The sequence below is a fragment of the Saccostrea cucullata genome, unplaced genomic scaffold, assembly GCF_032062105.1.
Source record: "Saccostrea cucullata isolate Sc308-1 unplaced genomic scaffold, CSIRO_AGI_Scuc_v1 ctg1228, whole genome shotgun sequence".
Lineage (NCBI taxonomy): Eukaryota > Metazoa > Mollusca > Bivalvia > Ostreida > Ostreidae > Saccostrea > Saccostrea cuccullata.
In genome coordinates, this window is record NW_026929291.1 from 163,423 (window position 1) to 307,601 (window position 144,179).

At 33.1% G+C, this 144,179-nt stretch overlaps 5 protein-coding genes, 2 long non-coding RNA genes and 1 pseudogene across 7 annotated transcripts; 3 read left to right on the forward strand and 5 right to left on the reverse strand.

Annotated features, from left to right (window-relative positions):
• Nucleotides 1-9,231: 9,231 nt before the first annotated feature.
• LOC134280346 (fibroleukin-like) lies at nt 9,232-14,040 on the forward strand. The gene is made up of 5 exons (XM_062762755.1): nt 9,232-9,526; nt 10,388-10,524; nt 12,580-12,655; nt 12,973-13,140; nt 13,585-14,040. Exons 1-5 carry the CDS (start codon nt 9,238-9,240, stop codon nt 13,836-13,838), a joined length of 924 nt encoding a protein of 307 aa, XP_062618739.1. The 5' UTR covers nt 9,232-9,237; the 3' UTR covers nt 13,839-14,040.
• Nucleotides 14,041-28,713: 14,673 nt separating this feature from the next.
• LOC134280336 (uncharacterized) lies at nt 28,714-31,155 on the reverse strand. The gene is made up of 3 exons (XR_009994885.1): nt 31,105-31,155; nt 28,942-29,027; nt 28,714-28,829 (listed from the first exon to the last, which is right to left on the reverse strand). It is a non-coding gene; the product is annotated as an uncharacterized LOC134280336 (long non-coding RNA).
• Nucleotides 31,156-44,689: 13,534 nt separating this feature from the next.
• Nucleotides 44,690-45,341, reverse strand: LOC134280337 (uncharacterized; annotated as a pseudogene).
• A 3,031-nt stretch (nt 45,342-48,372) lies between these two features.
• LOC134280352 (uncharacterized) lies at nt 48,373-98,677 on the reverse strand. Its single transcript, XM_062762761.1, has 8 exons — nt 98,547-98,677; nt 80,791-80,853; nt 65,880-65,954; nt 64,014-64,124; nt 62,983-63,249; nt 59,316-59,435; nt 48,814-49,062; nt 48,373-48,539 (listed from the first exon to the last, which is right to left on the reverse strand). The coding sequence occupies exons 1-8, from the start codon at nt 98,617-98,619 to the stop codon at nt 48,430-48,432; spliced, it is 1,068 nt and encodes a 355-aa protein (XP_062618745.1). The 5' UTR covers nt 98,620-98,677; the 3' UTR covers nt 48,373-48,429.
• Nucleotides 51,118-53,318, reverse strand: LOC134280338 (uncharacterized). The gene is made up of 3 exons (XR_009994886.1): nt 53,130-53,318; nt 52,173-52,230; nt 51,118-51,576 (listed from the first exon to the last, which is right to left on the reverse strand). It is a non-coding gene; the product is annotated as an uncharacterized LOC134280338 (long non-coding RNA).
• A 26,403-nt stretch (nt 98,678-125,080) lies between the features above and the next one.
• Nucleotides 125,081-126,950, reverse strand: LOC134280339 (uncharacterized). The gene is made up of 4 exons (XM_062762751.1): nt 126,468-126,950; nt 126,014-126,193; nt 125,829-125,908; nt 125,081-125,285 (listed from the first exon to the last, which is right to left on the reverse strand). Exons 1-4 carry the CDS (start codon nt 126,494-126,496, stop codon nt 125,248-125,250), a joined length of 327 nt encoding a protein of 108 aa, XP_062618735.1. The 5' UTR covers nt 126,497-126,950; the 3' UTR covers nt 125,081-125,247.
• Nucleotides 126,951-134,295: 7,345 nt separating this feature from the next.
• LOC134280347 (uncharacterized) lies at nt 134,296-134,808 on the forward strand. The gene has a single exon (XM_062762756.1). It carries the CDS (start codon nt 134,296-134,298, stop codon nt 134,806-134,808), a length of 513 nt encoding a protein of 170 aa, XP_062618740.1.
• A 24-nt stretch (nt 134,809-134,832) lies between these two features.
• On the forward strand, nt 134,833-135,660 carry LOC134280348 (uncharacterized). Its single transcript, XM_062762758.1, has one exon. It carries the CDS (start codon nt 134,833-134,835, stop codon nt 135,658-135,660), a length of 828 nt encoding a protein of 275 aa, XP_062618742.1.
• The last annotated feature ends 8,519 nt before the right edge of the window (nt 135,661-144,179 follow it).

Consider the following 144,179-nt stretch of genomic DNA (forward strand, 5'->3'; position numbering starts at 1 on the left):
TATTGTGTGCATGATTTCTTTTAAATAAAAATTGATCTTTGTTCACTATCTTCACTTTTTTTCATTTCGAATATAAACAGACGTTAGGAAATTCGAACTAAAAGTTACAATTTCGAAACTCAGGTTTCTAACATTTCTTTACAACATACTCATTAGTGTAGATTGTATTCATGTATACAAAGATAAAACATGGGATAAAGGATTATTCTTATCGATGCCCTTTCTGCTAAATATCTTTTCATATTTATCTGTCAAATGAAAGATCTTAAAATTGTGCACAACTTTTCTTCTACATGTTTTATCAAAATATTTTTAGTTTAGAAGATAAGAAGGAAAATATGTGTAAATTATCGCTCTTTTAAATTAAATTGACTATCTTAGTCAAGAAATTGTGCTGGACCTTATCTTACCTGGTCAAATGCAATTGTCCAAATTTACATTATCTTCCCTCGCCAAGTTGAGTAAGCTGAGAAAATGGGACTGCCACTTCTCTCTGAGAGTTTACTCTTAGATTCTGATGAATTACCGTAAAGTTAAACTTTATGAACAATCATGAACAGATCTGGTACAATCACTTGATTTAGCTACGTAGCTTGATTTACTTAGCTTTATTTACCTAACTAAGGACATACGTCAACATGGTTACTTTACTGATCAATACGACACATGGCTATACTTTCACCCTAAAACTATGCCTAATCTGTTTTTGCAGAATCCTTTCAACCAATTTATGTCATTTTACACATATTTTTGCAATAAACATCACACGATGCATCAAAATAACTTGTTCAGCTTACCATAGAGGCTGCTTTTTTCATTAGCGCCACCTATATAAAGTTCCAAAGGGAGATGACTCAATTGAAGAATCTTAACAAATTCTCGATTTTTAACACCCTGCATCTTTTCAATACTTCGTTTGCACAAAAATATTAAAGTAAATTTTCATTAAAGGTTTAAAGGTATTCTTTTCTGAAATAGGCATTATTTACACACTATCTATACAAAATTACACCTAACGTATTTTATCCCTGACTATATAACAAAAGAAAAAAAAATAAAATGTTTATATTCATTTTAGTCCCAAATAAATATATTTAACCCAATTTTATTGAAATTAAAGATTATCGATGTATCGCCTTTTCTAAGCTATCTGCATATTTTTTACACGGAACCATACTTAAAAATTGTTATTACTTATCCTTTTTTCTGATTCTATAAACAAATATCTACTAATTAAGTACGTATGTGTGTTTGGGAGGGGATCCGGAATTACTTCACTTTCAAAGTATACTTGTTTTATGGAAATCATAAATCTCTGTTACAAAGATTCATACACGATTCTTTGTAAAGGGTATAATATAAAAACGTTTTTCTTCATTGGATGATTATCACAACATACGTATGCGGATGTGTAGAGCAGTAAACATTTTCCATAATAAGAATGTCTATTTATTATGCGTATCCTCAAACAATAGTGGGCATGATTTATTGTCATTACGCTGTGGATAGAAAGATATAAAAAAACATAAGGCTAAATATTACATTATATATCTTCCTGGTAGGACTTTTATAACAAAGTTTTTTAAATGAAATATTTAACCTGTACAAGTATTTAAAGGTGTTGATAATGATATTTGTCATTACATCAAAAAATTTCCTTCCTATCAATTGTGTTATATCCAAACTATTATCACGATTGTTAAAGAGATGGGTTACTTTTGTTTCAATTAAATATTGATGTAAAATTGTAAGCTCAAATGACATTTATTGAATTGCATTAATCATTATTATAGATTAGACTGCCAAGGTAAACATCATTCTGACTGAAACCAGGAAAACTAATGGTACAGTAAGCAAAGTCCATGTAACTGGGACAGCAAAAAAAATGTCAGATCAAATTGTAAGACAAGAGGTGCACAATCAACTTAAAGTAAAATTTCCAAATGTGACACAGATGTAGATGAAAAGTAAACTATGTGTCAGACCCCGTAGTATCTTTTATCTCAAGCTCACCAGGATATATCTTATCGACATAAGAATGGAAATAAGCCTTGGTCGTTGATAAGCCTAATTGTCGGCTTGAAGGCCATAGAAAGTGTTTTTTTTTTTGTTCCTGTTTTAGATTTAGAACAATTTTTTCTTCATATGAATAATAAAACAGGATTGCTAATAATGCGATTGTGCATCTAAATAAAAATTATCTCGCTTAAACCACTGCATTTTTTTTCTAAGGGACGACAAAACAGTTGACACCCTGCATACTCCCTTACTCTATTTCATTGTTTCCTGAAGGATGACAACTGTTGTCATCCTGCGCGTGAGGGAGACATCACGAATTGTCTCATCTAACTTGGAACAAATGAAATTGACTGTAAAATTCTAAAGGATAATAAAGAAGAATATGTTTGCTTGAATTAAATTTGACAGAAAGCGTAATTTGTGAAAGACAACTTTTTCGAATATATTTTTAGGATTTCATGTTTGTATATTTCTAATTATTAAAATTTTGCAGAACTTTTCTAAAAATTGCTAATAATACCTGGATTATTACATATTGCATTATTACATTTTGCATTAAAATCAACGCAAAATGTAATAACAAGATTATTAGATTATTACATTTTGCGTTATTACATTTTGCGTCGAGATCAACGCAAAATGTAATGACGTAATTTTCGTTGTTACATTTTTCTTTGTTTTATTTTTGCACTGAAGACAACGCAAAATTTAATCAAACAATTTAGGAATGAATTTAATAGCTACCCATTTTATACGGTATGAACTGGGTTGGGACAGTTAACGCTTTATAAACCGCGAAGCGGTTTATAAAAAAGCGTAAAGTGTTCCAACCCAGTTTATACCGTATAAACTGGGTAGCTATTAAATTCATTGCTTATAATTTAATTTTCATTCATTTGATGTAAGAAAAATAATGATTGTTCAAACAAAATAACTTCAATTTGTACAAAATTTAAATATAAAGTCAGGCGGATTGATACGTTTTTGACGTAAGTCATTACGACGTAGGCAATCCATTTTATACGATATGACGTTACAACCAGAATTAAATTATTATGTTATAAATTAAAATATAGATATTTTTTGATTGCGTTTAACACATGTGAAACAGGCTTTACAAAATAATTAGAACTAAAACAATGAGGCCAACATTAAGGTTTTTACGAACATAAAATATACATCTAAATGTGTCTTTTTTCTAACTCTTACTTTAGTTTTATTGAATACACTGTACTTAATAACAAGGCATAGATTTAACTTTGATTGACATATTTTTGATAAATTAGTCTTATTAAATTTCTAACCAATAACACATTTTTAATTCCCAAAGATTGACCATAGGTTCATTAAAAGCTCTTGATATGTTTGTTCGGGATATGAACATTGGTTAACAAATTAAAAGTGTATGTGTGTTTCAAGCGAGGAAGGATGGGGAGTTTATTTCGTATGTTTATCATTGTATTACTATGGACATGCAGAAACAATCCATGTTATTACTAGATGGAAAGAAGAAAGAGAGAAGTTTATTTTTGCTTTTTGCTGCTGATTGTATTAAACAGTATGGTATCATAATTGTCAATAACCCCATTCCTCCTATATATTTACACATGCCAGTATAAATATGTATTTTCTAGATTCATTGCATTTGTCTATAAAAAGCACACTGGTCAGTACACACTCCCAAAACAACCCAGCTCACATACGCATATTTCTAATTTGCAGCACATATAAATTGAATACCTGTATTAAACTATGTAGCTGTTTTGATTCTATATATAATAAAATTCATTAATTGTAAGAATACATATATCTATATTTTTCGTTTTGTGTTATTGTTTTTTTAATCTGCAACTATCTGTTGTAAATTGTACTCCATCTGTGCTGACCAAAAGGTGTCTTTTTACATTTTGTCTTGCCTTTTGCTTAACCTCGACGCAAAATGTAGCAACTCAAAATGTAATAATTCAAAAAACCTTTTTACTATCTTAAGCGTTATTACATTTTGCGTTGATCTCGATGCAAAATGTTATAACGCGAAATGTAATAATTCTCAAAAGTGTGTTTTTACGTTATTACATTCTGCGTTGATTTAGACACAAATTGTAATTACATTTCGCCTTGTAATTACATTTCGCGTGTCGCAGTAAGTCCTTGCACGGAAAAGATCCCTCACTGCTCAAAGGCCTTGAGTGCCGAGCAAAGGACAAAATTTGTAGCCCTCCATCGGCAAGTGGTGGTCTCTCCATATGAGTGAAAAATTCTCGAGAGGGACGTTAAACACATACAATCAATCGATCAATAAATCTTTTGAAAGGAACAATTTGTTGAATGCAAAAAAATCGTCCAGGGAGCACTTTTTTGGATTGACAGTAGATGCCTTTTGTCCAAAATTTGAATATCCTGAAGGTTGTACAAGCTCAATTATAGAGAAATAGTTTTATTCTGTTCATTTTACAAACCAATTCAGTTAAGGCGCGAAATGGAAATACAGTGGAGCCTCATTTATCCGGACGCTTTGGTTCCCAGTCAATTTGTCCGGATATGTGAAGCGTCCGGATACCTGAATCACCAGTTAAACAAAACAATATAACATTTAAAAATTCCATCCCGATGAAAAAGCGTCCGGATACTGAAGCATCCGGATATCTGGGGTCCGGATATCTGAAGGTCCACTGTATCAGCAATATTTTGTAATCAAAAATGTATTCATAATCGTGATTGCAATTATTTTTTAGTTTATTTTTATTTGATAACTGTTATTTTTGTAAATAACAACATATTGGGGACGATTAGATTTTATATTTAGACTTGTCAAGTGATGCGGCAAGCACTTGATATAAGCACATTAACTTACAAAATTTTCAAAACGCATTGTAGTTTCTGAAAAGTACTGCTATTCTATCCATATCTTGCAAATTTATTGTGAAAATCATGTTTGTATGACCGAATGCTGTATTTTTGGCTGTTCAACGGCTTAAAATATTGATATAATTAAATTATTTTCAGGATTTCATTAGGATCGCATTACTTTTCAGATACCTTAATACCTATAGTGTTGATTTGGAAAAGATTACTATGATAATTGAGTGTATGCCCTTGCACTAAATCGTTTTATTAAGACCCTTACAGTACATGCCGATATACTGTAATGATTTCGAAATTTTCAGGTATGACCATGCAGAGTTCTCAATTAGTCTCTGCACACATCACGAGACATTTATTGTGAATAAATACCGAGACTCCGCAGTGATTAGTTGGGTAGTTCGTGGGATACAGCCAGGTTAGAAGACGGGTGTCGTGTATAATGTATTCGCGTGTTATATTCCTTACCTGTTTTACAGTTAGAGAGTGAATTTGAAAGGACAACCCAGTTAAGGCCTGTCACAAACTTGGTTGACCTCCAACATAGAGGCTATCCATAGTTTCTTGTGTCTCGTCTGCATTGGCTGCTATACTCATTGTCCTACCTGAATAAGGCATCCTACAGTATATGCAATAGTCCGAGGGCGACTGGGCATATTAATTAAAAGATAGGTTAGGACTCCCCATTTTTGTAGTTTGCCTCCGATTTTTAAAGTGATTTACTGTTCATTTTAATTTACCAAGATAAGGTTAGGACATATTTGTACATTTCGGCAGTCCACTAAGATCATACCAATTATTTCGAATCATTTAATGTTGAACACCCCAAACCCTGGAAATGACCAGGTAAGGTCCCTTTATTAATTGTAAATACGTTACAAAATTTGGTGGTAGCGGTGGGATTTGGGGTTGCATTCTATCATTAAATCTACTATATATTTATTTTTGTCTTGGTTGATCTTAGTCGAGTTTATTTTTGTAAATTATTAATATGTCTGAGAGTGACATTGTGTATGTTTTGATGACTGCCTTAGGGCAGTAGTTAATTTTAAAAGTTTTCTTCACTTCATGCTTGTTTTATTAAAGCAAACGAGGTCAGCCGCCATAGGTTCAGAACTGGTTGAAGGTATCATCACATATAAGTTAGGGCGTAAGACCTAAATTTCTTAGGACAAAGACCCTAACAAATACATTTTGAACTTTGCCGAGTGCTTAGTTTTACATGGCTGTAAATAGTGTAGATAGTTGAAAATATTGTTTAAAAAAAGATCCTTGTAAATTTTGTATTTAACTTTGAAATTATTTCGATTTTTGTTAAACTTTTATTTAGATTTTAGAATTATGATTTAGTTTCCAAGTTGTGCATGCAGGGCGCATGTAATCGGAGGCATGGGTAGTGTAATGAACTCAAAATTTTCAGATTTGACCATGTAGAGTTCTCAATTAGTCTCTGTTCACATCACATGACATATATTGTGTATACATACCGAGACTCTGCAGTGACCAGTGGGGTAGTTCGTCGGATGCAGCCAAGGTTAGAAAACGAGTGTCGTGAATGATATATTCGCGTGTTATATTGCTCGCGTCTTTTACAGTTAGAGAGTGAATTTGAAAGGCCAACCCAGTTAAGGCCTGCCACAAATTTAGTTGACCTCAAACATAGAGGTTAGCCATATTTTGTTGTGTCTCGTCCATATTGGCTAACCAGTGCGTCCATGCTGCTATTCTCATTGTCCGTCCTGAATAAGGCATCTTACAATGAGTGTAGTGGTTGAAGGGCTATCATATATACTGTCCGTCCTGAATAAGGCATCCTACAGTATATGCAATAGTCCGAGGGCGACTAGGCATCTTATTTTCATGTTAGGTTAGGGCTCCCCATTTGATTTTGTTGCTTGCCTCCGATTTTTAAAATCATTTACTGTTGATTTAAATTTACCTAGATAAGGTTAAGACATGTTTGTATATTTCGCCAGTCCACTAAGATCATTCCAATTATTTCGAATCATTTAATGTTGAACACCCCAATCCCTGGAAATGACCATGTACGATTTCTTTAGGTTAATTGTAAATACGTTACAAAACAGTCAATGGACAAAAATATTCGTCATTTTCAAAATGGCGTCGCCTTGTTTACGTTCAAAACGGGAGAATGAAATGGAGATTTGTATATTTGAAATTAAAGTCAATTGCCTTATAATTTGTCAGATTCCCTTTCATACGGATTACCTCTTTAAACCGATTTGGAATGGATGCACAGAGGCTGTGGACGTATTCCCACACCTATCTAATTGCCTCAAACAGCTGATTGCGACTTTCAAAAGTTGAGGACATGCCTTTAAGCTCTGTTTTGATCTTTAACCAAATGTTTTTCATCTTACTGGACACTGAGCTGGCAAATCTGTGCAGTTAATAATATTTTGTAGTTTTTTCACTACGAGAGCCCTATGTACGGGAGCATTATCGCCTTTGAAAACATAGTCTTGTTCTGAAAATACAATTACAGGCCATGAATTATTATCAAGTATTTCTAAGTATTTGAGTGCATTTATATTACCTTAGACAGGTACAATAATCCCCATGCCATCAAAACACATGCATCCCCTGATCATAAGTTTTATCCTCCTTTTCAATGACGGACAAATCAAATGGGAGCTGTTGGCTTCGGCATCCTTTCTTCATACATATTCACGGTTATCTGTTCCAATAACAAGCTATATCTCATTGGAAAATGTATACCTTTTCCCATTCTTTATCAATTTTCCGATTTTCTCGTTCTTGACACTATTTTACACGCTTTTTTCTCTTCACATATCGAACCACCATATTTTTCCGTGCCCGTTTCTTTTTGTACTCTTCTTAACGTGATTTTCTAAATACCGTTTTTTCTCTAAATTGTCTTCCCCTCCCTTCCTTGAGTTTGTTAGTTAAATTTGTCAAGTATTTCATGTGTGTCCCTTCTGTTTGCTTTAGCGAGACGACTCAACTGCGTCTTGTCCCGAGTCGTTAACAAAAGTCGACGGCCAGATCTCAGCAAGTTGTCTACAGTACGTAACAAATTTATTCAAAATACTCACGATTGTTGACCTTAGTATACCAAACTTTCTCGCCAATTCTGCTTTATTTGGAGTATGAATTGCAGATTTTACGATCATTTCTTTTACCTCAGTTCTCAACTCTACTTATTTTCTTTCAATGTTTTCATTTTTTTTTCAGTGTTTACAGACATACAAATGACTAATTCACGAAATCGTATCGTAATTTCTCTCGCCTCTTTATTTAAAGTTTCATTCTATTTCGTTTGTTTTATAAATAACGAGAGTGAAAAATAGCCGAGAGCTACATCGTCATTAACGCAACGCCAATAAAAATGACGAATACTTTTGTCCATAGACTATACTTGCATACAAATATACGGCAGTATCAATTTAATACGAAATATACAGAAAATATATCAATAAGATCGTCAGAAAGACATTGAGTCCAAGTTATTGTCCGTTTATAATATCTGTATATAACATTTAATTATAGAATATATTTTTTGATGAAAAAATATAACTTGATATGCCTCTCACTGCATACAAACTGCGTCACGTTTTACGAAATGACGTCACATCGACAAGTGGATTGCGATCAGTCATTTGGTTATACCTTGTAATGTTGGAAATTAACTAACGACAAAACAGCAATATATAGCAAATTTTAATGAAGTGTAATGGTTTCCAACATGTAAGAATAGCAAAAAATCTCATTTTCTGTTATTTTTAAACATTTTTTGTATGATATATATTTTGTATGATGTCAAAGTTAAATTTTCCCATACAAATTAGCCCCCCCCCCCCCCTTCGTGTAGCCTAAACTGTGCTGTGAAAGGAAACTTCGTTATCGCATAAGATATAAGATATTTAATCTCTTTGTTTTTGCATGACACTTTTGTAAAGTGTTTGCGTTATTTGAAATTGCATTGGTGTTTTTATTTTGCCCGAAGTGAAAACAATTAAAGTAGAAATATTTAGAACCTGCCATACTTTGATAATATAAGACTGCCTTAATCAAAAATTAAAATAAAAGATTATAGATTCCGAGCACTTCTTTTGAAATTAAAATCTTGACTGTACGCGGAAAAATTGAAAAACGCAATAAAAACTAACTTCATTTCATTGGTTACTCGTAAGTTAATAGTAACTGCATTAATTCCAGGAATTAAACAAAATCAATATTTCAGAAATAATAAATACATATCACAAGCCAATCGTTTTTCAGGAATAGATAATTTTTGGATATTTATGCTCGACAGTCGACGGATTGATTCCAAACTCTTACAGCAACGCTCTAAATACACATAGTGACTACAATATGTGCAGTCTTCGTATAGTTTGTTTAATTGCCTCTCTCTTTACAGTTTGTCGTGCTACCATGTTCTCCAGGAGATATACCGCGAAACTGGAACTCGATAACAAGATGTCCAATGAAAAACTTGTAGGAGAACAGGAAGCCCATTCATTACGTGAGTGTGCTGCCACCTGTCAGATAGATTGTGGTTTCTTCGGGTACAACCCTACGCTGAAGAAGTGCCGGACCCACAAGAAGGCCTTCACTTCCGGAATGTCGGACGAAGTAGGATGGCGATATTACTTTCCAGAATGTATGTATTAGCTTTTATTTTATTTTTCAATCTTCCTTAAATTTGGAGCAAGGTAAAGAGATTTTTATTACATTTTTAACAGTCAAATACTGTAATTCATTCATTGAATAAAAGTGCTAAAAAATGATATCCTGTCATGATCACAGTGTGAAAGAATATCAGAAGTGCGGAAGAACTTTCAATTTTCCTTCCCTTCACCAAGAGGTTGTGGAATATACTCCCAGACCTGTTATAAGATAGAAAGCGAGTTAATAAACCATTCTGTCATAGATTAAAATTGCGAAAGTTTCCAAATATGTTGCTGAAATTCATGTTTACAATGTTTTTCACTTAGGTATGGCTTGTCAACCACTCGATCAACTATGACGTCATGTAGCCTAAGGCTGCATTTCAGATAAAAAAAACGTTAACAAAAGGAAAATCAAAGAAAATGTAATAAACAGAAATTTCAATGTCTTGTAGTTGAATATTGGAATTTATTTCACTCGCGAGACAGGATTGTTTGATATTTTCACTCGTGCGTTCAACTCGTGAAATAAATTACACATTTAACTACAAAACATTGGATATCCTCTATATATTATGTTAGTATGATTGTTTATTTTTTAGAGTCGTTTCAAGCATTGAGATATTTATTTATTGTTTAAGTTATAATATTTTAAAATTCTCACTTTGCTTTTGAGATCTTCTTTCAGATGGTCTAAGTCTGAATCAAATATAATGTTCATTTTTGTTATTTAGTTTTCCCTTTATATTATATAAGTCCTAATCCTCTATAATTCTCACTTTTGTTCTTTAATTTTTCCTTTATATTATATTCATTTAAGTTCTAATCGTATATAATTCACTTTTTTTCTATAGTTCTCCCCTCAGATTGTAAGGACCTTTGTGACAATGGTTATGATAAATCAGACGTGTACGATATTTACCCGTACGGGAAAAATTCCATTCCGGTCAAAGTTCACTGTAACATGGATATAATGGGCGGCGGGTGGACGGTAGGTTTTTTTGTCCCCCGCTTGAAAAGTGGGGGATATTAATTTGGGTTTGTCCGTCCGTCCGTCTGTCCGTCCGTCCGTCCGTCTTTCTGTCTGTCTGTAACGCTTTCGTTTCCACACGATAACTCGAAAACCTATTGAGCTTTTGCAATGAAATTTAGCATAGCAAATCCCTATGGACGAAAGAAGACCCCTATTGATTTTGAGGTCAAAAGGTCAAAGGTCAAGGTCATATAAAGCAAATTCTGTCTGTTATAACACTTTCGTTTCCACACGATATCTCTAGAACCATTTGAGCTATTGCAATGAAATTTTATATAACAACTCTCTGTGGCCTAGGGAAGACCCCTATTGATTTTGAGGTCAAAAGGTCAAAATTCAAGGTCGTAAATTTATACATTCTGTCTCTGTGTAACACTATCATTTCCGGGCGATATTTCAAGAAGATTTTGAGCTTATACGCAATGTAATTTTATACCAAAACTCCCTAGGACCTCTCTCACCCCTCTCAAAGTGCCCCGCCCCGTTTGTTTTATTAGTATTTATAGTATTACATGTCGCTATTTTTAGCACAGGGGCATGCGGAGAGTTATTGCGTATAAAACAGGTTCTCAGCGACTTTGTGTTCTTATTACATCTATTAGAACTGTTTAATAAAGGCTAAATAAATCAAACACCATGAATTGTGTAAAATTTTGACAATATCGAGCATGAATATATACATGTATGTGACTTCACTTCTGCATATACGCGACGATATTTAAAGCGCCTCCGTGGTCTAGTGGTAAGTCTCTCGCTTCATAAGCGAGAGGACCCGGGATCGAATCTCGGACGATCCTTTTTTTTTTTTTTTTTTTATTAATTTTCGTTTTTTTTTTAAATGATAGTATTCAGCATGTGAAAAGAAAAAATTATGAGGTTATAAAATCATTATTACAGTGTGATAAATATTCCATATAAAAAGAATCTTCTATACACATAATAAAGAATAAGCAAACAAATCTTTATACGCATATTGACATACATGTATTTTATTTGCATCAGTATACATGTATACATTTAATAATTCTACAAATTCAGTCATGGGGGATCCGACTTTTTCCCTAAGCGGGGGACACGAATTCTCTGAATTAGCTTGTTTAGCTTTATATCCGGGCTTTTTGATGTATTGGGATGATATTGGAATGATATTGTGATATTTATATTGTGTCTCTTCCGGGAAATTGATATAGTTTTTTATCGTCGTTTCCCTCTATTTATAAACTGATATTCTACTTTCACCTGCATATGGTGTTTCCATTTCCCAAACATATGCGATAGGCGAGAGCATGATCGGAGTAGGTATAAATTGTATTACTTCCTGCGTAGCTTGTAACAAGAGCTTTAATTGGTTACAAAGTTGGGTGTGAATTTCCGTGGACCCGACCTGAGCCGGGGGTAAATAAAACCTGACATCACAATGCACAGTTTTTCTATGATAAAAAGCAAATGACAAGACGTCACTTTGCATTGTAGTACATGGTAAATCTTATAGGTAGGTTGAGACACCGTTGCCTGAACTTATGGTTGACAAAAAAATTGTTTTGGAACATAGGAAATAAATTTGATATCAAGGGTGCACATCCTAACAATAACAATATTGACAAATAAAATGATGTTACAGGGATTAAAAAACCTGGTTTAAAGTTAATATTTTCAATTTCGAAAAATTCTATTGTCGTCATAATGACCTTGGTTTAATAAAACCTATCATTGAGTCGCTTTATTGTTGTTTCTTTCATTTCCATTGTTAGATCATTTTATACTAAATTAGACTACAGAATATTCTGTCTATCTGAATACCAGCAACATGTCTACTTATCCCACCTCTGGAATTTCCAGGGGTGTGCTTTATGCTCTGTTCACAGATTCGGGTTGTTGTTTTTCTTAAAAATTGATTACTGCTCGTTATGTCCACTTTTTTTTTTATCTTTTCACAATGATGCCATGTCTATAAATCCTACAAGTGTCCCATCACAATAATTACATACTTAATTTAAACAGCAAGCAAACTAGCCTAAAAATTGTATATACTGGAACTGGACAGACTACAAGAATGGTTTTGGTGATCTAGAACAGGAATTTTGGATCGGTAAATATGAACCAACACCGGACATTTGATTTAGTAAAAAAGATACCAAAGATCTGTTCAAACTTTCCTTTTTTAGCTGTGTTTTGTAGAAGTTCAAAATTATATTTTTAAAAAATGCATTCATTTTTAACAAAAAAAGTGAAGATAAGACATGAAAGAATAATTTGAATAGCCTTAAAAATACATAAAAACAAAGCATGATATAGCAGATACTTAATATGCATCTACGTAGTCTAAAAGCATGTATCTGAAATATATTTATAACCTGATTTAGTTTTAAACTATGTACTTAGTATTTTACAAAAATCTTAATATAGGAAATGACGTGATCCATCAGTTAACAAAAGAGAACAACTCGGCCCTTTATGTGTCCATCACTCTCCAGAATGGCACAACGTTGTACGAAATGTACGATCGATTCTCTGTCTCCGATGAAACAGGGAAATATCAACTCTTTCTTGCAGGACCTGCCACGGGAACCTTAGGTAAGTGTCTTCGTGTTAATTTCTTAAAACTGAATAAAATCACGTGCTTTATCTTAAACTTCTTTTAAGTCAAATATAATTTATTTATTTTAGATAGAGTCAATGATACATATTTTCTTTCCGATCGATTCCATTTTAATGAGAGGTTTTTATATTTTCAAGATATCATTTGATGGTACAATTCGAAATTTGACATATTTATTTTAAAGTGACCTTTATTTTTTTTTTTATCAAACTTTAAAGTGTAACGAACCCAGGAGTCTCGTTATATTAGAAAGGATGCTAAATGAATGTTTTTTTGTGTTGTATTTTTAAATAAATATTTTCGCTTTTTTCATCACACAAAGCCGTATGTCTGAAATGTACCTCAGTTTTATAATTGACAATACTATTAAAGCTATATAAATCCATTATCTGTGTGATTCCTATTGTTTGATTTTACAGGTGACAGTATGATAGACACTGGTTTTTCTAGGGCTGATCTCTCTGGGATGTACTTCTCCACCCTAGACAGGGATAATGACAGGTGGAGTGGTAACTGTGCTGCCTACTATGGAGGAGGCTGGTGGTTTAATTTCTGTCACTACGCCTTCCTCAACGGGCCATGGTCCTCGGAGTCCTGGATCTACCTATGGTATCCTACAATATGGAGTGGAACGTCCATAAGGGAGACAGCCATGATGATCAGGCGCCACTAGTTAAACCCCATCACATCCCAATAACTACTTTATTCTTTTTGCATTTCTAGTGGTTATAAAAAAATTGTTTAATAAAACATGCTCTTATATCAGTGAAGCATTAAATTCATTCTTCTTTTCATAACAGATAAGAGACCATCCATCACCAAGACAAACCCGATTTCAAATTAATCTTTTTCACAGGCCAATGGTTCTTTTTTTTGATTATGTTTAACATTAAGTGACAAACTTGTAAACAAATATTTTTTTTTGGTTAAAGAAGGGTTGTTGCAACCACTATTGAAATAACGACCACTATTGAAATAATTATATCAATAGTGGTTGAGAGTGCATTTCATTAACAAACATAGTTAGTAACCGCTATTGAAATACGACCACTATTGAAATAATTATATCAATAGTGGTTAAGAGTGCATTTTAATAACAAACATAGGTAATAACCACTATTGAAATACAACCACTATTGAAATAATTCTATCAATTGTGGTTAAGAGTACATTTTAATAACAAACATAGGTAATAACCACTATTGAAATACGACCACTATTGAAATAATTATTTCAATAATGAGTGAGAGTGCATTTCAATAACAAACATAGATAGTAACCACTATTGAAATACGACTTCTATTGAAATAATTATTTCAATAGTGGGTGAGATTCATTTTTAATAACAAACATAGGTTGTGACCACTAATAAATAATGTTCACTTTTGAAACAAAGATTTCAATATTGATTAAATTATTGATTTCAATAGTGCATTGAACAATAAATCCAATATTTATTGAAATATTTATTTCAAAAGTTGCTGTCGAAGTGAAACTTTTCTTTCAATACTGGTAGTATTTTAATAGTGTTTGAAACCTATGGTTACTATATTGAAATGCACTCTAACCCACTATTGAAATAATTATTTCAATAGTGGTCGTATTTCAATAGTGGTAACTATTTATGTTTGTTATTGAAATGCAATCTCAACCACTATTGATATAATTATTTCAATAGTGGTCGTATTTCAATAGCGGTTACTAACTGTGTTTGTTTTGAAATGCACTCTCAACCACTATTGATATAATTATTTCAATAGTGGTCAAATTTCAATAGTGGTTATTAACTGTGTTTACTATTGAAATGCACTCTCAACCACTATTGATATAATTATTTCAATAGTGGTTGTTATTTCAATAGTGGTTGCAACAAAGGGTGTTGAACAATTCTTTAAAGCGATAAATTATTTTTTTTTCTACCACATGTATTTAGTAAAAGATGTTCTTCATATGTGTTGTAATAAATTTGAAATAAGAAATATTTTGTTCTTATTTACAAACATGGATAAACTAATATGTCTGAACGGAGAATAATGATAAAAATTGCTTAACGTTAAACCTATTACATTGGAACTTGTTTGATCCGACAAATGTGCAATGTTCTTTACTGTGATTTCTGTCACTCAATTTTACTTTTCCTTTCTACATATGTCCATGATCTTTACATGTTGCAATTCTGCACCTTGTTCATTCCGACACATACATTTAAAGTTTGTATCCCTTGTCGAATAAGACATGTTTCATAGTATTCATCGTTTAAAAGACTTCAATATATTAAAAAAAAACATGAGTACATGTAGATATTTTTAATGTTTTTGTCTTGCAGTATAATACGTCTAAGGTTATGATTCTCTAAAACATACCCCTATCTTTTTTTTTCCTTCCATGCAGTATTTTGAATGGATGAGCATTGACATGCATTGTCAATTAATCAACTATACAAAAACGCTTGAATAGGTGTTATTTTTTTTAACATCGTGAAGAAAATATGCTAAATTCTTGACGTCAGACGTACTGAATATGTCTTTCTACCAATCTTATTATATCATAAATATATTTCAATAGATCGAGTTTTATATATGTACCTTAACCCTAACCCTGTATGTGATACTAGATTCGTACGCCTATCAGATCAAAGTGATTTACCAAGGGTATGTTATGAGCTTAAGGTAAAAAAAAAAATTCACATATTCTGAAGATTGGTATATTTTTTTGCCAGAGATTATCATTTAAAAAGAATAAAACTTAGATTTGTCTGCTCTTGAATGCACAAGATATGTAAAAGTAGACTTATATCGTTGCTGCAATTTTTTTTCTTTTTGCTTTTTATTTTATTTCAAAACATAATTACAAAGAACGGGGGTAAAAAGGTTACAATGTATAAAATGCGTTTTAATCTGACGTCACAAACGTACAATGCCGTGCAAGAGTAAAGACATAAGCAAAAATCAGGAATATTTTTGTTTAAAATTGAATTCTATTTACTTAAGAGATAATTCAAGTATTCAAAATAATAAGTCAAATTTGCTTATAAGACAAGGAGTTTGAAAACATAAATATATAAGCACTGATTCTTTTTGTTTTTTTTAAAAAGATGTAATCTCAAATATCTGCAGCGATCTGTGAAAACAATTTTTTATCACGCGGCGCATTACTCGATAGTTATGCTTGCAAATACCTTTAAGATTGTGAGACTACATCATTAAAAAAAGATTCATTGCTTAGGTTATGATCGATAACCTAACATCGATATGTGTGTTAAGACAAGTTAATTATTTAATGTGTTATTTAATGTGTACAAAGACTACAACTTTGAACTTGTAGTTAAATAATTAGGAAAAATTTTTCGGAGCTAATGATTAAGATTCAAGATGTTTTTTCTAAAACAAACATGCTCGCGTATGGCAGCTTATGATGAATGTTGTCGTTTGAAGGTCAAACACCAAGGTCAAGAGAAAATTTCCTTTGGTACCAAAAGAAAAGTGCCTATAATGAGTCTACCTTCGAAAAATTAAAGCCATAAAAGCAGCAACAGTTCAAAAATTATGACCAAAATTAGAGATTTTCCAAAGTAGGTCAAACTGGACAAGGTCAAGGATTAAATAATTTTGCAAAGAAAACACGGGTGAAATATAAAAGTCACAAAATCAACCATTCAAAAGTTATTGCCAAAGTTTTTCAAAAGAAGGTCAAAGTCTGGGGTCCAAACAAAAGGATAACAAATGTTGGTATTTGAGAGAAGATCTTACCAAATTAAATAAACCGGTAAAATAGTAAACCCCTAGCACTAATTATTTAGGAGCTTCAGCCAAGCTAAAAGTTTTTAAAAAGTAGGTCAAATCCATAAGTTCAAGGTCAAATGTCATTTCTGATGGTACTTCAATAAACTGTTCAGTAATTATTGCTATTGTTAAATTAATCAAATCCTTTTAAAACTGAGTCAAACTCGATAAAAGTCAAATGTCAAAAATACATGTACCCAAGAAAGTTTTTTACACATGGAATACACCATTGAAAATGAAAGCCATGGCATAGATGACCAAGGTTTAAATTTGGGAACATTTTCCAAAAGTGTGTCAAATTCCTAAATGAAATTCAAAATGTCTAAAAAAAATATTCAAACCTATGGAAAGGTCCTTTCACCATGATATTCTGATTTTTCTCTGAAAATCTCTGAAAGACTGTACTTTCACTGTAAATCTCTGTTTTTGCCTCTTTACTTTACAGTATAACACACGCAGGGGAATAAAGAAGCATACAAAATCTCTACCTTGACGATATCAGTGCCACATTATGACGTCATAGTAGGCGAGATGACGTCAATTCTAGAACTCTTGAACACAAGTTTTCGTAATATTGGTATTTAGAGGTATAATTTAACTCTAGAAAATGAATAGAAACGTGTAAGCATTAACAAAAATGAAATGGTCTTATTTTGTTATGCTGTATTCTGTCTTTTGATTAAAATCTACCACCGATGACGTCATATGTGTACATTAACTTTGGAATTGATCAAGTCGTGTAAAGAGAATTACACGTACAAAGATACGTAAAATGGAGTTTAAAAGAAAATATCGTGGATATTTTATGAAATTCATATGGAGTTCACTTAATAAAAAGGTATGCTAATTTATTTTCATCAATGATATTCTCTTTCGAAGACAGTCAGCTTTAAATGTATCCCGGTCGGCCTTTCCTCTGTCATTTGTAACAAAAATAATGCAACAGAACAGCAATAAGCTGTATTTTTCAAAACAAAAGATTTGTACAGATGGAAAGTTTGCCTTCAAAAATACTCAGAAAGTGCTGCTAGAATCTCGAGTTAAGCATGGTTCTACGAAAAATCTCGATTCATATGTAAAAAATTCAAAGCATCAGGTAAGGTTTCGTGCGAATGTGTGGAATAATTATTTTACTGACGGGACCGTGGGATTTTAGCAGCACGTTTAAGGCAAAATAGATATTCTTTTTAACTACATGATTTACTCAAAGAAATTATTAAACTCCGGGGTATTGTTGTTCTGTTAGCTTTTTTATTAAGGAAAATTTCGCTATTAATAGAAGTCACATGATGCCGTGGTGTTGTGTTGACACTCTTTAATCTTTATGCAATAAATAATAATAGTTTACGTTTATCAGCGGTTTTGGTAAATTATCGAACTTAACTTTCTTTCAAAAGTCTAAATTTCCCGAAAAATGACATATATGCTTCCTTAACATACCCGCGCAGTAAATCACTTTAAAGAAGCACAGCATTTCACAGCAACTCCCTGTACTTCACAGTACATATTCTCTGAACATCACAATACTCTTCAGTACTTCCTAGTACGCAGTCTCTGCTTTTCATTGTACGTCACAGATTTTTACTGTACAGATTATTGTACTTCACAGTACATTCCTATTATTCCCTGTACACATAAATTGTACAGCCAGTGCAGCCAATTTAGCTTACCGTCGAGGTTCATGCCTAAAGAGACCATTGCCATCATTCCTAACCTGGGGTATCAACCTGCGCGACAATATTCGGCCAAAGCCTATCGGTGGCTCACCTGGATGAGTCAGCAGAGCGGATGTAACATACGACATGCAAGAAACGGGGGCGAAGTCAAGTTTGGAAGGAAGGATATGGAAATAACGAACACTATTCAATCTCAAAGTCCATACAACAATACAAAATAAGAGCAGAGCAAACACGGACCCCCGAAACATCAGAGGTGGGATCAGGTGCAATGGAGGAGTGAGCATCCCTTGACGACCGGTCACACCGCCGTGTGCCCTTTGTTATGTTCAGGGAATAACGGAGAAATCCGTCGTCAATTCAGTGTATAAATAATGGACTAACAATTGGTATGACAAACGTCAGTCAGCATTTGACTCAGTCAACTTGCTTGACAATAATTTACCTCGTTTTAGAAATTGTTCATGCGTAGAGCATGCTCATGCGTATCGAATCAACTGAGATATATATAATACGTATGCAGGTTATGAAGGTATATTGCTGCCTAAGTAAGGGAAGTTGACGATAGAAAAATTCGAGGATTACAAGAGATTTTTCAACAAGACGGTAAACGTCCTGTCCGCATTCAATCAGATCAAGGCAAAGAATTTACCAATCGAGAATTCTTAGAGGCATTTAAATCCATTCATTTCTTTACCTCTCGCAATACGGACACCAAAGCCAGTATCGTGGAACGATTTCAGAGAACCCTGAAAGCAAGCATGTGGCGCTCACTCGTCATAAAAGCACACGGTATTATGAGGTCTTACCGGATTTAGTGTATGCTTACAATGATACGTATCATCGCAGTATCCAAAGAACCCCAGCTCAAGTGAAGCCCTCTAATGTGTTAGAAGTCTGGAAAACTCTTTATGGGGAATCACGAAAATCTGCTAAAAAACCCAAGTTTAAAACAGGAGATCCACTTTTGAAAAAGGATATTTACCTAACTTGACCACGGAAATATTTACCATTGCTCAAAGATACCCCGGTCGGTATCCTTACGTGTATCCAGTACAGGATTACAGCAAGGAGGAATAAGAAGGGACATTTTACAAGAAAGATTTACAACAGATCATTAAAAAAGACGACGTGTGCAAAGTAGAGGAAATCCTGGGGTATAAAAAGCGACGAGTCGGTAAGAAAATCATTCAAGAAGTCAAAGTCAGGCGGAAAGGATATCCCCCTAGTTTCCCCCTAGTTTCGATTCATGAATGCCTTAAACAGATCTCATCCAGTAACTCCTCATTGGAATTTTTGTTGAAAAATTATTCCTCGAGAAGACATTGTGTATTTTGCTCAATTATTCATTTGTATTTCCCTCATCATCACCAGTGTGGTCATATTAGCTTTACACGATCATAATCTAGAATATTGGATGGTCTCTGTGAGTTCTTCCGTAGGTTACATCATGCCTAGTCCTACCATGATGCATCAAACTCCTACGGTCAAGAAGACGAATTCATGAACTTAGTCTATACGCGGGTATGTTAAGGAAGCATATAAGTTAGTTTTTGGGAAATTTAGACTTTTTAAAGAAAATTTAGTTGAATAAATTACCAAAACCACTGATAAACGTAAACTGTTATTTACTATTGCATACAGATAAAAGCGTGTCTAACACAAAGACGTGCATCACCGCCACGTCATCACGTGACTTCTATTAATAGCAAAATTTTCCTTAATAAAAAAGCTTACAGAACAACAATACCCCGGAGTTTGATAATTTCTTTGAGTGTGTAATATAGATGAAAAACATCTATTTTGTCTAAAAAGTGCTGCTAGAATCCCACTATCTTGTCCGTAAAATATTTATTCCACGCATTCTCTCGAAACCTTACCCTTTGTTTTGAATTTTATACATATAAATCGAGATTTTTCGTACAACCATGCTTACCTCGGGATTCTAGCAGCACTTTCCAAGTTTGTCAAAACACAAACTTTCAATCTGTACAAATCGTATGTTTTGAAATATCCAGCTTATTGTTGTTCTGTTGCATTTTTTGGTCAAGAATGACGGACGATAGGCCGACCGGGATACGTAATATAGCGGACTGTCTTCGTAAGAGAATATAATCGATGATAATAAATTAGCATACCTGTTTAATTAATTGAACTCCATATGAATTTAACACAATATTTTCGATATTCCCGTTTAAACTCAATTTAACGTATCTTTGAACATGCCGTCTTAGCCAAATTCTCTTTCTCTTTACACGACATGATCAATTTCTAAGTTACTTGATGTACACATATGACGTCATCGGTGGTAGATTTCAATCATACTGACTGTTACAGCATAACTAAATAAAACATTTTATTTTTGTTAATGTTTACACGTTTCTAATCATTTTCTAGAGTTAAATTACATAGCTAAATACCAATATTACGAAAACCTGATTTCTAAAATTGACGTCATCTTGCCTACTATGACGTCATAATGCAGCACTGATTTAGCCAAGGTAGAATATTTTGTATGCTTCCTTATTCCCCCTGCGTATTTAAAAAGGAGACCCCAAACCTAAGGATCGTTTCCGATCTGAGTGAGGGACATAGCACACCATGGAGTATAGTTGAAAAAATAGAAGAACCTAAAGGTACTACTTTAAAGGGAGAATGGGTGAAAAACAAAGAGAAATGTATTCAAAATGTTTTTGAAGAGAATCCAGGACAAACAGGTCTCAATAAAATATACATGTATAAGAGGATCAAGTTACCGGACCACAGATGGACAAAGACACACGTCATGGTCTTATAAGAACCCCGACAACCTAAGAAGCAAGAATTCAAATGGAAAGTCAAATATCTTATGGCTTACCAAAGAGAGGGACCCGAGAAGGCTTGGATTCAAGGGAAATGGATGGAAAAAGCTGTAGATTGTTTGCAAGATTATGTGAAGGAAGTGATCAAAAAAGGATACGACATCATGGACTGTGCTTGTGAAACGGACTACTTGTACACGAGGAGATCGTTTCCCATACAAAAAGAACTGAACATAAGTTTTGAATATTTGTTATTATGATGTTCTTGTTTCTTATGAATAATAAAATAGAGAAACCAAAATTCTGGTGTTGTTAGTTTTTTTTTTCCCTAAGATACACTCGACTGAGACAGAAAAAAAACAAGTATTGATTATTTTGTTTTGTTTTATTGTTCAAAATGACACAGAGGACAACTTTTGTAAGAAGGCCTTACAATGAAGTTATAACACTTTTTGCAGTAGGGGTATTTCATGCATTGTTGGCATTTCCATCTCTCTTGAGTGTTTTCTTCCCAGCAGGAGGGGAATCTATCAGTCTTGGTATTTTTTTCGCATGAGCTTGCACAAAGGTGGTATTATTCTCTCGACCCCATATTCCAACAGAAAATATTTCAGGCACCAATCAAAGTTACAAGCTCCAAACTAGGGGGATCGTGTATGAACCAGTGAGGTATGAGTCCTCCACATTCACTATATCCCCAATAGAGATCAATTACTTCATCATAATCCTCACTGTCATATATATACTACTCAAAATTTGATAAGGATCATTGAAATTTTCTATATATTTAGATAATCAATAACTGTATAACTGGCAATATTTTAACCAAATGCAAAAAAATGTCTTCAACAAACTTGCACGTGCATTTCATGTCATGGAAATGGTTTCTCGTCACAGTTTATACTTTTGTTACAATTGCACGATTTTCACTCAGGCAGCGGTGTGATTCTTTTTAAGATTTAAAAGAACTCACCTGAGTGTTTACACTACGTTTATCAACACAATGGCCCCTCAACGTGTAAGGCGTCGCCTGACTACAGAACAACTAGGTAGATGTATTGGAATGCTTGACGCTGGTTATTCACAACGTGATGTTGCAAATGCGCTAAACATCAGCCAGAGCATTGTAAACAGAGCCTGTAACCGACAGCAAACTTGGTACAGCAGCTCACCGACATGGGGGTGGTCGTCAGAGATCAACAACTCAACGCCAAGACCATTTTGTGGCTCTTCAGGCACGACGCCACCCCTTCTGGACAGCAACCAGCATGCGTAACGACCTACTGAACGCCTCAGGGGTAAAGGTCTCGACTCAGACAATACGGAATCGGCTTCACAATGCAGGTCTCAACTCGAGAAGGGCATGTGTTCGAATCCCTCTGACTGTGCGACACCGGCGGGAGCGATTGGACTGGCCGCTGAAGACCATGCCACTTGGACACAGAACGATTGGGTTCCAGTTCTGTTCACCGATGCGTCCAGGTATTGTTTGGACTTTACAGACAGGAGGCAACGAGTGTGGCGACGACAACGTGAACGTTTTCATGATACCCACAACAGTGAACATGACCGTTATGGTGGTTGTTCCATCATGGTCTGGGGTGGAATCAGCAGGGATGGAAGAAGAGATCTTCATGTCCTGGAGAGAGGAACAATGACGGGGATGCGGTACCGGAATGAGATCCTGGATGTTTACGTTAGACCCTACGCTGGTGCTGTTGGCCCTGAGTTCATCCTGATGGATGATAACGCCCGTCCACATCGAACCAGGGTGGTGGAGCAGTACCTTCAACAGGAGACAATTGTCCGTATGGACTGGCCAGCGCGCTCGCCGGACTTGAATCCAATTGAGCATGTATGGAACATGCTGCAAGTTGCCCTTTCACGCCGTAGAGCACAACCCACGACTTTGGCAGAGCTTGGAAACGCCCTCGTTGAAGAGTGGAACAACCTTCCCATTGGAAACATCCGGGTGCTTATTGACAGCATGGCTCGACGTTGTCAAGCCGTCATCGATGCAAGGGGAGGCCATACTCGGTATTGACACTACATCGACTATTTGTGATGATGGACTTTCTCGAAAAACTGTAATTTTTTCTCTAGTTTTCTGTTTACTTTTTTGTAATGAAATGCCTTTTGGTGTTGTTATAAGATTTCAAGCATTCCTTATCGGTAAAAGTTCATGTTGTTCATAGATACCTATTCATAACCTGAGTAAACACATTTTTGAGTTAAATCTTTGTCTGTTGTTATGTTAGTGGTAAATTACACATATATAACCTAGTGATCCTTATCAAATTTTGAGTAGTATATATGTATTCTGCTGATCTCTGTCAACTTTTTACGGCAATGCAAACTTCTACTATGTTCTTGGTAAATAAAATAGGACATTCTCCACACATAAGTCATGATTGTTACAAAGAGCACAGTGAAGTCAAAGCGACGCTCTATATAACCGTTTGTGTGTGATAATGACGTCACAATCAATGAGTCCTTAGCAAAAAAAAGTCCTGAAGTTGTACATAGTACCTACGACCAATGGACTTAGCAAACGTAGGTCAAATTTTATTTTTGCACACGACCTTACAAAAACACTAAGGTATATAAAGTTGAGCTTTGAGTACACTGCGCTCATTTTTCCAATCATGGTATTCATGTGGAGATTGTACTATTTGTATGACGTAGAAAAATATATTTGTCATTACTGTGATAAGGAGATGATCCATCCGCAAAAATTCATGGTGTATGATTATCCGGGATGGCATCACCGAACTTATAGGATTTGCGAGTCATTTCCACATTAGTTTGTGGATGATAAGCCTTTCATGGAGATTTGTGCCTGTAGATGGTGTGTGAAGTATTTCATATGGAAGAACGGGGTAGAGAACATACCGCCTCTCCCATGGGTTTAAATGACCAGGAAGAGACATTTAAAGGAATGCCTGATTTGCCACCAGGAAAATACGTTGAAGAAATGGGAATGCGGTCAATGCAGGTAATATCCGTGCTGTGAAAAGTGAAGAACTTTTTAAAAACTTCCTACAGAAAATGTCACCTATGCCGATACTATAGAAATTAATTTTGAGAAAACACAGGGGGAGGCCAAGTAGTCCTTGAAAAAAAAAATCCAAAAGAAAACAATTGACTTTTGTATCTTTACTTGAATAAAACTTGTGCAAATCTTTTAACCTTTATATTTTGTTGTTGTTTGTTTTTTTAAAATGACTTATAAATAGATTAGGTGTTTATTTAAAAGTAGATTTTTAAACCCTCTCATTCTGAAAAGTACAGTGACCAAGTCAGACGTGTTTTTTTTTTCTAAAGATGCAGTATCGTTGGTATTGTGAGAGTCATAATCAGTCAGTTTATGTGCATGCAAGAAGGCTGGATGAAAACTAAAACAGGAGCGGTCATGGATTTTTTTGAAAACCATTCAGGACATTCCCTCAACAATGTGTGGTTGGAAAAAAGAGTCAAACAAAATCCCATGACCTAAAGGATCTAGAGTGAGGATGAAAATCAACCAACATTATCAGCAATACAATTGAGTCACCTGTACTCATATGAATAGTCTGACACCCATCAACATGATTCAGAATGAAGGTCAGTGGTACTTGGACATCGGAGACTGTGTGAAACATTTTTACAAGATGGTGAAAAAAAGACTGACTTTTCCACCTCATTACTTTCCTAGAGAGTACGTGTATTGACGCATCCTCTTTTCCGAGATTAACGACACGACCAAAAAGGAAGGACTTCGTGTGTTGAACAAAGTCATAGAGAACAGATCAGAAGAAGTAGAAGTGTAAAAAATTGAATAAAATGTTTGTTTATTAAAAAGTGTAGTTATAAATAGAAAGGTCACAGGGCCTTAGGTCTCAGTAGTAGACGTAACATGGTCAAGAGCAGTGGATTTCTCATGATTTACTCAGTGATGGGTCTAGAATGAAAAAACTTCTATTTTATAGTAACTGCCATGGTGTGTTAAATCGGGTGGAGGATTTTCATGCATTCCATTTTATTAATTTGTTATTTTTTAAATTTAGACGTATTAAGGAATTTCACTTATCAGATGATAATTAAGATAAATTTAAAAGAATGAGTCTATATACAGACAAAATCAGTGTTAAAGTTATCTGGGTCAATGTCTTAAATGCTTCGTTATTATTTCAAGATTTTAAATAATTGTGCATACATGCAGATCAGAGGCTAATAGTACATGTACCATACGATTGATTGGGAGATATTGAATATTGAATTTAAAAAAGATGCATATCAATTCCCCGCTTATTATTATCATAATTTTTCGGAGGGGGGGGGGGTTGTTGGTATACACCGTGACTTACCGAAAATCATCCTCTAGTGACTCTGAATAATTTAAGAAAATCTTATTAATATTTTATTTTGACCGCAAAATCATACAATTCGATGAATTAAAAAAAAAGCAGGGAATTGATTATTTTATTGTCAAAAGTTAATTTTGATTCGCTGCTTGACTATATGATATGATTATTTTCTTAATATAATTTATCATTGATTGTTTAACTTATTAATTTAATTATTTATTTATTTATTCTTTTCCTCTCACGCTTTAATATTTCTTTAATGATGAAAAACTTAGGGATAAAACTTCCTTTACTCTTTCTGGGTTAAAATAATCTTATTTTAGTTGACAAAACGAAAAAGAAACTCGGAATACCTCGGTAGTTTCTACCTGTAGTAAAGATAAAAAGCGAGGGTTTCCGAATATGCACGATAAACGCAAAACACGATACCCGATAGAACTTGATAAACGATCTACACGATAAACGGAAAACACGATAAACGGAAAACACGATAGAAAACGCAAAACACGATAAACGGAAAACACGCTACGATAGGATACACGCACGATAGGACATGATACATTTGTAAAGAATAACGATGCGGGTACTGTAGATCTTACTGTATCGGCAATTGTTTTATTGTGAAGCATGCATAAAATGTGAATCGTTACTGTGTCGGAGAAAATTTTACTGTATCGGGAGCAACACAGTAAAACAGCTCATGGAGAACCCTAGATACTATATTGAGAGAGATTTTGTATTCCTACAACAAAATATCAAAGTTTCAGAAAAATTGAATTTGAAGAAAAATTTGGTCTATCTATTGTGTCCTACACAGGGAAAAGTGGCTCGCATGATTTTCATATGAAATTCGCACGAATATCATGCAAATTCTTCGCACGAAAGGAGACGAAAAACAACTCGCATGATATTCGCATAAAAATGTCATGTGATTTTTAAATTAAATTCGCACGAATATCATGCAAAAACAAAATCGCATGAAATTCATGCGAAAAAAGAACCCAGGTTTCATATGAATATCATGCAATGACAAGCCCTAGAAATTGATATCAAACTATTATTTTTGAGTGCCCCAAAACTCAATCCATTAATTCTATCCATCAAATCCTTGGAAACACAATTTTCGCTACTTAAAAGTTCCTGCAAATGATTTTTTTTTCTTGGATAATTCCATGGATTTAATATCTTCTCTTTTTTCTTACTTAGTCAATTAATCCAGAAACAAGAAATGAATGATTATACATACAAAAAGTCACTTTCAATTTCAAAGAATCAAAACTTGTTTCTGGACTCCCTGACTAAGTAAAGACATTTGTTACATCAGCTTTTACATTGAAAACTAAAACCATTGATCTTTTTCTATCTTCTTTATTGAGGTTCTCGTCACATAAAATTTCTTTATCTTGAAGTTCTGTTGATGTGGTGTTGTTAGTAAACACTGAAAATACAAAAGGTAAACATTCTATAAGGTTATATTAAAATGCAAAATGGATAATAAATTTTCTGATTTAAATACCGGGTACTAGTATATGCTCTAAATGCCCTTAAGAAGGATTGATATTTCTTGGGCATGATCAGCTGCATGCCAGGTAAGATAATGTTCCCTTCATACTATAATATAAAAAGTTGTACGTTTTAGTGAAATTTCTATAAATTCTGTAAATTCGACCTTGCCTCATGACCTCTGTTTTGGAAATTTAATACAATGTATCTAATGATAATTATAATCAACCATTAGGACAGTATATTGAGATCTAGATCTTTCTTAAATACAATTATTAATTATTATGTTATGGCCAAGAATTTAAAATTCAATCCCTGTAACTTTGTCACTGCTTACATGAACAGCATGCATTATTATTTTACTGCCTCTGATGATAGTAAAGTAGCCTTTTTATATAGAATATATCTTCATGAAAGTTATTATTTTATATTTTAAAAGCATATCATGATATCTATAGTTCAAATTACCCTATGTTAGAGTTGGGATATAGTCCTTTAGACCTTTCAGTCACAAACAATTTTTGTCTATCTAAATGTTTCCATTATAGAATTGTGATTTAAAAACAAGAGACCCATAGGCCTTATAGGTCACCTGAGTATTATGTTACAACTTTCAAACAATTGAATTGGTTCTTGGTCTAAATCAAAGGCCATGAAATTCAAAATTTTGAAAGAGGCACTATTGCTTATCATAACTATATACTTAGCTTGCTTACTTTAGTTACATGTACTTAATACCCAGAGTTAGATCAGAGTAACAAAGAGAAAATGTCTTTCCACTTTTTAACCATTTGTGCACTCTACCCCACAGGAACCACTGACCCTGACTGATTTCAAAATTCTTGAAATGTTATCATAAAATTTATTTCAAATTAAATGGTTGATTATTACCAAAAAGAAAATTTCAAAGCATTAATTTATTTTCAGACTATGTAATTCCACCCCAATCCCAAGTACCCTGACCCAGGGGATCTGAAACTAACCATTTTGGAAAAGGCACCTTTCATCATCATTAATATGTACTTAATTAGAACACTGACATAATAATCAGGAGCAAAGGAAAAGGTTTTCGAGGAATTCATGCATTTTTTACTTTAATCATTCATTAGAGCCCCGCCCTAGCACAAAAACCTTGAACTTGAGTTTACGCAGGTGACGGTCACCTGGTGACCTAAAAATATGTGAATACATTTGTACTCTTTAGACCTTAAATATAGTAACAAATACCTATGCCAGGCTGTTCAAGATATGCTGCAACAATGATGTCTTGTTGTTCCTAATGTACATGTCTCTGTGCTTTAACAGTTTCCTCTTCAAGTGATCCACCAGTTACCACCTCCAGACTGTTCTCTGTAATATCGAACTTAAGAGTTTAGCTTATAAGTCGTGTACTGTTAGAGTTTTCAAACAATTCTGAGTGAAAGTAACAAATGCCTGTTCTAGGCTGTTCAAGATATGCTGTAACAAGGTGTTCATTGTTTTGTGAAACATATTTATGACTGCTTTAACAGGATCCTCTTCAAATTATCTATCAGTTTCCACCTCTAGACTGTTCTCTGTAATATAGAACTCTGGTTTAGATGGGAAAAATTTAATATGTGCAGCTTAGAAATAATTGTTAAGATTAAAGTGTCCAAATTAATTAAAATATTCATACAAATTACTTACATGTAGTCTTTTGACAAATCAGGATGATTTAGGATTACTCTGGTACTTGAAGTTTGATCTTGTGATGATTGACATTTTAACTGTGCCTACAGAGAAACTCAAAAATGTCAGTTTAAAAAAATTTTGTTCATCATCTCTATAACATATTTTATTACACAAGTCACAAGTATTCCATGAATTAACAAAGTTAACTATAATTTAACTTAATTTAGTATGAATGCTATAATGGTTTTGCTATGCATTCAATATTTAACACAATTGCTATACAATGTGATAAAATAATACATGTACTTAAATATTTTCATATTTCAATATATACAAGTGTAACAGGTGGTGAAAAGTCAAGTCTCAATCAAGACTTAAACCCAGGGCCTCTGACGTACAGTGCCAGCACTCTCATTCACTGAGCTATTGAGATCGCCCCAATATATTGACTGACTTTCACGCACCTGTTGACCCGGTACATCTGCAACAAATATTTCCCCTATTCTAGAATTTTCTTACCTGTTTGCATGTATCATATTAATTGTATAATCTTTGAGAGCTATCAGTGCAGTATAATGGAGTACCATCTGCTTATTACTAGCAAATACCTGTAAGTATGAAATACACATGTACAATATTTACTAAATATTTAAAACATAGCCGTAAAATAAATATTTGTTTGTTGGCAGTTGCCTACCGTCCCATAGAAAATGCATTATTGTGATTATAATTTTTTCTAGCCATTTGTAATAATTTTTTTCTCAATATTTTAGGACATTAAAACTATTCTATTTTTGACTTTGTTCAATTGTTGTTTACCAAACAGCTGTGATTTTGACAAGAGATAAAGAGTGGAGCATGTTCATATTTAGTGGGGGACAGTCTATGAAAAGTTCTATTATTTGTTATCCAACAAAATCTAAAAACATTGAAAAAAATGCCTTTAATATTACTACCTTCCTATCCAGTCTAAAAATTATAGGTTGGCAACTGCTTTTAGCTTGGCCATTATTATTTAGTAACCACAATAAAGAATAATTAATATAGACCTACAGTAGTGAGTATATTGTACGTGACAACTCATTATTGGAAAGTAACTAGGCTTAGACTCTGTGGCAGATTTAAGTTGGGGTGCACCCGGTGTGCGTCCCCCCCGCCCCCCTAAAATTGTCATAGTTATCATAAAACATGTATAGTTTTGTCGCGAAAATGTTTAAAATGTCTATATACTCGGTAGACCTCATTTTTACCCTACAAAACCTCTAGAGTACATGAACTTCAGGGGGTTTCGCCCCCAGGACCCCCACCAGGGCTTTGCCCTGGACCCACTGACTGGGGGCCTCAAGGCGGCAACCATACCCCCTGCTTAAACTCTTGCGCCCCCCTAACTTCAATTCTGGATCCGCCCCTGAGACTCCTGTCTTGCCTACTTGATAGGCCTATTATATAATGTACTACCATGATAACTAAGCTTCTTTATATCAGCATATATTTTTGAATGTACATGTACACAAGTTAAATACCTAATGGCTATAACAGCTGATATTTATTTAAAAAAAGAAGGCAGCTCTTTTTATGAGACCTTTACCAGGCATATCCTTTTTGACCAACTTCTTTGACATATTTTGCCTAGGAGTTATTCCCCTTAGCCATTTCCTAAATAAACAAACAAACAAACAAACAAGCCATCTTGTAGGGCAGAGCAGTGAATTTTCCTCTTTCATCAACCAATTTTAAACATACATGCCAGAAATATATGGAGGAAAATATTTACAATCTCAAGATTATGAATTAATAGAGGCTTTAACAAACGTATTTTCAAAAGAAAAATCGTGTTAACTTTACTTCAGTAACCAGTATGTTGAATGTTGCCCTACAACATGGCGGCCATGGGGAATATGGCTTGCTGGCTTGCTGCATTTTATATTTCAGACACTCAGGTGCAACAGTACTTTAAAAAACAAAATTAGGCTTATCCTAGTTCACTAAGCCTTTACAATAGTATCGTGATAATATAAGAATGCAGAGAGCCTGTGCCAGGTCCATCTTTCAACACATTGAACCAGCATTACGTTATCTATATCTGGATCTTTAAGTTGTCAACAAATATTTCCAAGAAAGTTATTACATCTATCTGGTATAAAAATTAGAAGATTCAAGATGACAATATACACTTACAGAAAATATGCAGTCGTTCTGATCTTTCTTGTCTGCTTTCTCAGCCGCATGATGACGTAATATGTGACGTAAGGCATTCCATAGTAAAACTACCTCTGGTTCCGTAACGTAAATTTTATAACCCTTGTCATCAAAGTTCGACTTTAACACGAAAATAGATTTTCAAGATATAAAAAATTGAATGACAAAAATTAAAGTGATAAGGTATTTCCCGATTCTGTGACGAATACGAAACCGAAAAGCCGATCGCGAATAAATCGGGTTCTACTTGCACTTCCTGTTACAGGAAAAAAAACAAGTCAGCGAAAGAACCTCGTGTGGCTTGTTCCAGACTTTCCTTTTGACTGATTGCGCTCTTATCCTTGAAACAAAGGTAAAAATGAATGCTTTTTAAAATCGTTTGCCATATTTTGTGTTTGTAATGCACTTATTTATTGATATTCAATTTGCAACGAAAATTTTCAGAGTTAATACGGATCTTGTTTTTAATTCAGGTTCTACCACAGGGGCATCTTACCCACTCTGTTCTCTACTTCACATATGAAAATACACAAGGGAAGAATCGAAGGTAGCACACGAGTGCAATCTGAAGGCCTCAGGTACTACCCTACTGTCATCCGAGTGAGTTATCTTTTCTTGGGCGAAGAGTTTCACATTGTGCAGAAAGCTGGGATTTTCGTTAGATAAAAGCTACTTCGATGGATATATTTGGAATATTTTAGTCTGGATAAGTACAAGGACATCATTTGCGCCAGTGCATTGCAGGATTTACGTAGCTTTTCTCAAGTAAGTTGTTTTTCGACTTTTTTTTAAAAAATCGTGTGCTACTTTCAATTCTTCCCTTGTGTATTTTTATATATGAAGTAGAGAACAGAGTGGGTAAGATGCCCCTATGCACAGGGTCTTTTGTTTTCCTCAAAGTATAATTTATTTTACATGCAGTACCATCAAAATGAACTTATTAAAAGTCAAATGTCGAACAATATATGTAGAGAGACAATTTCTTTTTCTATTTTCAATTTTCAAATTGGTAATTTTTTTTAGGGCTAGTTTTAATTTGGGACTCCTGTACTAGGAATATCATATCTTTAGCAGAATCGTGCCACTGAATTAAAAGGGAACTCTTTTTTTTTAGGTGCACTTGATGCAAAGTCCTTGATGGTGTGTATGCTGTTTGTCAACATCTGAAACCCACATGTATTTCAGGGTAGGTATGTTTACTCTTAATTTTCTTTCTTAAAAGGCGCATAAGGCATATTTTGTCTGATTTTAAAGTTTTGTCTCAGCATTTATTTCTTAAAATTATTTTTTATCTCATGAATTTCTGCTGAGAATCTAGTTAATCGATTAATCAAAGCTATATAGTAACACATACTAGTGAACTCTTTGTGTGAGACCAAATTGACAAGACATGGACCTTAGCTTTCAAGTGATATCATTGTATTTATTTTATTTCATGTCATCCTAATTTAGGAATTGGTTCCAATTGACCTCAACAATTGGAATATTAGTATGGGAAGATATAATTTTATAATAAAATTTCTTTGTAGGAAATAATTGTCAGGACCAAAGACTGAAAAAAAGACTGAAAAACTGCCTTTAAACACAGACATTATTCACATCAATGGATAAACTAGAAACATCAAATAAATATTACATTCGAATCATCAGAGACTGTCAATTTTTATCACTCACTGTGGCAGAAACACCTAAATAAACATTGAAATGTTAAATTTCTTTGTTCATTGCTTTTCTAATGATATATGAATATCGCAAAATATTTATGCGAATTTTGCACGATTTATGCATGAAAAACTGATAAATTTAAATTCGCATGTATATCATGCGAAAATAGGGTCACATGAAAATCGCATGAATTTCGCATAAATATTATATGGAACATTCGCATGAAATTTGCATGTGTGATTTTTCGCACGTTTTTTGTATGATTTTGCATGAATTTCATGCGAAAAGAAAATCGCATGAAAATCATGCGAGCCACTTTTCCCTGTGTACCTTAAGACCTGGAGAAAAAGCCATTGTAGTGAAGTCGGATTCTCAAGATCAACCTGGAGAACACTGGGTGTGTTAGTATGTAAGCAGTCCGGTGGTGGAATATTTTGATTCTCATGGATTTCTTCCCTTGCAAAAAGGAATTCAAGACTTTATCCAGCGTCATGCTCTCCTTCCATTTTTTTTAAAGATAATCAACCTTATAATAAAATTCATAGTTAAGATATCCAAGTGTTTCTTTCTTTACTGATCTTGTTTAAAATACATGTGTAATTACAATATGTTATTCATAAAGTTTAAGCATGCAATACCAGTGAGAGCTACATGTAGCTATTACCTCCCTTTTTTGCAAACATTTTCTATATGTGATTGAATTAAAAACATCAGTTTTAAGTTATAAATCTCATCTTATCATTTTATGACCTATGAAGTCACCTGCATGGCATAGTGGCTAGAGCGTCTGCTGGAGAGTTATGAGTAAGGAGTTGATCCATAAATTGCTGGTTCGAAATCCCACAGTCGGACATAGAGATGAAACTGTATATAGAGATGTCCTGTGTTGCAGAAGGTGCTAGCACCAAAAAGATCCCTCATTCCTCAATTAGCCATGTGTGCCAATTAAAGGATAAAATTTGCAGCTCTCCACCGACAATTGTTGGCATCCCCATATGAGTGAAAATTTCTCAAGAAAAATTTAAAAAAAAAACGTACAAATAAATAATAAACTATAAAGTCTTTGAATATGAAAATTCTTTTTTTTCTCTGGGAAAGGGATCATCAAATGATGTTTAGATACGGTTCATATGAGTAGGAAATTACTGCATCATCCCAGTTAGTATTCATGAATTCAACAACCATTTGTTATATGGTCTGAAAAATATAAAATGTTAATGCATTAACATAAAAGTATATGATTGATATTTTTATAATTCATCATAAAGTAATTGAATCAATAAGATAAAGTCACACTTGTTATCTTGAAATGCTCATGGGACTGCTGAAAAAATTGAGATATCCAAGAGATTCAGGGTAAGATATATAGAAAAAAAATGTCGTTCAAGGGACTTAAAAATGACTTTGATATCTTAATGTGTCCAAAATATCACTCAGAGTCAACTGTCAAAGATTTATACCAAAGTTCAACTCTAAACAGAGTATATAAAATTCATATACATTTATGCCATTCATAGCTACTAATTCAATCTATCATTGTTCATTAATAATCTGCATGAGAAAGAGATATGCGCAAAATGAGCAAATTAAATTAACAAAAGTAAATCATGTATATGCAAATCCAAATGTTTGCAAATCATTCATCCAATTTGTAATACTGTCATGAACGTCAACATACCCTAGGTAGTCAATTTTTTTTCATTTTAAGTGTACTTATTTAGACTGCGTTGTATTCACTTGTTTTCCAACAGTACACATTTTTCACATTATCTCAAATCCATTATTACTATCATGATGAGAGTTATGCCCCTTTTCTATAACACCAAAATATTGCTTTCTTTCTGAAAATTGTAGTTTTTTTTACCTTACATAGATATCAACTAAAGTCTCCATAAAATAGGAATTCAAATTATGAAAACGTTTATTATTGTAATCTCTTTATTTAACTTAATGCCAAGAAATGAACAAAACAATTTTCAAAAATTTACATAGGACTTTCAAGATAAACTTTCTGTTTCTAATTATGGCACATCCATTACCCTTGATTCTGAGATTCTGTACTAGGATGTATTCGTTCAAAAAATATGATGTATCGTGGCCCTGATAATCTTGAATAGATTTCATAATAAATGGCTTCAGCCTAAAATATTCAAGAATAAAACTTTAACCACCCACTGTGGACCCACCCTACCCTATAGCTATATGATCTGAACAAATCTAAATCTGCTCTTAACTATCTTAGAGTGACTAATAATGACCTGCCTATTCTTGAAAAGAATTAAAATTTAATTTTTTGTCTACCGATTACTATTGTTCTCTCTATTTTATTGCTGTACTCTATTTACCTCAATAACATATCATCACCAGTAATCAACAAACCTTCTCTTTGGACTTGACACCCTTTCCTTAAATTCTCGTGGTTGAAGCTTTCATCAAATAATTTTTGTTACAGCTGAACTACAAATATGATTAATAAGTTAATACAATCCTTTACATTTGATAAATCCAAATAAAATACAAGCATTTGCAATAATGTAGAAAGAAAACTTCATGAAAAATACTGACAAATATCAATGCACTACATGCAAATCAGAAAAATATGTAATGCAATCATTTACAGTTTTGCATAATATGTTGATTCATGTTTCAGCATAATTTTCAGTTCATTAAATTGTTTGCTGAAACAGACAACTAACTGTATTTATAATTTCTCTTTTAATGGATTTTCTTCTGCCTTCGAACTTACATGTACTATTATGCAGCATGGTAATGTGAGAATTTTTTCACCCATTCTTTGTCATTAAGGTATCTGCTCAAAATAGAACAGAATGTGTTTAAATCTTTTGAGAATTAAACAAAAATCACTGATGCATGATTTTCAATTATATTGACCCTTTTATCAACATCTCTCTCACTCTTCCTCTTTATCTCTCCAACTATATATAACTTTACACAGGATTCTTTCAAACATTGATAAACATGTACATGTAGATATTGGAGTGATTGGGCACGCTTAATATTATTTATTTGTTCATTCAGATCAACATGATCAGGATAATAATAATCAAATAATAATGTTGCATATTAAATATGTTATAATTTTATCCTTACAGTTACATATACAATACTCACAACAGGCAAACCTTGAACTTGCACATCACTGTCTTCAGAGTATATCCTGCAAGAATCATTCGATCATTGCACATTACAAATGAATTGATTTGATTTTCTATTTTAAAAGATTATATTTGATTTTTTGTTTTATTTTAATGAAATTATAATTTTTCTGCATTTAATACAGTATCATGTGCATTCATAATAAAGAAAATTTTCAAATTCAATCAACAATGTCATTATTCAAAAGAAAAGACATACATTGAATACATGTAAAGATCAGTGAAGCCCATACATGTATTTCAAAAGTGGAGAAAAAAAATTCTTGTGTGTATAATTTGTGTGGGATGGTGCATATCATTAAAAAAACGAACGACAAAAAGGACGGAATGTCTCGATAGCTGACTTTACAATGCAGGGCTAAAAATAATTGAAGGCCCACGTGACTGGGTTCAGTGAATTCTTATTATCTAGGCTAGTACATGGTAGGCGGCATCTGTCTTTTGGGTCAGGTCTATGTACCGGTATAACAAAATAGAAATTATATTTGGGATAGTAACTTGACAGGCTTGTTTCAAAGTTCTGTCATTTTGGAATCCTGTTTTGTTCAGATTAATTATTTGTCTAACTGTATATCACATTATATAAACAAAATATAACTATTACATTTATCAGGATTATTATTATTATGGTTTTGGGTCAGTCTCTTTTTATTAAATCTAGTAGCCTAGTGGGATAGTGATATTATGATGACCTGACCAGTAAAAGGCCTGAGTGATCAGTGAAAAAAAACTATTTCTAGCCTGGGCCTACAATGATTTAACATTTTTGCTTCATTATGTACATTTTCTAAATTCAATAATGTTTGTTTATTACCTTATAGGGTCAATTGTGTTGTTTTTGTCAAACCTGGAGATGGCTGTTCAAAATGTACTCTACCTGCAATAGACAAACAAAATAGAAAATTACTTTTCAATTAACACATTGAAATAATTAAACAATTTGTAAATTAAATACATGTATTCTTACACACAAAAATGCAAAACATCAATGTAAATTATCTTAAGCAATATCTTTACACGGATTGATGCACTCATGCATGTAATATATTATACCCCCGGTTGAAAAACGGGAGGGTATATTAAGTAATAGGTATGTCTGTCCGTCTGTTATGCTTTAGTGTACCCATCTCTTATCCGCTAATTCTTCTCATACCACTGAGTGATATTTGATGACTTTCACAGAATCTATATTACATATTGCAATTGTGCATCTTCTATTTTACTTTTTGATCCGCCACATATTTGTCCCATAGCAAAACATGGACACAGTCATTATATTCATATGAGATTACGAGGTGGGTATCATTTAGTGTCACAGCTCATTGCTCACAGTACCTCTAGTTTTATAATATTTATACTATTTCAGTAGCTTCTTTTAGATGGGCAATACTTTAAAAGGGAGAAAAGTGGTACACATAGAAATATTCATAAATTTTAATAAACTGCATATATGATTGATTGATTGCTGTTTACATGTTGTTTAGAATGTCCCTCTCGAGATTTTTTCACTCATATGGAGACGCCACCACTTGCCAGTGGAGGGATACAAATTTTGGGTGAGGGTCTTTGAGCAGGGAGGAATCTTTTTTTGTGCCAGCACCTACAGCGACACAGGGCCTCCGTTTATAGTACGGTCTCATCCAAAGGACAGGTCTCCACGTCCCGCAGTGGGATTCGAACCCGCGACGTAAGGATTGACTCCTTACTTCCCGACTCTAGAGAAGACGCTCTATTCACTGCGCCACGCTGGCGACAACTGCATATGTGAAGTTTCATACCTGGTATATATACACAAGTATGTGAGAACTGCATTGACATCATCTGATCATTGAAATTCTATTATGATAAATTAGAAAAGTAACAACCATATTTTGATCAGTAGGCTCTAGTGAAAATGCATGACTGATATAAACAGCTAACACTATTAAAACTGCAAACAAATGTAAACACACATTTAATCCTTTATCCAGGTACACATGTATATGTGTTGAGGAAATTCGGAAGAAATTCTTGTGCATACACACGAGTACGGACAGAATTAAATTTTAGTCTCTTGATATTTGAAAAAAAAAACACATATGGTTCTCCCAAATCACTGAGTATTGATAAGTAAGAATCATGACTTTTATAAGCGTAACTCTGCATATGGATGAATTGTAGACTACCTTACAAGTAGGGTCGAACTGTAGCACACCTGCATTTTCTCTTCATTTTAGACTTGCTATTAACAACATGCCCTAAAATATTTAGCCATTTTGTGCTACAGGTAATCGAAAAAATAAATGACATTCTACTAACGAGTGTTTTTGTTTATTAAATCAATGTATGTGGGTTAATCTTGACCATCACAACTACTCCCTTCCACGTGGAAACATGTTTACAAAATCGAGAGGTGCTGTTTTGATACTTTTAAGTCCAATAGCACTTGACAGAATAAGAAACTGCAAACCTACTTTCACCTTTCAGGTAAAGAAACGTTTGTTTTTCAAAAATCTGCAATTTACAAATCTTATAAATCGAGTTAACATAAAGTTTTACCTCTTTTTTCATGTTGAATTTCTCTCTAGATTTTCACCTGTAGCAAGTTGGTCTCGCTGAATTCTCGCAAGAAAAGCTGTTCGGACGTTCACGAATTTTGTTCATATTTTATTACGTTTATCTTCGAATTCTTCCGATTTATGCTAATGAAGTTAGGAGGTGTGTTCTGTACGCAATAGCTGGACACGTGGCGGAAGTGTGGACGGGCAAAGAATATGAACAACTGATTGACGAGAAACTTCTGCGGGCTCTAGGAATGTTTCAGGCTGTTTGTGGGACCAATATTTATGCAAACAGTTCTCAGTCTGAGTACGCACTCCCATTTCATTCCGCCGGGGAAGGAGTGCGACCAGGAAATCAAGATATTTAGTATTATATACCAACAAGTATTCAACTTCTTTACAAATAGCGATGAATGAAAAAAAAAATTACGTATGGTATCAAATTCCTTCTACTTTAACTAGGACTTTCTGATCTCTCTAATGTTCTCTCTACTTCTGTTGTGTGTTCATGATTATTATTAAACCATCATCTCTATTTTAAAATAACTTCTTCAAGCAAATTCAAAGTATTGTGATATTCCACCATCGATGTCTTTGCGTGATGAGATGTAATGTAATGTAAAATAGGTCATTCAGAAGTTATCACCAAAGTGAAGGGATCAGAAATTTTAGCATGCTTGTGAATAACTTGTCATAGGTATCATATCGAATATAAAATCCCATCTCTTCTCAATCAAAAATCATGAGGAAAAATTAACATCTGTGAAAAATGGGCCAAACTTTAAGGTCACGGGGTCTAAAATCAAAAAAAATATTAAAAAAGGTCTTGTCACACGCAATATATAGTTTTCATATGACAACTCTATCTCTTTTCATTCAAAAGTTCTGACCAATGTTAAAGTTTGTATAAAGTAGGTCAAACTTCAAGGTTAGGAAGTCAAAAACATAGTTTTTTTTAGAATGTCAATCACAGTTTATATATATGTGTTATATAAAAGCTCTCTTCTCATTCTAAAAGTTATGGAAAACTCGGTGTAATGTTAACTTCTTAAAAAGTACTTCAAGGTCAAGTGGTCAGGATAACTTACATGTATCTGTTAAACATTTTCAATTAAACACTTCACAGAATAGGAGATGTTGGACCGGCCGGATGTAATAGGAGATGTTGGACCGGCCCAGAATAGGAGATGTTGGACCGGCCGGATGTATTTCTGCGTCACCTCAAGATTCGGCGAAGTGGATTCGATTCATGGCCTCTGGAGGAAAAACAGTGGATGGATATCAATTGATTCATCCAGATGTTTTCAAGGAAATCATTGAACCACAAATGTTATTAGATGCTTTTTCCAGAAATCGATTCCGTCTTGACGAGGATTTCCCTATCCAGGCCTCCGGGACCTGGTACGGATACGGGTTGTATGGCGGGTCATATAGAGGTACGTGTGTATACGTCGTATATATTTATTTGCCATAAATGATAGTGCAATGTACCCGGGTATTCATGTACCCTTGGGCCCCTATCTCGTTTATAAATCACCTACAGTGTTATAGTGTGTAGAGCAACCTCGAACAAAACTCTAGGGCGATGATCACGGTAAATAAAAATTTCTGTTTGAAAGCACATCCGTTTAATTATCTGAAGAATTATAAAGAGTCTATGGTTATTCAATAATGTTTGTGAGGCTCTACTCAGCCATTTTATTAAATCGTCCGTTCAAGAATAATCAGACCTCTTTTTTAAAAGGTCATCAATTTGCTTAAAATCCTTATCAAGTCTTATAACTTGAAAACATTCAAGCAGATTATTTTAGTAAAATTTTCATTTACAATGGTTGATCTATATCTGAAAATATTTTTCAATTGTGCGATTAAAAATGCGGTCTGTTTACAGTTGATAGATTCGCTGACAATAAAATCCAAAAATTCAAAAAATTAAAAATTTAAAAATACAGAAAATTGTCCAAAAATTCGGAAATGATTGTACACATTTACCAAACGTGAGATTATGTACAATGATATTGTTAGTGTTTGCAGGATTTTTACGATGTAGTGAACTGGTTAACTTGAAAATATGCAACTTGAAATTTCAGTATAATTATGTAATATTGAACATTGACAGCTCCAAGGCAGACGTTTATATGATTGGGAATAATATTTTAATTTCAAAAATCGATAATCCGACGTGTCCCGCTGCTTGGTTACTGAATTACAAAAAACCTGCATAATCGGATTTCAATTTCGACCAATATATTTTTAGATCAGTGAGTTATTTTAGATTTAAGTAAGTGTGCAAGTTAGTTGTCAAAATACATCGCTTTCGTAAATAAGAGCAAGGGAAATAATTCTAGATGCTTTGACAGAGATTGGATAAAACAGGAAAGAATTTTGTCTTCACAGATTACGTAGTTGTTGACGAAGGCCGCAGCGAACATTAATTTACCAGACAGGCTAATTAAAGAACAGTGGAGGTGGCGATCTGACATTGCTAAGGACGGATACATAAAAGACTAAGTTGAAAATCCATGTGTTATATATCTAAAGACTTGGGAATATAACTTTATAAGAAGTATATTATAAACAATAATATGCAAGTACAAGTAAATAAAACCAACATAACTTTATTTCTACCCTTGATATAATTATTTCAATAGTACCCGTTATTTCTATGGTGGTTGCAACACTTGGTAAATTTACTTCGTTTTCGGATGAATCATATTACTATCAATTTCAACAGAAATGTTTGTATTTAACTAAGGTGAAACACTTTCATTCTAACAAATTTTTAATGATTTAATATCATTACTTGCGTTTGAAAGAGTTTTGTCATCGGCCTAATTATAGAAATCACAATCTGACACATGGAATATATCTTTGATAAAAATATCAATTTTCTTCGTGAATATGTAAATAAAGAGGAAAGTTCACTTTAAGCATAACCAGGAAAATATGTTAAAAAATCATAGCAATTTCAGCCTTATACTGTTACTTGTTTTAATACGATGTGTTACAATGTGCTGGATATACCTTTTAGGCCACGACATTTAGGCAAAAAACCGTTTTTGTTAATGTCGTTCAAGCTAGTACACTTATTTATAAGAACTTCTGTTTTCAAAAATGAATTGAAATGCTGCTTGAAATTTGAATTTCAATCCCATGTTTTCTCGGCCGTCCGCGTCTTTCGAAGCGCGGACGGCCGAGAAAACACTCAGGTTTTCTCCGACGTCGGCAATGAGACCATTGCAGACGGCCGAGAAAACATTGGATTGAAATGCAAGTTTCAAAAAAGCACATATCAATATCTGTATTACATACATTCAAATCTCTTATTAATAAGCTGAGATAAGATCAGATAAGCTAATATTTATTTAAAATCAGGTACATCGACAACGAAGATTAGTTCTGAAGAGCTTTTTTCGACTACATTATAATATTACATAAAATAAAACAATCATGCGTAGAAAATCAAGAAACAGCTTTTAAAATTTACATCACACTACCAAAATATCACTACATGTATTACTCCTTGGTGCTTAACAATGACATAGTATTAATCACATTAGGACTAACAAACTGAAAATAAATTTAACCATGTTTACTAGTTTTTAAAAATTGAATTAACAACAAGCACAACAATTACAACAATTTCCGTACCATCTATTTACATTTGATTTGAACTGGTTAAAAGTAGTAATATTTTTAAAAGATGCTGGTAAAGAATAACAAAGTTTGGCGGACTCATATCTTAAAGACTTCAGCTCATATGTTGTTGATCTTGGTTTTGGTAACAGAGCAGTTTTCTTACTATTTTAAAACTTTTATTAAATTTTGGCCTACTAATGACAGGAACCTTCTATGAGAAAATAGCCTTATGAAATTTAATTGTTTTAATTGCATCAGTGAAAGTTTCTGTTTTATTTTGGGGGCTTTTTTTTGCCGATAGGTTGGTAGATTTTTGAAATATGCGTGAATAATGCTTAACAGAGAAAAACCTAACAGAAAATTCTTCCCAGGAGAATCTATCCTAAAATAAAACAGAATATTGAAGAATTGTAAAATTTTAGATTTCATTATTTTGCAATATTTTATACTGACTGCTGAGTTTTTTATGAATATGTACAAATTTTAGCGTTCAATTATCACATCGAGATTTCTTTTCCCTCACAAGATAGATCTGCAGATAGTGGCGGTAGCACAGGTGCAAATACTTGGACAGTTTTCTCGAATCTTCCTCCACAGGGTCCTCAATTCTCTTCTAGCACCCGATTCATCAACATTTCCACATGTTCATAAGTCTTCTTTTCTTTTACTGGATACACAGTCCACGTTTCTGATTGTTTGTTGAGCGTTCTCTGAAGTCTAAAGTATTATTATAATTATACGTGAAGTATTAAGTAATTATATTCGAATAATTTTACCATTGAGAAAGTAACTATTGACTAATTTGAGAAAGTTCTTAACATAAAGGAAATTTTAAAGGTGGAGGTGTAAGGAACATATAAGATGATATTTATTCAGAACAATTAGGGGCCGGTTAGGGCTTCAAGTAAAGACAAATACATGTACGTACGAGCAGAAATTAAAATTTAACTGTAGGTATTTACTAATTTCAGAAACATCAAAATGGCTAAATAGAATCTCTAATTGCATGAAACAGGTTCTTCAATGAGCAGTGTTTATAAATTTCTTGACTTGGTATTTTTCTGTCATTCGATACAATACAGAAAAACAGTGAAAGTTAAGTTTTATAGCTGATACCTCAATGTTCCATCTTTATTTCTGGTGGGCCTTCTGTCTACATTTTGGTTGTAATTTAGGGTTGCTAGAAGTTTTCTGGCTGTGTGTACAGGTGGACTGTATGAGTGTCGATAAGACGTGGCAGCTTTCCAGATCAACTGTTCTTCTACAAAGTAACAATTTTGAAATTCATACTCATTTTGTTTTTTGTTAATTTCCTACATAATGAGCTAAAATTGATAGAAATCAAATCTTCAACATATAAATTTTGTTTCTTACCGAAATTTAGATAAACTATGTTGTTAATGCAGAACTTGTCCGGGCCTGGAGACCATAAACTGAGAACAGACTTAAGTCAAAAATTTTATCTTCAATATCTTGAGTTTTTTTTTATTTTGTTTGCTTAAAAATTTGGAGGTTTATATAATATTCCAATTTAAACATATGAAGAAAATCTTGTGTTCTTATGATTATTCCAAAAGTTATAGTGATTTGAAAATTCGACTTAAGTCTTTTCTCAGTTTATAGTCTTGGGGCCAGGATAACTTTTCCTAAAGCTTCATGAGCTGGACTGCCCTTTGTCAGCTTCACTTTTTGTTTCCTGTGGCATCTGACAAATGACCATGGGTACATGCACTGACACCCATTTTACTGTAAGGCAAAAACCACTCATGCTTATCCACCACATGGTGCAGAACACCATACCATGTCCCCTAAAAACAACCACATATCTTAGATAAATCATCATTTTTCACTTTCAGTCATCCAAGTTAAGTTTGATGGAAATTTGATACCTACATTTGTTCCATTTTTTCATATTATTAACTGAGTTTTAGTGTTTAAATGTGTAATGTTTAGATGCACAAACCATGAATTCTTCTACATAATGCCAAAACTGGTTAGTTCTTGTAAACATTGATTGCCTTTGTAATATTAACTTTAGAAACCTTCCATTTTTTGGAAATTGCAGACAAACAGACAGACAGATGGGCGGAGAGGGCAAATAATTATATACTCCTCAATACTTCGTTTTCGGGGGATAAAAAGTGGGAATCTTATTCCCATTGTAATCCTAAATGCAATATACTTACTACTTTATGTATATTTAATACAGTATTTTTTCCAACCCAAAATAATCCGCGAAAAAAGAATTGAGGCAGAGATTGTCAAGTCTCCATCATGAAGACCCCTATTTAGGACAAGTTGAGAGCATCACTTTTCACCTCCTCACCCCTGTTCTGTTGTAAAAAAACACAAATATGTTTTCAAGTTTCAAAATATTGGTTTTTATAACGAATTATTAATAATTACTGTACCATCTTAATGGTCTTGGATCAGGCTCATTTAGTTCTTCAACTTCGGACGTGATTCTTGAACACAGTTTTTAATACAATGAATTATTTAAATTGAATAATACATGCAGGGAGGATTAAAACCTTAAAATACTTGTGTTACCTAAAACATTTCAGATTTTGCAGAATTGTAATTTTACCACCTTTTGATTACACGGACGGATTCGCTGGTTTTCCTGAAAGGTGACACAGGTTAACGTTTTGTTAAAATTTTTAAACTAATGTTATTAGGCTTTTACAGTTAAGTTTTGTGTAGCACAAGTGGTCAATCAAGCTCCTGATCCAATTGGCGAGATCTTCACACTGCTTCTGTTTGGATGCAGCTAGGATCTTTTTCTTCAGACCTGAAAATAAGTCTTGTTTACAGAGTAGAATTAATACGTCCCATCTCCAACGGGCGTATAGAAATCAAAATTATTTTAATTGCTTCATTTGATCTTGCTGATTCAGACATATAAATATCATAGATGATAATAATAACTTTGGAGATAACTCAGAAAGTAAGTCATCATAAGAGTTAAACATCGGCAAATGTTGATTCCATACAAGATGTATGTATGTATTGTATATACAATTCAAATGAGGAATGAAAATAAATAGAATACCTCTTGTCACATGCCAAACATCGTAATGATGTGTCGTCTGCATCAAGTTCTCATTGTCCACTTCTGTATCTGGACATGGCGATCTATCACTATCGTACCAATCTCCATCCAGGTAATAGTACGCTCTAATCCTTTCTTCTCCATTCCCAAACTGTTTCAATTTTCTAAAATCTGAATCCGATTTAATACAATTAATCATCTCTTCACTGAATCCTTTTTAATATTTAATTCGCATGCATACTTTGTCAAATCTTATCAGAAACTTTGGAGTAATTCATGATAAACTTTGAACAGTGACCAAGGGAGTCCAATAACCAGGGGATCTCCTCTCTCCAAAGCTCGACCTGATGGTGATTGTCCCATACACGAGCAATTACCGGAAACAAAATGGCTGGCTGGTATGGACTGAAAGCTTATCTGGTAATGGTAGCAAAAAAATAATTAAAGAGGGTATATAAATACTTCATAATAGAGTTCAGTTATAAGGATCAGCAAATGAATGAATATGTAGCAATCCCTGGATAAAGTATGTCTTTTTCGAGCATAGGGGTCATAGTCCATACATGTACATGTTCAAATATAATAAATGTTTTTTAAAAAAACTTCATCCTTTACTCTTTGATTTAACTAAGTAAAGTGAAGCTTAAATTTTGATCTACTATCTATTTAACTAAAAGCAGATTTCTTGACAGCGTAGTTAATATTGATTGATTGATTGTATATTGTTTAACGTCCCACTCGAGAATTTTTCACTCATATGGAGAAGCGTAGTTAATAGAAAAACGTTACTATCCATAGGGAATCAGGTTAAAGTACCGGTTATACATGTATATTGCAATATAAATCAAAGATTAAATTACAGCATTTTACAGTCATATGTTACAATAAGTTACCTCCTTATTCCATGCAGCAATCTTTAAACTACGTTTTCCAATTCGTGATGATTCTGTCTGACATGCCATAGACACACTCTTCTCCTCCTATAATAAACATACAAGAGATAGTAATCCATCCGTAGAAGTAGAATTATGAGATACATATTTTACAGCAATATTCTTCTCTCTTCTCTTTCATAATTCTTGCATAAATGGTTCACTTTATTCTTCCATTCAAGAAATGTAGAACAAGTGCAAGTTGTTTTTGTTTTCTTAAAAATTTCAGAATAATTTACTCATACACATATGGACTTATTGCATTGATACACATTTTATTTAACATGTTTAAGCATTGTGGACATATTAAGCATGGAATTTAGTTTGGGTTAAGTAACTGAAATTCAGAGGAACATAGCGCTGAAGAATGTAATATCCATGCTAACCACATATTTCAATTTTAATTGAACAAGTCTTCAAGACATTAGAATTAATGTACAGGATTTATAATTAATAACGTCATTAAACGGGGCAAGTGAACAAATTTATTTATACCTACTTTTTTTATTTGGTATATTTTGGTTGACCTGATCAAACTGTACAGTTATCTAAATTATGCCCAAACAAAACGAGATAAACATATTTCTTACTACATATCGGATCCTCACCAATCTATCCTTGTTTAATACACTATGCATAATAACTAAATTTTCAGTTGTAAAATTCATTGTTAAATTCATGGAACTTAGGACCGAGAACCGAAAGTTAAATAGTAAGTTGAATACCGGTTTAGATCAGGATCAACATGTAGAAATTATTATAAATGAGAAGAAAATGACATAAGATGAGAATCTAGAATTCCTTTCTAGTTATCATGGTAATGGCCTAACAGATAAATAAATGATGTATATGGAATAAAAAGAAAAACATGATCAAATAATCCTTTCTCTCCGTTGGTTTCGTACTAAATGAGTAAACATATAAAAGTCATGGTCCATAGAACGTACCAAATTACACTCTATCTCCCTCTCTCTCTTTTAAAGATGTTATTACATTCCGGAACAGGCGTGGAAAAGGGAACGAACAGGCGTTGTTTGGATCCAAACACATTCATCCTGGTCTTGTGGCTGTTCTTATACTTCTTCAACACTTGTGTATTTCATGAAACATCTCTGAAAATATCTGCAATGAAATAACGATTTTTTTTAAACAGGTATAAAGAATACTAATCTGAATGATTCAGACATTACAGTGAAAACTCAATGTGATTTATTTTCTGTTTAACAAAAAAATCCAAGTAAAGCAGTTTCGGTGCAAATTTATTAAAATTTTTTAAAATTATTCTTTTTTATATCTAATATTTTCTTTATTTTAAATCCAAATTTACTCATAAAAGTCTACAAATTTCTGAAGTTAACATTAGTTTTATCGAATTACAAACACATACAGAACCAAAGAACTAACTCTGTTCCTCTTGCGCTTTCTATTGGTTCCTTGCATTGGAGTCCAAGGGGTGTTTACATGGGAAAACTTCAAGAACAGGTCGTTCAGTTCTTCACGTTTCCCCTGGTGTAGACGCTTCTTGGTAGGAATCCCGATGTCCTTCATGAGCGTTGACTGACTAACATATTATGCGCGAACGGACTTTGTGCGAATGTGTTTAAGAGCGAACGAATTCAGGGCGAACTAGAAAACGAGCTGACGGCATCAAAATAGAACGCGTTTCATGGCGATCGAACATACAAATAGTCATGTACAACTCATTGCAATCCTCTTTGAATTGGTCCTGCAGATAACTGTATAGTTCAAGGGACCAGACCAGTCTACCCTCGTCAGCTACACAAAACGACACCAGGCCACTCACAGTCGCTCATCTTTTTGAAAAACATGAACCGATACGCCATCTGACTATTGCTACATCCTGCCAAAACACACACGCGTCCGAAACTTTATTGGCCATTAACCCTTGGAAAATACACAACTCACTCGGATACTTTCTAATAATGGCGCAAACTGATTTCGTGTGACGTAACGTACACGTAAAGGTGTGTATTCATTATCTTTTCAGTTTGGGGGCAATACCGTAAATCTGGATTTTTTTGCTGTAGATAACTTTTTAGCAAATTTGCAATTTTATCGCATTCGCAAAAATATTTTTCTTAAAAAAAATTACCAATAAGAAAATGTATCAAAGCAGTGGTCATTCGCAAAATTTTGAAAAGTAAAAATTAATCAACAGCATTTTGACCCGAATTGGCAAAATAAAATCGATGTAAAAATTTCGAGATTTACGGTATCTCCTTAATGAATTACATTTCGTTTAAAAAACTTACTTTAACCTACAATAACCAATCTCGTAGTTACAGAATGTACTTACTTTCGGGAACAATAACCTTAAATGTCCTTTCCACTGTAGAATTCGGGAGACCAGGAACAGTAGATCTGCACATGATGATCGACTCTGTGTTTTCTGTAAAAATCCACCAAAAAAATAATGTCACTGACATACATCCATTAAACAAAGTTTAGAATAAATAAACATATTTAAGAATAATCATTACTTCATTGTAACCGTCCCGCCCTTCTATGAGATTGATAAAAAATTAATCATTAACAAATAGTATTTTATCGTTATTTAGAATGATTATTATTCAAATAAAAAATAATTATGATAATTTGTAAATTGAGACAATTTGTTGATATGCCTTTTTTTCAATTAAAAGTATGTAAAAAGAATGAGAAACCTTTCAGTTTTATGTCATATGCTATAAATTGCACTCCTTCATCGTTTTGCATGTCTTCCACCCTTCCCTCCAAGAGTTCGTCACCAATCATGATCGTAACATTAGCCTTGGGTGTACTGCCCTTCACCATGCATTCTGGACTGTACAGTCCTGGATCAACTTCAATTGTGTATAGAGTAGTAAGGTTGTCGAGTGTCAGGGTTTCTATCATAGACTGGTTAATCCTGAAGGACATTTCTGTGATTGGTTCTGTTAAATATTGAAGTAATGAATAGAGATTATGCTCAAAAATCCCTCCAAATAGTACATCAGGAGCAGAGCAAACGCGGACATTAACATCTTCAGAGGTGGGATCAGGTGCCATGACATAGTTAGCATCCCCTATCGATCAGGTTTACCCACCGTTTGCTTCTTGTCATAATTTGACAAATGGATATCAGTAGAAAATGCAGTGTCGAAATAATTACCAATTTATTTGCATTAAAATTTTTGATCAGAATTCAAGTTTAAAAGATATTTATTTAATGACAAGGTTTACAAAACATAATCAATATTTTACAAGTCCACTGAAACAATCCTGTTAGTTTCGACCTCTTGTCCTTTTACCTATTTTTCTAAAACGTAAAGAGTACCATGCGAATATTCAGCAGATTTTTGACACATAGAGTGTACTTCTATGGTATTTAGCATGTGCACTGATTTCAAAAAAACATAATGAAAAATACAAACGTCATCATTCACTTGAACTTTGACCTGCTTAGTGCTGTTATCCTATAAGTTGACAAATCTATCCTATCCTATCGTGAATCCTACATCCACAATCCTATCCTGTGATTTCAGTCTAATCCTATCCTATTCTATCCTGCAACTCTCAGTTTTTTAATATTTAGGAATTAATTCGTAATTAAAGGTGGGCTAGTACTGATTTTGCAAACATATGTAAATAAATTGGGCTACCAGAAGAATATAATCAGTGTTTTCATTTTCCTACTAACAATGACCGGGAGACCCGGGATCGCGACTTGCGTTCGGCGTGTTATAATTAATTATTTTTAAAAATCAAAGGCCTATACGGTAATAATGTTTCATGTAATTTTTTTTTCCTAAACTGGGCACCATGAAAATGACATGCATGTACATGTATAGTCTAACTGTGCTTGTATAACAGGTTTTTCTGTATGCAATTCTAAAAAAAAAAAAGATATGACTAGACTATAAACCAAACAGACAAGTCAAAATTTAGATCTAGAATATCCTGACTTTCACATATTAAACATTTTCAATGTAAAATTGTCTGATAATATCTAATATTAAATGCATAATTTATTCTTATTGAAAATTTCGGTTCATCATCTGTTGTATGTGATATTTTTCAAACATGAAAAATATATAGTTGCTAAATAAAATTCAAGATAATCGATATGTTATTTTTTTTTCATTTTACTTCAGTGTCTTCTGAGTTTATGGTCACGCAAGTGAGTTAAGGCTAAATATGGATATTCTATGCAAATGAGCTAATAAAAATGCATATATATATAGTTGTATATTTTATGTACAGAGAAAGTTCAAATTGATTTTTTTATACATACTAAGTACACTTTATTCATGCAAGTGTACATTATGACGTCATATTATAACGTTAATGTTCTCTCCCATTCAAGGCAATAAATCACATCAACAAAATCATGTTGGTGCAAGGGCATATCGTATCTAATCTAAAATAAATAATGTATAATATTAAGGAGAATATAATCAATATTAATAATATTGCTGCACAATTCCTATGCACTTTCTCAATAGATAAAAATTTTAGGAAACTTGCACTGGACTGTGAATATTTTCTCTGTTTAAACCTAAAACTGCACGGATAGTAACTAAACTTTGCAGTGCCGACATTTGTGCAGCAATGTCTTAAATCCTTGGAATATCCTGCGTCTTTTTATATATTTTCTACATTGTTATTGTCTGACAGATTGACAGTAATAAATATTGTATTGAGGTCAAACATGTTCCTTAGATCTTATAAAACACGCATAAGGAATTAAAAATTCACATTAAATACAGTTACTGTATTTTTAACTCATACTTGAGTAAGCCAGGTTTGTATATGACCTTGGTATTTGATCTTAAATGTTAATCAGTGTCTGATTGAGAAATATTAAAATGCTCCACACATGTTCCTTATATCTTATAAAACATACATAAGAATTCATAGTATTTACAGTATTCTTGAGTTAACCTTGTATTTGACCTTGAAATTTGATCTTAAAATTTCAGTGTTTAAATGAGAAAAATACTTTATCAAATTCACAATATTTTAATTCAAGATGATTCCTCAACAATGTTTAACAATTGAATATTCCATTACCATGAGACAAAGTCATTAAAAGTATCAATGCACAGCATTTATGAATTTCAATGCAAAGATCACAGACACATGTTCATGAATTTTGTTTAAATTTAAGTTTATTAATGTTGTTATTACAGTTGTATAATGTTTTACATGCATATAATTTGGCTTTCTAATCCGACGCTCAAATTGAAATTCAAATGTCAGAGTTATTGTCAGAGAGATAATCATAAACTGAACAGTTCCACAAATGTCAACAATGCACAGAAGACAAACACTGATCTCTTTGATAAAAGCACCTTGATTTCAGACTTGGGACTCTTTGACACTGGTTTGAACATATCTTTCATCGTTTACTCTAACAACATATGGCATGAACTGCATTCTGAACAGCTGCAAATGTGCGGTGTTTCCTGAAAAAAAAAACATTATAGGCATGTAGATTGTAAATTTTGTGATACACATTTCATACACATTTAAAATGTTTTTGATTGTGATTATCTTTCACATATCATGTACAATTGGCTTTAATTTCACCTTTGTCTCTCCCAAAGTAATGCATTTAGAAATCATGAAAAAATAAAATCTTATACTGCAACCTCACTCAGAAAAAATAAAAAAAAAAAATCTTATTTAGCATATTTTACTTGTACAATAATTCATAATTCATTTTATCTTGTCAACTTGCTAACAAGTATGAGTACATTTGTTTTAGTGACTTTTCTCTATTTTCTGCTTGTATTTATCCATTAATGTTTTTTTTCCTTGGTTTTTTTTTTGGTCTTGAAATTTGAATATGAAAAAGAAGAAGAAAATATATATTTTCCAACAACATGATGACAAGAAAAATTCAACATTTCTTTCAGTTTTACTCTCAAGATTTTTGAAAGAAGAAAATCACTTGTTCCGAGAAACTGCAGACATGTCACCTCAACTCAGATAATGTTGTTTATGTATTTTAATCAATTAATGACCATGCAAAAATACATGAAAAAAAAATCATACATACTTTTTAGATTAAAATCCTTTATACTGTGATGACGCATGAGTGCAGGCAAATCCATTTTCTGTAATGATGAATATTAAAATATAAACGTATGTTTCATAACTCACAATACATCATACATAATGTGCAATATGTAATTGCACTGCTGATTGAGCTCATTTAACATATAACAAGTAGCATTAGAAATGGTCATGATGATTTTACATTCATAATAAATTACACTGAAAAGAAAGAAACTTTTTTCTTACATTATTAGGGAAATGATAAGAGTATAACAACCTGATTAAGGCATAATATATATGATTGTTTTAGTCTTAGAGCTCATTGATAGCTGATTAAATCATATGACAGAATATTTGTAAATGTTTACCCCCCCCCCCCCTTCTGTCAATTCTACTTCTTTTTTCCGCACCCAATTTTTGTTTATAGCGAGCGCAGCGAGCGTCTCGAAGCGACGCTCGTAACTGCGAGCTCTAACGACAACGCCTGGGCGAAGAGAAAATTCGGACTACTGCACATTCATTCTTTAGAATTTTTTGCCGCAGTAATTTTGACCCACAATGCATCACTTAGTAAAGTTGCGTTCTCGTGAGAAGGACGGCAAATGTACAACAAAACGTTTACTCGCCTTTATTGAATGGATACACATTGAAGATAAATAGTAAAGGTAACTTTTTTCAATAACTTTCAGCACTGTTCAGTTTTTTCTTGGCATTTGTAACTTACATACGACTTCATGTGACGTCATAGTCTAGACGTACCAAATGTCACGTGCGGTTTCACGAGCCCGATCTAAATTAAAACAATAGAGAAGTTTTCGCTCGCTCTTACGGTCGCACCGTCAACATATTATTAAATAAAATAAAATGTTTATAGTTTAAGACATTAGAACATTGTTTAACGGGATAAATATTTATAAAAATGCAAACATGTCCAGTGTACAATGTGTAGTATACTTACATGATCTCGCACATCATCTTTTCAAGTCCGCTGTTGACGGTTCCTGTGGAATTATCCAAACAAACAGAGCATATTTAACAGAAAAACATGTTATAACACTTTTACACAAGTAAGACTCGGTTAAATAATCCAAACAAGCCGAAGAAATACGGTTTATCGATGCCTGGACTCTTCGTTGTTTACATTCCCAAATTCTTACGGTGATCGTTCACGGTTATATCGTACGCCGTGTTACTCTAAGTTTATAATGTAAATCTGTGTTTAGAGGAAAGATTGTTTTAAATTTCTATTTAAATTTCATAAATATTTTTTTTTATAAACATTTTATATCGTATTTCGTTTTTGTAATTTATTCTGAAATATGAATGAACCTTTGCTCGAATCTGATTGGCTGTAGGATACAGGATAGGATAGGATAGGATTGTATTAACTTTGATATGTTTCTATCGTGAATCCTCAATCCTGAATCCTATCCGATCCCATCCCATGTCAACTTGTGTGAAAGCAGCACTGTAAGCATGTGCACTGATTGTAACAAACATTATGAAAAATACTAGCGTCATCATTCACTTGAACTTTGACCTACTTTACAGGGAGTACACCGACAACGTAAAGAAGAAAGTACGGTATGCGCAAAAATCTGCCCTGTCCCAAATTCTAATTAAATTGTTCTTGAAAGATGTCTAGAGTGACCACTTCCTAAATCATTTTAATTTTTGTTATTATCTCAAACCATTTCTCCTAGAGAGCTCTTTAAGTATAGGATGTTTTCGTAAGAAAATAACGCTATGACGTTATGACGTCAACTTGACGTTATCGGATTTCAATATTTTAATCCCGATACAGCGCAAAAAAATGAACTCAAAAAACAAGCTACAACTTACTCTTCTGTTCCCTTTGTGAGCTATTCTTAAAATGTAGACTGCGTTTAATATTTGCTGAATTCAAAAATTAATTTGTTTTACTTGAAATACCGGTATTGTTGGTCATTGATTTTGCTACTTTTTCCGAGAAAACGATTCATCAAGAAAGGCGATGGAACATGATTTATAGATTGAAGAATTTTATGATCACGAATAAATCTTAAACTTCTGGATGAACGATATATCTTTCTTTTATTCACGTTGTTTTGTGTGTGTGAGGGTGTGTGTGTATACAGTTTAAGTTTGTAAATAGAAAACAAACACGAGGACATAAATGAAATACAGGCACCAGTGGCGGATTTAAGCTTGGGCGCAACCGGGGCGCTCCTTCCCCCTAAAATTGTCAAACTTAACGTAAATCACAGTTTCGTATAGAAAATGTAAATATGTATACTTGGTACACCTCATTTTTACCCTACAAAATCTGTAGAATCCATGAGCTTCCAGACCCCTTGCCTACATTTGGCACCCCCTCTAACTTGAATTGCTGGATCCGCGCCTGGGCACGTAGCATCGTTTTTGAAAGTGTGGGGGAGGGGGGCAACCGGAGGAATTTTTTTACTTACCTGAAAAAGTTGACAAGCAAAACAAACAAACAAACAAACAAAAAAACCCCGAAAATTGAAAGTTGCCCAAACTCGAAAATCCTATTTCGTGGGGGGGGGGGGGGGGGGGCAACTTCAAAGTCAAATTACTTTCACTTCTCTACTATGGTAAAAAGTGGGGGGGGGGGGCAACCATCCTTTCAATGTACAATTACTATAGTAAAGGTAATGTTGGGGAGAAAAGTGGGGGGGGGGGCAAGCCCCCCTGTTGCTACGTCCCTGAAAAAATTGCATACGACATTGTTCGTGCATTATGGTTCTTTATGCGAATACAAAAGTTCACATGAACTTATTTTTTTCAACATTACAAAAAATGTGTGCAAAAACATTCAAAAGAGATACGATGTCTTTTTTGTAAATAATTTGCATTGAAAAGTCCCTTTCTGACAAGTCATGTCAGAAAGGGACTTTTCATGATCACGTGAAATCATTAATCCAGCCTTAGGATTTTCAGTATTATTGAATCATGGTTAGTAACACACCCTCCCCAAACACACACCCCGACCTCCCCTTTTTTTTGATTCACACGTAATGCACATTCTTTACTGCCATCATGTTCACTAAATGGAAATATCTAACCTTGGTATTTTTAACGATGTCTTTTGTTTACTTTTTATTTCAGATCTTTGTTACGCCCCGAAATTCTGGAACATGTAGTTGCTGCAAACCTTGCACATTAGCTATCAGAATTTCGGAGCAAAAAAGAGATCTAATTTAAAAAAATTCTCCAGAGGTTAAACATCGATATATCATTAATAATTATGCTCCATTGACATAACAATGCTTTAAAATTAAAATGTGGAATATAGATTCTTCAGAGTTATACTGGCACGTAGCAAGTTTTTCCAAACATTACGGCTTTTACTATTGAAAATGTTCATTGAAAGACTGGGTCACTCTCCCTCCCCTCAGCTTTTACTACCGTAAAGTGATATTAGGGAAATATAGTACCTTATACCAAGAATAGATATTGAAGAAGTCGGCACCTGAAAAAAATTGGCCTATCTGAGCTAAAAATAACTACGAGATTAGGAATTATTTTTAAAGATGATATTCGGTATCTACGTTCAAATTAAATTTTTTCTCAAATTTAAACTTAAATATTCCCAAGTTTCTGTGGGTTAGATTGACTTCAAACTGTGTCAAATATTTTTTATCCGAGCCGGAAATGAATATATAAGTTATTGTTTAAATCTCGGATATCTATGAAACGCAATTGATTTAAATTGTGTAATTTACAGGAATTCCGATCTTTATATAAAGTATTCTTAAGCGAATATACATGTACAAGTACTTTGTGAACATTGTATCTAAATCTAACTTTTTTACACAACACTCCTTTACAATGAATATACCTTTACAAGATGATGTGACACGGATTAATGAGAACTAAGTTTATTTAACTTTTATATACTGTACATGGGGAAAATAACTCGCGGTGTTAATATTCGCTATATTCACGGTGTTAACAAATTCGTGAATTAAAGAAACAGTGAATAAGTTTTGAATAATATCCATGTTTTATTTAAAATTTTGAGAATAGATCTAGACTACGATAGGTTTATATACATATGTACGTGTAGTACCTGATCATGATCCCCAAAAAGTTTTGTGTTTGAATTTTCTTCTTAAAAAGTGACTTATATGTCGCTTCCCAAGTCCGTTACCATTTGACGTTTCAGGGATCCTTGACAGATAAATAATGACAGTCATTTTAGTTTATATAATTATGTGGCAATTTTAAGTTACTAGAAAGGTGAAAATAGGCCCTTTTCTTTAATTCATCGTGTAGTATGTAAAAAAAAGTCTCTTAAAATAAAGGCTGGTGCATTCAAAAGTTTATCCAGAGGTGCAATAAGCAACAAATATAGAGCGTGAAATTAAATATCAACATTTTCAGACTATCATTTTTAGCTGGGCTTATTGCTCAAAGAGCAATTGCCGGCTTATGTGATCCTGTTCATGTCAGGATGTTGACCCCATAGTCGCCATTTTAAAGTTACGCAAAAATATAGTTCTTACTCTCAAACTGCTTTTGAGATAATACAAACACTAAATAAAGCAACAAAAATAAAACGAAGTTTTATCTATATAAAATAAACATTAGTAGTAATGACTTTGAAAACTTCATAAGTCAAAGAACATAGTTCATTAGCGTAAGGATTTTTGATAATCAGTGTTACCGTAGTTCGCTACACATACGAGGTAAAGCAGGAGAGGGAACCAGACTGGCCTGTTTGTTTACATTCAGCTGCGGTACCAGATTAATTCTGATTCTGACAAAATCGGACCGTGGTATTAGGATTGAAAAACTCACTGTCAGTGTCTTATCATTTATATTGATAGTTGTGAAATAATTTTTTCATTAGAATATAAACGTGATTCATGTAAGAAATCCATTCTACTCTGTGAATGAGCCCGGCTCTCTGAACTTCTGAGTACTTTGATTTATATTAAACATCTGGCTGGGGGGGGGGGGGGGGGGGGGGTTTATAATATATGCATGTTCGTTTATACGAGAATGCAACCATATATATACAGAATATTGATAATTTTGAACAGATCTTGCAAAGGGTTATTGTAAGTGTTTTAGAATAATAAAAAAAAAATAAATTATAAGAAAATCAAACTGGATCTATTTTGACGTCATCGTTTGCGTTATTACGTAATTTATTCACATCTGCTGACGGGTAGCTTTGAACTCTCTCAGTTTCCAAAATAAAATCCAGGCCCTTTTTCTTCTTCTGTACTAATACGATTAATCAAATTTACAATTTTTTGTATTTAAGTGTCTTCGTTGGTTCTTTATCCTTATTCAAAGTATTTGACAGATGCAGGTTACACATCGCAGGGTCCATCGTAATCTGCCTTATTATCCTTACATATTTTCCAGGCTTGTATGCTATTTTTCATGACTAATAGACTACCATGTAAAATAAATATATATTGCCGATGCATATAGTATTAATTTATTAACATTTTATGAGCTATGGTGACTTAATTTAAAATAAATAAAATTACACCTCTCAATGAGCTTTCAATCCGCCACCGGAAATACTGATGTAAAGTCAAAATAAACATACTGCACATTCCTCGAGCAAAATCTTATCGCTGTTTTCATCCGTCTATCATCAAAATGTTTTGAAATATACATGTTTTATTTTGCTCGCGGGATGTGCACTACTTCAATTTTAGAAATATCTGTTAAAAATAGTGGAAAAACTAGCAATTTCCGGAAAAAAACGGATCTTTACACGTGGTGTATACGTCTAATTAACTGAGTTTGGAAATTTTGCTTCGCATATTTTAAAACAACCAAACTTCTAGTATATGCACACAGACTTTATAATTTGGTAAACCTGTGTATTAAATTACGGAAAATAGTGGGCCTCCGTATTATAAGTAACGTACTTAATTCTTTCTGAAAAGTAGATCAATTTTGAGTGGTGGTGTTGATGATTAACATTTATACAAGTTTATAAGCTTATAATACTGCTTTTTGAAACCGTATTATATTCAGTGACCACAATCTGGTATTCAAATATTACGAAAATGCATGTACATGTATGTACATTTGAAACGTGATCCCATAACGGATGGTATAGAGTAAAGTCTTTAAAACACGTAAAATGATAAAATAATTATTTAAAATGATCTTAACTTAATTATACATTTAAGGATTGGGATTCATATTTTTGGATTGGCAGACTCTGTCTCCGTCTTATAGTATGTGTGTATGCTTTTGTGCATATATGAACTATCATGTTAGATTTTTTGCATGAAATACTGTATATGTTGTTAGCATATAATAGCTGACCACCCTTTGATTTAGTTGCATCTTTAAAGAAGCTAAAAGCTAAAAGCAGGCGACACATGCGTTCCTTGGAAAACTCTAGTTTGAAAAAGCAACATAAGATATTACGCATCACCACAGTTGCCCTACGTCTTATTTTAATGGTTACATACTTTTCTTGATTATCCTTACCCCTTATTTTAATGGCTACAGACTTTTCTGGATGATCCTTACCTCTTATTTTAATGGCTACAGACTTTTCTGGATGATCTTTACCCCTTATTTTAGTGGCTACAGACTTTTCTGGATGATCCTTACCTCTTATTTTAATGGCTATAGACTTTTCGGGATTATCCTTACCTCTGATTTTAATGGCTACAGACATTTCTGGATTACGCCTATCCCTGATTTTTATGGCTATAGACTTTTCTGGATGATCTTTACCCCTTATTTTATTGGCTACAGACTTTTCTGGATGGTCCTTACTTCTTATTTTAATGGCTTCAGACTTTTCTGGATGATCCTTACCCCTTATTTAAATGGCTGCAGACTTTTTCTGAATGATCCTTACTTCTTATTTTAATGGCTACAGACTCTTCTGGATGGTCCTTACTTCTTATTTTAATGGCTACAGACTTTTCTGGATGATCCTTACCCCTTATTTTAATGGCTACAGACTTTTCTGGATGATCCTTACCTCTTATTTTAATGGCTACAGACTTTCATGGATGATCCTTACTTCTTATTTTAATGGCTATAGACTTTTCTGGATTATCCTTACCTCTAATTTTAATGGCTACAGACTTTTCTGGATGATCCTTACCCCTTATTGTAATGGCTACAGACTTTTCTGGATGATCCTCACCTCTGATTTTAATGGTTCCAGACATTCTAGCAACAAGGTCATCCCTAACCCATTTCCCTCTCTCCTTCACTTGTTTTAAAACTTCACAGGTCAAGTTCCCAGCATCTGCCTTCTGTAAGTCTAATATACATCAAAAGAAGAAAGGATGTTTGTTATTTGAATTTCGCTTAAGGTCAAAATCTAGTAAATTAGTTGTTCATCAAATTTGAGAAAAACATTCCTATGAAAATGCTTTATTACATTAACTTGGTCAAATTATATTTTTATCAAACTTCATATGCTGATACATGCTGATGTTACGTTATTCAACTGCATCAAATATTTTTGACCTTGACCTCACTATTGACTTTGACTTTGCTCTTCTTTAGAAAGTGTTACACTTTATATTCTGATACAAACTGGTGGCAACTATTAACTGCATCAATATTTTAGGCCTTGACCTTTCATTTGACCCTAACTTCGCTTTTATTAATTTGTGTTTAGCTCAGTTTTAAAGAAACCACTCATAATATTTTTATCAAACTTCAAATGCTAATACAAACTGATGTATAAGCTTTTTAACTGTTTCAATATTTTTTTACCTTGATCTTACCTTTGAGATTAATTACATTTATTTTTAAATAAGTGTTTAAGGTTCATAAAGCCTCTGCTCAGTTACCTTAAAGATTTTCCAAAAGAAACATATTTTAGAAGTAAAATATAAATAATTATAGCATAGCTTGCGGGGCAAATTTGGACAAAAAAGACACTTCAAGACGACAAATTTATTAGGGAATAATAGAAAACTTTGTGGTTAAGATTTATATCTCTTATCAGACGTTAACTCACTTTTTAAATGAATAATACAAAATATATTAACATGCTGATATGTTTTTGTAAGAACTATTCAAACACAACAAAAATGTTTGACCTTTATCTTTTTGTGAACTTTCTTGTGACCTTGACCTTCCTTCTTTTTTTCATTTGCATTTTACTTAGTTTTAACGAAAATATCAAATAGATACTTATGTAAGCCTATGCACATCTACACTATTTTATGAGAATCATTCATAGAATCACCATTTTTTTAAGATTTCAATTTTAATTTTAAGAAAACTTTTGAAGATATTCTCATCAAATTTCAAAACACTAATACGCTGCATTCATGACATACCCTCAGCGGGTCATTCATGTCCTATGGAGATATTTCTAGTTTAAAACTATCATTTCAATGAAAAATTAAGAAAAAGGTATGTAATCCTTGTGAAAAGTAAATTGACTCTTTGACCCTAGATTTTGACCTAATTTATGGGAGAAATTCTCACTTTGGTGATGGCTTGTACTAAAACACAGTTAGATTATTCGAAATAAGTAACAAACCATAGATCAAGTTTAATTATTTAAAAAAAATTGATTTTTTAACCATGTAAAATGCGCTGTTCTGATCAAAGCATGTATGTCTTGTAAGGAAATTCAGAGAATTGTGGTACCCCACTTTTGGAGTCTTTGTGTGTGAGATGTCATTTTTAGGGCATATTGTGTCAAATATGAACGCCCTTTTACAGTGTATGTGTAATTCAGAAGTTATCACCTTTTTTTTAATTAGATCAATCCCTAAGTTTACGGGGTAAGTCATCATAGCATGTTTGTCACATGGGGCATGTCAAATATTAAATCTGCTACCGGGGGTCATGGTTTGAACAAACTTGAATGTACACTACCCGAGAATGCCTCTATATAAATATAATTTATCAGGGCTTTGCTGTTCTTGAAAAGAAATTTAAAAAAAAAAATTCCTTTATATTTCTACGTAAAAATTTGAGCGTCCATTGTGGCCCCGCCATACCCCTGGAGTCATGTTTTGAACAAATTTGAATCTACACTACCTAAGGATGCTTTCAAATAGATAAGACAAATTATGGTTTTGTTGTTCTTAAGAAGATTTTTAAAGATTTTTCTTTATATTCCTATGTAAAATTTTGATTGTCAACTGAAGCCCCGCCTTACCCTCGGGGGCCTGATTTAAAAAAAATTGAATATACACTGCCCAAGGATGCTTCCATATAAAGATAATTTATCATGGCTTTCTTGTTCATAAAAAGAAGAATTTTCAAGTTTTTTCCTATATATTTCTATGTAAAACTTTGATCATCAGCTGTGACCCCACCCTACCACAGTGGGTGATTATTTGAAAAACCTGAATTTAAACCTCCATGAGGATAGTTCCATATAAATATGACTAATCACGACTTTGTTGTTCTTGAAGAGAAGAATTTTAAAGGTTTTTCATATTCATTCCCATGTAAGACTTTCATCAGCCACTATATCCCCCCTTCTCCTGGGGGTCATGATTTGAACAAACTTGAATGTACAATACCTGATGCTTCCACATATAGATTCATCGTCGTTCAAGACCAGGTAGTTCTTGAGAAAAATGATTTTTAAAACACCAAATTTCATCATTTCTTTATTATCTCCCCTTGAATAAGGACCTGGTCATTTCTTTATTATCTCCCCTTGGATAAGGACCTGGTCATTTATTTGAACAAACTTGAATCCCCTTTACCCAAGGATGCTTTGTGGCTAGTCTAATTGAAGTGGGCCAGGGGTTCTGGAGAAGAAGTCGAAAAAGAGTTCAACGTTTACAGACAGACGCCGGAAAAAAATATAATCAGAAAAGCTCACTTGAGCTTTCAGCTTAGGTGAGCTAGAAAACCCAGTGTGTCCAATTCACTAAACCTCTACTAAACCATTTGACTTCAAAATCAATAGGCATCTTCTTTTTTGGCCATAGGGAGTTATTGTGTAGAATTTAATTGAATATTCAAAGGCTTCTCAATATATTGTTTTGAAACGAAAGTGTTACAGAGTGACAGAAAAAAGGTGGGGGGGGGGGGAGGTCATAGTTACGTGTAGTATTCAGCATTGCATAAAATATTAAATTGTAAAAACTCAAAAGCTTCTTCAGATATTGCAGTATATAAAATATTTACACACACATAATTTATAAATACGGCCTTAACCTATTTGACCTTTTGACCTAAAAATAAATATGGGTATAGGGATCTGTTTTTAGCCATGGGAAGTTATGATATGAAATATCATTGTAATAGCTCAAAGGTTTATGGAGATATCAGATGGAAACGAAAGTATTAAAACAGACAGAGTTTTTGAATTAATGCCCCTAACCTTCGACTTTTGACCCCTATATCGATAGAAATCCTCCTTAGGCCATGGGCAGTTATTCTGTTAAATTTTATTCTCGAGATAACGCGTGGAAACGAAAGCGTACGGAACAGACAGAACTACAGACTGACGGACGGACAAGCAAAATTAATATCCCCTATTTTCGATTAAATTCCATTCATAAACAAGTAATTACCGAAAATCATTTTTTTTGTTGGGGGGGGGGGGCTTTTTCATATACAGGCTTAAAGAGAATACTGGATCCCGTTTGGGGACTTGTGTCTGCCCATGCAATACCCTCAGAATGCTTGTTCCTAATGTTCAGGGGGAAAAATCGTTGAACTGACCTTGCTATTAATATACAACGATCAAATTTAATTTCAGTTTAAATAATGAATACCACCACTAGGTCATATTGTCATCTTGAATCAAAGAAAATACAAGAAACATCAAAAAAATATATTTCTTTAGGTAGTTCATTCATTTTCGCGAAACTACTTACCCATTATGGTGAATTCAAAGCTGATGTTATTGGCCTGTTGAAACAACACATTGCAATCATACTTGTTTTCCATTGAGGGCTCTTCAAATTCACAGAGACTGGTCAGCTTGCGGCTATTGTGGTACCACGTGACCTTGAGTTTACTGTTAATGTAAAGAGCACCCTGTCCATTGGGTATGTTACACAATGCTGTTAAATTCTCTCCCTTGTTAAGCATGGCTGATGCAGGTGAAAAAGACACCGTATACTCTGCGGCCTGAACTATCCCTAAAAGTAGCATAATTATCACAATTATGAAATCAATTGATGCTTTTTGGATAAAGTAAAAATTGCAGCAGTTTCGGGCTTCTGAATATAAGAGAACACAAAATATATAAAGGACGATAGAAAATAGATATTTTATACTGTTTTTCCTCGTTTTCATTGAATAAAGAGGTCTCAAAGCTTACCATTTTAATGAAATATTATATTTCAAATTCAAACACAATCCATAACTTTGTATTAATTTTTATACGTGAAAATATATTAAAAAAGCAGGATATCTAACAGATAAGGCTTGTCATTATTCATGCATTTTTCAAAGACTATTTTCATAACAACCAAACTGAGTGTCTTTTTAATGCTTAGGTCATTGTTTGCAAACTGAGTTTTTTACGGATATATCCGTTTGTCAGATCATTATAAAAACAAGCGACAGTTACAGTTTGACTGATTGATTGTGTGTTGTTTAACGTCCCTCACGAGATTTATCACTGATATAGAGACGCCACCACCTGCCGGTGAAAAGCTACCAATTTTATCCTATACTCGCCAAAAAGGGCCATTGAGCAGTGAGGGATCTTTTTCATATCAACACCTACTGCATCTACTGTGACACGGAACGTCAGTTTATACGGTCTCAACCGAGGGATCGATCCCACAGTGGGATTCAACCCGCAACGTAACTTTGATTACTGATTACTGTTCGTTAACTCAATATTTCATCTCTGTATATATATTCATATGATTTAAATATCTTTTACCATACTTACCACAGTTTTCATCACTGTCATCTCCACAATCATTGTCATTGTCACATCTATAGATGGAAGGAATGCAGCGGCTATTGTCACATTTAAACTCTGTACTCTTACAAGTTAGGACTGAAATTTCATATTTTAATTACTTTAAATAATATCATGGGATTAAAAATGCTGCTAGCATGAATTACAATACATGATTCCCGTCGTAAAAAAGTTTCATCCCATCCATTCCTTTTACTTTATAGCAAACAATTGTTAGATTTTGAGGCAGATAAAAAATGAATGTGACTTATGGGTGCCGTTACAGAATAAAAATTTGTCTTTCAATTGCCAACTTGAATAAAACACACCAGTTCATTTTAAAAAAAGAAGCCAGAGATAATGTAATGATTTCTAAAAATTGTAGCAGATCAAAACAAAAACAAAAACAATGCTAACAGTGTACCTGCAAAAAATAATTCATTTTATCAATCATTTCATATGAAATGTTATTAAAATATATAAGTAGTGATATTTTAACAGAAAATATTAACTTCAAATATGCGTCCATGTACCTTTAAGTTCAAATGTTAAAAATAGTAGGATCCTTGTAATCCTAGGATTCCGAAACTTCATAAGAATCCTTACAAACAAAAATACATTGCAGGTTCCAATAAATGTTCAACCAAGCCTCTTTCGTTACTTCTCACTAACATATTGACAGTATGAAGGAAAAACTTCAAGAGTACTGTGCAACTATATATTCAAGAAGTGGTGTGAATCAGATGTTGACACAAAAAAAAATTTTAAAGAACTTTTCGACAATTTGAAATCACAAGACTTTACAAAAATAAACAGCTTAAAGCTTACGACTTTTCAACTTTATACACAACAATTCCCCACGACATATTTAAATCCAAGCTTTTTGATATCATTGACAGCTGCTTCTTCGATGAAAATGGAACTCGTAAATTTACTTACCTTGTCATTTGTCATTTGCAAAATTATTTAGTTAAAACAGAATATGATTGCACACATAAGTACTCTGAAGTTGACATCAAGAAGATGCTTGAGTTTCTGATTGACAATATCTATGTGGTTTTTGGAGAACAGGTTTTCCAACAATCTATTGGAATTCCCATGGGTACTAATTGCGTTCCGTTATTAGCAGACTTATTTTTTTATATTCATATGAAGCAGAATTTATGCAAAATCTTACGAAGTAATCACGTACATTTTGTCAAAAACTTCTATTTCCTGAGCAAAAAGACATTTAAGCAAATTTTATTAATTAATTTTTTGTGATGAAATTTCAAATTTAATTTTAATGACCCCCTCCTCTTTCCAACACATACACAAAGTACATTAAAATTGATGCAATAAAATTTAGTTTTTTCCCGACGGTATATCTATGAGACAAACATTTTTTCAATATTTAAAAAAAATAAAGAAAAACTTCGTAAAAACATTTTTTTTATCCCTGTGATATTAAAGAATGGAATTGTCTTAAGACCTTCTTAAGATTTCTTATACTTAAGATAGTTTTGTGACACAGCAGTAACAAATCTTATGATTGTCATGAGTTATATCTTAAGATGATCGTAAGATCTATCTTAGGACAAATCTTACGATTATAGTTTTGTGAAACACAGCCCTGATTTCTAAAAGTTGTGGGAGAGTCTATGAAAAAATAAATGCAAAAATTGTATCTGCAAAAAAAAAATTAATTAAATAAAATAAATAATGTAAAGACGACAACATTTAAATGCTAGACATAGGTTTTTAAGGTCCTATTAAAAACATACAACTTTCACTTCAAAATTTACTTTAATCTCAATAATAGTTTGTTATATCCTTATTTCATCTCTGTATTAATATTTCAAACTAAATACTTACAATAGTTGTTTCCTCCACCACCCCTTCCAAAAAATCCTCTACCAAATCTGCCACATTTATAACGGATACACTCGTCTGAAATTTAAACTTTTAATCACGAGTTTAATTAATATCATAGAATAAAGATATGTACGAGGGATGTTCGGAATTTATTGAGACATTGTGAATATTTGTCTTTCTATTGAAAATTTCTTCGGTGAAAATTTGCATATATTTGCATATACGTTTGACAAACATAACGAATTCATTAAAAGCAAGAAATATTTTACAAATAATAAATTTCTTCTCTTCAATGGTATATAAATGTATCAACGGTAGGGCTACCCGGTGCACTCACGACATCAGATAGTGAAAAATGTAACACCAACGTTGAAACTTACGGTAGACCTATATTAAGAACGCAAATATTTCAATTTTTGTGTATAATTTTCAAAATTAATTTTGATTTCGTGTTGTGCAAAGTTTTTAGAATTTTGATGAGAAATACAGAGACAATTGAAAAAAATTAGGTACTGTAAGGAAATCAGATAACAACGACACAATGGATTTTTACCTCAAGGCGGAGCTGCATATTACCTAAAGTTTCGTGAAGCGCTATTTATAAATCTTTTCTGAACTGACTAACTTTCTAAAACAATAGCTTAGAGATAAACATGTCTAAGAGTTTGGTGTTTTATTGATATGATGTTAGGGCATCCTGTATATACACGGTTTTACACATGTAAACTTTACACTGCGGTAGCAACAGTACATATTTTATAAAAAGATCGTTTAAGATAAGAGACAGGTTGATTTTATTAAATGTTATTTATATATGATAACAAGTTGCTGTCCTTTAAAAAAAGGACTACAATACGTGGACCATATGCATGTGTTTCTAACCGAAATTCAGTTTAAGAAAATTTCTAGGTTAAGTGAATATTCATGTAGGTCTTTCACATTAACTACAATAATTTGCCTACTTTGACTGATAGTGCTCATCATGTTCATACCAAAATTGTAAAATTATATCTCCGATTAGCCAAAAGTTTTATGATTTAAAAAAATCGGGGTATTTTGATATTGGTAAACCGTAAACCCATAACGGCTTGGACTTGACATCTATTTTGGAATTATTCGAAATAAATCTATTGAATTATAGATCTGATGGTACATTTCTTGCTTATGCAGCTCTGTAGTAGGGATATTTTTTTTCGGACCCCCCCTCCCCTCAACCACATGGAAACCCATTTCTACAGACCTGTACCAAGCTGTATTTGGATGCCTAGATGCACATAACAGATGCCGATGAAGACTTGCTGTATCTTTTAAAACCTAGAACTGTTCGTTGAATGAAGTTTTTAATTCAAGTTATTAAGTAATGTAAGTTCTTCCTACTGTTTAAAATGCATGTGTCATAGGATCAGTGGTTAGTTTGTATATAAAAGTATATGTTTAAGAAAGAAATTATTCTAAGGGTAAGTTGTTAGGAGAGAACTCTCCCGCATGCGTATCCTGACGTTTGCCCATGGCATCCGGTTTAACCTCGCTTATATATTTACTGCGTGGACCTCAGGGTCCACGCAAGAAAGACACACATTTCTATGAGACACACATATTTTTTCACCAAAATGGAATTGTCTTAAAACCTTTTTAAGATTTCTTATACTTAAGATAGTTTTGTGAAACAGCAGTGACAAAACTTATGATTGTCATGAGTGAGACCTTAAGATGATCGTAAGATCTGTCTAAGGACAAATCTTACGATAGTTTTGTGAAATGCAGCCCTGATTTCTAAAAGTTGTGGAATAGCCTATGAAAAAATAAATGCTAAAATTGTATCTGCAAAAAAAAAAAAATAAAAATAAAATCAAATAGATAATTTAAAGACAACAACATTTAAATGCTAGAAGACACTGGGCCATAGGTTTTTAAGGTCTTATTAACAAGAGGCCCATAGGCCACATCGCTCACCTGAGCATTGTGGCTAGGAAAAAGCAGAATTGGTTTATACTTGAAAAGCTTAAATCCAAAAGTAGTCCCATGACCAATCATGGCTTTGCTATTCTTGAGAAGATTTTTAAAAATTTTCCTATACATTTCTATGTAAAACTTTGTTCGGGCATTTTGGCCCTGCCAGACCCCTGGGGGTCATGATTTGAACAGATTTGAATCTACAGTACCTGAGGATGCTTCCATATAAATATGATCAATTATGGCTTTGCTATTCTTGAGAAGAAGATTTTTAAAGAATTTTCCTATACATTTCTATGTAAAACTTTGGTCGGGCATTTTGGCCCCGCCCTACCCCTGGGGGTCATTATTTGAACAGATTTGAATCTACACTACCTTAGGATGCTTCCATGTAAATATGATCAATTATGGCTTTGTTATTTTTGAGGAGAAGATTTTTAAAGATTTTTCCTATATATTTCTATTTAAAACTTTGGTCGGGCATTTTGGCCCCGCCCTACCCCTGGGGGTCGTGATTTAAACAAATTTGAATCTACACTACCTGAGGATGCTTCCATATAAATATGATCAATTATGGCTTTGCTATTCTTGAGAAGAAGGTTTTTAAAGAATTTTCATATATATTTCTATGTAAAACTTTGGTCGGCCATTTTGGCCCCGCCCTACCCCTGGGGGTCATGATTTGAACAAACTTGAATCTACACTACCTGACGATGCTTTCATATAAATATGATCAATAATGACTTTGTTGTTCTTGAGATGAAGATTTTTAAAGAAATTTCCATTTTTTTTTGTAAAACTTTGGTCGGCCATTTTGGCCCTGCCCTATCCCCAGGGGTCATGATTTGAACAAAATTGAATCTACACTACCTGGGGATGTTTCCCATAAGTTCCATCATTCCTGGCACAGTGGTTCTTGAGAAGAAGATTTTTATAACATGCCACCAAATATTCATTAATTCCCAACTATCTCCCCTTGAATGAGGGCGTGGCCCTTCATTTGAAGGATACTTTGTGGCAAGTTTGGTTGAAATTGGCCCAGCGGTTCTTGAGAAGAAGTCGAAAATGTAAAAAGGTTTACAGACAGACGGACAGCTATACAGTTGAGAGGTACATTGTGCATTTTACGGAAGGTGCGGGGTTATCATTTTGCTTTGTGGGGTTATTAATAGTAGAGTGGTGACTTGAGAGGTTTCATTAGGAATTCAAACAAATGGTATATTGTGGGGTTAAAGGTCTATATTTGTGGGGTTAAAGATCTATGTTTGTGGGGTTAAAAATTAATTATTTAATATCAAGTCAACTTCACAGGCAACTAATTATAAGTACTTAAAAATGTTACTGTTTATCAGAAAAACTTAGAACGGATATAGCAATAACATTTTTCAACAACTGCATAGCAGTAACAATGCAAAAAAATGTTTTTATTTGAGGATAACTGTTGCATCAAAGTAAATTAACCCATCATGTTTTCACATGAAGATGATAGACAAGAATATCCCAGAAGTGTTAAACAAACAACCCCACTATGCTATATAGATATAACAGACAACACTAACCCCATAAATTATAAGACAAACAACCCCAGTATGTACTCTTAAAAAGATAATACACAACACTAACCCCATTAAGCGTTTGGACAGCAACCCCATTATGTACTCTCATAAAGATAATAGACAACACTAACCCCATAAAGTGTTTGGACAGCAACCCCACTATGTACTCTCATAAAGATAATAAACAACACTAACCCCATAAAGTGTTTGGACAGCAACCCCACTATGTACTCTCATAAAGATAATAGACAACACTAACCCCATAAAGTGTTTGATCAGCAATCCCACTATGTACTGTTATAAAGATAATAGACAACACTAACCCCAGAAAGTGTTTGGTCAGCAACCACTAACCCCATAAAGTGTTTGGACAGCAACCTCACTATGTACTCTCATAAAGATAATAGAAAACACTAACCCCATAAAGTGTTTGGACAGCAACCCCACTATGTACTATCATAAAGATAACAGACAACACTAACCCCATAAAGTGCTTGGACAGCAACCCTACTATGTACTCTCATAAAGATAATAGACAACACTAACCCCATAAAGTGTTTGGACAGCAACCCCACTATGTACTCTCATAAAGATAATAGACAACACTAACCCCATTAAGCGTTTGGACAGCAACCCCACTATGTACTCTCATAAAGATAATAGACAACACTAACCCCATAAAGTGTTAGGACAACAACCCCACTAAGTACTCTTATAAAGATAATAGACAACACTAACCCCATAAAGTGTTTGGACAGCAACCCCACAATGTACTCTCATAAAGATAACAGACAACATTAACCCCATAAAGTGTTTGGATAGCAACCCCACTATGTACTCTCATAAAGATAATAGACAACACTAACCCCATTAAGCGTTTGGACAGCAACCCCACTATGTACTCTCATAAAGATAATAGACAACACTAACCCCATAAAGTGTTAGGACAACAACCCCACTAAGTACTCTTATAAAGATAATAGACAACACTAACCCCATAAAGTGTTTGGACAGCAACCCCACAATGTACTCTCATAAAGATAACAGACAACACTAACCCCATAAAGTGTTTGGATAGCAACCCCACTATGTACTCTCATAAAGATAGTAGGCAACACTAACCCCATAAAGTGTTAGGACAACAACCCCACTATGTACTCTCATAAAGATAATAGACAACACTAACCCCATAACGTGTAACAACCCCATTATGTTCTTATATAGATAAAAGATAACATTAACCCCACAAAGTGTTAGACAAGAACCACAATATGTTCTGATAGAAAATATCAGACATCTTAGTAACCTCAGAGTGTTAAACAAACAACCCCGCTGTGTTCTCATGTAACAGATACCAGTAACCATATGAATTTAAGTGTTTGAAAACCCCAAGTATGTTCTAATATCAAAAAACTCTACCAGGGACTGGTAATAAAAGAACAAGTACCCCCACTATGTTCAATCGCAACTTCTCGTGCCTTTCTGACTAGCTGACAAACGACCTCGAATGTATTAGTTAGACGCCATGGCAACAACCCCCCCCCCCCCTTTCATGATCTTCGAAATAAATGCATGAAGACCTTTTATCTGTGGAATATGGAGTTTAACTTTATTCAATGCTATGATATTACATAAAATATACTATAAAAGGGACTTCTTAATTCCTCTATCCTATATTTGAAAAAAAAAACAAGAAAAGCAAAACCTTTAACATCAGGTGATGTTAATACATTCGAGGTTGTTTTTCCAAACTCTGACGGAAAGACCCTGAGTGAGATGATGCGATTGCCAGTACGTCATATCCTTTTTTTTTTACTATTAAAAATACCAAACAATACTCATAATACTTTTTCCTATTTTGATAACATACTCGAAAATTTGTTTTAAATATTTTTCAAACTATTTTAAATTGGATAATCTCTTTATCTTTACTGCTTATTTCTAATGATAATTTTTCCTTTGAATCTGCTGGTGCATGAATTTGAAGTGTACATTATCACGCCTGCTAATCGATCACTTGCACAACCAGCAGTTGTGTATAACAATCAAAAGAGATCGATTTCCGGTTGTGCAGTTGATGCGAATAATTCCAGTGCACAGGTAGTAAATGGACTCGATTCAGGCAATAATTGATATTTTTATTAAAATATAAGAATGTGATTCCATGAGCAATTTATTTTTCTTTAATTTTACACTCTCATAAAATGCAGTGATTGTCGATTAGCGACTATATTTGTTTTGAAGCAAGGGCTGGTAGAGCGAAAACGCTGATTGAAAACAGTATTCGCCGACTAAAATTCGTTTTAATCTCAACTAACCTTAAAAATTCAATGTCCACCATGAGTATGCAACAAGTGCATCCTATCCACCAAAACTGAGACTTCGATATTGTATAATTTGACAAATATTCGAAGAAAAAAACATTGCTTGTGCATGCGATCATTCAGTTGTGAAAGAGATCTCGGGTTATGCATGAGATAAAGGATAAAAAGTTACGCAAGTATTATACAATCTCCATAATTCACCTCTTATACTATTTTATTTTAGGTAATTATAAAATGTTAAATATTGTCTATAATATGAAGGCGTTGCAGGGGCAGATCCAGCAATTTTTGAAAAAAAAGGGGGGGGGGGTTGTCCAGGTGTCCAACACTCATGCATATAGGCACTTTAAACCTGGCAACACTGAGTTTTCAACAGTTCTATGGGGGACTTTGACAAGCCAATAACAAACAAACAAAACAAAAACACAAACAAGCAAGCAGGGCTCGGATTGTATGTGACGGTACTCGGAGGAAAGCATATTAAACGAGGGAACTCTATTTATAGCGATCAGAAAGGACAGAGACTGAACAACATGTACAGTGTATTTATTTTATTCTAAATATTTTTTTTTATTCAAAGTATTTATTTTATTGAAAATATTAGACGTAATAAAATATCCGTGTTACATAACTCTCTCTCTAATCAAATAGAGGGGGGGGGGTCCAACCCCAGGAACCACCTTCTAGATCCGCCAATGATGTACAGTCATTTTTGCAAGCACATTTTGACTTTTTCAGCAGCAGCGGCCGATCTTTTATATCGGGAAATGAGGCGTTATTTTTCATAAGTTCTGTAAACTAATCTTAATTTTAAAAACTTTCTTTAAACTGAGCATTTATTGTTGTTGTTACAATTTCACTGTCATTTCTAATTGGGTAATTAATAATATATGGTTATATAGAAAGAGTTTACAATAGGTACTCCCCAACCAGGGAGTAATCAAGATATGAAAGGAAATCGTCATAATTTTCCAGATAATAATGAAGTGGTTAAAGTTGCAAGGTGAATAAAAATTGAAAAAAGTTTTTCAACAACACTGTAGTAAAAATTGTTTTGAATGTGCAACAGATGTGACAACAAATATTTTTCTTACATTTTTTCCAAACTACGCGCCTTGATTAGCCTACTGCAGAAACCATGGGTATTATCACGTGATAAAGATCCAGGGTTTCGGCATGTGGATCATCTTGAGAGACCTACATCTTCATTCATACATTCTTATAATTCATCATTGACTTTTTTATTGATTCATTGATGACTCCATTTGATGAACAAATGCACTAAAATTTCTATTTAATTAAAAAAACATTTTATTAATTTTTGCTTTGAAGACAGTCTGAAATGAAATTGATCTATTTCAGCTTTGAATATTGTGTGCTTCCCATGCATTGATGCTTTTCAAATAAAGAAAGTACTAGTAATTTTTGAAATTATAAATTTTGCGGCTGATTTGATGCTTTGCATTAATTTTATTTGGAATGTTTAATAGGGATATTTTTTATTGAACGATTATTTTGGATTTTTGACGATTTTCCCCCTATGGTATACACGATGAATAATGTAATAAATATAATTTGTGAGAAAAAAGTGTCCAACAAGTCCGGGGGGGGGGGGGGGGTCCTGTCCAGAAGCACCTGTAATGTGGTGTTGTCATCTTGATCCTTTCCATCTCGATAACAAAATTCATGATACCTAGCTTCAAAACACCAGGAAATATTTACCCCTTGGCAAACACATATCATCGAGAGCCTGCCTCTTATTTTTTTCACAGACAGCACTTTTACTATAAAATATATATGAAATGAAAGCATGAAAAATTCGGTCTTTCCCTCCACTTTTGTTGAAGTACCGTCAAATAAAGGTAAGGTATGTTTGAGTTAAGCAATTTCGTACTGAAAGAAAATGATATAATGCCCAGTATATGCTGTTTTTTTTTAATTTTATTTTATCTCTTTTTTTTATTATTAATTATTTTTTTTTTTTTTTGCATACGGAATAGTCATATTAAAGATGCATTGGATAATTCACACAAGATTTATGATTTAAATAATACACACATAATTTTTTACTGTAATTATATTGATTGTAACTGAAACTTTAACCCCCTCCCCTAAAAGATCTACTTCAACAGTTTACTTATCTTATATATCTTTTTTTCTCACAAATTCAACTTATTTGCAAGAAAATTCTATAGTTTTATGTTTTAAATTTTGCAAGACTGCGTTATAATTATATAATGTTTAAATTTATTCGTAAAGTTTGAAACTTTTTGTCCTTCATCTCATGCATAACCCGAGATCTCTTTCACAACTGAATGATCGCATGCACAAGCAATGTTTTTTTCTTCGAATATTTGTCAAATTATACACATATCGAAGTCCCAGTTTTGGTGGATAGGATGCACTTGTTGCATACTCATGGTGGACATTGAATGTTTAAGGTTAGTTGAGATTAAAACGAATTTTAGTCGGCGAATACTGTTTTCAATCAGCGTTTTCGCTCTACCAGCCCTTGCTTCAAAACAAATATAGTCGCTAATCGACAATCACTGCATTTCATGAGAGTGTAAAATTAAAGAAAAATAAATTGCTCATGGAATCACATTCTTATATTTTAATAAAAATATCAATTATTGTCTGAATCGAGTCCATTTACTACCTGTGCACTGGAATTATTCGCATCAACTGCACAACCGGAAATCGATCTCTTTTGATTGTTATACACAACTGCTGGTTGTGCAAGTGATCGATTAGCAGGCGTGATTATGCATCAAAAGCATACATAATTTCATTGTAAATTAATAATAATAAATAAAAGAGATGATCCTGATTTTTAAAAAAAAAATTTAATCAAACTTTTCAGTTACTCGACAAGTTGAACACAGATAAGAAACATGTCAATAAATGTAGAACACAGAAAAAAAAACCTCAAAATTTGAGACAATCTTCATAGATGTAAAAAAAAAAACCAAGTATATAGTGAGTTGTCAAATAACTCTAAAACTTGCATGTTATTGATACTTATTTTAAACAAAATATATTAATTAAAATGAAGTTTTAAGAAAAAAAGTGTAGTCTAATATCTCATCATTTTGCATTTTAAAATTGATCTTAAAACAAAAATAACGATGTACATCCTTTTGGAAAATATACTCAAACTTAGAGCTGCACCCCCACTCCCATCCCCTAAAATAAAATGAAAAAAAAAACCAACATGCAATTGATTTATAATTTTCAAAAAATTAAAATCAAACAACATAAATGTACATTTCAGTTTAATAATTATTTCTCACATTTAAAATGAGATCGCTAATTAAAAAAGACGAAAACTATGACTGTTAATGTATAGAAATTCGCCATGCCGAATGCAATGTTCATAAAAGATCCTTTTGTCTTAAAGCTGAACACCACTCATAAACATAAGTACATGTAATCAGAGATTACATAGCTCAATTCAAAAAATGATTACTTCAAGTTAACACGGTCTCACATTTAACTAATAATCAAGAAGTTAATTTAAGGTTTGCAGTAACTTGAGAATAGACATCCAAATACTTGAAACTAGTTGCCCATGAAGAAAATGTAATTCAAATCCACGACCCATGTAAATGTTATCTTTTTAGATTAACTTTCAAAAATCGATTCATCTTCTTTTTCTGAAAAGTAAGTCAAGTCCTGAATGTCGCCGTTTGGAGAAGGTAATGGCAAAAATGAATCGGGATTGTGCTTGTTCTTCTGAAAAGTCTTTAACTCATACTTCATGTATACCTGTCAAAAAAAAAACAACAGTAAAATATATTTCTAAATGATAATGTTGAATTTTTTTTACAGGTTATGTTTTAATTTATTGTAAAATAATATTGTTGTCTTGATTTTATGGGCACTTATAACATGTACTAACCACCGATCTGGATGTCTTTAATAGTTGCTTTCCTTAAATTTGTTAACTATATTCAGATCACAAATTGTGTGTTCAAGTCATAGGTTTGTTCTTTCAACTTTATGAATGTCCGACGCCTGCTGGTGTTGCTGCAACAATAGAGTGGCCTAGATCATCAAAGTTCCACTGATGTTCACTTTCAGTGGTATCTGAACTCTACAAAGGAATACAGAAGCAAATGTTTATTTATAACACACACAAAAATTCCGAGTTACTAATTAAAATTCATCGAAATTTATTTATAGCATAGTTGTCATGTACTGTGAACTACTTTCTTATATTGGTAAAAGGTGAAAAAGTACAGTCAAACTTGTTTTAAGCTTTGGGAAGTCCAGAAACTAGACAGGTGGCCTCTTATTCCAGTTTGCCAAAGAAGTAGCCAGTCGGTCAATAAATAAACAGCAATAACCACTACAGTTGATTTAATTAAACATGTCAATTTCACAAAACCTTTGTATGTGTGTATATATATATATTAATCCATGCTTATTTAAAAAATATCAAATTAAAGAATTCCAAATTTTTAAGGTTTTGTGCATGTTCAGTGGCGTAGCTACCATGTATGCTTGTATGCTCGAGCATGCACATCATTTTGAAAAAAAAGATAATGAGACTCTATGACTTGACTCCTTCTCAGTCATGTACAAATTAAATTATAACTGTAGTATCAAAAGTTATGTTTCTTCTAATTTTCTTTACATGTACACTTGCGTAGTTTTACTACTTAAAAAAAAAATAAAGTCACTGACACTGTAAGTTCGAAAACCATTATGGCAGCTACCGTAAAAAATTGAGCATTTCATTTTCTCAAATGAAATTAAGTTTTAGGGTTGAATTTACAAAAATATTTATTTTATAAGATGAATTAATAAGTAGATTGTTCTGAGCCACTTTAATTTTATTTATTACCTGATGTAATATTCTTTTTTTTCGTAATTTTTGCGGATAAAAAACATCGCCGAAAATTTTTATACTAGCCAATCTACGATAGCATGTCCTGTATTACTTAAAAATTAAGTTTTTTTTTTTAAATCGTCTCTCTACAATTATAATTGCTCCTTGGGTTTATTTATAATGGTAAAACGTTGTCAAGATATGTATTTTCTTCACTTTCTTTTATGATTTTATGAGTGTTTAAATCGTCAGAATCCAGGAGCTTCCGGAGGCTTGGGCCCCCACCAGGGCTTTGCCCTGGACCCACTCGGGGCCTCAGGGCGGCCCCCAGACCCTTGCAAATTGGAGCATGCACTTCATTTTCAGCCTAGCTACGCCACTGATGTTTCTGTTCCTACAAAACAGTTAAACTTCATACATTCATAAGTGTTCAGAGTTCCCGAAACGCACCGGTACACTAGGGATCCCCGTAAACTTTGAATGGGACCGGTAAAATCTTAATGTTATCGGTCAAAATGTCTGATGGTTTTTTTTTTTACAGACTGTATAACGTTTACATATAATCTTAACAAAATCATTTAATTCAATTGTCCTGACAATAAACAAATGCAAAACTAAAGGAATGAAAAAAACGTCAGGGGCGCGCCAGATCTTGTTTAAATAAAATGTGTAAAATTGTCTACTATAAAAAGCTACATATTAAAATAATAATTTCCATAAGTCTGGGAGGAAAAACAGTTTTAAAAACACTGTCAAACAAATATTTTCCCTCTGATAAATATATGCACTCTGTAGTTCTGACAGTAAAAAAATGTGACAATCTACTTTCGTTTTGAAGGACGAATTTGCAGGGTTGCAAGAGTTGCCTGCTATTTCTGCTTGATTACAGACAATTTGTTACCATTTATTATTTTCTCTATAATTTAATCTATTAGCATGATAATATTATACCAACTTCTGGATTTTTTAAATGTATTTGATAGCATTTAAAATACATGCGCGTTTTTCCCCTTTTCTAAAAATAGCGGACTGACTTGAATGTAGTAAAACGACAACAAATTCACTTAAATCATCATTTTCATGATAAATTTGCATATCTTTATATCATTAGTACATATTTTTAACTGTGTGGAGGTTATATAATAAATTTTAACTAGTCAGAAATATCGGACGTTTTCCAGGCTTTTTAAAACGAGTTTGATATTTTACGTAATATTTTTCCTGGCACATAAAATACCAAAATCCTAAATCCAAAAGAAAAAAGCCTGGAAAACAACATATATTTCCCACTAATTCCAAACAATCAACCAAGAGTTGTCATGTTGCAGATTTTATTTTAAAAAAAAATTTTAATAAAATCTGTCAGAAAGGACATAATAATTTTATACGATGAATTAAGCGTTGGTCATCACACGCCGTCGGCGACGTCAAATCCTGCATACACAGGCCTTATAGAAAATATTTTAATCATTTTTTTTTTTAAATCTGCATTTGCCATCTTTTTATTTACACATATTATTTATTATATCGACACAATTTCCAATCCTATAATATGTTAAATTTACATACAAAAAATTAATGTCAGGTAAATTTTACAACAGTTTTTTTTTTTACTGTCCGGTGAATTTTGAATATTTACAAGACAATTGTCCGACATATTTTTGACTAGTTTCGGGAACTCAGAGTGTTCTTTTGTTACATTCAAATATATGATAATTGAATTACAGTATCATTCAAGAAGAAATACATGTGCCTTACTACTATCTATTTTTTTAATAAGAAAAAATACACAAGCTTTAATTAAAAGACAGTTTAATGGTGAATTAAAAGTATGAAAATTTATTTTAGTAAGTGTCAATAAAATCCATTTAAAAACTTCACTATCATATGTTCAGGTAATGATCAGCAGTGTAAACCCCCCCCCCCCCCCTTCAATTAATCCTCGATCAACTAGTTTGCTGAAGCTTTTAGAGTCTGGTAAATTTTTAATATTATTTTTATAAAGCTGTCAGAATTTCTATCTAACATGCAGACACACACAAAAAATTATTCAATTGACCAAAGATTTGTATTTACGCAGTTTAAAATCATTCTACACAACACAGGTGTCAAGTGCAGTAGAGCGTAACTAATCCCTATCGATCGTCTCCTGATAGTGAAATTCACGAGATAATCATGCTATACAAAACATTTGTTTTGACAAAAATTGCAATTAGAGCTTCTACACGGAATCAAAATCTAACAGGTGTGAAAATACTGATAGCCCTGTATTAGCTAAGTCACATACTCTCACTGTAAATATTCAAAGTAATGATGAATTAATATTGTAAATTACAAAATGTAGCTTTAAGCTTGAATTTCTTTAAGTTTAGCTATGGAAAAACTATTAATTGTGATTTAATTCTTTTAAATTTTCAATCGTCGATCTTGAAAAATAAGTAAAAATTGATCTTACATGACAATTATATTTTTTCCATTAACACAAACAGAGTTATATAATTTTATATACGTATCTAAAGGTAATTTGTTTAATTTCTTTAATAGGTGAATTTTATTATCGGGCACATAATTACACAAGCGAATGTGAAAAAAATGTGACATAATGGGTATTTTAACAACTGATTAAAATGTCCTGCACTCATTTATAAACATTGATTGTCATTTATCAAATTGATATACCACTAAATTTTACAACCTAATTATACAACCCCATGTTGATTCCTACAAAGCCTACTTGCTGTGAAAATTTATTGCAGTGACATTGTTAATTCCATTTTCCATTCTGATTTTCTCTCTATAGATTAAGGTACGATTACAAGTACATGTAAACAAATGTGTGAAGAGTAGATAAACAATTGGTACGTATCTAGAATGAATTCAAAGAGAAGAGAGAGAGAGAGAGAGAGAGAGAGCAATTATACTACGAAACAGGATAAAATTAAAGCCAAAAATATTCAATTTGAAAAAATTTAAACACGGAAGATTTAAAAATTAATCGGGAGGGGCGGAACAGGCGTGAAAAATCCAGAGATTTTGTCTCCCGTCGGAAGAATCACATGTATTTATGTTATGAGATATCTGCATGTATTTACCATAGATATAGAGAAAATTCGAATTAAGAAAAAACACGATCGTTTTTTGAAGTAAATAAGCCAAGTAGTACTCAAATACGGATTAAATTATGGAGATTTATTGACAGTTGGAGCATGTTATATGGAAAATTTAAATGGTTTGGATTTTTATAGCAAAAAACGAGTGAAAATACGTACCAGGTGTGCTTTGCATGTGTTGCATGTGTATAAATAATATTATCTTTTTTTACTGGCCAACGGGGCGACCTTCATGCAGAAAACCACTAGCCCGACCCCCGGGTATCGGTCGTTTTCATTGCAGACCTCTGATTAAAAAAAGAACTATCAGTGCATTCATTATAATTTTTTTCACAAAAGCCCGTTTTCAATAGGTATGTGTTTATGTGGACTACAGATGTCTTTTCCTTGACTTTAAATAAATTCTACAACTGCATAATGTACGTATGAAGCATGTCAAACAATTTACAAAGCTTTTTTTCAATGTGGTGCAACAAAATAGTAAGACTTACTGCATGTGCTTTTTGTGTTTCCGAATTTCCTCACTGCTAATACAAAGTGTCCAAACACAGCTACTTCCGTAATATGCGCATGCGCAGTTAGTTTTAAATATATGCGCATGCTCAGGTATTCGGAACTCCTCGATTCAATTACCGAACTCCTCTAAACAGCAGATTTCTGAATGTCTGAGCGTTTTGGGCTAAGGACATGTCCAAAATTTGGACAAAGTCTTTGTGAGGTTAAATCTAATTTTAGGTTTTTCGACCTCTTAGAGTAATTTTGAACGTAATTAGACCTCTTCATTATGGGGTTAACCCCACAGTACCAAAAAAACCCCACACTGCTGGAAAATACGTTAATTTTACCCCACAATGTACCTCTCGTAAGAACAGCTAGACAGACAGACAGACGGACAGACAGACAGACAGACAGAAAGACAGACAGACAGACAGACAGAAAGGCAGAAAGACAGAAAGACAGACAGACAGACAGACAGAAGGACGCCGGACAAAATGTAATCAGAAAACCTCACTTGAGCCTTCGGCTCAGGTGAGCTAAAACATACAACTTTTACTTCAAAATTTACTTTAATCTTAATAATAGTTTGTTATATCCTTATTTCATCTCTGTATGAACATTTTAAACCATACTTACGAAAGAATCTTGAAAATCCTACAATGTCACATCTAAGCGCCGAACAGATGTTTGAATTTATACCTTATAAATCACGAGTTTAATTAATATCACAGAATAAAAATTTTAACAAGGGCTATTCGGAAATTATTGAGACATTGTGAATATTTCTCTTTCTAATGAACGTTTCTCGGTGAAAATTTGCTTTTATTTGCATATACGTTAGACAAACATTACGAATTCATTAAAAGCAAGAAATATTTTACAAATAATAAATTTCTTCTCTTCAATGGTATATAAATGTATCAACGGTAGGGGTACCCGGTGCACTCATCAGATATTGAAAATATGTAACACCAACGTTGAAACTCACGGTGGACCCATATTAAGAGCGCAAATAATTCAATTTTTGTGTATAATTTTTCAAATTAGTTTTGATTTCGTGTTGTGCAAAGTTTTTAGAATTTTGATGAGAAATACAGAGATAATTGAAAATATTAGGCACTGTAAGGAAATCTGATTACCACGACACAATGGATTTTTACCTCAAAGCGGAGCTGCAGATTACATAAAATTTCGTGAAGCGCTATTTATAACTCTTTTTTGAACTGACTAACTTTCTAAAACAATAGCTTAGAGATAAACATGTCTAAGAGTTTGGTGTTTTATTGATATGATGTTAGGGCATCCTGTATATACACGGTTTTACACATGTAAACTTTACACTGCGGTAGCAACAGTACATATTTTATAAAAAGTTCGTTTAAGATAAGAGACAGGTGGATTTCATTAAATGTTATTTATATATGATAACAAGTTGCTGTCCTTTACAACAGGACTACAATACGTGATCCATATGCATGTGTTTCTATCCGAAATTCAGTTTAAGAAAATTTCTAGGTGAAGTGAATATTCATGTAGGTCTTTCACATTAACTACAATAATTTGCCTACTTTGACTGATAGTCCTCATCATGTTCATACGAAAATTGTAAAATAATTTTTCCGATTAGCCTAAAGTTTTATGATTTTAAAAAAAATCGGGGTATTTTGATACATGTAAACCGTAAACCCATAACGCTTGGACCTGACATCTATTTTGGAATTATACGAAAAAAATCTATTATTGGAAATATAGATCTGATGGTACATTTCTTGGTTATGCAGCTCTGTAGTAGGGAGATTTTTTTTTCGGAGCCCCCCCCCTTCCCTCCCCTCAACGACATCGAAACCCATTTCCACAGACCTGTATCAAGCTGTATTTGGATTCCTAGATGCACATAACAGATGCCGGTGAAGACTTGCTCTATCTTTTAAAACCTAGAACTGTTCGTTGAATGAAGTTTTTAATTCAAGTTATCAAGTTATGTAAGTTCTTCCTACTTTTTAAAATGCATGTGTCATAGAATAAATGGTTAGTTTGTATATAAAAGTATATGTTTAAGAAAGAAATTCGATGCGCCAATGATTAAATAAATACGATATGAAGATTTAAAAGCGAGATTTGTCAATGAATGACCAATTCTAACTCAAATAGGGCGAGTTATTCTACGGGTAAGTTGTTAGGGGCGAACTCTCTAGCATTCTCGCGCATGCGTAGCCTGACGTTTACCCATGGCATCCGTTTTAACCTCGCGTATATATTTACTGCATGGACCTCAGTGTCCACGCAAGAAAGAGAGAATTAAATGCTCCCCGATCGTTTGACATGCAAAAACATATATGGCTGATGTGACGTTAAATTGACGTAGCGATGCTGCTCCAGGTCGATGGGCATATGTATATTTCTGATTTCACCCGAACGTATCTATAAATACTGTGAATTAGAAATTTAGCATAACTGTTTTATTTGTTCCTTTAAAAATGTTGACGAATCCTCATAAATTTACCTCTGCCTTTTATGAAGTTAAACTAATTATCTTAATAATTTCCGAACAGCCCTTGTATAACTTCAGTTGCTGACATGCATGAAATGTCCTAGATGAATCTAAATGAAACATAGAGATGACAAAATATATGCAAGATCAAAAGTCAAAAAAAAATTTAAACGATAGGAAAGAATAAATTAGGATCTCCAAAACATCAGAGGTTGATTCAGGTGCCATGTAGGAGTGAGCATCCCTCTCTAGTTGAAATTAAAAATTCAAGCTATTAATTGTTTCTGCATACTTTGTAGTAGCTGCTGCTTTGAATAGAATTTGCGTTTTAATACTTAAATTTTAAAGTAAATAAGCCAATGTCGAATAATGTTCGACTTTTACCAAATATTTTGTGTACATATAAAATCACGCCCTCGATTTAAAGAAATCAGCAGCACTTTTCAAGTTAAGGAAAATATCCTTTATCTATATTCAAAAAATGTTTAAGATCTATCAAGTGTATGCCCTCGCGAAAGTACGATTTTATGAGGCATCTCGATGTAAACTTTACGTAACCTGTACATAAAAACACGACACAATAAATAAAATACATTCTCTTGGAAGTTAATTAATAATCGCACTAAACAAAGGATATACTTTGGTATTAATCGACTATTTAAAACCTGTAAATAATATTCCATTTAAGAATAAAACGCATTTTTTCATTGTTAAAAAAGTCCTCGATCTGCCTCTCACAGCACATGAAATACGTCATGTTTACCAATATGACGTCCTGTTTAAAAGTTCATCGCAATCAGTAGTATGTTTATAACCAGCTATGTGGGATTTAATTAGCAACTTTTTTAAATGCATTGATAAGTTATATTGTTTATTATGCTAATACAGTTAAAAGTTGCAAATTATTTCATTTTCACGTATTTTGAGAAATACATAAATGTCATATTTTTGCGTGAGGTCACAGTAAACTTTTCCCGTATAAATTAGGCCCCGCCCCCTTTTTCAAGCCTTAACAATGCTGCAGGTGGGATCAGGTGCCATGGAGGAATGAGCATCCCCTGCCGACCGGTCACACCCACTTTGTGCTCCTTGTCACAATCGAGAAGTAACGGGAAAATCCGTCGTCAATTTAGTGTATAAATAATGGACTAACAATTGGTATGAAAAACTTCAGTTAGCATTTGACTCAATGATGAATTGTAATTGCTGACAAGGTCATTGTATCGACCATAGAACTTATGACGTATAAACCATTTCCTATTTTCTAACGCAAAATCAGGCATTTACCCATTTCCCCGCAATCACGCATTTTCACGAACTTTAAAAAAAATTATTTAATCTTCAATTTATTCCAAAATTCCATCTATTCTATACTTGCTAAAATCTCATCAAATAAAAATGTCATTCCTTATAAAAATTTAACGTCATAATAGTATTTCCGCTAAACTTTAAAGAAACTTGTACCACGTTAAAATGTGCTTGCAGGGAAATGGTAACGTAATATTTCTATGACGTGAACATTAAGTGTACGTTGCATAACAATTCAGCGAGTTGTAAAGAGTTAAGGTCCTTGTACGCTATTGTACTGCAGATGTCGAAAATTAAAGTTTTCAAAATAATATAAAATAAACTCACTGTTTTGTAAAGGCTCTGGTACAGTATTGTAAAGCAGATGTTGGATCGTTGATTTCATAGCTTTGGATGTACAAATCATGTATATCAAACAGAAGTTAAATAAGTTGTGTCTTGCAATGACATTGCCCTTATACACAGAATAAAACTGTTGTTTTTAATCGACATTTTTTGTTTAAATTTGCTATTTACTTTGACAGAAATGATTTCGGCTGGTACATGTAGGTGTACATCTTTGTTTAACTGCACTCAGGCTACATTCCTTTTGGATTCTGTGGAGCCCTTACCCAACTACTATCTAAAGCCGAAAGCATAAAATATACCAAGATATAATTTTTTAATGAACCTTGGTCCACAATTTGTCAACTTGGCACCTGGTTCCACCTTTGCGATTTTCAGGAGTCCCTGTTTTTTTTTTTAAATTTTAGCTCACCTAAGCTGAAAGTTCAATTAATTTTTTTTCTGATCACCTGTTGTTCGTCGTCCGTCAGTAAACTTTTCAAATTTTCAACTTCTCCTCAAAAGTTACTTGACCAATTTTAACCAAACTTTGTACAAAGCATCCTTCGGTAAATGAAAATTGAAATTGTAAAAATAAAGGGCCAAGTCTCCGTCCAAGGGAAGATAAGCGAGGAACTCCAAAAATAGTTGGAGTAATTTAAATTGTTTTCTAAAGAACCCCTGGGCCAGAAAAGCTAAACTTTTTTGTGGAAGATCCTTGGGTAGTGTATAGATTCTAAATTGAACAAATCATGACCACATTTGGTAGGGCGGGTTACAATAGGGAATTCCAGTTTTACATAGAAATATATAGGGAAAAAAACTTTTAAAATCCTCTCACTAACGACTGGACCAGACACTACTGTAACTAAAAAGCCTAAGAATCCAACAAAACCCTGGAAAATACTGAGTGGTACTGAGAAAACCCTGAGTGGTACTGAGCCAGGTACTGAATTAACTGAGGTTGCCCTGTGTAGCACTGAGATTTTCACTCTGTACATTGAGGACATACCTAGAGGTACTGTGGTTGAATCTGTTGGTACTGAGAAGATACTGAGGAATATTGAAGTGGTTTTTAGGCCACTGAGCTGATACTGAGTAGCCTAAGGCTTAATACAGTGTTTACTGAGGTCTGAGAGAATTTTAGAACTTTTAAGATTTTGTTGATGTATTTTTTTTGTAATTTGACATCATTATTTCCTTAAAAACTTTTTTAATTACAAATTTAGTGATCTGATCCAACGATGTCTAGATGTTGTTTTACTATAAAGAAATCAGAAGCACTACGTCACTTAGGGTTATCGCTTAAGTTAATAATGGCGGAAATTTCGAGCGCCTCGAGGTAAGTTTTTCCTTCAATTTATCTAAATTAAAGTTATGAGGTCAAATTAATTTCTGGCAAAGTACTTCAACTACTTTATGATATATGTTTACATATTTATATGACTGCAAAAGCCAGTATTTATTGTAACAACCCCTGGCAAACTTGAAAAGATGCGAGGTTATCGCCAACAATAACATGCCGTTTTTGACAAATGCAGATGTTCGCATAGCTTTGCCGAATTATGTTCAAAATATCTATCGAGATTTTAGTTATAAATACAATTACCTTAACGTCTGATTATTTTCTTCTTAATTTAACATGCAACTGTTGGCAAACAATTCAAATTTTAAAAAAAGTTGTCGCTCACATATGTTTTATTTGAGGTTATCGCGCACATAATTATTCTCATCGATTATATTGCTGTGTCTTGGAAAATTTATTTCTTTGAATGATACGTAAGAATGAATTAATATTTTGAGTAACAGTGTTTATTTATCACTAGATCCAGTTTCCTCTGTAAATACTGTGGGATTTTTTTGTCCACAAGAACATCATTGAATCAACACGAAGAAAGACATTCGAAGACAGGAAAACATTCGTGCAAATATTGCCAGAGGCAGTTTTTCTCAAGGTTCGCTTTCGAAGGCCATGATTGTCTTAAGGAAAAGAAAAAACAATACAGTTGCACAACATGCCATAAAGAATATTTAACTGCCTCAGCTCTTCAAAGACACGTAAATAGAGAAGAAAATAAGCTGAAATATATGTGCAAAGTATGTAATCTTAAATTTGAAAGACAGTGCGAGCTTAAAGATCACAATGATATTCATTTAAATGAGAAACGACATAGGTGTACGGACTGCAACAAAACATTCAGATTCAGGAGTGGACTCAACAGACACAAGTTAACACACACTGTTACAAATCGTTTCACATGTTCTTTGTGTAATAAGTCGTTTGCTCAAAAAAGATATTTAGCAAGACATCTGAAATATCACAAATAACTGTGAAATAACTGTCAAATGCGAGCACGATGAGGACAAAATTATATTGGTTTTGGTGACTGTGGTTCTAAAGAATCAAAAAATTAGAAAAGTGTTCTTATAACCATGCATTTTATTTGATCAAAGCAATATTTGTTTTTATTACATTTTCTAACAATTTTTATACAAACAGGCAAACACCTACAAAGAGTTACTTTACAGAAAGTTTTATTGTACATTAAATTTAAAGTTTGGTTTCATTTTCACACTTGAAGTTAGTAACTTCAAACATTAATGTTCAGGGACTGTTGTTATTCTTAATTGTTTTTTAATTAAGAATTAAATAATTTTTTTTCTCTTTTTTTTAATCTGTGTTGTCTTTTGGATATCAAAAACATAATATAGAGTACACAGAAGAGGGTTCTTTGTATATTTAGTCAATATCGATAGCCATTTTTCTTGATGGCGGTATTTTACTGATGTTCACTCTGGCTTTTTCCCATCTGACTCCTAAGGTACCTTTCTGTATATCATTTATGCCCATTGACACAGTTTCTTCTTTTCTTTTTCCTTTTAAACGTCTTCTTTCTTCAATATCAAAGTAATGATCCCTGAAATTTGAACAATTGAATTTCATGAATGAAAAACCCAAAGATTGATTTCTCTAAAGGCTCAACATGCGCGGATCTAGAGGGGGGGTGGGGTCAGCCGCCCCCTGGAATTTCGACGGTTAAAAAATGTATATACTAAAGAAATATATATAATAAATCTTTAAAATTCTTCTTCTCAGGAACCATGGGCCAGGAAAGCTGAAACTTATGTGGGAGCATCCTTGGGTAGTGTAGATATTAAATTGTTAAAATCATGACCCCCGGGGCGAGGGCATGGCCACAATAGGGAATCCAAATTTTAAATTGAAATATATAGAACAAATCTTTTAAAAAATTTCTTTTCAAGAACTCAAGAAAAAAGTCACCTTGGACCCTCCCTGGAACATGAATATGTGTGAAATGGGTATGAAAAGTAAAAGAATTGAGGCAATAGAAGTCATAGCCTACCCCCCCCCCCCCCACGAAATAGATTTTTTACGTTTGGGCGAATTAACGTTTTTTTTTTTTTTTTTTTTTTTGCTTATCAAGAAATTTCTGGGATAGCCCCCCCCCCCCCCCCCACGAAATAGATTTTTTATTTTGGGCGAATTATTTTTTTTTCTGGGATTGGAATTGTTTTTTTTTTGTTTTTTTTTGACTGGGTGGACCCCCCCCCCCCCCCCCTGGAAAATATTTCTGGATCCGCGTCTGCTCAAATAGAAAATTAAGATAACTTACAGTGTATGTATACTTTTAAACTGAAACAGGCCATTTCTTTCTCTATGTAAATTCTGATCCACTTTTACACTTGACACAATATCTGTAGCAATGTGATCTTTTTCTCTATGTAAATTTTGATCCACTTTTACATTTGACACAATATCTGTAGCAATGAGATCTTTTCCGACTAGGTTGTAAACAGTCGTTCGTGACGTTCTGTAGGGAAAAGTTCTGAAAATAGAAAATAAGCTCAAAGATCAGTAAGCAATAAAGTAAAATGGTCATGAGAACTATGTGTGTGTGTGTGGGTGGGTGGGTGGTTGAGTGAGGGTGAGGGCGAGAATGTGTATGGGTGTTTTGAACTGTTGACAGAAATGCATTTGATCATGAAGCATTCATACCTATCAGAATCAAGTCGTATCTGCAACTGCTCTATGCTGGATCCCATGAATTCTGCAAATTCTTGTGCTGTGAGTGTTCCGTGACCACCTCTCCTATCTTGATTTGAAACTTCTGAAAAAAATGTTTCACCCATCATGCTACTGAAAGCTCTAATGTTATATGTGCCTTGTTTACATAAAGCATAAAGAATGCTTTTTGCGTCTATGTTAGCAAGAAGAGCTTCCCAAAGTTGTATCGGCCAGCCTTTAATATACATCGTAGGTGGGGGAAATGTATGGAATTCAACATCTTGGAGAAGCCGTTCTCGAAGTTTCATTCTCATGAGAAATCTGTCTTTTGCACTTATTCCTGGGTCGTCTTCAGATTTCCACCATAATCTTACATCAGAACACAAATTTGCAGCTCTTTCATCTCCATTGTTTCTCATCACTTGTTCTACTTCAGGACTAAAATGAGTCACCGCCATCGGAACGGACATGGGGTCCACCACATCTTGCACCATGATATAAGTTAATTTTGTTTTTCTAGTCAATGCAGTCTTAATCCATGGGGCATTGCTGAGTCCTTCAATACCCCCTTTACAAACTTTCCGACGCATTCTTGTTAGAAGGTGCGACGAATCAATGCATTTTACTTCCACCTGAGAACGTGTTTGACTGTATTCTGGCATGTAAAACCAAAAGTCAGGAAAAGACGAATCATTCACTTTAATATCAGGTGGGAGGGGAGAAGACTGTTTCCATTCAAGCAATTTTTGGGGCCAAATGAATTCGGCATATGCGACGTTCAATACGCTTTTGGGGACTGTCTTTCCATTAAGGACCTTTTTTGCCTTTTCCTTCAGAGAGATAACAAGATTGAACTTCGTTTTTGTCTTCTTTTTAACAAAATTTTTGTCTCCCTTGTTCGAGCACGACAGCAAGTTATATCCAAGTATTTCAGAGATGACATTGACTTTGTCTAATTTTGGAATACTTAACTTAGAGTCCGTTTGATGCACATGTTTTAAATACTTTAATATTATCTTAAGATCAACGTCTCTGAGTTTGTTAATTTCACTCCTCGACTTCATGGCTAATTCAAGTTCTTCTTTCGTTTTTCCATCCCATTTTCCTTTTGAGTTTGCTGTAGAGTCTGTTCTAAGCAATTTTATAAGGGATTCAAAATTACTGTCAGTAAGCCTAAAAGGCGTATTGTGTTCAGTATCTCTATTTTTCGTTTCAAAAACCTTTTCTTCGGAATTTTCTAATGTTTCACTTTCAGAAAATAATTCAAGCAAGTTGCCAAAATCATCATCACATGATACTTTCTGCAAACTGTCTGTCAATAATTTTTTTTCAGGAACATCACAGTGATTTAAAGCGTTAATCATTGAGTCATCTACAGTTACGGTTCGAATGACCGCCTGGTCTGTAGAACTAAGACTATCTACAAATTCTTTAGGTAGAACTTCCAGTAGAGTTTTCTTATCATGATCAATATCTTCATTATCAGCAACATCATTGCTGGTGTTTTTAGAATTTCCAGCTGCTAGCTTCCAACCTCTACGACTTAATATTGGGAGTCTTTTACCTCCATTAGTCAAACTAATTTTCCCGTCGCCATCCTTTGATAGTAAATAGGTTCTGTTTATTTTAGTAAATTCCTGAACAATTTTAGATTTTTGAATTTTCTCTATCACTCGCCAGACTTCTTTCTGAAGCTGTAACAATGTAAGTGGTTTGTCATCTTTGTCACGTACAGCAATATTGTGCCACTGTCCGTCGAAAGATGAGCAAGGTATATGCAAGTGTTCTTCGCTGCAACGATTATGGACATCCTCTGCTATTTTACGCATGGTTTCGGTTGTTAAACTGTAGCCTTTGGGAAACCAAGATATGGGAGCCCATCGGAAAGGGTTCTTACTCCACTGTCGGTCTAGGTCACTGCAAATAAAAACCATTGCTTCGGATGCTCTCTGTCTTTGAATATCATAACCATGCTTCTGAATACTTAAAATGTCTTCCAATATAATTTGTAAGTCCTTTACTGTTGATATTTTATTGTGTCCAATTGTATTTCTTTGGCTGATTCCACAAGACACTGACGGAAACTCGCCTAAAAATTTGACCTTTTTTGTTTCTTCCTCGATTAATTTACGTAAAGTTGCTACATTTTCTGACAGTTTAGTTGGGCGTTTCGGCTTGTCTCCTCCGTAAATACTTATTGCCTCCTTCATAGCGTAAAAGTACAAGTTTAGTTGGGCGTTTCGGCTTGTCTCCTCCGTAAATACTTATTGCCTCCTTCATAGCAGCCTGAAATAAAGATTTGTTGTGGTCCATTTCAAAAACAGATGTGATGTCAGGTCGCCAAGACAAAAACAACAGTTTGTCAACGTTCAAAACTTCCATCTCTGCTAAACATTGAAGAACATATCTTTCCGGTAAAGATTGGTGGATTTTAGTCACTGGACACTTTATCTCAATTCCATAAACTTCCTGTATTTTATCATTTCCCCTCCTGAGACTCCCATCTGGAGATACAACCATGAATTTCTTGCCATCAAGTTCCACACATAAACAACCTTCTTCAAAGTATTCAATATCCGGAAAAAGACTAGGCAGTATCTTACAAACTAAAGTAGCAATAGCATTTGGTTCGTTTTTTGTTCCATACTCCATGAAGGATTGGATCTCCTTTGATTTCACTGGTTCTTGTATTCCACAAACAACCCGTTCAAAGTGTTGCTGCTGTCTTTTCAGAGTATCAAGACCTAAAGCACTGTAAAGGGTACTGCCAGTAACCATTGCGGCCTCTCTGATGGTTTTCCATCTTTCAGAACGTTGTCTCACATATCTTGGATTATCCTCCTCTGTATCGTCAATTGCGTGGTAATTTATACAATTCTCAAGGTTTACGTAACTGTCAGAGCAATATAAAGCATTTGAAGATTGGAGCTGAGATATTGTGCTACAAATTCTTTCTAACAGTGATTTATAATCACACAAAAATGACGAAATATCGTAAAGAAAAGCGTTTATTGCACTTATTGCGTAAGAAAATTGGCTCTGGTGCCAATCTGGACCGCATCTTTCCAGAAGTTTGGCCTTTGCTATCTCTTTCTTGTATTTTAGGTCTCTGGCTTTCTGTGCATAATTCCCAAGAATTTTTAAACTGTATTGTAAAGTTTCAATGACTGAATGTTTAATGGATTTTTGTAACTCACAAAGTTCTCGGTCAAAATCCTCAACTTCTACCAATTTAAGAATAGTAGAAACCTTTCTCATGCTATCGTTAATGCTCTGTTTTGATTGTAGTAAGGTTTCCCCGTTTTCATGACCTAGTAAATCAACATCACCAAAATTATCAGTCAATCCTTGTTTCAGCTTTTTGCCATCATACGAAAGACAGGCTGATTTTCCAGTAAGTGCGCAGGATACTCTTTTAATAACATCTATGTATATCCCAGGATCCCTCCGATTAAGAGAATCGTTTCCATATGGTTTAAAATTCCTTAGCACCGAGATATCAGGGACAGCAAAATTGATTTCTGAGTTTTCCGGATGGTACACCCCTCCTCTTCCGGTGTCTAAATCCATGCTGGACATGTTTTTAAAGCCTGACATAAAGCGCACAAATTTACCTCCAAATAAACGATAACCTAATTTCCAAAATTTTTTTGTGTTATCAGAGTACCGCATACCAGTGGTATTATCCTTTTTGAACCATTGTACTACCTCAGCCCAAAGCATAAGAGCTATGTTATCCAATGGCATTGTCCTGTTTGCAACTAATGTCATAAAGTCTGTCAAAACATTTCCCAATCCAACTTTTTCTAGATCCTTTATAACCTCTGGAATTAAAGCGATAACTTCCTTTTCACTGGGTGCATTCGAAAAAGACTGTGTCTCTTTTTCTCTTGAAAGGACTTTATCATTTCCCCTGCGTGGTTCGTCAGAGTCACTTAGGGGAACGAAATCTGTTATCTCATCATAATTATTAGCGTGATATTTGGGAGCTTCATATGTACTCGCTGAATCATGAGAATGTGAAAACAACTTTCGTCTTTTCGTTTCGAAAATTCGTTTTTCATTGGGCAACTTTAAAGCAAGTCTTGCTTTTCTTAAATAAGGCGATTTCGGGGTACCTGCTTTAATTTCAATATTTTCAGCACCCTTCAGCGGAGAGATCACAGAAAAAATTGTATTTGTCTCTTTTTGAAATGTATTTCCCTGCGTTTGCAGCACAATAACTTTGGCTTTTTTAGGATATGGTGATTTTGATGGTGTTGTCTGGCACTGCCTATAAAGATTGTTTTTTTCATCTGCAGTTGATTTTTCATAAATCTGAGAGCCATTAAAAACAAGACGCTGTCGCCGCCTTTTCTCTCCCTTTGGTTTATGAAGAGACAAATTAGATTTTTTCCTGAATGGCATGATTTGTTTCCAATATTCTGAAACATCAATGAAATAATTATGTGCGCGATAACCTCAAATAAAACATATGTGAGCGACAACTTTTTTTAAAATTTGAATTGTTTGCCAACAGTTGCATGTTAAATTAAGAAGAAAATAATCAGACGTTAAGGTAATTGTATTTATAACTAAAATCTCGATAGATATTTTGAACATAATTCGGCAAAGCTATGCGAACATCTGCATTTGTCAAAAACGGCATGTTATTGTTGGCGATAACCTCGCATCTTTTCAAGTTTGCCAGGGGTTGTTACAATAAATACTGGCTTTTGCAGTCATATAAATATGTACACATATATCATAAAGTAGTTGAAGTACTTTGCCAGAAATTAATTTGACCTCATAACTTTAATTTAGATAAATTGAAGGAAAAACTTACCTCGAGGCGCTCGAAATTTCCGCCATTATTAACTTAAGCGATAACCCTAAGTGACGTAGTGGCTGTACGGGGTCTATCTATCAGGTCAACATTACGTAACTGACAGCAAGTTCTCTCGCCTGTATAGCCTTGTTTCTTGCTTTCGAATTATGTAATTCACAGAGCTTCCTGTAATGAATAACTTCACAGCGCTTCCATTTTTCAGCGCGACTGAAAGACTTTAAAGCGCTTCCGTTTATGAACAATATCCATAATCATGATATTCAAATCCGTCGATGTGTTAAATAAAAACCATCCTTTAATGGTACACTTTTTTATACCTGTACACTAAACATTTTTTTCCAATTTGTCCGTGGCCCCAGTCACATTTCCAAAAACGACCAGCGGCCGACAGTTTTTGAAGCAAAAAATGGAGTTTTAAGGTGACAGCCATCAGTTCATCGACTGTTGTCTTGCCCGATTTTGACCCTTTTTTTTTGATCGGCCGACAAATTTTGTGTCCATCAGTCCAAATTATATTATTTTCTGCGACGGTAACCTATTTCTTTAAGGTATGTCACTCGTCAAATTTGTTAAATCAAGGAATTTTTGAGAAGTAAAGTTTGGATAAGTACTCATATAGTATGACCAAAAATGGTAAAGAAAAAAGGGGGTCAGTGAGAATTTTTCTGAGCTATGGTAAAATAAAGCGCTTACGGAAGATCCGTACTTTTACGGATCTGTTTTTAATTTTACACTTCAATATAAAATTCTGATTATCACTTATCTGTTGAAATAAAACATTTTTGGGTGATTGAAAATAATTTAGCAAGTATGTAGTTATTTATTATAGTGTCATTGTGCATACAAAGCATTCAATGTACATTATTTACGGAAATTATCACTTTGGGGGTATACGTCCTCAAATGACTGTTTTGTTAAAAATCTCCGGTCAACCACAATAACATATGTGTTTTTGTTAACTTAAGATATACTTCTTAATAGATTTAAAGAAAAACTTGCACCTAAACAGTTTAGATTTTGAGAATTATAAAAAAAAAATAAAGATATTTCGAGATATTTTCCTGGAAGACATGGATATATTCAACGTCAATTTGTTAATATTTAGCAATAAAGATTTTAAATATTCTATTGACAAATGAATATTTTTGATTTTCATAAGTTTTTTTAAACATACATTTGATGTGATTTGGTGCATAACTTAATAAAATATGATATCACATTTCTTTTTGTTCAATTTTGGCTGTTGAGTTTTTAGAGGCATGTGCCCTGAGACGTATTGTATGAAAATTTACCTGTTGTATGAAAATTAACCTGCAAAGAAATGTCTTTTATGGGTGTTTTAGTTAGTGTAATACTTATTTAAGGTATTCGAATTAAAAAATTATCAGTTTGACAGAAAATTCTGAAAGTACGGGCCCACCTTATATTTTTACTCTTTGGTTAATTACTTTAATCTTTATCGTATGTTGTCATATGTAATTATAACAATAAATATAAATGTAATCTTATTTTACGTAAAATGGTTTGAATAATATTAAAGTGTGAAAAAAATCTTGCAAATTAATGCACGAAAATTATTGTGTGACCTTTTTGCACTGGAAAAGTAACATATTTATTTGGGGTATTAAAAATCTAAATAGGCATTAAAATATTTTCTTGTATCCAATTTTTTAATACAATTTTTTGTATGATCAGTCACAAGTATCAAGTAGTTTAAAATAATGGTAGAAAAACTTGGGATCAATGATTTTTATTTTGAAATACTGGTCAAAACATGTGATTTTCAGGCAAAAAAACATTGAAATTTATATCTTGACTTCTTCATTTCTCTGCAAACTTTGATAAGGAAAGTTGTAAAATTTGTTCTAAAAATATGACTTATTCTCCAATTATTCTCCAAGTAAATGTATATGAGGCTAAAATTCCAAGATATTAAATTTAATAAATTTGAAGAATTGCAGAATTTTCTGCTAAATATCCTTCCAGCACAAGAAATAGCCCATAGTAAATCTTGCTTCTTTACAGATTTTTGACCAGTTTTTTTTTTCATTGAAAGTTGAACAATTTATTACGTTGTTGAATTTAAATATATTATAAAAATTGAATTAGAATAATGCTTTTGAAGGAAGAGGTTCTGTGTGAACTTTTCTAAAAAGCTGACGAATGACATACCTTTAATGAAGCAACCTTCGATCATCGTCCGAGCATCGGTGGTCAGTTTATGAATTCGGTTGATTTATGCATTTTTTGAATGTAAATAACATAAATGATAATAACGTGAAATAAAACGAAATCTTAAGTTTTCTTTGCTTCTTTAATATGCGCCTTTTGTCGTTTTCTGTGAAATTCTATACAAAATTTTGCACACATTTTCAACATTGGGTCACAATCTTACAAAATTCTGCCATTTTGCCTTGCAAACTTAACTTTGGGCAATTATCCGATTATAGATCTATGAAAAATATTGCTGATTTCTAAAGAAAAAAAAGATTTTTTGTGTTATCTAAGTCATCGGTGTTCCTAGGAATTAATGTAAGTGCTCCGTGTCGCCTGAAACTCGTGTCTGCCGATCATATTCCTTCAGCCGACTATACCAGAAAAAAAGTCGCCCGACCATCTGCTTAAATGTGACCTAGACATAACACTTAACAATTCAAATTTCTATAATAATTTTGAGTTTTAGAATGATTATAAAGATGTTCAAATTTCTAAATTTCAAAAACTCAAACTGATTCCTTAATTTCAAAAACTCAAACTTATTTGTTATATTGAATTGTGATATTTTAGTTAAAAAATCTAACAAATTTGAAAATTTTGAAACTTTAGGTATTTACCTTAAATTTTCAAAATTCAAATTGCCCAAAGTTATTTGTGTATTTCAAAAGTTTGGGTTTTTCGTCTTCCGTTTGTTCAAGTGTAAATTTAAAAATCTATAGTTTTCCTCTTCTGATTATTCATAATTAGCTTCCAGTTTCTAAAATCCAACTTTAAACGTTTTAAAATTTTAGAAAATTTGGAATTTCAAGGAACCTTAATTTTTTGAGCTTTAAAATCTTACTTTGAATATCCAAAATATCAAATTTCCAGACCGAATTTAATTTTGAATATCAGTTTGATATTCTTACTATCTAATAGCTTTTTTTTTTGCTTTACCAAAAGAGTTTTTGAAATAGTTTCAAAATTTAAACCATGTTAAGAATTTCATAATGAGAATATTTGAAGTAAAATTCTAAAATCTCAAAGTAGTTTGATTTTTGAAATTTGAATGTTGAATAAAAGTAACAAATAAAAATTATGGTGGCATATTTACGCCATCCATATAACTTTTTGTTAACATTGCATAATTTTATTATGTCAAGTTAAGATAATTATCTATCAAGTCATGACAACATTCTGGTTTGTCGACAAACATCGACTTTATGTCTTTTCCAGTCAAGATCATATTTTTAGACATGACGAGATAATTTATTTTGCATCATGAATGAAATAACTATCGCTGAAATACGATTGCTTATTTTGACTGGACAAGAAATATAAAATCGATGTTTATCGACAAACAATAAAATAATCATGATTTGACAAGATAGTTATCTTGTTTTGACATGATATGCTATGTAAACAAAAAGTAATGTGGATGGCATAAATATGACACCATAAAAAAAAATAAACATTTTGAAAGTTGAAATTTAGAAGTTTGAAGTAATTTTAAACATAAGAGACAAAGAATGCTACTTAACTTCAGTTTGTGAAATGGAAACTATAAAATTAAGATTTTTGAACTTAAATATTAAATTCAGTATACCAAATCAGTTTGGGCTTTTGTGATTTAGATATTTGTACTAATATGTTAACATTCTAAAACTCAAAATCATTTAGGCTATTTGAATTTTTAAGTGTTACATATTCATCAAAGAAAATGAAATCAGATATCATATTTCAGAAAATAAAATTGCATAGAGCACTCAGTTAGATATCCCTATAAAATTTCCGAACAATTTATGCAAATAATTAATTTATTGAATGAACATAAAGCTAAAACAATTCATCTAAGGGACAAGGTCATTGATCTTGGTGTACCTTGAAAGAGCTTATTTAGTGGAGTAAGCATGTCATAAATGAATTCTATATCTTTCATTGTTCAAACGTTATTAGGAAAATTAATGTTTGCGGACAAACAGACAGACAGGACAGAGCAATTTTCGCCTCGGTCTATCGATTTGGGCGAAATATAAATGAAATCTGACCTCTAGATTACAATAAAACAAAAAAAATATTATTTTTGAGAAAATAGCCTCAGTGTTACTCGGGATAACCTCAGTAGACACAGTGTTAAACCTCAGGGCTACTCAGTATTAGCTCAGTGGCCCCAGAACAACCTCAGTATTCCCCAGTACCTTCTCAATACTAACAGATTAAGCCTAAGTGCCTCTCGATCAATATGATTTTTGTATCCATAGTAAAACCCTCAGTGCTACACAGGATTACCTCAGTTAACTCACTTTGAGCTCAGTACCACTCAAGGTTTCTCATTACCACTCAGTATTTCCTCAGGTTTTTTTAATTCTCTATGCTTGTAATATGACCAATAATGGCTTTGTAATTCTTGAGAAGAATATCTTAAAAAAAAATTCCCATATATTTTTAAGTTAAATTTTGGTCGGCCATTGTGGCCCCGCCCTACCCCCGGGGGTCATTACTTGAACAAACTTGAATCTACACTACCTGAGGATGCTTCCATATAAATGTGACCAATCATGGCTTTGTTATTCTTGAGAAGAAGATTAAAAAAAAAATTCCATATATTTCTATGTAAAACTTTAGTCGGCCATTGTGGCCCCGCCCTACCCCGGGGGTCATGATTTGAACAAACTTGAATTAACACTACCTGAGGATGATTCCACATGAGTTTCATCTTCCCTGGCCCAGTGGCTCTTGAGAAGTAAATTTTTTTAAATTCCATTATTTTCTCACTAATTCATAATTATCTCCCCTTGGAAGAAGACGTGGCCCTTCATTTTAACAAACTTGAATCCCCTTTACCCAAGAATTGAATTCCATACACATAAGGATACTTTGTGGCAAGTTTGGTTGAAATTGGCCCAGTGGTTCTTGAGAAAAAGATAAAAATGTGAAAAGTTTACAGACAGACGAACAGACGGTCAGACAGACAGACAGACAGACGAATGCCGGACAAAATGTGATCAGAAAAGCTTTCAGCTCAGGTGAGCTAAAAAGCATTTTTTTTTTTTTTAAAAAGGATTGCTTTTAGGCATTATTATTTTTCATGAGCTGTTTCTTATATATACATCAAAATGGCTGAAACTAAGTTCATTAAAAATTCTTAACATTTACTGTTTTAACGTTTGATTTTTTTTCTGCAAAACATAAAGTAATTGTTAAAAGGATATACTCACTACCAAATGCAGATTTCGTCAATAGAAAAATACTTATTTGTAAAACAACTTCTGTATTGACTGCACGAAACATTTTAAAGAAACCGAAATTACAAGTATCAAATTACATCTTTATGTGAATAACAGTACTTCCTATACCGTAGAAAAATCATAATAAGATTTCTTTTTATATAAAGTCAGTGAGGAAGGAAATGACACTTTTCATGCGCCGGATCGATAGTGGGGCGTACATTGTTTTTGTCCTCTCTGTCTGTTTATCTGATTGTATTTTATCAACTTAAACTTTAGCCATAACGTTTGAAGCGTGAGGGATAGACTTCATATTTGGTTTGCATACTTCACTAATTAAGCTTTTCAAATGATTCCAAGATCAATACCCTTGTGTCCTTGATTGTGACCTATATGCAAAAAGTAGCTTTTTCAAAATCTGTTGCCGCCGAGCGCATAATGTTTCACAAACACATCTTGTTCTAATTTTTCTTCTCGTGAAATGACCGATGAAATTCATCAAAATCTACATTTATCCTAAAAAGTTGCACAAAATGGTTCAGCTTTACAAATTAAATTTTTAAACTTTTCAACGGGGTGTAAGACTTATCGTTTCTAAGATGCACAACCTGTTTTTTTATGAATGTTTAAGTTGATCTTGCATCTTAGTTATTTTAGCTTACTCGTATGCCAGTAAACACCTTGTATTATAATTTTAGGTGTTTTGAACTTTATGTTGTTTTAAAATACTTGCTTATTAGAGAAGTTGCATGTTCAGTGCCTTAGAGTAATCCATTTTAAATAGGGCGCTATATAAATGTTTTATGATCATTATTTAGCATAGATATAACCGTATAGGATATCCTCTCAACTGTAATGAAAGAAGATTTTTCGATGCCGAATAACTTTACGTCTATAACGTCAATAATGTCTTACTATAACGTAAAATAATTGCGTTAGGCAAAAAACGTCAAATTGATAATTAAACAAGTACCTGTTTACCTAAGGTAATAGGGTGTGAGGAAAATGCATACAATAGAGGCATATTTATTCAACTATTAATTTTTATCTCCATACAGTAAATTTAACTAATATTAATCCTGTAGCTAGCATATACAAGTAAAGACTTTAAATAGAAGAAAGAGACGTAACGGTTGCATTTTTTTATCAATGATATTTCAACAAAATATTATTAATTTCTGACTAGAATCTAAAACGGGCCGGTACATTCTGAATGCAAATATGTGCCATGAAAAAAGAGAAATCCATCCGAACATATAAGGGCACCGCGGAGCTTCCTATGGCAAAAAATAAATGTATCCTGATAAAAAAGATATTAATTTCAGTTATAAACATGCATTCAACCCTCCACCACGACTTTGTTAAGTGAGGAAAAAAAACACTGCAAGTATTTTCTGTATCACCTATGAATTTTAAATAAATTAAGATGAACACATGGTGTACATGTATAATTTTTTAACGCTTAAATCAAGCTTAAAAATTTTTTTTTTACTTACAAGTGGATTTTTAAGTTTACTTTATCTTTAAAAAAAATTGATAAAATATTTTATAAAATTGAGTTTCCTTTTTAAATATACAATTCAATTTTTAAGTCTGTAATAACGTGAAACCTTTTCGTGATTTCCCGAAACAAGAGGCCCAAGGGCCACTTTGTTCATCTGAGCAACTGGCTAGCATAAATTAGATCAGTATTGAAAATGTCTACATATATCATAAAAAAGGGTTCGTGGGAGGGTATGGGCGGGGGTATATAAACAAACATAAATCTACACATCCTTAGATTGCTTTTGTGACAAGCTATGGCTGTGTTGTTAATAAGATGATAAATCTTATTGATATAGCCTTTGTATTCATTTGTTAACTTTATGGTTCCTCTTTTTTCCTGAATTTCAAATCTACATAACCTTTTTAATGCTCTTAATTTGATGATCAATCATCATGATGGCTCTCTAAAGAATTTAAACGATTTTTACTATGCATTCCTATCCAAAACCTTGAAAACCCATTATAGCCACATCCTTGCCCAAGGGGTTATGATTTGAACAAACTTGATGTATCTATCCAATACTAATTACAGAAAAAATTATGCAAGCCATGTTCTACACTGCGCTCTATGTTTCCCATACGAAAAAACATCAAGAAAAAGGCATATGTTAGGCTTTTTTGTTGGATAGAAAAAAATAGTATCATTTCGCATGTCATTTACAGTGAGTGCATATATATGTAAAAATATATTTAAAATATTTCTAATATAATTTCTTCTACAAAATAAATATCAAATAAACATATCTGAATGTCATTCTAAAATGTTGATTTTTAGGGGGCCAGAATTGGCTCTTATCAAATATACTCCTTTTGATCAGAAAAGCTCACTTGAGCCCTCTGCTCAGGTTAGCTAGTAATATGCAAAAAGTTATATTACCTTAATCTTAACTGACAGCTAAGAATATGATCACAGATTGAAACTTTCTAAAATATCATTTTCTCAGAAGATATACTGGAGAAATAATGTGAGAATAGGATGGATAAGTCGTAAGAGTATATTTTTTTATTCTAAAACCTTACATAGCACTATCAATTTATGTAATGAATTTTACATTCTTGAACATGCCTTCCAATTGCTTAATTCAAGAAATTCTTTCGACTGATTATATTTTAAATGAAAATCCCCAAGTGTTACTTTTTTCAGGCTGATTTTTAAACAAAAACTTTCTACATTTTTACCACTAGTAAATAAAGCAATGAATGATTTGGACCAAAAATAATAACCAGCAGAAACATAACTTAAAACTGAGTGAACAATGTATCATTTCATGAGCTGTTTAAAAAAAATTATAATTGGAAATTGTTCGTTACAAATTTATCGAGGAGGAGAGGAATACTGTTCTTAAATTTTCTCCAATACCTATATATCCCACGGTCTATAGTGAAGTTCGTGGACTTGCGCTATCAATCAAAGCTCTCAAGGTAAACAGCAGGGTTAATACACATTGAAATAATTATCAATGTTTTTGTAAGCAACGGAATGACCACACGGCGCAACCTAAAAATATTATATTGTTATTTTTACCGTGAATCTAACGGAGAAAAATGAACATCTGCTATCCAATTCCCATAAATGTGTGTGGACAAAATGGACAAATGTACCACATTTTGTCAATTTTCTGAGATCTTGATCTTTATAAAATAAACTTGTTTTTGTTTAAATTCTATAGCGAATGAATAAAAAGACGCCGGGAAGGGATAATTTTTCCCGAAATTCATAATCTTAAAGTTTAACTTTTGAAAAATAACTCGCATAAACTTTGAATTGTTGGAGCAGCGTTGAGGAAGACAGAATGTGACGGTAATTAAGGATGGACTCTATAGCAAGAAAACTGAAATTGTAACTTGGGATAGTCAAAGATCAAAATAACCTTTTGTTTATCTTTGTAATAAATAAACTTGATCACAAAATCAAAAGAAAGTTGAGACTTAAGCAATTGTCTAAGTTAAATAGCAGATGTTTTGCGTTGTAACGCGAAGGTTACGCGTTTATTCGCATGAGTTTTCTGTTAATTCGCGAAAAAGTAAGTTTCTTAACTACAAAAATGAGCCCAATGGGCTTTCGTATGATGATGTTTATGTATTGTTTTGCAAAAGTTGATTACATACATAGCATTTGAAATTATTTGCTAATTTATTAGTTCTCCCAAGTAAATCAGACTGTATCAAAAGCAGTTCTTAAATCAATGCTGCTGAACTGTGATTTTTTTTCGGGGGTGCATGGGAGTGGGGACTATCGACGCTTTTTAAAATACTTGGTCAAAAAAAATCGTACAATATTTCTGAAAATGGCCAAACCTATAACCTTAAAGAGAAAACAGAGAAATTGGTTTCTGCAAAATAGGTCCCAAATGTCAAAATAAATTAGCCATTCGTAATCAAATTCAAAGATGCTAATTCTCGCCTTTTGGCGAAAAAATTAAGCCGAGAGTCACGCGTCCTGTTTTAGCTTATCAAAGCTCAACATTTCAAAGATGAACTTTCTTGATTCCTCCAATTGATAAAATCTCGCGAGATATTTATCAATAATTTATCTGTACAACAATTATCCTTTTTTTTCCATCTGCTTTATGGAAAGTTCTGATATAAAAAACCAATTCACACCAAATAAATAAAACCAAATAAATAAATATAAATCAATCAAATATTTTTAAAAAAACAACAACCATACAAAAACAAATGCATGTGCCGTATTTATTGACTGTATGCAATCATTTGACGAAATTCACATGTATATGGCATTATTACCAATGACATAAATCTGCATACGTGAAATCACGGCTTTTCATATTTAGTTGTGTTGAAATGTACGTATTTATATACATGTACGAGGGGTTATCAAAAAGTTCGTGGACTGAAGCTTTAAAATTAGTACTATGTTGTCTGAGCTTACAAAATTTATAAGGAACAGACAACAACAAAAAATAAAGAAATTTTGAAAATTTTAACTTAGTACGTTCATTATATTCCAAATTATTATAAAATAAAAACATTATATGACCACCCGGCGCTGTCGCCGCTTAGTTTCATGACGTCCGACAACGTCATTATTTTTCAATGTCCGCTTCTTCCACCTCGTACACTTATTTTGATGAGATTCTCTAGAGATGAGTAAGGAATTCAACCTGTCTTGTTTGTATGACTTAACATTGTCATTAACAGCAGCTTTCAATGCATATATTATTGCAAATGGATTTATACATTAGGAGAGATTCTCTCTTGATTGTGCCAGCACATTTTGTTTTTTTGAGTTCAATAAAGCTAAAATACATGATCAACGTCATTATTTGACGTGGCAGATTTTTCAAACATTGACTACAAATTGACATTAACTTTGCACCCATTTTCTCCCTGAATCTTTTTTTGGCATTAAAAAACAAATAATTTGGATGCAAAATGTTTCTCCGTTGTCAGTTTAAACATTTCCAAGGTGTATACCAGTTTTTCCAGGGACAAAACTTTATTGAATGTTGAAAAAGGAAACCCTTCCCTCCTTTTGACGTCATTTCCAAGGCAATATTTGTTTGGAGACTCCAGGTAAAATTTACAATAAAATTTCATAGAACTTCCAGAATGAGGTAAAACTTCTATATTTAGTGGTAAAATAGTGCCCCAACACATACCTGAATTAACGGGAGTTTTAGATTTCATATGTTCATATCACATCGTTTTCGAGGTTGCTTACAAAAACTTTACTAATTTATCTAAAAATAAGATTGATGATTCGTGGTTTATTCTATAGATAAATAAGATGATGATTACTAAATATTGTAAAATTCAACTTTGGTCGGCCATTTTGGCCCCACCCTATCCCTGGGGGTCTTGATTTGAACAAATTTGAATCAACACTACTTGAGCATGCTTCCATATAAATATGATGAATTATGGCTTCGTCATTCTTTAGAAGAAGATGTTTAAAGAATTTTCCTATATATTTCTATGTAAAACTTTGGTCGGCCATTTTGGCCCCGCCCTACCCCCAGGGGTCATGATTTGAACAAACTTGAATCTACACTACCTGAGCATGCTACCATATAAATATGATGAATTATAGCTTTGTCATTCTTGAGAAGAAGATTTTTAAAGAATTTTCCTATATATTTCTATGTAAAACTTTGGTCGGCCATTTTGCCCCGCCCTACCCCGGGGGGTCATGATTTGAACAACACTACACTACCTGAGCATGCTTCATTATATATGGCTTTGTCATTCTTGAGAAGATTTTTAAAGGATTTTCCTATATATTTCTATGTAAAACTTTGGTCGGCCATTTTGCCCCGCCCTACCCCCAGGGGTTATGCTTTGAACAAACTTGAATCTACCCTTCCTGAGGATGTTTCCCCATAAATTTCATCTTTCCTGGCAAAGTGGTTCTTGAGAAGAAGATTTTTAAAATATGCCACCAAATTTTCATTAATTTCCAATTATCTCCCCTTGAATGAGGGCGTGGCCCTTCATTTGAACAAACTTGAATTCCCTTTACCCAAGGATACTTTGTGGCAAGTTTGATTGAAATTGGCCCAGTGGTTCTTGAGTAGAAGTCGAAAATGTGAAAAGTTTACAGACAGACAGACAGACGGACAGACGGACGCCGGACAAAATGTGATCAGAAAAGGTCACTTGAGCCTTCGGCTCAGGTTAGCTAAAAAAAAATCAAAAGGAAAAACAGCGTCCTGCCCACGGCCACAGGGCTCATAATTTAATTAAATTAGAATTTAAACTTTCCAAGGATGCTTCCACATAAGTTTAAGATTTTCTGGCCCATTGGCTATTGAGAAAAAGATTGTTAATAATTGTTTCTAAATATTTCAATGAAAAACTTGGATTCCCTGTTGTGTTCCCACCCTGCCCCCCTGGATCATGGTTTGAACAATTTAGAATCTACACTACCCAAGGATGCTTCCACGTAATTTTAAGATGTTTTAATGACCCCACCCTATTTTTGGCTTTTCTCAATTATCTCCACTTATGAGAGGATTCGGCCCTTCATTTTTACAATTTACATTCTCCTTCACCCAAGGATGCTTTGTAAAAAGTTTGATCAAAATTTGCTCAGTGGTTTTTGAGAAGAAGTCGAAAATGTGAAAAGTTTACAGACGGACAGACAGACAGACGGACGGACTGACGACGGACAAAATGTGATCAGAAAAGATCACTTGAGCCTTCGGCTCAGGTGAGCTAAAAATTGTGTTTGACCGATGCATGGAACAAAGAAAGTGTCAAAATAGGGGGCGGGGGTGTAACAAGCATGCAGTTTTGCATTTTTACTTCAAAATGGAGAAACTACCAGTAAAGACAGTAACACAGATTGATAAGACTCACAATGATAAAAAGTAAAGAAGAGTCTTGTTTATAGATAATTTCATCGATTTTAGAGAGTGTGATAGGTCATTGAATTTTAAGCCGGGCTTTGCTAAAAGCAAAGTCCTGGCTAGAGGCATCATGATCGACTGTCTTACTTTAAATAGCATAGTAAACAAAAAACCAAACAGCGTCAAAGCAGACGCTTCCGATAAACAAAATAGTCCCATTTCAAGACGATCTTCAAACAAATGTCTTTAAAATCCCAATCGTTGGAAAAGTTAATTATCAATAATTTTGCTTGATAATTAATTTGAAAGAGAAATTAGATATTTACTGTATTGGGATAATTGTGATGTAACAATCTGTGTACATACGCCGCTGAATGCATATTGTAAGCGAGCTATTTTCAATAGCGCAGGCTTTTCGAAATGTTGAAATTGTTAAAGAGTGATATTTTCATATCATTTTCGTCGACGTGACTATATTCTGTTTTGATTTTTCGTAAATGAATAGTATAGCGAAATGTAATTTTAAGAACTAACATGCCTGGAATTGCATGACAATGGACATATATCAGTGTTTCTACATGTAGCTGGCGATAAAAGTACTGTTTGATTGAAACTAAAAGAAATGTATAGAAAATACATATGTGCATATGTTATTGTAGCTTTTCAAAGACTGAGGTTTTAAATTATGAGAAAAATGCTTCTTGAATAGAAAATATGCAAGAATTTCTAGGAAATATTATTTATTAAATTTCAAAATCATAACTTATCTTTGGGTCTGGTTTATCTGGTCAATGGGTGTGCAGTAATCTTGAAAAAAAAGTTTCTACTTGAAAGGTCAGGGTAAAAAATAGCCTTTCTCTTTAAAATCTTTGTCCCATGTAGAAGTTTTTTCCCTTAAGTCCAGTCAGTCTCAAATAAATTTACTCAGAGTAAAGAATTTTTGTGATTTTTCTTCCATTCTTTGATAGGAGATATTCAAAAATTTTAATAGAGGATACATTTCGAAAAGTTTGGTTATTTTATTAAATTTTATTAAATTTCAGAGAGTACAGTGTAGTTACTTTTTGTCCCCTTTGATCTCTAACACCTTCAAATTCAATGTAATTAAAATTAGATATTAGAACCGCTTGCATACATGTTACACAAACTTCTAACAACATCCCATAGAGGATCACGTCAGAGATCAAATTCAGAACAACTCTAGACTTACTCTTCAACAATATACGATAATTTTGCAGGCAACGATTTGATTGATAAATAAAACTTGACCTCTGACGTGACCATCAACGGGATAATGTACATTATAGTATTACTCACAATATATAATAGTTTGAACAAAAATGTCTATTATAGCATTTCTATAATTTGCTTCAAAGTGCTAAAACATGGCGTTTTCCTATAAAATCCTTTAGTAAATTTACTTGAATTTTGAGACGGTCCCTTAAAAATACCTAGACGGTAGATTTTCCCCAAACTTGACATGTACACTGAAGTTTATGTAAGTTATATATGGTATAAAAATGAGGAGTTTTTCTATTGTAGTTTTCACACAATAAAACCCCAGTCTGCCCCGAACAGAAATTTGTGAACATATTCGAGATTCTTAAATAATTTTATTGGGAAACGTTTAGTATGACCGCGAGTACCCAAAACATGACGTTATTTACATGTGGCGACTGCCAAATTAGCACATTGCATATAATTCTATATTTTTAAAAGTATTATTTACTTGGAATTAAAATTCTCAGGTCTGATATAAAATAAATGTAGCTTCCATCATTTATACATGTAGTTATGTTGTTGTTCGTCGACCTGTAACAATATATAATTTTATTGAAGTTGTGACAATATTTTAGATCCATCCTCGTATTTGTTGTCGAGATGAGGGATAACAAAAATAAATCATCGTGTCATGGTATGTAAAACAAAGTTTTGAAACGCACCGGGTCATTTTTAGTCATAGAGTCGACAGAGGGCAACCAAATAGTTTTTTTTAGAGATGACCTCAGTTTGCTGAGTATAGGGCATTAGTTAATTTTTTTGTGTACAGTTGACGACCAAAAATCTTAAGATTTGGTATGTACGCATGTGTATGTCAAAAATGTTTGTTTTCTTATTCTTTCTTAATCTTATTACAGAAAAAATAGGCTTGCATCACTACTGGACGAAAAAAGTGCTCAGAATCCCAAATTTTACTGATAGTGTTTGATAGTTAATACTGATACGGTGCTGTTCTTGCTGATAAATACTGATATTTACTGTTATTATTACTGTTGTTGCTGATAATGTTAGTTGTTGCTGATAAACACTGATAATTACTGACGTCTTAGCTGTTGAGTCTGATAAATACTGATAAATACTGTTGATGTGCTGTCGTTGCTGAGATTTACTGATAATTAATTACTGTGGTCACTTTTTTAAAGCTAAAATAGAATTAAGGGCTATAAAAACCTTCAATTCTTACTTTCTTTTATTCAAATAATCATGGCATTTCCCTATTTCTTTTTAAATGTTCTGCTTATGACAAAAATAACACACTGATTTCAATTCATTACTATGATACTGTTGTGAAAATGCTGAAATAATTAAATGAAATCTTCAGCGTATATTAGGCAAATGTTTTCTACAAATCTATGAGAAAATACGAGTAATATGATTTATCTGTAAGCCAGATGAATGGAATAATTATTGTCTATATTTACTGAAAATATAATTCATACAATTTTCTGTAAATAAAAAGAACATACATGTAAGGCTATCTTTTAAAAAGTTAACTTCATCACCGCCCTCTTCCGATTCAAAAAAGGGTAGGGAGGTTATTGATCTTTATTTTTCAATAATAAGAAAGAGTTCTTAGTGGATGAGAAACAAATTCGGGATAAAATATGTTTCTCAAAGGTTAGAAAAGATTGTTTCGCACCGCTTCACTCGGTCAACTGGTCAAGAGAGGACAGCATTCGCTTTTTAAAGATCGCCTTTCATAGAGCTTTTATTTGTTTTGTTTTTTTTTTTCAAAGATTTTTTTTTCATATTTTCTGTGTTTAATTTTTTTGGATTCTAATTGTCATTTTTTTAAAATAATTTTTTAAATAAATTTTATATTTTTCTCGAAAATGAGAAAGTTTATACTTTAAAAAAAAAAATAAGTTAGAGATAAAAACAAGCTGAGAGGCGAATAATTATGTTCAATATGAAGGCACAGCTTTTATTTATTTATTTATTTTCTTTTTATTTATTTTGAACGTAATGTAAGTGTTTGTAGACTGTCCCAGAATATAACTCTTCTGCATGCACATGCACAAGGTACACACACCACATAATAAACCGGCAGAAGGGCGCTGATTAAGATTAAGCGTTCAGAATCCCTAGTGCTGATAGAAGTGCAGAGGTACACAAATGTTTAAATATAAATTTTGATGTCGATGATTTATTAAATTTCATGACAAAACATTTTCATTCATTACGTTTTAAAATCTCATTATTTTTTTTAATTTAAATTTATGAAATGAGAATTCAATAAGATATGAGACCTAGTGTAATCTATTATGTTAATAAAGTTAATTTTAAAATTGTTCGATTTCAATCTTGGCTGGTCATGATCAGTTTTCATGGATCAGAAATCGATGATCAACCTGTGATTTGGCTGTGCTGTGTACATGTCTTCGGCCCCGGGGTAGAACGGGGACCGGGTACAACTTGTATATTCCATGCAAATTGTGGTGGTCAGCGTAACAATGGGCACTAATCACCTATTGTCCTTCGTCTGCGGCTACTGGTGTACACAATAAACAAACTAACTACTACTTTGAGCAGAAACAATCTTTGTCAGTTTATGAAAAAAAATGTTCTGTAATTCTAATTGTGACGAATAAAATTGATATAAAATGTTTTAGCAAAATAGGACAGTGCAGAATTAAAAGAAAAAAAAGAAATAAAGTTTCAATTCATGAATATTGTACAGATTTAATAATTATTTAAATCTGCATAATCTACCTGTCTAAGTTCAGTAATTTATTTCATTTTAAGAAAATTTCTTGAGATAAATCTAAAATGAATACTCCAGGGAAGGGTGTTTTCTGTTAATGATGGTTTGGGGCCACGGACACGAGATATTAATACGGAACATTTGACTTCACCTTATAATTAAAAAAATCTACAAAATGTAAATATAAATTTAAAAGTATTAGATGGTATAGTGAAAGCAACGTTTGTAATTATTTAAGAATCATCTGAACATAATTCAGAAATAAGAAAACTCGACATCACTGAATCCGAAACAAAAATCTTATATGAATTTTGAATGTTGTTAACATATGACGTTGTTTATTGCACTCATGAATATTGATTGATTGTATACTGTTTAACGTCCCTCTCCAGAATATTTCACTGATATGGAGACGTCACCATTGCCGGTGAAGGGCTGCAAATTTGGCCTATGCTCGGCACTCAGGGCCATTGAGCAGGGAGGGATCTTTATCGTGCAACACCTGCTGCGACACGGGGCCTCGGTTTACACGGTCTCATCCGAAGGACCGCCCCATTTAGTCGCCTTTTACGACAAGCAAGGGGGTACTGAAGACCTATTCTAACCCGGATCCCCACGGGAACACTCATGAATAAAATTTATGTTCTTAATTTTGTATCGTTCATTGATTCTCGAAATTAATTTTATGTACATGTATATAAAAAAATGAAATAAGCAAGTAAAACATGTATGATATATAAAATGCCTTTTATATATAAAAAATATATAAAAGCCTTTTGTCGTTAAAAGCATTTCACCCCACCTGTTCGTTTATACAAAGGCCCTGAACAAGGAGAACATGGAATAAAAAGCAAATTATAGTCTCTGTACAAAATTATTTTCTAATTTGTAGTACGACATGTGTATTCCAAAACACCAGCAAGACGGCATTTATGAAAAAAAGAAACTTCCAGTTTTATTTTATTTCTTTTTATATACTGACTGCCCATGTATAACATGTTATAGCAGTTGTATAAATTGATCTTGCTGCTACCGTAAGCGTTCAAACCATATGCCCATTCTATGTGTACTACTATTATAACAAACAAAGACGCATATTTTATCAACTGAAAATCCCACTGCATAAGATTTGTAGTGTACTGATGGCTTAGCAAATAATTTTTTTAAAGCGAAAGAAAGTCTAAGAAAGTGTAGATACCACACAATGATACAGTCTGTATAAAATTCGCAGGGAGAGCAAAATCAGAGATCTAGATCAGCGCTCCAGCTAAAAGTATATAAGATATTATAATTCATAAAATTAAAGATAATTTGATTAATTGTTTGAACTTGAAATTTTTGTATTTTTCTCATCAATTAAGAACTGATGTTCTAAATGATAATGAAATGATATCGTTATGTAATTAACGCATGTATATTGTATAGCCTGTACAAATCTTATGTATGAATATTGTATACCTATGAGATGCAATGTCTCCGGTTCAAATAAGATACAAAGATTATAATAAAATTAATATAGCCATTAAATATGAAGACAATTAAAACATGACTTTAAATTTTCATCTAGAATAATTTATTTTGTAAGTATACGGTAATAATTTTTAATAAAATACTTTTCTTAAAACCAATAATAATTTCTGAGGCTATTTTAGCCCCTTCTTAGCTTTAAAAAAAAGTGGCCACAGTAATTATCAGTAAATCTCAGCAACGACAGAATATCAACAGTATTCATCAGTATTTATCAGACTCAACAGTAAATACGACAGTAATTATCAGTATTTATCAACAACAACTAAAATTATCAGGAACAACAGTAGAAATAACAGGAAATATAAGTAATTATCAGCAAGAACAGCACCGTATCAGTAATAGTAAAATTTGGGATTCTCAGCACTTTTTTCGTCCAGTAGTGCATGTACTTAACATAATTAGCATCGGTAGATAATTAATAAAATAATTTTTAATCTAAGCACGGATTTCTTGATTGGACTTTATTGTCATACGGTTGCTGTTAGAGTTAATTGATTTATGATTTAAACATTTTCATAACATTTGTACGACACCCATATAATTCCCCCCTTTCTATTGTTTATTCTGCTTACATATTATCAAGCATAAAATGCTGTCAGGACAAGTACATGAATAGCTCATTCTTAACAACACCGAAATTTATGTTCATATCTACATGTATTCAGTTGTATTTAATTTCCAATTTAATTTGCAAGTTTAATTAAGTTAAATTTCAAACTGACTTTTATCCACACAATTAAAGATTAAGGTTATATGGTCTATTTTTTTTTTACATATTTATTCCATAATTTTTTAAATAAATTTTATTTTTTGATGTACAAATTTGGTAGTCGACGCTTTTAAATAACGTCATTTATGGATACTAGAAGTCATACTTAAAAATATTTCCTAATAAAAATATTTGGGATTCTCGAATATGTTCACAAATTTCCAGTTGTTAAGGAGGCTTGGGGGTCAACTAATTATTTTTTAATAACTACCAGATATAACTTAATGTTTTAGATATGCTGTATTAAGCTTTCAGCTATCATCTGCCGAAGAAAAAATTTCATAAAATTTAGTTTTAAAAATTGAGCATTTTATTATATCTTTATATGGAGCTCTTCTTCTAAAGGAGATTAAAATAGTCTAAAAATGGCCACGACCACACAGCCCCTTTAAATGACTTCTTGGTAACCATTGTACATTCACTCTTCTCATAACAAAGTCTTTTATCAAAATTCCTTGAACAGGATAATAAGACGGTGTCCATATATATAATTTATATAACAGATCCACAAATGTCTTTTGACAACATCAGACACCATGTTACACGTTTCCTTCGGACCTCTCTTCTTTTATTCTTCCTGTCTTCTGATAATAATACAATGACCTATTACGCTCACTCAAATCGCTGAAACTATTTGTAAACAAGACTTTTCTTTACTTTTTATCATATTGTCTTATCAATTAGTATAAATTGTCTACACTGGTGAAATCCCCATTCTTAAGTAAAATGCAAAATGCATTACAGCTCGTTACGCCCCCCTTTTTTATTCTGAGTTGAACACATTTTTTAAATGAAAATTTACAATGGCGCCATTTGAGCTTAACTGATCAATAGAAAAACATGTGAGTCACTCATCTTTTAAATTCTTTGGGCGATAAGACTCGGTTCACATGTGTTTAATGAGTTTGTCTTTCCCGTCCTTAAAAATATTCTTTAAAACATGACGTTTAGATGTGACGCGGCGACACCTTCTATGCTTGATGTTATAAAATTAATTTAATTTAAAATTATTAAACAAACGTTTCGATGTTGATAAGATTGATATATGTGCATACTTTTTTATACTGGATTTGATAATATGACAACAAATACTAAAGATAGGGACACTTTGACATTGCTTTTGGATCAACCGTCGTATATGTAAGGTTTATAGATATTTGATTTATTTTCAGTGACAATAATAATTTTAATTCCAATCCTTTGGAACTTTCATTAGATACATAAACTTTCGAGGGTATTGCCTTTGCAACGTTTTACATTGATCATTTCTTCTTGTATGCAGGTGATGAAGGTATATTGATGCATAAGTGAGGGAAGTTGACCATAGAAAAGTTAAAGTCATCACGTTAATTATATATCTTGGTCGTTAGATAACCATTAACGTCTTTTTCAAGTAAAATATCCAAGTATGAAACAGTTGTGTCAGACTCTGTGGTATTTTTTATCTCAAGCTCTTCGGGATATGTTTATCGATTGATTAATTGATTGTATATTGTTCAACGTTCCTCTCCAGAATATTTCACTGATATGTAGACGTCACCATTGCCGGTGAAGGGCTGCAAATTTAAGCCTTTGCTCGGCACTCAGGGCCATTGTGCAGGGAGGGATCTTAATCGTGCTACACCTGCTGTGATGGGGGCCTCGGTTTATACGGTCTCATCCGAAGGACCGCCCCATTTACAAAATGTAGTCGACTTTTACGACAAGCAAGGGGGTTCTGAGGACCTATTCTAACCCGGATCCCCACGGGGCTATATTTATTGACGTAGGAATGGAAATTACCATTGTTAATTGCCAATACGTCGTCGATTTATCTAAATGTCGAGTTGAAGACCAAAAAAGTGTTTTTTTCTTTTCATGCAGAAGATTTTGCACAAATTCTGCTTCATATGAATATAAAAATAAGTCTGTTAATAACGGAGCGCAATTTGTACCCATGGGAATTCCAATAAATTGTTGGAATACCTGATCTCCACATAAAAAACACATAGATATTGTCAATAAGAAATTCAAGCATCTCTTTGAGGTCAACTTCAGAGTACTTGTATGTGCAATCAGAATGTGTTAAAACAAAATAATGTTGCAAATGACAAATGACCAGGTAAGTAAATTTACGAATGCTGTTTTTATTGAAAAACAGCTGTCAATGATATCAAAAAGCCTGGACCATAATTTATCGTGGGGAATGGCTGTGTATAAAGATGAAAAGTCGGAAGATTTTAAGCTGTTGATTTTGGTTAAATTGTGCGATTTCAAATTGTTTACAAGTTCTTTGGAATTTTTGAGTATCCACTTCTGATTCACATCACTTCTCGTTTACTACCAGTACATTGTTTCACAGTACTCTTGAAGTTTTTCCTTCACTGCTGTCAATATCATAGTGAGGAGGAACGAAAGAGGCTTGGTTAACTGGAACCCGCAAGGTATCTTTGTTTGTAAGGATTTTTATGAAGTTTCGGAATCCAATATATGTAGTTCAAATTCATTTTGGCTTTGTGGAGTATTAAAACTATTTAAAACTGATATATGATTTTGAAGAATTTCTTCTTCAAGTGTGTAGCGCTTGGCGATGGTACAGTTGCTACCTTTTTTATCGAATAAAATGCAATACATACACATGTTCACGTTTTTCAGTAGATGGCAGTGTAGCTCTCCAGTCTGTCAATTTATTATTTTTTCGGAGAGCTGCAGGTCTACAGCTACCTAGTATTTCTATAAAGGAGCACCGGTTCAACTTTGAAAGTTATTTCCTTGTAATACAGAAATTTTATCAAGACAATACGCTTTCAAATGACAATTGCGTTTAATTTGATTCTATCGCTATATATCTATAATTGATTGTTAACTAGTTACATGTACACCATTTACCAGATATTGATCAATTATATAAGTATTACATGGTTGAAGCATAATATATACTGTAACAATGAAAAATTTAGTTTGTTCTTCTTGTTGATAACACTTTTCATAATGTAGCACTTGAAATAGCATATTCAACCAAATGTTGTGTTTACTTATCATTCTTAAATATTTGTTAGATACAAAGAGAAAGTTGGAAGTTTAATTTTTAGGTGTTGTAAAAAAGTCCATTTATTTTCAATTCCTTTATTTGAATTTAGTGGGTTATAAGTCCTTTATTTGTATTTCAGTGTATCTTGAGTTATTTATTTGCATTTCAGTGTATGTTAAGGCATTTATTTGTATTTCAGTGGATCTTTAGACATTTATTTGTATTTCAGTTGATCCGAAATTAATCTGCACTAATGCACCAACATTTTTCAACAGCAAAGTACATGAAGTTACCTGTAAAAAAATAATGTAGAAAGAATTACGTGTTCAAAGGTATTTTGGCAGAAAGGTCTTTTGGGAGACAAGCTAGGAGAAGGATTTTATGGAAATCTAACGATAGAAAGCAAGGTAAGGGATTTCACTCAACAATATATAACATAGACAAATATAATTCACATTCCGATGTTTCCAAAACAGATAATGTAGTTCAAAATCATAGTACATATACCAATTTAAAACAAAAAGAAATCGAATTATTTCGCTTAGTGTGAAATTTCTATTTGTATATTGTTTAACGTCCCTCTTAAGAATTGTTCATGCATATGACGACACCACTACCTGCAAACTGGAGAGCTGCAAATTTGGTCCTATACTCGTTACTTAGGGTCATTGAGCATGAAGGGATCTTTTTCGTGCCAGCACCTATTCTGACACGAGACCTCGGTTTTTACGGTTTCATCCGAAGGACCGGACTCCACGTTCCAAAGTGGGATCTGAACCCGCGAATTAAGGAGCAACTCCGTACTTCACGACTCTAGAGCAGACTGTTGTGTATTGGAACACACTAGTAATGAAATGTAACAACACGTGTGTATGGCAGGAACTCCTTTTTAATTGAATGAACATATAACAGTGAAAACAATAACGTACACTGAATATAGTTCCGGAATATATGGAGATACCATTGCTCCCTCTTAAGTTTTGAAGTAAGATTTACCCCTTTACATTAAATTCTGTGCCTTGCTGGTACATAATGTAATTCACGGAAACATATTACAACATACAAATGTAAACTATACATTAAAGAACAAAGCATTAGCAACATATGTACAAATGAGAAACTTTTGTTTCCCTATGATACAGTGCTGCTATCCTATAAGTTGACAATTCTATCCTATCCTATCGTGAATCCTGCATCCACAATCCTATCCTGTGATTTCAGTCTAATCCTATCCTATCCTATCCTATCCTATCCTGCAACTCTCATTTTTTAATATTTAGGAATTAATTTGACAAAACGAAAAAAAGGAATACTGTATACAGGGTTATTTTCGCCCCGTCTTATTTTCGCCCTTTCACACTTGCAAACAATTTTGCCCCGTTTTAAATTCGTCCAATCATGGTTTTAGTTAAGAAATTTTACTGTATTCTTTGAATTCGCCCCGTTTTAAATTCGCCCAAAAGATCGTAGGGCGAAAGGGGCGAAAATAAAACGGGGGCGAAATTTTCCCTGTATACAGTAACCAGAAAAAAAAACAGATATAGTTAGGGTATTCATTTAAATGTTACATATTTTAATGAAGAAAAATAATCGAGATCGGCATTCCATAATTCCCGACTCACCGCACAAATTAAATTTACGATGATCATTACCATGTTAAAAATTAATGTAAACAAACAGATCGTAATTAAACGTGGGCAAGTACTGATTTTGCGAACATATGTAAAGAAATTGGGCTTCCAGACAAATTAAAGAAAAAATATAATTAGATTTTGTTTTAATTTTCCTACTAATAATGATCGGGAGATACGGGATGACGACTTGCGTCCGGCGTATTATAGTTAATTATTTTTAAAAATCATAGCCCTATACGGTAATAATGTTTGAGTATAATTATGTTTCATGTAAAATTTTATTTTCTCCTAAACTGAGCACAATGAAAATAACATGCATGTACATGTATAGCTGTGCCTGTACAACAGGTTTTTCTGCATTCATTTCTAAAAAAAGGTATGACTAGACCATAAACCAAACAGACAAGTCAAAATGTCGATCTAGAATATCTTGACTTTCACACATTAAACATTTTGAATGTGAAATTGTCTCATAATATCAGATATTAAATGTATGATTTTTTTTATTTAAATTCATAATTTAATCTAATTTAAAACTTCAGTTCATCATCTGTTGTATGTGATATTTTTCTAACATGTAAAATTTGCTATATAAAATTCAAGATAATCAAAATGTTATTTTTTTCATTTAACTTCAGTTTCTTCTCGGTTTATGGTCAGCTCAGTGCCGTACAAATGTATTTCAATTTCCAGTTTTCTTTTATGAGTGAAAATTTAATAATTTATTTTTAATAGAATATATTGTCTAAATTGTTATTGTCTGACAAATTGACAGTAATAAATATTATAGTGGGGTCACACATGTTCCTAAGATCTTACAAAACATGCATAAGAAATTAAGAATTCACAGTATATACAGTATTTATAACTCATTCTTGAGTAAGCCAAGTTTGTATTTGACCTTGGCATTTGATCTGGAATGTTAATCAGTGTCTGATTGAGAAATATTAAAATGCTCATCACATGTTCCTTAGATCTTATAAAACATACAAAAGAATTCACAGTATTTACAGCATTTATAACACATTCTTGAGTAAAACTTTTATTTGACCTTGACATTTGATCTTAAAATGTTCAGTGTTTAAATAAGGAAAAGTTCTTTATCAAGTTCACAATATTTGGGAGTTGAACAATGTTCAATCTCCCATGGGCATCACGTATTTAACATGCGCAGAAATTTGTGCTGATTATATAGAGCCGAAAGCGAGGCTACTGTGTCGGCTGATTTGCTCCTATGATATTCAACAGAAAACATGCATAAACATCCGCCACAAATAGTTCATGTCATTTTCTCCTGAATTGATCTAATTTTCATAATATAAGTAAATGTAATGATAAAGTAATCTTATTTTGAATATTAGATTTCGTTCAAAGTAAAACTAAATTATAAAGAACCTCGAAAGTTTTTTCGTAATGGAACTCATTTTTAGTGTAGCGTCATACAAATGAAAGAGATACGAATGACAACTCTCATACTGACGACAAAAAGTAAATCTAGGCTTCTCGACGCCCGACGGTCCCGGATTTTTAGCAATTTCTTTTTTACCGGTGCACAGAATTTATTCAAACTTTTCATGAACATTTTCTTGGTTTAAATGAATGCATTAATAATAAAAACTTTATGAAACATGCGTATTCATTACTAAATCAGCAGTATCACCTGCCAAAAGAGGTAAAACGAGTACTCTGTTATAAATGTTAAAACCAAAAATGGACACCTATGTTTTCGTAAAATCGCGATTAAAAACAACAAAATGAAGTATATATTTTTTTAATAAAAGGAAAACCTCATTTGCATACCAGATAATTTGTATGCACACAAACTCTCACATATACCACTGTTTTTTATGTTACTATATATATTTGTTTTTATTAAAAACTTGGTATTGCATTTTTCTTCACAATATTAAAAACGATTAAGTTCTGACGTACTCCATGTATAATGTTTGTGTTATTGAAATACATTTATAGTCACAGAGAAGTTTTATATAACAAACCTGTTAGCTCTTAAACGGATGCTGTGTTAAAATCCACATTTTATCAACATTGGTATTATTCCTGCGAAATTTAAATTTTCATAATACATGGTAAAGGTGCAAAGGAAAAATATATTACAAATTTGTAACTGTGAGCAGTGAATTAATATATAAAAGACAAGTTGCTGTCCTTTAAAAAAGGACTGCAATACGTGGATCATATGCATGTTTTTTCTAACTGAAATTCAATTAAGAAAATTTCTAGGTGAAGGGAATATTCTTGTAGGTTTGTTCACTTTCTCTACAATGATCTACCTACTTATAACTGATTGTAGTCTCAAAGCATAATTGTGAAATTTTATCTCCAATTAGCGACCTATAGTTTTGTCAGTTAAAAAAACGGTTATTTTGATGCGTTTAACTCAGAATGACTATATCTGAAACAGTTCTCTGTATTTGAAATAATAATAATGTTCACTAACTTAACCTCCCGATCAAAGATTTTTTTTACACCATGTTCAACTCCAACGAGTGCTTTCAGTACTTTGATTTTATTCAAGGTGATTCCTCAACAATGTTTAACAATTGAATATTCCATTACAATGAGACAAAGTCCTTAAAAGTATCCATGTACATCATTTATGAATTTCAATGCAAAGATCACAGTTACATGTACATGGACTTTGTTTAAATTTAAGTTTATCAATGTTTTGATTACAGTTGTATAATGTTTTACATGCATATAATTTGGCTTTCTTATCCGACGCTCAAATTAAAATTCAAATGGCATTGTCGGAGAGATGGTCATAAACCGAATAGTTCCACAAATGTCAACAATGCACAGAAAACAAACACTGATCTCTTTAATAAAAGCACCATGATTTCAGACTTAGGACTCTTTGACACTGGTTTGAAAATCTTTCATGTTTAACTTTAACAGCATATGGCATGAACTGCATTCTGTATAGCTGCAAATGTGCAGGGTTTCCTGAAAAAAAAAAAAACAAAATATTATAGGCATGTAGTGTGTAAATTTTGTCATACCTATTTAAACTGTTTTTGATTGTGATTATTTTTCACATTTCATTTACAATTGGCCTTAATTTCACCTTTTTCTCTCCCAAAAGTAATGCATTTAGAAATCATGAAAAATAAAATCTTATACTTCAACCTAAGTCATATAAAATTTAAAAAAATCTTATTGAACATAATTAACCTGTACATTAAAATTCATTTTATCTTGTCAACTTGCTAACAAGTATGAATACATTTGTTTTGGTGACTTTTCTCTATTTTCTGCTTTTATTTATCTATTTTATGTTTTTTCTTGGTTTTCTTTTTTTTTCTTGAAATTTGAATATGAAAAAGAAGAAAATATCTATGTAACAACAAAACATGATCATGATGATTACCAGAAAAATTCAACATTTCTTTCAGTTTTACTCTCAAGATTTTTGAAAGAAGAAAATCACTTGTTCTAAGAAACTGAAGACATGTCAACTCAACTCAGATAATAATGAATGATGTATTTTAATGACCATGTAAAAATACATGATAAAAATAAAATCATGCATACATTTTAGATTAAAATCCTTTATGCTTTGATGACGCATGAGTGCAGGCAAATCCATTCTCTGTAATGATGAATATTAAAAGATTAACTTATGTTTCATAACTCACAATACATCATACATACATGTACAATATGTAAGGCAGTGCTGAGTGAGCTTATTAAACATTTAAGCAGTAGCATTAGAAATGGTCATGATGGTTCTACATTCATTTATTATAAATTACACTGAAATGAAAGAAATTATTTTCTAACCTTCTTAGGGAAATGCCAAGAGTAGCAACCTGATTAAGGCATATTACATGTGATTGTTTTAGTCTTAGAGCTCATTGATAGCTGATGGAATCATATGACATATGACAGAGTATTTGTAAATATTTATCCCCCCTTCTATCTACACTACTTTTTTTCCGCACCCAATCTTTGTTTATATTAAATAGAATAAAATGTTTATAGTTTAAGACATTAGAACATTGTTTAAAGGGAGAAATATATATATAAATTGTCCAAACAAACGGAGCAAATTTAACAGAAAAGCATGTTATTACACTTTTACACAAGTAAGAATCGGTTAAATACGGTCTTTCGATGCCTGGACTCTTCGTTGTTTACATTCCCAAATTCTTCCGGTGATCGTTCACGGTTAGATCGTACTCCGTGTTACTCGAAGTTTATAATGTAAATCTGTGTTTAGAGAAAAGAATGTTTTATTTTCTATTGAAATTTAATATATTTCTTTTGTAAACATTTTATATCGTATTTCGTTTTTGTAATTTATTCTGAAATATGAATGAACTTTTTCTCGAATCTGATTGGCTGTAGGATACAGGATAGGATTGGATTAACTTCTATATGTTTCTATCGTGAATCCTGAATCCTGAATCCTATCCGATCCTATCCCATGTCAACTTGTGGGATAGCAGCACTGTACCATGAGGATTATTATGCCTGAGTCTGCACTAGTATCACATTTCACTTCAAACATAATCTGCAAGATGTTTGGGCGGTTTCCTGACACGACTCGGATATCTTGGTACAGGAACGGCTTGAGTAGACGGCATGGCACGGTAATCATTGGATGGATGCGAAAGACGTGGTTCTGCATTGGACGCGGGTGAGTTGTTTCGCGATGTTTGACTTCACCGGTTGTTGACTCACAGCCGTGTTACTAGGTTGACCATGTAAGTCCTCCTGAAATGGCACATTTGAAGAACGCAACTGATCAGCGTGTCGTCTCCATGTGACTCCTGGTGTAACTTCTACAGAATATGATACAGGTCCAGTCTGAGCTGTCACGGTTCCGGAAGTCCAATAAGATTGATCCTTTTTGTAGTCACGAACAGCAACAGAATCTCCTTGTTCGAATTTACGTAACACACTTTTTCTTCTTTCGCGCACTTCACACTGTTTCCCCTCTACTTTCCTCCTGACATCTGGTTTCATGAGATCTAAACGAAATGGTAAGTTTCTGCCAATGAAGAGTTTTGCTGGACTTGCATTTGTAATGCACTGTGGAGCGTTACGGTAAGCCGTAAGAAAATTGCTGAGTTTCTTCAACATTGCTAACATTTTCCTTTTTACTCGACTTGAGACTCATCTTGAATGACTGCACAAATCTTTCTGCTAAACCGTTAGTACTGGAGTGATAGGGTGCTGAGGTTATGTGTTTTATACCCAGTACCTCCAGTAAGTTGTACAGTGGGTGAAGCACTGTAGATAAATTGGGAATGAAACGTGCATAATAGTTCACAATCCCCAAGAATGAACAAAGCTCGGACACATTAGTAGGTTGTGGTGCATTTACAACAGCTCTCATCTTTTTTGTCTTTTGTAATCCATGACGGTCAATTTTATGCCCACAGAAAAATACTTTATCCTTGAAAAATTGGCATTTATCCAAATTTACTCTGAGTCCATATTCTGCCAATCTGCGAAGCATAACGTCTTTATTTTGCAAATGCTCTGCTTCATCTTTGTCCGTGATGATCATATCGTCGATGATACTCTTCACTCCAGAAAGTCCTTGAAGCACCATATCCATCGAACGCTGCCAAATCGCTGGACACTAGGCGATTGCTACGATACAAGCCTTTCTCTGTGTTTATCGTAAGTAAGGGACGTAAATCTTCTTCTACCTCCATCTATAGGTACCGGTAAGCATGTTTTAAATCCACTTTTGAGAATTGTTGTCCTCCAGACAGAGCAGTAAATATATCTTCAATTCTTGGAAGAGGGTACTGGTCAACTTCTAGTACTGGGTTAAGAGTCACTTTGAAATCTCCGCACACACAAACTGATGAACCATCCTTCTTACTGACTGGTACAATCGGCGTAGCCCATTCACTAAAGTTGCACTTCTCCAGGACACCATCTTTCACCAACTTCTCTAGTTTTACCTCAACTTTAGGTTTAAATGCATAAGGTACCTGTCTGGCTTTGACGAACTTGGGTTTTGCATCAGGTTTATCTGTCAACTTGGCCTTGATTCCCTTTAAGGTTTCCAATCATCCTTGAATACACTCGAATGTTTATCTAACACAGTTTTGAGATTTTTCTCTGCGTTTCATGTTGCAAGCGCTTTTATTCCTGGCCAGTTCAGTGTTATCTGTCTCAGCCAATCTCGACCAAACAGTGTAACTCCAGCTTTCTTCACAACATACAGATTAAGGTCCTTGCACTGGTCCTGGTATCTCACACTGACTTCTGCGACACCGGCAGGATTAATTCTTTCTCCTGTGTAAGTCTTTAACAGAATGTCACTGGGTTTCATCTTGACGCTTGGAAATTTTTCCTTGAATATTTTCTCGGGAATAACAGATATTGCAGCCCCTGTATCCAATTCCATTTCCAGACTAACACTGTTTACTATGGGTGAGATCCTGATCACATCATCTGATCTTCTCATGGAGTTAAAAGCCATTCTCTGTAACCACTTAAACTTCGTTGCCATGCATGGTCACTGATTTTGATGAAACTTCACCCATGCTTAGTACTTGGCACCAGAAACAAATATCAAACAAACTTTCGTTGTTATGTGTCTCGGTTGTTTTGGCAACAACCATAAAAGTTTGAAAAATCGAGATATTCAGTCACTTTAAATCTTGATTGTGGCTTAATAAAAACTAGAAAAGGCAAACAAACCTTTCTCGCAAAAACTTGACACCTTGATGTCACTTATACTGTAAAGAAACTGTTTAGAATATATCTCTAAGTACGTGGTAACCAAGGGTACATTTGGAATACATTTAAAATGCTGAAATATGCTGAAAAACACTTCGCATTCACTAATAGTAGGTATTAGCTGCTCAAACTCAATCAACGACTTTAGAATAACAATGAAAATATTTGACCTTAAGTACATAAGTATAAGCAATATTATTCTATAAATAACTTTTATGGTTGCCATTGTAACAAAGTGTAACCATGCAAAACCAGTAACTAAGATTGGGTTAATGCTACTATCTTGAGGAAAAACATGAAATTTCAAGACAGGCATATTTGCATCCTTAGGACCTTGCAATATCAAAACCATAAGAAAAAATTGGTATAATTGCTACTTTGTAGTATAACCATGGAAACAAAGTACAAGTGCTTAAAAGTGAATTATTTTTCGCTGCGTTAAGAATTAAATTGCCATTTAATCAGGAAACAAATTAAAGAAATCAGCTTGAATAATACTTATCTGTTAGAACTGACTTGAATATCATAAATTGATAAAATTTGATAAATAAAACAACACCAGTGCTATGGTTACCAAGAAGGGAAAATGTTCGATTTTGTGAACTTTATATCAATATTATACCCTGTGTGCCAACTTCTTGCATCCACTTAGAGATTGGATGATAGTCAAAATTAAAAGTCAAGTCAGCTGTTAATAAATATCAATCATAAAAGTTTTGGGAATCTACATTAAAGGGTACGTATCCAAGGAAAGAAAATATTTTTCAGGTTTTTAAGCATATATTTTTGGCTTATTTCCATAGCAACGCTCTATTTCAAAAATCTTATCTGAATTTTTTCAAATGGGAAAACTTGTAGCACACCAACTTCTTATAAAATTGAACATTAGTTATGAAGAAATGTGCTTTTTTTAAAAGATAGGATCAGATTTAAACATACATATTTTTACTTTGAAGGCTCTCTGTGGTATTAAAACCCTGGCAACCATTGCCAACCAAAATGAAATATCATATTTTGTTCTTGGTATATGTTTTAAGGCTTTTTTTCTATTATTTGGTCACAATTCATCCTATAATTGCTTTTTATTTTTACGTGTATGACTTTATAAAATTCAATGATTATTTTTTTTTTACTTTTGAATACTTTGTTACCATAGTAGCGTATGTAATAGTTGATTTACCAAACATGTTTATCATGCATTTGAGACATCTGACTTTCAATTTGCAACTTTTGGAAACAGCCATTGCCATTGTTTGGGTTGCCGCAAATGATAACTATGGGGCTCTATACATGTTAAAAATGCCATTTTTCGAACTTTAAGACATGTTGCCATGGTAACTATAAAACATAGCAACCAATTATTGCTTGATTTCAGTTTAGGGTATCAATGACTTTTATCATAGAGAGTTTGGAGAAATTCTGAGACTATGTATGCCACTGCTCCTATATAAAATTTCAAATCATTACAGAGAATGGCTCTTAATATCCATCTCTAAAATTTTGATGTAGATCTCATCACTAACTATCTGAACAGTCATTTATCATGTGAACACTTATCTTATTTTTCTTCTGGCTGCGACATTCCTGTTTAGAGTGACCCTTCTTGTGACAGTTGAAACACTCATTGTCTCTGTAATAACAACTTTGTGGGTTGTGGTCACCATTGCACAAGAAACACTCACTTTCACTCTGATCAATCGTCATGACGTCACGGGTTTGGTATTTAACCCCTGTGATAACTATAGAGACCCCGAAACGACAAAATTCCGTTTATATTATGCCTCTGCACATTTTAATTCATTTTTACGACTTCAAATCAATCTTAAATATCGATTTTAAGATTTTTTTCTCTAAACTTTACGTCATATATCAATACATAATCACAGTATCTACCTAAAAAAATTAATATGTTGTACAGCAAATAAAAATTCTATGTTTTGATTGATTTGATTGTACAATTAGTTTTTTTAAAATTGTTGGATTGTTTTTTTTTCTGGATGTACTTAACTTTCCCCCTACATTCTCGATCTTCTCCAACATCTCACAGGCCGTGGCAGGCTGAGGCTCCATGGCCTTCACCGATCCAGTTGAGTTCTTACAGCACTTGTGTTGCCTGGGAGGATTACCCTTTAATTTGGCAGCTGCACATACCATACTTTTTTCCCCTTTACTAAAAAATGACTATTTTCTTGGATTTTTCTCCAACAGAGAGGCAAGTCCTGTAAAAATAAAGATATCTGTATTCCAATATATAAGTAAGACACCGTCATCACAGACAACTGCCAAAATGTACGATCCTCTCCCATTTTGGCAGTGGTTGAACAAGAAGAAAATATAAACTGGCAGCTCATTAAAATATTGACTAATACGAGTGAAGCATAGTCAGATGATGAACTTTGATGCATTCTCTCAATACCCAATCATAGTGAATGGAATATTTTTTGTATACTGCTGATATCAATTGTTGATTTCAATTTCGATGGAAACAAAAATTGTAATTGACTGAATACGATGTTGCAATAAATATTCAAAACAACGAAACTTTATGGTGACTAAGCAGTCACGAGTAGGAGAGAGCTATATGCGGACTTCGGACCATGTCTTTAGACAATGGTTAGACACAAGAGAGGGGTAATGTAAAACATTAATTATTCAAACATATTCTTAAACTAAAAAAAATGATTTCTCAAACCCCGGACCAGCATTATCCATGTGACAATTAGTCTCTACAATATATAGGTTTTGATACTTGATACATTTACCTGTAAGACTATTATAAGCTCTCCCGGTACCCCGCTTCTGCCAAGCACCATCAGATATACCTGCTAGACTCCCTTCACTCCTAAACAATAATATTTTTAATTGACAACATAATTTTTAAAAAAATAATTGCAAATTAAAATATAACTAGGTCATGTATTGCTAGAAAATGGCATATAACAATTACAATCTCATCTCCTCCTGCAGACTTTCATTACAAGTTTCCCCGGCCAATTGTCCAAACTGTTGCCCGACCTCTCTTCCTCTATTCTTCAGAGTTATCTGAGAAACGCTTGGTATGTTTAAAGCAGCCAGGAGTGAATGTACATGTGTTTCACCAAATCGGCAAATCCTCCGTTTATTATTCCTGAAATGAGTTCTCAAAATTGTAAACAAGTCAAAACAGAAAGTGAATATATGACATGATTATCCTTGTTTATTTTCTGTATGTCACTATGTGTGTGTGTATAATAAGGTACACTTGTGTGCATATGTATGTTTGAGAATAAAGGTGCTTTTAACAAAAAAGCAAGTCATATTTATCATGTTTATATACTGACTATTACTGTTCTTAAAATAAAAATAACCCACATGATCCAATTTGAATATGTGAATAAACCATGTAATAAAATACAGATTACCTGCTGCTAGTTTGGTATTTACATCCCATGCATTTCTGCCATTTGAATTCTGGTATTTGCTTCCTGTTGCCACTTCAGTACTAGCCCACAGTCTGTAAATTTGCACTTGACAAGTAGTATGGCTACATGTGCAAGGCCGAATTTTGTGTTCCCCTACACAATTTGACAATTGCAGTGGCTGTCTGCATAACTGACAACTGCTTAGACCATCCGCAAGAATCCCAAGCTCAACTACACTTCTGCCCACTCTCAACTGATTTATTTTCTCATCTTCCTAAACCGAATATGTCTTTTCTTCTTTAACGACATGAATATTCTCACCGTCACAGCCATAACTCTATGATAATGATAACTGTAATCTAAGTCACTTACTGGCACACCATTTGTTTCATCACATGTTATAAATCTGTTTTGTTTATTCGATTGCTTCTTACTTTATCTAATCCTTCAATTTTTATAACCAAAGAGTCTTTAACAAACCTGCCTTTAAACCCTGGCATCCCGGTACACACGAACGTAATCTTAAAAGTGCCAACTGGAAATCCTGAGCGCTATATAATAACTAAACCGATAACGGTACTAACCCGGCAGAACTTGTAAAGACGGATTTGGTTTTAACATTTCGTAACGATAATCATATCCGGTAAATTGTGATGACGCGTTTGAGTAGGGGCCGACCTTAAGTTTTCCTAATTTAGAAAGTTGTTTCTATACAAACCGTATTTCTTCAGTCAAAAATAGATTTGAACTCTCTCTTTTTCTTTTTGTCTAGAAGACATCAGCGCTGCAGTGCCTACCTGGAATTCTTCGTCGTTCTTCATAGCAGTATTATACACCATCATCTCAATAATATTTTGATATACCTACTTCTTCAAGAGGCCACATTGTAATCCCATCCTACCCCGTTGGGGTGTCATGATTCGAACAAATTTAAATCTGCACATTAGACAATGCTTCCATATCGCTACAGTAAAACTCGGATGTAGCGAAGTCCTAGGGACCGGTGAATTTAATTAGCTATATTCGTAATTCGTTATAACCGTATAACGAATTCGTTAAACCATATTAATGCTGGCCTTAAAAGAAGAAAAGTTGTATAAAAGTTAAGCTGTTTTATTAACAAGAAACTGCAACTCTATATAATAGAAATCAAGGTAATAATTTAACAAAACATTCTGAAAATAAAAACATTAATAAGTAACAATTATGAAAATTTAAACTTTTCTCTTCGGTACAAAATTCTTTTTCATAGTACTTAAAAAAAAAAACAGTTTCAAGTAAACAAATTTTAGCATTACATAGATTCTAAAATAATGAATATACTTAGATAGATAGTTATACAATTAAAACATACGTACCTTAAAAAAGACAAGTTGTATAAAAGTTAAGCTGTTTTATTAACTAGAAACCGCAACTGAGGTTGTCAGGGCCCGCATGGCCGTTTTATACCCCTGAACCGGTTTCCATGGCATTTTCACAACTTGTCGACATTTTTGGCACTTATGTGATGACAATTCATTCGGACCACACGCGATCATTGTTTTATGAGTAAATTAATTAAAATCTTATTTTCTGACACATCTAAGTCTTTATGCCTTGACCGGCTATATTCATTTGATACGAAATATCTTATATGTCCGAATGAATGAATGTGTTTATGGTTACCGTGCTTGATCTATGTGTTACAGTTAATAAACAAAAGGAATACATGTCCATGTTGACCCTCTTTACAATTGAATAAATTACTTTACAACCTAACTTTGCACTTAAACCACAAACACATACGTGTATAAAATAATGATAAAAATAGAAATAATCACTAATATTAATGATTAAGGTAAATAAAAAAAATAATATAAAAATTCTATATTACATGTTTTCCTTCAAGTATTACTACCAAATATGTTAGGGAAGCAAATAGTACAAAACTTGCTTTCGAAAACTAAGGTTTTGTTGAGAATTGAATTATATATACAATTCCATGAACAAAAATAAGTCAGTTAAATTTATCAAATTTTGAGATCTTTGAAAGTTCGTTATAAAAGATGTAAATTTCATTATATTTAACTTCAACGGGACCCAAAATCAGTTCGCTATATCCGTAAATTCGTTATATCAGAGTTCGTTATAACCGTGAAATTTTACAAGGATTTATTTAGAATTTTGCCGGGGACCCAGAAAAACTTCGCTATATCCGTGAATTTGCTATATCCGTGTTCGTACTAATCATGACTTTGCTGTTCTTGAGAAGATTTTACCTATGAATTCAAATGTTAAAATTTGATAATCCGTCGTGGCCCCACCCTACCCTGGGGGGCCATGATATACAAAAGAATACTTCTACTTTATTAGAAGATGATGTTTCCAAATTTCATCTTTCCTAGCCCGGTAGTTTTTGAGAAGAATTTTAAAAAATTTTCCTATGAATTCCTATGTTAAACTTTGATCCCCCATTGTTGCCCAACCCTTATGCACAATCTTGAATGATCTCTACCAGAGAATGATTCCACAGGACTTTCATCCTTCCTAGTCCAGTGGTGCTTGAGAAGTGGTATTAATTTTTCACTGAACCATAATGAAACATCACTCATCAAAATCTTCTGATAACATACGATTTCTTAAATGATAGTTTCTGTTTTTACTTCACCCACAGACTTTGAAAGAAATAAAATATTGCATGCACAACTACAGCTGGTGATTTTTATTTCCATGAAGTTTCATAAAGATTTTGAAAGCCATCTTCAAGAACACTCGAATACAAAACTAAGGTGAACCAAAATATGATTTCGTTCCGTTGATTTCAGCGATGGACCTTCTCCATTTCTTTTGCAGAAACATTTTGATCCATTAGAAGGATTTAACCTTTAAAGTTTTCAAAAGATTGCTTGTGTAGATACTGAGAAAAATAGAAATTAAAGAATTTTCTTTTTTTCTTTTTTGTTCTTTTCTATGGCAACGGTAGAAAAAAAAATTGAAAATTGACTGCGGACATAGAGATTCTAATTATAATTTCTGTAAAGTTTTATCAAGATTGTCCAAGCCATCACTGAGACCATATTTCACTTTTCACCTGATTCCATGGCAACAATGAACAATTTAGAGCAATATGAGCTGTATCTTTGAAATTTTTTTTTTGCTGTTAAAATGTGTTATTATGATTAATTTGTATGTAATTTAAACCCTTATGACCAATAAGCCCAAAATAAAGTTTAAAAAAATTTTCTGAAGAAGTATTTCTGTACAAGCAAATATACAGTTTTATATAAGAAATCCATCGCAAATATGAACAACAGAAAATTATAAATGATTTATTTTTCTGTCGTTAAAAAATTAATCACAAATTTGCAATAAAATTTTCCAATGTCAAACATGCAGCTCATATTGCTTTAAAAATTTTGAGATGCGAATCGCACAACTACAATTATTGGTCACTATTTCACCAGGAAAGAAATGACCTCTTGATTACAACAAGGAGAAAACACCCAAGTTTATATCTGTAGGTGATGGACAGGATACCAGTGGTGGTTGCCATCCTCAGCCTGCCATGCTGGTGGGAAATCCCCAGTGGTGTACATGCAAGAAATGCAGAGAAATGCCAACGCAAGTAGAAAGACTTTGTTGTGGAAGGCCACTTAACAACTGTCAATCTTATTTGCCGGTACATTGTTTTTATTTTGCCGTGTTGCATATTTCTAACGTCTCTTTAACCTCACTGTGACGCCAAGTTAGCGCATATTTCTCCGTGTATATTTCTACTTATGAGTTTACATGAAAATGGTATTCAAATCATTTTTACTGTTGGCTTACTAGACAGCCACAGCAAATGTAAATATTTGGAAATCAAAGTTGCAAAAGGAACTATCAGAATTCTTGTCAAGATAAAAAAGGATCTGGAGATAACGAACAGTATTCAATCTTTAAGTCCATAAAACAATACAAAATAAGAGCAGAACATACACGGACCACCAAAACATCAGGGGTGGGATCAGGTGCCATGGAGGATTAAGCATCCCCTGCTGACCGGTCATACCCGCCGTGTGCTCCTTGTCATGATCAGGAAATAAGGGACTAACAATTAGTATGAAAATGTCAGCCAGCATTTGACTCAATGATAAATTGTATTTAAGATCTAGAGAAGCAAGGCAACATTTTTAAAATTTTTATTACATTTTAAGCATTTTTCCTTCTCAGATACGGCGACTCTTTTGCTGTGATTCATCAGTCTCTAATTTCTCAACAATGCCGGTATTATATTTTTTTGTTAAAAATCAATGTTTGTTTTTTGTTTTTAATTATTGATGATGGTATCCTTGAGAGAAAATTTTCGTTTTTAATACAGCGGTATTCCTTGATGTTTTTTCTCCTATTTTTTATTTTAAGAAAAGAAAACCTTGTCCAGACTATATTGTCAACTCTTAGGTCATTCTAAGATTTTTTTTATCTGTATAGCGTCCGCATGCGCTTTTGTTTTTGACACCCCATATTACATAAAACCTGAAAATAAAAAAAAAATATTTGGTAAAAATCTTTGAATACTGTCAAGTTTACTATACGTTTGTCGAGAATATGAAGTGTCCGTCAAGTTCTCCCTGATTCACTTCTGCAAAACTTGGTCTTTCATCCAGGCAGTAGTTCGTTCTAATCCTTTCTTCGCCATTCCCAAGCTGTTTTAACTTTCAGTGCTCTAAAATTAACAATGAATCACATTTAATACAATTTATCAAAACATGAGAATCTAGATTTCCTTTCTTAAGGTCTTTCCACCCTCGCAATTTTAATGGTTCAAAGTACAAATACTGCATTTATTTTCTTAACATACTTCATATGTTTCAATTATTGCAAAAAATGTATAGGCCAACATATTTTTTAATATGCGAAACATAAATAAACAAATAAGTCAACAAATAAAAATCACACATTTTTAGCTCTACTGGTCAGAGACCAGAAGGGCTTATGCAATAGTACTGCGTAAACAATAATAATCTGTAAACAATTTTTCAAAATGCTACTCCTCCTACAGTCTTGGTCTGATTTCAATATTACTTGGCACAAGTAGACTTGTAATACGAAAGCCCATTTAAGTTCATTATTAGGAATGTGTATATATTTTATTTAATAAAGAGAATATTAAGTAACGTCAAGTGCCTGTGGCCATTGCCTAATTATCTCTCGGGACACTAACGATGATTACCGAACCCGAAATGGATGCTGATAACGAAGTTGTACGAAGATAGAGTCAGACGTGAGTATCTGTATTTTTCATTTATTTGAAATAGTTATACCATGTCATGAATAAATTCAACTTTGAAAAAGAGTAATAAGCGAATAACAACATAAATATGCAGTCACAATGCAATTGTGCCCATCGCTGCAGAACTGTAGCTCTCAGAAGAAAAATATATTGACAGACCGGAGAGCTACAGTGCCATCCATTGAAAAACTATATTCATTGCGCACAAAAAACTCCGTTATTTTTCGATTTTAATTATTTCTTCATGTTTTTAAACTGTCATCTCAAAATATAACTAACCGTGTGCTCCGAACATATTCTTTCACTGTTTCCACAACAAAACATTCCTTATAATTGTTGTTAATGCAATTGCAATTGTTCATGTGTCCGTTTTTATCAGGTCAACGTTAATAGTGTATTTTAGTCCGTTTCCGGTTTTGTCCGTTTGTTTATTTTCAGTGTATTTTGAGAAAGAGTGCAGTGGCTGGAACGTTATTGTTGACAAACCAATCGTGCAGAATCGTTCGTGCATCGTGCGTGATCGTTCGTGTAACGTGTGAGATCGTGCGTGTAACAGACTCAATCGTTTGCGGTTTTAATCGTGCGTGAACGTGCGTTTAGAAACGTGTAAATTTCGTTTTGTAAATTTTTATGGGAATGTTATCTGTGAAACAAGTATTTCGTTTATATTTTATTTTTTAATAATAAAAGGAATGAAGCGCAGTTTACATAATTGAATGCGGAACGAACTAACTATCGCTTGTAAACAAGCAATATAGTAAGTCGTACAATATTATGTTCTCGTCAAATAGCGCGACTTATTGTGATAAACCGTACTAAGATGTTTTACTATATCTTTCTGAAGATCATTCTTGTTTGCTGCTAATTGTGGTAAGATTTTTTTTTAATTTTCAAATAATCAAAAAGAAATATTTTTACAAATAAATAAATATTTTTCAAAGCTTACATAAATGTTTAGTCGGCGAATGTACATGCACGTCACGCACATGATTTTCGGGGTTTTGTTTAACAGTGTTTATCTCTGTAGCTTACTTTTAATTAATTTTTAAAGTAAAACAATAATTTGCAATGTCCTTTTTCATGTTTTAGAGATTCATGAACATTTTGAGGTTATGAAACATATAGATATAACTCTTAAGTTAAGTCATTCCATGCAATGTTGCCATTTTTTCCCAATCGTGTCCCCCATTGTACATATTATGAAATCCAATTCAATCAAATTTTACGGTCCACCTACTATACTTTCTTCTGATAGAACAAAAAATCCGTTTTCTTATGTCGGAGAATTATCTAAATAATTATTTATTATCTAAAATAATAAAAAAAAATCTTACATGTACTTAGTACCAGAAATACCCATTTCCGTTTTTTTATTCAAAGTCGATGATATAATATATTTATTGATAATTCTTTGAATCTGAAATCAATATAAAGCCGTATTTCGTTTTGGAAATATCGATTCCTAAATAATTTGAACTATTTTGCGTGAAGAATCGTGTGTTTGCGTTAGCAATCGTGTAAGATCGTGTAACGTGTAGAATCGTGAACGTGAAGGATCGTTCGTGTATCAGGTTTAATCGTGCGTTAATCGTGCGGAATCGTGCGTGTAACGTGATCGTTCGTGTAAGTTGTCAACAATAACGTTCCAGCCACTGTAAGTAAGTTTGGCAGAAGACTGAGTTGAATTGATAGAGATGTAGATCGTTGAAGTAAATTAGTTTAAAAGAAATTGTAGTTATTTGTGTTTACAGAAGGTGAAAGGTTAAGTTAGGAGAACAGATTTTAAGACGACACAGATTTATAGCAATATTCAGATTGTTATATATAAGGGAAAAAAACTAGAGTCAGGTCTTCTGTTTCAGTGTTTGTCATCATAATAGTAAATCTGTTTAAATAGGTTTGGAATTAGAAAACTAGCATATGAAGTTAGATATATAGATCATTTGGCAGCTTTGTACTTATTTGATATATACATGTAATAGTATGTGCAAATTTCTTTTCAGTCTATTCGTGTATTTGTATTGTTTTGTTTATGTGATTGTTTATTAAATGTGAAACCAAAAAACCAGAGTCGTATATTCAGGAAAGGATAATAGATAGTCGCCACATTGATTGGTGCCGGAACCCGGGAAACCGCTGTGGGAACTAAAGAACTTGATTGTGTTGACCAAACAAAAAGAAAATGTCTGTGACTTATCAAAAAGGACTCTGTACCAGGTACCGGAATCTTATAGATAAAGAGATGAAAAAGAGTGAAGAATTTGTGACAGCTGACATTTCTGAGGAGGATCCATCAGCATTACTTAAAAATGTTGAAACATCAATTAGACGTATAAAGGAATTCAGTGCCAAACTTGAAGAGACAATGGAGAAGTGGTCATTGGCGATAGAATACAAAGAGCTTAAACAAGGTGAAGAAAAGAAATTTAGATGTTTCTTCTATTGACCGAAGCAAGTGAACATACAGATCAGCTGATTATTCTAGAGAAAGCACTACAAGAAAACCTATCAACTCTGAAAAAACCTGCTGAAACGACAGACCCTAGACTAGAACATATAATTAATTTACAGTCGAGAATGCAGGAACAAATACTTCGTTTTCAAGAGTTGTCACTTCAACAACATACTCCAAAGACAGGACCGATAGCTGTTAAACTACCCAAGTTAGAACTCCCTACTTACAGCGGAGACAAAATCAAGTTCAAGGAATTCTGGGACGCTTTTGAGGCCACTGTTCACAAGAACCCAAAGCTCTCAAACATAGAGAAATTTAATTCTCTGAAGAGCAAATTGAAAGTAGTAGCTCAAGAAGCTATTTCTGGACTTTCACTTTCAAATGAGAACTATGACGTAGCTGTTGCCACTCTAAGAGAGAGATTTGGAGACATCCAATCACTTATCAACAAACTCTATGTAGAACTCATCAATACACAGTCAGCTACAAATGACACGTCAAGCCTGCGGAAGTTAAATGATGACCTCGAGAGACATCTGAGGAGCCTAGAAGCATTACATCAGGATGTGAACCAAGATGTGTTTGTCTCAATGATAACATCAAAGCTACCTAATAAAAACTCTGCTTCAGCTTGAAATACAGAAAGGGCCAAAAGAAAAATGGACAGTTCAGAAATTGAGAGAGTTGATGAAAGGCTATATCAAAGTCAAGGAATCTTCAGAACTTCAAGCTCTAGTGTCCCTGTACATAAGGAAAAGCATACTACAGCAGAATCCCTTGTGATATCCACTAAAGACTCATCATTTAGACAAAGCAGACCACCGGGAATTTCAGGGAAGCCTCCAGTGTGTACACTCTGTGAGGGCAGACATTGGACAGATGAGTGCAAAAAGAACAGAACTATAGAAGATAGAAAACAGAGATTCAGGGGAAAGTATTTTATTTGCTTAAAGCCTGGTCATAGAAGTAAGGAATGCAGAGTAGATAAGGCATGTTATCACTATAGGCAGACTCGTGACCACCACAGAAGTTTGTGTCCTAAGAAGTTTCCTATACGCCATAGAGAAAGTTCACATTTGACCGAGGAAGTGTGTAGAAAACAAGAGACTTCGAATTTTTCTCAGAGTTCTGAGAATAGTTTTTTATCATCAGGGGATATTGTTTTGATGCAGACGGCTCAAACAGAGGTGGCAAACAACAACAGAGAAAATTCAGAACCAACAAGACTTTTCATGGACTCAGGATCCCAGAGAACCTACATAACAGAAATCTTGGCTGAGAAATTAAAGTTGAAGATTCTTACAATAGAGAAGATATCACTCATAACTTTTGGTGCGGAGAAGAAAAAAATTGTGAAGACACCTAAAGTTTCCCTGAAAGTGAAACTCAAAGATAGACATTATCTTAGTATTGAAGCAAATGTTGTACCAAACATTACAGGAACAGTACAAAGGAAGCCTATTCCTAAGGACGTACAAGTGAAATGACAAGGTCTGTGGAAAAATCTTCAGTTAGCAGACACTCTACCAGATTTAATGCATGTGCGTATCTAATTTTCTGTACACTATTTTTCACCAAATTCAAGGTTTCATATTTAATGGGGGCACAATTATTAACTGTTTTATGGTTTTAGAATAGAATTGTCCAAGGCTAGGACAATCCCCACTTTGAGACAAAAAAATTTTCAATTTCTTCTGTAAGAATTCATGATAAGATGTTTTTCAATAATTGCATTGTCAGAGTCATCTTTTACATATCTGCCTCTTTTATTTTATTAAATAACTTACTGATATATAATTTCATTTTTCACTTAGGTTTGTTTTAAGGTGTGTGAAAAAACTCTCACAAGATTCAAACTCTATCAAAAGCTCAAGGTTGGGCATAATACTGAACCGGTTTTTTCTCTTAACCTGAACATGTTAACCACTACGTTACGAGGGCTTTTTGTCATCAATGTATGTTAGAGTGCTTTAGGTAAATCGTTTTGTTGAATTAAAAATCTTTCCATAAACATTCGCTTTTTATATTGAATGGTTTCGGATTCCAATTTTTTGAAACGTAAATTAGATTTTACATTTACTTTTCAATCTTTAAACATTAATGTGGAATGGAGACTTCAGAAGATATCAATTAAGACATGCAATGAAATAAATGAATCAAACGTGTTAAAGATGTCATAACTGACAACATAATTTTAGAAAAATAAAACTTTTCCGTGAATTTTGGAAATTGAGAAATATAATGTCTCGGAGCGAGAAATTGCCCTCGCCTTTTACGCCCTCTTTCTTTTATAAGGCATTTGCAGATTGAATTAAGAGCTATTAGTCAGATTCAGTCATTGTTGTTTTTTTTTTTAATAGAAGTTTATGCCTTTGTCTTCGAATAAGATTTATGAACATGCTTAACTTTGGTTTCATCATGCTTATTTCCAAATACGAGTATATACCTAATATAGACATTGAAAATTGCTTCGTAGGTTTAGCCCCTCCCCCCTTCCCATACACACACACTTTCCAAAGGCACGTCGCATAATGGGTTAAAAATGAGGAAAATGGTATGTGTTTGGAAAAAAAAAATTGGTACTGAAGTTAAAACTTCCCCCAGGATTTTTTTTTGAAGGTATTAAAAAATTCTTACACTTACCCCCCCCCCTTTAATTTGCTTCCGACGCCAATGCATTATTATATATTTGTATACTCGCTAGTTTGCCACTATTGTCTTTATTAATAAAGGTCTCTTAACACAAACAGAGGCATATAGGAAAAGTAAAATTTTCGGCTTATTACAATGAGTTTTCTAGCTTATCATACTCAAAGATGTGTTGTAATCTCAGTGATGTCTTTATCATAACAGTCCACAATAATAAAATTGTGTTGTATAGTAAAATTAATGTCCGGTAATGTCTGGCAACGTTTAGTGATCTTGTGATTTTTTTACATTAATTTTGTTATAATTTCTGAACAGCGTAACTTGGGACATCGCCCATGATGATGACTATGAAGTCCCAGATTCTTTTACGCGAATATTCAGAGGGTTTAATCTTGAAAATAATGGCTCAATGGTTATTTTAACGATATTGTATCTGTTGATGATGGTGTTTCATGTGGTAGAAAATGACTAAGAATTTATTTTCTTAACAATATTGCGAATGTTTCGGCAAAAACTGCTTACAAGAATATCTTTTTGCAATAAAAAATCCATGCAAATTGAATTCAACCAGTCTCTTTTTTTAAATGTGCATTGGTTTGGTGGATATTTGTGCATTCTTGCAGTCATTTTTCAAATATTACATACACAAGAGTTCACAGAGTTACTTTAAACAGATAAATAATGATTGTTATGAATGGGGTGCAAGAGCACTCTCATAGATGTCTTATTTTGAAATAGATCCCGTTTTCTTATTTTATATTTGTCTGTAACAGAGTAGGGGGTCAATATTATTTTGCCTAGTTTTGATACGTACATTTTTATTAAGATGCTACCATGGCTAAAAAGGTTAAACACTGGCAAATTCCTGCATGAAATGAAAGTTAGAGGAAGTCACACACCCCTAACGGAATAGAACTTTTTGAGGAGGTGTAGTTACAGGGGCCAGTGATTACTAGTATATTTACTTTTTATGTTTTAACTATATAAATAAATATTTATATACAAATACTAAGCAAGAAATATTCCTTTTGGTGTATTTAGTGAAGAGGTAAAATCAAACATAGTATTACCGACCGGACGCAGTTTATCAGGAGGATTGTTGCTGCCTGTGAATTTTTTGTGGAGGTTTTCTCCTCCACCCCCAACCCAAACTTACATTCAAAAACATTGCTTTTGGGCCTTGCATTGATAGAATCGCACAAAATACGACTGGACATGTACTTCTGAACCATCTCTCGATTTAAGAAGAATTAAACTTACCTTGCAGTATTTAGTAAAATTAAAAGCCAGTATAGATAATCCAGCTTTTGACTGTGTGTTTCATCCTGAGCATGAAGATTTATACAATAAAAAGTAAAAAAGCATCAAATCAATTGGTCGTAGATATAAAAAACATATCAGAGATTCTGAGTTACTGTTAAATATAATAAAATCTACTTCTAGATCTGACATACCGCCATGAAAATTACTTAAACCAGTTGTAAATATATCCTTAAAAGAATTCATAAAGTCAGAAACAAATTCCATCGTTTTCAAACATATATTTGCAGAATTAAAACAATCTAATCCTTCTACATTTGAAATTCATACTGATGGTTCAAAAGACAAAAATAAAAATAAAGTTGGTGCTGCTGCAGTGGTCGAAAATGATGTGTTTTCTACACGCCTTCCCAATAAAGCAACAATTTTTACAGCCGAAGCAAAAGCAATTCAACTTGCATTTAAATATATAGAATCATCTAGTGATAATTTATTTACAATTTTTTCAGACTCCCTCTCCTGTTAACAATCAATAAGCAGTATGAACATTGATCACCCTTTAAATATCTTAACCAAATACTTTAATATCACAAATCAAGGTAAAGTTGTTGAATTTTGTTGGATTCCAAGTCATATTGGTATTTCTGGTAACACTAAGGCTGACAGTGCTGCGAAAAAAACACTTCAGTATGAAATTGTTCACTTTAAAATTCCTTATACTGATTTGAAATTTTTAATAAAAAATTATGTTAATTCTCTATGGCAAGTACATTGGTATTTTTGCAACAAAGTTAATCATTCATCTAATTTTGGTCTGAAACGTCAGGATGAAGATATTATTTCAAATATTCGTATTGGGCATTCAAGGTTCACTCATTCATATCTACTCAACAAGGAACAACAACCCGAATGCATCTCTTGTGACTCTGTAGTTACTGTACAACACATAATGTTAGAATGTTCCGATTTTTCGCCCATACGTAGTAGACTCTTTAATAATATACATACAGCTCAACAAACTTTTTAAGCTCACATGGTTTTTCGCACAAATTAAGGTCACATTGTTGAAATAAAAATTACCACTTTCAAACTGCAGTAAAATGACATAACCCTGCATGATATTACATATATAATGTCAACCATAAATGTCTTTTAAAATTATCATCTTAAGTTTCCAAAGCGGAAGTTTTAAAGGAAAATTTATAAGTAAATGATAGGATGATTCGACAATGCGATTCTAACATAGGTTTTTACAAATTGTATAAAACGAGCTTTCCTTGATCCCATGTAATCGAAATTTTTAAATTTTCTTCCTAAAGTTGAATTTTTTAAAATAATCTTTGCTCATTTACCATACTCCTCGTGGTTTCATCGAAATGTAGCACCGAAAAGCGATACTATTGCAAAAGGAAACCACACTAAAGGGTAGGATAATGAAGTATCGTTTGTTTTTTTTGAAAAGTAAATTCCTTCTATAAAAAGGAAAATTCTTCTACATTTACGGTTTCAAACGTTAAAATTTTGCAATGGGATGAATCTTTCATGATTCTAGATTTTAGAAGTTGACTCTTAAAAATCCCACCTTATTAACATAGAAAGCAGTCAAACAAATGAAAAAAACAAGTAACATCCCGAGTTAAAGGGTCAAAATGTACAGAAAATACAAGTTACAGTGGCTGTACTGTACCCATGTCTACGTTTCTGCCAAGAGCTATTGCTTTCAAAAGAACGGATAAAAAGACAGTTACAATTGGCAAGAAACTACAAAAATTCAAATGAGAATAGATGTTATTTTTCAGCCATGAATATATCAAAGTTCTACCTTTTGATTTGTGTGAATTATGTTTCAGTCAGTGAAATAAAACTCAAATTATGTAAACAGTTACTTTTAAAATGCATTTTGTTGTCTCGATACACAATATTATATCATATCAATGTGACCTTAATTTATGCTAAAATGCATGTGAGTTTAAAAAGTTTGTTGAGCTGTACAATGCATTACCTTTTTCAAAATATTAATCCGTTTACAATATTAAAGTATTTGCAAGAACCTGGATTTACTGTAAAATCTAAATTAATGTATTTTAATGAAAACCATTTCAATTATTTTAATTGAACAGCTTTACATTTTTAATTTTTAGGTCCGTCGGATGGGACGTTAAATGGTGCCCCGTGTCAAGGATTACAACCCCCTTGGAACGCAAAAGATCGTTTCCCTGATTTTCGAAAAAGAGTAGGCTCATTTGGGGCCGTCAGAGAAACCCAAAACTTTAAAAACTGGTCACATGATTTACTTTTAATCGCCGATATATGGCTGAAATATTGCCGATTCGGCGTAAAACATTAATCAATCAATCAATTTATTAAACTGATAATATCATACCTGGTAGTGAATTATCCATTTTCAAGTCATTTCTATGTTTACAATCACATAATTTGTATTGTCCTATATGACGTTACGTCACGTTATACCAATTATGACGTTCCGTTCACAATTTTCTAGTAAAACAATGCCATACTCGAAACTCTCTTAAAGAAAAAGTAAAATAGATATCAAAAAAGGAAAACAGTTCCATAAAGCTTGAAGTCTATACTATCTATTATTAAAATTTCATTAATTTTTTAGATGAGACATTTTTTGACCATTCGTGGGCTTAACTCTTTATCTTTTTTATATTATTAGTGAAATATTAATGGCATTTTTTAAAAAAATCTTCTCAAGAATCACTGGGCCAGGAAAGATAAACTCATGTGGAATCATCCTCAGGTAGTGTAGATTCAAGTTTGTTCAAATCATGACGCCCAGGGTAGGGTGGGCCACTATGACCGATCAAAGTTTTACATAGGAATATATAGGGAAATTCTTTTAAAATTTTCTCAAAAATCACTGGGCCAGGAAAAGTGAAACTCATGTGGAATAATTCTCAGGTAGGGTAGAATCAAGTTTGTTCAAATCATGACCAAAAGGGGTAGGGTGGGGCCACAATGGCCGATCAAATTTTTACATAGGAATATATAGGAAAAATGTTTTAAAATCTTCTTCTCAAGAACCACTGGGCTAGGAAAGATGAAACTCATGTGGAATCTTTCTCAGATAGGGCGGATTAAAGTTTGTTCAAATCATGATCCCCAGGGGAAGGGCAGGGCAGGACCACAATGGCCAATGAAAGTTTTACATAGGAATATATATTGGAAAATCTTTTTACATCTCAAGTACTTCAAAGCCATGATTAGTGATATTTATATGGAGTCATCCTCCTAAGTTTAGATTCAAGTTCGTTCAAATCATAACCCCCAGGGATAGGATGGGACCACAAAAGTCGATCAAAGTTTTACATAGAAAAATAAAAAAAACAAGAACAGAGAAGCTATGTTTGGTCATATTGACATGTAAGCATTCTCATGTATTGAAGATTTAAAATTTCAAATCATGGCTGTTTGGGGTAGGCAGGGTAGGAACCCCCCCCCCCTCAGTAAACGTACCAGTTCTGATCTGATCTGTCTTTTCTCCTAGCGGATGTGCTCATGTGAGCGATGTGGCCCATGGGTCTCTTGTTTATAAACCGTTTAGCGGTTTATAAAGCGTTAACTGTACCAAGTTATGTTATGTCGTTGAAAGTTGATATTAAGCTTCATTCCTTAATTAAATGAAATATGGAAGATTAATCTATTTTTTAACAACAATTGTCCAAATCCTCGAACATTACTTGTTCGAGCTCTACAATATTTTACTTGGAGATATTTTTTATCGCAATCAAAGCTATGAAATTCCACTACCCATGTACGCAACTCCTCGTCCTTAAAAAAGTCACCGAGAAAACGTCTTATTTTAAATCCATGTCTTTTGGAAGAGGTAATTCAATATGCTAAAGTATGGTGTTTTCTATAGACGGATGCTGCTGATGACATCTACAGAGAATTGATATGAGGAATTATATAGAACGATCATCTGATTTGTAGCTCTTAACTACCATGCAACCATACTCTCCCATGTAATCTGCCATCTAGGAGGCATAAAGTGTATTACAAAATAAAACGTTATTTGATTTTTTAAAGAAAAAATGCTGATAATTTCCTCTCTTAAGTCGATTTAATATATTCTATCTAGCTTTAAATAAAAGATACCTGTCAAAGAGTCTGACACATCTGTTTCACATTGGGATATTTAATAAGAAAAATACATATTCGTTGTAATCTAAGTACTAAGCTTATAAAGATGCATTGACTTTAGCAGCAATATATCTCTTATATACCAGTAATATACTAGTAAGCAGTCTCGTTTAAAGTTATTTCGTAAGTTCTGTGGTCTATATAATGAATATTTCATGGTCGATATAATGATTATGGCTGCAAATATAGTCGATCATTGAGTCAAATCCTGATTGATGTTTTTCATTATACGATTACTCGGCCCTTCTTTACGCATCGAATCATTGACAGACTGTTTTCCGATATCTCCATCCCATGACAAGGAGCACACGGTGGGTATGACAATTTCCATCATTTAAGCGTTAAAGAGACTTGACACATTCATGTTCAAAATTCATTTTTATGGCTCTATTAAACCAATTTTCCACTTAATATGCTTATATGTCAACTTTGAAAACAAAATTTTCAATCGATAAGTCGTTTAGTAAAATAAAATAGTGAAATGTTTTGAAAATGACATTACAGAGAACATAATTTTAGAAAAAATATAAATGTTCCTCGTCGTTATATTCTTATTACAAGATCATAGATTCCCACAAAGGGGAATTTGGAGAGAGCAATGCCGTTAAAAATATCAACACGTGATATTCACGCTTATCTTTCAAAAATAAACTGTTTGAAGCAACCTGAGAAGAAATACGAAACAAACATATTACAAAATTAATGATAATTTATTAAAAATACAAATTGAATCTTTATATAAAATAGGCATCTTCAAATTCCAAGACAATTGGATATTAAAGTCCATAAGACTGTAAAACGGTGAACACATGTACAGTGTATATTTTTCGAAAGCTTCAGATTTTGCAACATTAGACTCCGAAAATACAGTACAAATTTAAAAAGTAAAAAAAATAATCTGCTCGTTTCTTAATTTGAACCATAACTCTCTCTCTCTCTCTCTCTCTCTCTCTCTCTCTCTCTAAAAAACGCATCTTTTTGTTTCTTTTGAAATATGTATATAATTCTGTATGTTTAGATATTAAAAATTAAAAGAAAAATAGTGAATGATAGCAATGAATGGAAATCATTGAAGCAAGACAACCATTTAGACAGATTACATATTTGGTCCTAGATATAGTAAAACCTTTCTATCTCAAAGATAATGGAATCAAATGAAAATATATATAATACTCAGTATCCATGGATTCAAAAAATTGTGATCAAGGCTAAAACACCAAGAAAAAAAAGTGGTTGGTAATTCATCCCCTTTCAAAATATTTATAGATTCAAAATATCAAGGTTAAAATACACAGATTTAAGGAAGCTCTAAACACCAACAGACCTTGTTTTTCGGACTCAGAGAAAAATATATCATGTAAAGATTTGCATAGTGAGACTTTTTCATTCATTTAGAACATATGGTACGTGCCTTATTTGCGCAGGAAAAATGCTCAAAGACAATTGACTATTTGTGAGCAGAAATCACCGTTGCTAAATTACATTTGGAAAATTAATGAAATTAATTAATTAAATGCCTTACTCTTGGTTTTATATAATGTGAAAAATATTCTAATCTTTCATAAATTATGTAATAAATAGTAAATAACAATTTCTTTAATCGTAATCTAAGGGCAGATCACTCTAACTGAATAAAACTACCCAATAAATAGAGCTCTTTAGTGTGCAGTGTTTAGAGCGTCCTTAAAGAAAAGGTGTACTTCTACTTCTTTCAAAATATTGATGATATTATTATAATTTCTATATTTGAGATAATAAACTTCAGCTGTTTTTAAAAATATTAATATATTTGCACAAACAACATCCCTCACTTACAACATCTAAGTAGCTTTGTAATACAGCACAACAATCTGATGAATCTTCATAGGCACATGTTGTGCTTATATATTAGCTGCCTTTTTATTTTGATAAAAACATGCAATGAAGA

What these genes read in the sequence shown, in the direction of transcription:
- LOC134280346 (XM_062762755.1), top strand. Translation starts at nt 9,238, where the DNA reads ATGTGCAGTCTTCGTATAGTTTGTTTAATTGCCTCTCTCTTTACAGTT. An exon ending in AGAACAGGAATTTTGGATCG is followed by an intron (nt 12,656 to 12,972) that starts GTAAATATGAAC and finishes ATCTTAATATAG; the next exon opens with GAAATGACGTGATCCATCAG. An exon ending in ACCTGCCACGGGAACCTTAG is followed by an intron (nt 13,141 to 13,584) that starts GTAAGTGTCTTC and finishes TTGATTTTACAG; the next exon opens with GTGACAGTATGATAGACACT.
- LOC134280352 (XM_062762761.1), bottom strand. Translation starts at nt 98,619, where the DNA reads ATGTTTCGTGCAGTCAATACAGAAGTTGTTTTACAAATAAGTATTTTT. An exon ending in TGGTGGAGGAAACAACTATT is followed by an intron (nt 64,125 to 65,879) that starts GTAAGTATTTAG and finishes ATGAAATTTCAG; the next exon opens with TCCTAACTTGTAAGAGTACA. An exon ending in TGACAGTGATGAAAACTGTG is followed by an intron (nt 63,250 to 64,013) that starts GTAAGTATGGTA and finishes TGCTACTTTTAG; the next exon opens with GGATAGTTCAGGCCGCAGAG.
- LOC134280339 (XM_062762751.1), bottom strand. Translation starts at nt 126,496, where the DNA reads ATGGGATGTAAATACCAAACTAGCAGCAG. An exon ending in AAATACCAAACTAGCAGCAG is followed by an intron (nt 126,194 to 126,467) that starts GTAATCTGTATT and finishes AACTCATTTCAG; the next exon opens with GAATAATAAACGGAGGATTT. An exon ending in CTGCAGGAGGAGATGAGATT is followed by an intron (nt 125,909 to 126,013) that starts GTAATTGTTATA and finishes ATTATTGTTTAG; the next exon opens with GAGTGAAGGGAGTCTAGCAG.
- LOC134280347 (XM_062762756.1), top strand. Translation starts at nt 134,296, where the DNA reads ATGCAGGAACAAATACTTCGTTTTCAAGAGTTGTCACTTCAACAACAT.
- LOC134280348 (XM_062762758.1), top strand. Translation starts at nt 134,833, where the DNA reads ATGGACAGTTCAGAAATTGAGAGAGTTGATGAAAGGCTATATCAAAGT.